This window comes from Emydura macquarii, unplaced genomic scaffold, assembly GCF_026122565.2.
Source record: "Emydura macquarii macquarii isolate MOO-44397 ecotype Brisbane River unplaced genomic scaffold, CSIRO-AGI_Emac_v2 contig_67, whole genome shotgun sequence".
NCBI lineage: Eukaryota > Metazoa > Chordata > Testudines > Chelidae > Emydura > Emydura macquarii.
Genome location: NW_027130204.1, coordinates 454,360 through 557,958, shown reverse-complemented (window position 1 = coordinate 557,958; position 103,599 = coordinate 454,360). Strand labels below are relative to the sequence as shown.

The 103,599-nt window shown below is 46.3% G+C and overlaps 1 protein-coding gene across 2 annotated transcripts; it reads left to right on the top strand.

Annotated features, from left to right (window-relative positions):
- Positions 1-27,413: 27,413 nt before the first annotated feature.
- On the top strand, positions 27,414-96,288 carry PIK3AP1 (phosphoinositide-3-kinase adaptor protein 1). 2 transcript variants are annotated; one of them, XM_067535238.1, is made up of 16 exons: positions 27,414-27,545; positions 53,694-53,842; positions 57,721-57,865; positions 61,215-61,357; positions 62,116-62,248; positions 65,003-65,199; positions 69,212-69,401; positions 78,031-78,126; positions 82,085-82,267; positions 85,357-85,422; positions 87,474-87,679; positions 89,784-89,856; positions 91,454-91,609; positions 92,963-93,033; positions 93,625-93,740; positions 94,839-96,288. In XM_067535238.1, the coding sequence occupies exons 2-16, from the start codon at positions 53,768-53,770 to the stop codon at positions 94,891-94,893; spliced, it is 1,905 nt and encodes a 634-aa protein (XP_067391339.1). In that variant the 5' UTR covers positions 27,414-27,545; positions 53,694-53,767; the 3' UTR covers positions 94,894-96,288. The 2 variants fall into 2 exon arrangements, with proteins under 2 accessions (XP_067391339.1, XP_067391404.1); XM_067535303.1 differs by lacking the exon at positions 27,414-27,545 and adding an exon at positions 46,794-46,839.
- The last annotated feature ends 7,311 nt before the right edge of the window (positions 96,289-103,599 follow it).

Below are 103,599 nucleotides of genomic sequence, written 5' to 3'. Positions count from 1 at the left end.
TAGAGCTATGAACTGTGAGGCCCAGAGGAGCTGGGGCTAAGAACTATCAGGCCCACATGTTCTGGGGATACGAACTGCCAAGCTCAGAGGTGAGGGGTCTATGAACTGTGAAGCTGAGAAGTGCCAGGGGTATGAACTGCCAAACCCAGAGGTGTTGGGGCTATCAGCCGACAAGCCCAGAGGTGCCTAGGCTCTGAACTGCCAGGCCCAGATGTGCCAGGCCAGAGGTACCGGGTCTATGAACTGCCAAGGCCAGAGGCAACGGGGTTCTGAACTGCCATGCCCACAGTTTCTGGGGCTCTGAATTGGCAGCCCAGTGATGCTGGCATTATGAACTGCCAAGCCCAGAACTGCCTGGGCTAGGAACTGCCAAACCTAGATGTGCTGGGCTCTGAACTACCAGGCCCAGATATTCCAATGCCCTGAAGAGCTAGGCTGAAAGGTGCCGGTGCCATTAACTGCCAAACCCAGAGGTGCAGGGTCTCTGAACATTGGTGTTAAATAATATCATAAATGATCCCCCTAATCTGGCCAGCATCACACTGCCAAGCCCAGAAGTGCCAGGCCGAGAGGTGCAGTGGTTATAAATTGTCAGACCCAGAGGCGCCGGGGTTATGAACTGCCAAGCCCAGAAATTTCGAGGCTATGAACTGCCAAGCCTAGAATTGCCAGAGTTCTGATCTGCCAAGCCCCTAGGTGCCAAGGCTCTGAACTGCCAGATGCAGTGGTTCTGGGGCTCTGAACTGCCAGGCCAAGATGCCAAGGCTATGAAATGCCAGGCCCAGTGGTTCAGGGGCTCGGAACTGCCAAGCCCAGAGCTTTTGGGTCTATGAACTGCAAGCCCAGAAGATCTGGGGCTATTAACTACCAGGCCCAGAGGATCCAGGTCTCTGAACTGTGGTCTGAACTGCAAGGCCCAGAAGTACCGGGGCTGTGTACTCACAATCCCCGAGATGCCAGGGCTGGTAACTGTGAGACCAAGAGGTGCCAGTGCTATGAACTAACAAACCTAGAGGTGCAGGGCTCTTAACTCGCAGGTCCAGAGGTGCTGGGGCTCTGAACTGCCACAGCCAGACGTGCTGGCATTGTGAACTGCCAGGCCTAGAGATAACAAGGCGATGAACTATAAAGCCCAGACTTGCCAGTGCTATGAACTGCCAAGCCTAGAATTGCCAGGGATATGAACCGCTACATCTAGAAGTGCTTGGGCTATGAACTGCCATGCACAGACATGCAGGGGCTGTGAAGTGCCAAGCCCACAGGTGCAGGGCCTATGAACAGTAAAGCTCTGAGGTGCCAGGGCTGTGAACTGCCAGGCACACACATGCCCGGGCTACGAACTGCCAAAGCCACATGTGCTATTGCTATAAACTGCCGAGCCGAGAAGTCCTGTGTCTATGAACTGCGAAGCCCAGAAGTGTCAGTGTTATTAACTGTCAACCCCAGAAGTGATGGGGCTATGCAGTGCCAGGCCCAGAGTTGCCAGGGCTATGAAGTGCCAGGCCCAGAAGTACCAGGGCTATAAACTGCCTACTTCTCAGGTGCCAAGGCTATGAACTGTCCAGCTCTCAGGTGCTAGGGCTATGAGTTGCCAAGATGAGGGGTATAGGGGCTCTCATCTGCAAAGTCCAAAGGGGCTCTGAATTCCCAGGACTGGAGGTGCTAGTGATATCAGCTGCCATGCCCAGAGATGCTGGGGTATGAACTGCCAAGCCCAGAGCTGTAGGGGCTCTTCAGAGGTGCTGGGATTTTGAACAGCGAAGCTGAGGGTGTAGGGGCTCTCAACTGCCAAGCACAGAGGTTTTGGGGCTATGACCTGTCAAACTCAGAGCTGCAGGGGCTCTGAACTGTCAAGCTCTTAGGTGCCGGGGCTATGAACTATCAATCCTAGGGGTGCTGGGGCTATGAATGTCCAAGCCCAGAGATACTGGGGTATGAACTGCCAAGCCCAAAGGTGCCAGATGTCTGAATTACAAAGCTGAGTGGTGCCAGGGCAATGAAATGTCAGGGCCAGAGGTGCTGGGGCTATTAAGTGCCAGGCCCAGAGGTGCCAGAGCTATGAGCTGCCAAGCCCATTGGTGGAGGGGCTCGGAATTGCCAAGCCCAGAAGTCCCGGCTCTCTGAACTGCGATGTCCAAGAAGTGCCGGAGTTATTAACTGTCAAACCCAGAAGTGCCAGGGCTATGAAGAGCCAGGCTCAGAGATGCCAGAGCTACAAACTGCAAAGACCATAGGTGCTGGGGTTATGAACTGCCGAGCCCTGAGGTCCAGGGCTCTGAATTGCCAAACCCTGAGGTGCTGGGGTTATGAGCTGCCTGGTGAAGGGGCCATGAGGTGCCAAGCCCAGAGATGCCAGGGTAATTAATTGCCATGCGCAGAGGTTCCAGGGCTCTGAACTGCAAAGCCCAGATGTGCAGGGGCTATTATCTTCCAACCCCAGAGGGGTCAGGGCTATGAATTGCCAATCTCTGAGGTGCCAAGGATAAGAACTGCCACTGTCTGAGGTACACGGGCTATGAACTGCCAGGTCCAGAGGTGCCAGGGCTATGAACTTTCAAATCCAGAGGTTCTGGGGCTAGGAACTGTCGAGCCCTGAGGTCCGGGCCTCTGAATGGCCAAGCTCTGAGGTGCCGGAGTATGAACTGAGAAGCGCAGGCGTTCCGGGTCCATGAGATGCAAAGATGCCAGGGCTATAAATTTCCATGCCCAGAGGTGCTGCGGCTCCGAACTGTCAAGCCCACACATGCAGGGCCTTTGAACTGCCAAGCCCAGGGATCAAAAGCTCTGAGGTGCCAGGGCTGTGAACTGCCATCCTCTGAGGTACAGGGGCTATGAACGTCCAAACACAGAGGTGCAGGGCCATGAGCAGTGAAGCCCTGAGGTGCCGGGGCATGGACCTGTCAATCCCAGAGGTGCCGGAGTTATGAACTTCTAAACGCAGAGTTGCCATTCCTCTGTACTCCTAGGCCCAGAGGTGCCGGGGTTCTGCACTGTGAAGCTCAGAGTTGCTGGGGTATGAACTGCCAGGCCCAGAGGTGCTATGGTCTGAAGTGCCAAGCCAAGAAGCTTCGGGGATGTGAAGTGCCAGGCCCAGAGGTGTTGGTACTCTGTACCGCCGGGCCCAGAGCTGCCATGATCTGAAGTGCCAAGCCCGGAAGTGCTGGGGCTCTGAACCATCAGGCCCAGAGGTGCCGGGGTCTGAACTGTCAGGCGCAGAAGTGATGTGTTCTGAATATCCAAGCCCAGAGGTGTCAGGACTAAGAACTGCCAGGCTCAGAGATGCCAGGGCTCTGAACTGCCAGGCCCAGATGTCCAGAGGACTGAATTGCCAAGACCAGAAGTACCTGGGTTCTGAACTGCCAGGCCCAGAGGTATCGGGACTAAAAAATGCCAGGCCCAGAGATGCTGGGGCTCGGAATTGCCAGGCTCAGAGTTGCCAGGACTTGAACAGCCAAACTCAAAAATGCTGGGGCACTGAAGTGCCATTCCCAGAGTCGTTGGTACTAAGAACTGCCAAGCCCAGAGTTGTTGGGACAGAAATGCCAGGCCCAGAGCTTCCGGGGTCTGAAGTGTGAAGCCCAGTAGTACCTGGGCTCTAAACTGCCAGGTCCAGAGGTGCCATGGTCTGAAGTGCCAAGCCTAGAATTGTCAGGTCTCTGAAGTGCCAGGCCCAGAGCTGTTGGAACTGAAAACTGCCAGGCCCAGACGTGCCATGCTCTGAAGAGCAAAGCCCAGCAATGCCAGAGCTCTGAACTCCCAGGACTGGAGGTGTCAGGATTAAGAACTGCCAGGCCCAGAAGTGTCGGGGCTCTGAACTGCCAGGCCCAGATATGTCAGAATTAAGAACTGCCAGGCCCAGAGATGCAGAGGCTCTTTACCGTCAAGCCGAGAGGTACCATGAACTGAACTGCCAAGCTCAGATGTGCTGGGGCTCTGAACTGCCAGAAGAGCTGGGCTATGAACTGCCAAGCAGAAATGTGCCGAGGCTAGGAATTGCAAAACCCAGAGGTGCTATGGTCTGAACTGCCAAATCCAGAAGTGCCGGGGCTGTGAACTGCCAGGCCCAGGGGTGCCGGGGTCCGATTTGTGTAACCCAGAAATTCTGGAGCTCTGAACTGCCAGGCCTGGAGGTGTTGGGAATAAGAACTGCCAGGCCCAAAGGTGCCGTGGTCTGAACTGCCTCGCCCAAAAGTGCTGGGGCTCCGATCTGCCAGGCCTAGAGGTGTCCATAGTAAGAACTTCCAGGCCCAGAGATGCTGGGGTATGCACTGCCAAGCCCAAAAGTGCTGAGGCTAAGAATTGCTATGCATAGAGGTGCCTGGGCTATGAACTGCCATGCCCAGAGACACAAGGGTTTTGGATTGCCAAAGCCAGAGTTCCCAGTGCTTTGAACTTCCAGGCCCAGGGGTACCAGGCTATGAACTGCCAGGCCCTGAATTCTCAGGAATAAGAACTGACAGGCTGAAAAGTGCCAGGGCTCTGAACTGCCAGGCCCAGAGGTGCCGGGACTCTGAACTATCAGGCCAAGAGATGCCTGGACTGGGAGGCCCAGAGGTGCTATGGTCTGTACTGCCAAGCCCAGATATCCCAGAGCTCTGAACTGTCAGGCCCAGAGGTGATGTGTTCTGAATTTCCAAGCCGAGAGGTGTCAGGACTAAGAACTGCCAGGCCGAGATATGCAGTGATGTGAACTGCCAAGCCGAGAAGTGCTGGGACTCTGAATTGCCAGGCCCAGAGGTTTCAGATTAAGAATTGCCAGGTCCAGGAGTGCCGCGGCCAAGCCCAGAGGTTCCATGGTCTGAGACGCCAAACTGAGAATTGCCGAGGCTCTGCAGTGTCAGGCCCAGAGTTGTCGGGACTAAGAACTGCCAGGCCCAGATGTGCTGGTGTCTAAAGTGCCAAGCCCTGAAGTACTGGGGCTCTGATTTGCCAGGCTCAAAGGTGTTGGGACTAAGAACTGCTAGGCCCAAAGATGCCAGGGTCTGAAGTGCCAAGCCCAGAAGTGCCGGGGCTCTGAACTTTCAGGCCCAGAGGTGTTGGGACTAAGAACTGCCAGACCCAGAGATCCTGGGGCTCTGAATTGCCAGGCTCATAAGTTCCAGGGTCTGAACTGCCAGGCCCAGAGGTGCCATGGTTTGAGATGCCAAGACCAGAAGTGCCAGGGCTCTGAACTGCCAGGTGCAGAAGCGTTGGTACTAAGAACTGCCAGGCACAGATGTGCCGGGGTCTGAAGTGCAAAGGCCAGCAGTATTGGGGTTCTGAACTCCCAGGCCTAGATGTGTCAGGACTAAGAACTGTGAGGCCAAGAAGCGTCAGGGCTCTAAACTGCCAGGGGCAGCGGTGCCAGGGCTCTTAACTGCCAGGCCCAGAGGTGCTGTGGTCTGAACTGCCAGGTGCAGATGTGTCAGGGCTCTTTACTGCCAGGCCCAGAGGTGCCAAGACTATGAACTGCGAGGCCCAGAATTGATGGGGTTCTGAACTGCCAGAGGTGCCGGTCTATGAACTGCCAAGCTGAAAAGTGCCAGGGCTAAGAATTGCAATGCTCAGAGGTGCCAGGATCTGAACTGCCAAACCTAGAAGTGCCAGGGCTTTAACTCGCAGGCCCAGAGGTATTGGGACTAAGAACAGTCAAGCTCAGATGCTGGGGTCTGAATTGCCAGGCCCAGAAGTGTGGGACTAAGAACTGCCTGTCCCAGAGATGCTGGAGCTCTGAACCGCCAGGTCTAGGGGTTTCGTGGTCTGAACTGCCAAGCCCAGAAGTGCCAGGGGTTTGATTTGCCAGGCCCAGAGGTGTCAGCAGTAAGAACTGCCAGGCCCAGAGGTGCCAGGCTGTGGACTGCCAAGCCAAAATGTACTGGGGCCAGGAACTGCAGTGTGGAGAGGTGCCTGGGCTATGAATTGCCATGCCCAGAGACACCAGGTTTTTGTATCACCAAAGCCAGAGTTCTGAGACTTTGAACTGCCAGGCCCAGAGGTGCCAAGCTATGAGCTGCCAAGCTGAAAAGTGCCAGGGCTTGGAACTGCAAAGCTCAGAGGTGCCGTGGTTCTGCACTGTCAAACCCACAGGTGCCAGGGCTCTGAACTGCCCGACTAAGAGATTCTGGGACTCTGAATTGCCAAGCCCAGAGGTTCCAGGGGTTTGAACTCCCTAGCCCAGAGGTTCCGGGGGTCTGAACTCTCTAGCCCAGAGGTGCCAGGGCCCTGAACTGCCAATCCCAGAGGTGCTGGGGTGTGAACTGCTAAGTCCAGGGTTGCTAGGACTCTGAACTGCTAAACCTAGAGGTTCCGGGGCTCTGAACTGCGAGGCCCAGAGGTGCCGGGGTCTGAACTGTGAAGCCCAAATATTAGAGCATAATGGTTCCTTCTGTTTTCCCTCCCCTCCTATAGTTGTAATGGCACTGTCCATCTTCATAAATGGTATGATCTGTGTACTTTCAGACTTTCAAAAGTGGAATGTCTTATAGGGTTGTGAGTAGTGAATCTTGGTGCCATGTGTACAAAAATTAGGGCTGTGTGCAAGGTCTGAGAAGCAGGAAAATCCTGGCTTCTGATTGGTGTGATTGGGACTATATAGGTTAATGGTCCCTGCAGCAAGTGATGTGGGTGTCTAGAGAGCAGGCAGACTGTCTTTCCATGGTGTTCCAGTTGTTCCTGAAAAGAAGAAGCCATCCCATCACCAACCTACTTACGTGTTCCTGGTTCCTGTGTTCCTGACCTGGTTCCTGGTTCAGCTGGTTCTCTGCCTGTCAACATCAGTGTTTCAGCACCCTGTGGGGAGAAGCAAAAGTGTCTGTTTTATTTACTATCTAAAATCAGGGTTTGTGCTATTTAAGTGTATTAGGGTCTGAGGCTTTATTGTCTTTTGTATTCACCCTGAGAAACCTAAATCCCAGTTTTTAATTCCCTAAGTAAACGGCTTCCTTGGTTAAAATCAATTACTGCCTCATTGATAGATGCAAGTGAGTGGGTGTCTGAATCAGACTTTTATAGATTTCATATTCTCCCCATAACGTGTGGTGACCGCAGCAGGACACCGCAGCAGTTGTTGATTTTAAGTATTGTTTGCTCAGAGTGGTCCTCTGCAGTCCATTGACTGCGCAGGAGGGAGTGGTAAGCTGTGTGTGGCTGGGTGAGTGTTGTATTACTGGCCAGAGTGTCAGTGGTTATTTTTGGAACCGGAGGCCATTAAATCCACTTTGGGTGGGACTCTGGAGTAGACTGTGGCTGGGGCTCCAGAGGCGATTGGTGTCACAGGACCTTGTGTCTCCAGGAAGCGGTTTTCCTCTGCTTCAACCCAACCTTGCATTGGAAACCTTGGACCTAGTGTGTGCCTGAGGGTGGTTGACTCCCTGCTCTCTGCTGGCCTTGTGCAAGGCAAGGGCCTTTTGTGCCCAGGGGGATGGTTTCACTTGCTCGACCCGACTGTATTTGGGAGTTTAGAGCCTTGTGTGCCCCTGAAGGTGAGTTCTTTCCACCTTCTGGCAGCTTTGCGTGCTGGGAATCGGGCCTTGTGTGTCTGAGCGGGTGTCCGCAACCATTTGGCTTGTGTTCCAGATGGTTGAGGCCTTGCATGCCTCCCTACTAGGCAACCCTAGCTGCTTTGGTGGTGACTTGTGTTACCGCAGCAAACTGAAGGTTGTGCCACTAGAGAGAGTGTACAGTATTGCTGCTGGGCTTTTATAGCTCATGGACTTAAGTATCCAGGCTTCACCTAAGGGTAAGCAGTAACTGTCTAGTTAGAGAGGTAGAGGCTTCGCCTGACGGTAAGACAAGTGCAGCCTGTGAAGGGCTGGCATTGGCTTGGTTATATTACTGAAAGCAGTGGTAAGCAGAGGTGAGTCGGGGAAGGCTTATTAGAGTTGGAAAGGCCTATGCCAGCAAGTAGTTGGTAGAGCTGAATTTCCTTGTGAAAGTGTCAGTGCACTCAAGTAAAAGAGTGGCACTAAGTTCAGCCTGTCCAAATGGAAGAAGGAGTCAAATAACAATTGTTTGGACAGGAGTCTTAATGATTTTGGAAAGGGCTGAAATCCCTGGGAGGGAGGATTGTTCCGTGGGAACACAGTGTACATTGATCTATGCAAGTATTGGGAAAAGTTCATAGGAGCTCATCGCTGGTCTTTTAGGAAAGTCAGGAAGGGAGCACTTCTCTATGGCCTGGCCGAGGTAGCCCAGGAGTTGGAAGGGTGTGTTGGGAAGCAGACCCTAGAGATCACCCAGCTGCGTGAGGCACTGGGGAAGAGGGATAAGGAGATAGGAGATCTGAATGGGAAATTAGAGTGGTTGAACACCAAAACGTTCAGGCAGTCTTCTCAAATCAATGGGTTGAATGCTCAGGTCCGAGACCTATCTTCTATTGTAGAGAAGAGGGACAGAGAGGTCCACGTGCTCTCCATTAAGTTAGAGGAAGCACAGGCAGCTATCTGTAAGTTGGTGGCCGAAATTAAGAAACTCAAGGGAGAGCAGGCGTGTCATGTTGCCTGCAATAGAAAGGTTAATGCCCTAAAGGAAAAGCACAGGGGAAGATTGCTGCCATGAAGTGAGTCCTTTGTGCTCGCATAGCTCTGACTCCAACTCGGAGGAGGAGGAATCAGAGAGCAAGGAGGACATTTTTGTCTGGGAAAAAGACCGAGTCCATTTCACAGTTCTGCCACACGGCGTGGAAGAGAGCAGCGGCACTCAGGGCCCCCAGGAGAGGGTAGGTTCAAAAGCACCCATAGCTCTGATAACTACAACTATCATGAGTTACAGTGTCTTCTCCAGACCCATGGAGACCTATTGAGAGATCAAGGCCTAACACTCCGGAGCAGGCCTGAGTGATAGGAAAGACCCTTGGGCCTCTCAATCAAGAGATCCTAATAGATTGGTTGGCTAAAACTAGTAAGCTGCCTGACATTAGCAAGGAGGATATCTCGGACCCTTGTCAGGGAATGCATGTCTGGGGAGGAGTTCTCTTCATTGCCGGGAGAGCTCCAAGTAGGTAATGTAGTCAAGAAGCTACAGTTATTTAAGGGAATATATCATTTCTATTTTCCCAGTGTAAAACTCATTGGGAAATTCTACGTCGATAAACAATAGATCAGAGAACATCCCGAATATCCCAGAAGAAGAAGATTCTGGCAAGGATGGCTGGCGTGACTATGGTAGATACTCCAGAATTTCGAGAGGCACTGATCCAAGGATTGCTCCCGATTCTACATTGGTGGGGATTGAAGCTCACCTGAGAGACATGTACAAGCTTCACTGAGAAGCGTTTCCTAACCATGGATAGAAGAGGAGGGTGTCCATGGTAAGTTCCAGGAGAGTGAAGCCAAAGGGTTCCCAGAATAAGGACCCCCCAGTGAAGAGTGACAAATTCCAGGCCCAGGAGAGGGGTTGATTCAACAATAACTGGAGGGAGGAGGAAAGGTTATTCTGAAATCTTATCTGGAAGCAACTGTTGAAGTATGAGTCCTGGGAGAATAAGATGGTCTGAAGACGGATGAGTTGATCTGTAGACTTGCTCAACACCAGGAAAAGAAGGCCACTGCCCTCAACTTGGAACCAGAGAGTGGTATTCTTCAATGAGGGTGCCCAGCTCCCTAATCTCCCCCCAGTACTGTGGTGCCTGTCTTACTGGATAGGTGGGGGAGACCTGTGGTAAATGCTATGTTCATAGGGGAGTTTGGGAAATTTAACCAGAATTTGTTAGTTGACATGGGCGCCACAGTGTCAATCATAAGTGGGACACCAGGAGGAAGCGCAAGGAAGAGGGTGCAACAGGGGAAGCCTCCTGATTCGTACTGAAAAAGTAGGGCAATTGGCTAGTTATCTTCGGTGCCTATACGCAAACACAAGAAGCCTGGGAAACAAGCAGGAGGAATTGGAAGTCCTGACACAGTCAAGAAACTATGATGTGATTGGAATAACTGAGACTTGGTGGGGTAATTCACACAACTGGAGCACTGTCATGGATGGGTATAAACTTCAGAAAGTACAGGTAGGGGAGAAAAGGTGGAGGAGTTGCACTGTATGTAATCTGACAAAGTGGGTTGCAGCCCACGAAAGCTTATCCCCACAGAAATGTGTTAGTCTTTAAGGTGCTACAGGACTCTTGTTGTTTTTACTGTATGTAAGAGAGCACTATGATTGCTCAGAGCTCCAGTATGAAACTGGAGAAAAGCCTGTTGAGAGTCTCTGGGTTAAGTTTAGAGGCAAGAGCACCAAGGTGATGTCGTGGTGAGCATCTGTTATACCAAACCAGGAGGTTGAGATAGATGAGAATTTCTTCAGACAACTAGGGAAAGTTTCCAGTTCGCAGGACCTGTTCTCATGGGGGCCTTCAATCACCCTGACATCTGCTGGGAGAGCAATACAGCAGAGCACAGACAATCGAGGAAGTTTTTGGAGAGTGTTGCGGACAACTTCCTGGTGCAAGTGCTGGAGGAACCTTCTAGGGGCCGTGCTCCCTCTTGACCTGCTGCTCACAAACGGGGAAGAATTGGTAGGGGAAGTAGAAAAGGATGGTCATCTGGGCAGCAGTGACCATGAGATGGTCGAGTTCAGGATCCTGACAAAAGGAAGAAAAGAGAAAAGCAGAATACGGACCCTGGACTTCTGGAAAACAGACTTTGACTCCCTCAGGGAGATGATGGGCAGGATGCCTTGGGAGGCTAATATGAAGGGGAAAGGAGTCCAGGAGAGCTGGCTGTATTTTAAAGAAATCTTATTGACAGCACAGGAACAAACCATCCTGATGTGCAAAAAGAATAGCAAATATGGCAGGCAACCAGCTTGGCTTAACAAAGAAGTCTTTGGTGAGCTTAAACACAAAAAGGAAGCTTACAAGAAGTGGAAGCTTGGTTAGATGATTAGGGAGGAGTTTAAAAATACTGCTCGAGCATGCAGGAGTGAAATCAGGGAGGCCAAAGCACAAATGGAGTTGCAGCTAGCAAGGGACATGAACGGTAATAGGAAGGATTTCTACAGGTATGTTAGTAACAAGAAGGTCAGGGAAAGTGTGGGCCCCTTACAGAATGGGGGAGGCAACCTAGTGACAGAGGATGTGGAGAAAGCTGAGGTATTCAATGGTTTTTTTGCCTCTGTCTTCACATACAAGGTCAGCTCCCAGACTAATGCACTGGGCAGCACAGAATGGGGAGGCGGTGAGCAGCCCTCAGTGGTGAAAGAACAGGTTCAGGATTATTAAGAAAGACTGGACATGCACAAGTCCATGGGGCCGGATGCAGTGCATCCGAGGGTGCTGAGGGAGTTGGCTGATGTGATTGCAGAGCCATTGGCCATTATCTTTGAAAACTTGTGGCAATTGGGGGAGGTCCCGGATGATTGGAAAAAGGCAAATATAGTGCCCATCTTCAAAAAGCGAAGGAGGAGGATCCAGGAAACTACAGACCAGTCAGCCTCACCTCAGTCCCCAAAAAAATCATGGAGTAGGTCCTCAAGGAATCCATTTTGAGGCACTCGGAAGAGAGGAAGGTGATCAGGAACAGTCAGCATGGATTCACCAAGGGCAAGTCATGTCTGACTAACCTGATTGCCTTCTATGATGAGATGGTTTATCAACTAGAGCTGAAAGATAAATGGAGAAAGAGATACTTCAAGTAATTCCACTCCACATAGTTGAAGGAATGGTGCAGAAAATGACTAATCCAGCATAGTGGGTCTGTTTTGTAATGCAGTGTTATCTGTTTATGTCCTAGGGAGAAGAAGAAAATGTTCTATCGCCTCATATTTTGTCTTTGGTTCTTAGGATGCAATTCCTTGTTGGTAAAAGAGGGGGAACATTACATTTGTAGAACTAAGGTTCCTTCTAAAGATAAAACTTACCAATATTATAAGAGTCATACTGGTTTACCTCCAGCGCCACCTGTCAGTTTTTGTATTTGTCAAGAACAGATTTTGCAGACTTATTTGGAAGGAAGAGTTAGGGAATAGGACTGAAACTGTTTCAGTTCCCCTTCTTGAGGATATGATAGGTTATATCGATTCTCATATTCCTAGTGCAAATGGATGGTAGAGCCATTTGTGCTGCATGGATGCACAGCATCTCAGAAGGCGCATGAAACATCATTGTGTTCTTGTTTATCTGTGGATGATCATCAGTCCTTCGGTCTCCTGAAGGATATATTACCTTGTGTATTATTTTCAAAGTACAAGATTATGTGAGTAATTTAAGTGTATAACCCAGCCAAGGTGGGAAGTAATCATTAAGTGCCATGTTTTGACTGTCCATCAATCTTGTGGATCAGCCGAGGGTGTAGGCACCCTTTGTTCAGATCCTGTAGCAAAGGTATCTGGTGAGCTATGTATGGGTAATGTGACCATCCCTGTATTTCATAATGATTCAGGGAAGTGGACAGTGACAGGTATATATGGGGCATCCATGTCGTTGGAAATTAACATTTTGCCGAAGCCTTATAGTTACGATGTCGGTGCTGTGGTTATTAAGAGGGATGGGAAAAGATTAGTATTGGTAAATCACTCTTTTATTTTAAGGAAAGTAATAATTCCCTTGCAAGTGTCTGTTGTTCCATTGCAGGGAAGGTGTGAGCTGTTCATAGCTATGCAATTGTGGAGGTGGCAGAATTGGATCAATAGGATGTTGCCCAAGGTGTTGTTAGAAGCAAGAGAGATTGGATGGCCAAGATTTTGGGAGGTATTGGTACTGGCCTCAGCATAAAAAATGCTGTAGATGCTGATGCTTTAGTGGCCAGAATAAGCAACATTGGCCATGATGTATCTTCCATGAATCAGCCGCTGACAGCAGCAATGGGAAGGTCGAGTGAGATGGAGCACCAGGTCACTCAATTTTTGCCCAATTCTCCCTGTAACACATGGGTGCCAGGGCTCTGAACTGCTGTGATGGAGACCCACGGGGACAGGGCTTTGAAACCACTCGGGGCAAAGTCAGTGAGGACTCTAGTGCTTGGGATCTACCCTCAGGTGCACTCACACCAGTGCAGCCACCTCCTGAATCTGACCTCAGAGCATTCAGCACCCCTGTTCCGCCTGAGTTCCCCTCAGTGAGTCCCCCTGAATGGGAGCCGGGGAGCTCCTACACCCCCCAAAGGGGCCATGCACCGCACCTTGCATTCCGAAGCGATTCACTGCCAGCATGGAAGTTAGAAGGGTTTATTAGTTCTCAGGATCACAGCGTAGAGACTTTGTTAGCAGATGAATCAAAAGTTACAGCAGTGACCAACTGAGGAGCCTCAGAGCCCCATTCTCAGGCTTTGCTTCTTGCAACCCCCCACCGGGGGCTGACCCTTGCAGCCAGACACCTCCAGCCACTCCCCTTTGCCCCTCCCCAGTCCTTTGTCTCTTTCCTGGGCAAGGTGTCCACCCCTCGTTTCCACTTGCCATGACTTGTTACAACTCTGTTGTAGCTAGTTGAGCCAAGGCAGAGGGGTCCTGGCTATTGTCTGTGTACGTGTGGCTGGGGAAGGCCAATCCACCCTGTAATGGTCTCTGCAATGATCACACATCCTGATCCCATTACCAAAATGCATGAATAACACAGAGGGAAGCTGAATCGCACACAGAGCACTCAGAGAAAACCCCAAGAATATCTCCACTTCGTCACAACTGCCAAGCACAGAGATGCTGGGGTTCCAAACTGCCAAGCCCAGAGGGTCCGGGGTTCTGGACTGCCAGAGTCAGAGATGCCAGGGCTATGGACTTCCAGGCCCAGGGGTACCGTGGCTATGATCTACCAAACCTAGAGGTGCAAGGGCTCAGCAAGCCTTTGGCAAGCCCCAGCACAAATTAAGCAGTGTTTTTAACTGTGAAGCTTTTCTATGTTTAAACTGTGACATGTTGATGGAACGTTACATTTGGGTTGGGAGAATCTCTTCATCTACTACAAAAGTCATCTCTGGAAGTAGATATGGGCCTGAACTGGTGCCCTAGATCTGAACTTAACTCTAGTGTCATGCAAACCAAAACCCTTCTGGATTGGGCGGGCAGTGGTGATTTGAATTCAAGATGTAACCCTTGGCTTTCCCACAGTTTGTGGTCAGCTCATTAGCGATTTGAGCTGTGAACCAGTCTAAAAATCCAGGTCTGTGGTTTTGATAAAGGCCCACATCTAGATATCTGGCTCTTATTTTAGGAGTGTTGTGAGACTGATGGGGAATTGGTATAAAGTTTCGTCCAGAAGGAAGTATATTAACGGGTGATGTGCCAATACCTTGATCCATAACAAATACCAATTGTTTCCTCTCTGGCAGATCAGAAGCTCATTCTTCATGACTTCTCACCAGCATTTTGGCAGCTTCCCTGTATGAAAGGAATGCTGTCTGGTATGGAGATGAAGGCTCTGATTGTCTGACTAGCCAGGCATCCCATACTCAAAAAACAGTAACTCTGATGATATGCAAAGAAAATATCGGCTTGGGGTAGGGAGATTGGGGCAGTTACTGCACTGGACTGGGACTGAGGGTGAAGGAGAATGGTCAGTGCTTGACTCAGGACCTTGGACAGAGTCAAAGTCTGACTCCAGATCTCATCCATTTCCATAAAATCCAAACCCTAGATGCCCCTTGTCAAGAGGATCCTCTCTGAACAAGCCTGCAGATAGAGAATGATTAATCTGACTATGCTGATGGAAACAGGAATGTGACAGACCAGTTACACATGTCTCTGTGCCAAATATAAAGTATGAGTCACTCCCACAATGGAAATGCAGCTGTAGGCAAGACAGAAGCCAAGGAAGTGGAAGCAAAGGGAGTGCAAAGCCCCTAAAGGAAACTGCAGATTAATACAAAAGCTTCGGGTCACTGCATTGTATTACTGGATTTGTTCTTGAACTCAGAAATCCTGCCCTGATGCTCCATTGTGGTCAAGGAGCAATGAGGCTACACACTGACACCAGAGATATCCTGCTTGTGGAGGGAACAGCAGGAACCTTTGGCGTAAGGTGTCTTCAACTCTTCCCTCTGAAAGCAGTGTGTACCCCCCCACATCTGCTTTCAATGCAACTTTATTTTAGTATCTCAAACCGAACTATTGCTCAGTGTCCTTGATGGAGTTCAAGAAAGACCCAACACAAAGGAGGTATAGGCAAGGAAGAAGTGATGCTTCCTTCTCAGACTAGAAAAGAGCTGTTGATCAAAATGGAGATACCAGGAGAGGCCTTTCTTATCAGCAGCGAGATTATGAGAAGGCAGGGAGGTCAGTGCGAGATGAATGGAATAGATCTTCTGAGGCTGGCTTGCAACAAATCTGAGCATTTTTTAAAAAGGAGGGGGGAATTTTGAACAAGATCCTGAAATAGTGGAATCTCAGTGTCGCAGCGTCACCTGTCTTTATGTGCAATAAGGTGGCTTGCTGCATTCTGGATACTAGGGATTGCAGAGGTGGGCTATAAAGAAGTGAGTGGCAAAAGGCAACATACACAGAGTGCTGCCACTGTAATGGCAGGAAGTGGTCTGGCAAGATTGGAATCCAGGACGAATGTAGCATTATGGTTAGTACCAAATGTGAAGCCTGAGTTAAGGTGGGAGACGGATGGATGCAATAACTATGATGCACTGTCCCCACAAAGAGAGAGGAAAATCAGATTACTAACCACCATCAGATGGTGAGTAGGATTCAATGCCCCTTCTTTAGTTCCGCTTTCAAAGGCAAAGAAGTCTTCCTGGGTCCATTAGCTCACTTTGATTCCACACATGTCCACATCACATTCTTTTCCGATTGTTTTTTGTTGCAGTGCATGCAAATCACAGAGGAAGTAAGGCCTCCCCTTCTTAAAAGGGAGAGATCAGGGAGTGGCCATAGTTAATCAAGGCTGAGCAACGTTAAAGCAGTCACGCTTCCAGGGTGTCTTCTGGCGTGGGACTGGCTAATTCTTCATGGAAACAAGTGAGTAAGGAGGCAGATTTGGGTCAAGTTATTTATAAGTGAGGAAATGGTGGAACTTCATGCAGATTTACTTCATGCAAAGGGTAATAACAAACAGTTAATGGGAGGAAGGTGGCAATAGGAATGCAACAGTTCAAGAATTCCTTCTGAGCAGGTGACTAAGATCTTGGGATAGATTCTCTTTAACTTGCCTGTTGTGGGGCAAAGTTGGCTTTCCCTGTCTGCTAAACAGCTTCTCCTAGAGACAAACATCTCACAGGCAAGCAAACATGAATTCTTTGCACTTTCCTGATCCCCTGATTGCCTATGAAGGACAGGGTTAGATGTTTAGTGTCCAGAAAAGAAAGGTGAAGAGAATGGTATTTGCCAGCATGAATGAACGGCCAGTTTTGTGTATGAACTACCACCTATCAACACATGAGGGCGCTCTTACTGCTAGAAAGGAACTGGCCACACCGCACAGAACTGAGAAGCGAAGAAGGTCTGTGGAACCCATCCAGGAATTGGGCTGAATGGGAACAAAGGCGCACTCAAGACTTTGGCTGTGAATTGTGTGAGGGCAGGGGAGTGACTGTCGTAGTGTTCGTGTGAAAACTGCTCACTCTCCTCTTCTTTGTGCTGGAATTATTCGGCTGGAACAAAACCATATAACATATGTAACACTGGCCTAATTAATCCTGGCATAACCCCTCATCAGTGGGGTTCCACTATGGGGGCTTTGTGTCTTTCATCCTAAGGTGTCAGTGCCTAGATCTGCCTCTGAAATGTAGCCACTTCTGAACTGAAGCATGGCAGGTGTTGCCATACTGCACAAGCGCTTGGGACAGGGGACAGAGAATCTTGTGTCTGTTTAAAAGACCAGAGGCCGTTTAGTTAGACACTAAGTCAAATTCAGACCTAGTGTGAATGGGTGTGACTGCACTGGCTTGGAGTTATTTACTGTTAATCACATGGGGCTGTCCTGTTTCTTCAGGGCTTGTTTTAGGGTCACTGCTCTTTGTAAACTTCTGATGGAGCTGTCTGACAACTGATATAGGGAAACTGGCCAAGTGTATGTGCACCTGAAGGACAAATTCCCCTCTATCCCCCCAACCAGACCTGTTACTTTCTGACTCCTACTCTTACTTTCCCCATTCAGCTAAAGTGTGCTCATTTCTTGCCTGAATACTCAAGCATTCACCCTCTCCTAAGGCAAACTTGCAAGCCGGTGAGGGAGAATTCTACTTGTTTATGGAGAAACGTGTACTCTATTTATATTCCCACCTTCCCTTCAGCTGCTGAAACCTTCCCATTCACACCTGCAACCCAACCCCTCATCATTTTCATGACAGAGTCACTTTGAGAATCCGGTCCTATGGGGGCATCAGTGCTCCATTGGAAACAAAATCCAAAGCAAAACATTCTGTACACATGCAATGCCACTGCTGCACTTCACGGCACAGCATTACAAGTAAAATGTAGAGCAGGAAAGGATGAGTACTGGGGCTTGTCCACATGAGTCTTAGGCCTTATCTACACTCCAAAGATAAGTCGACCTATGTTAGGTCAACTTACAGCCACTGCTTTAATTATTGTGATGGAAGATGTCCCAGTACCCTCCTTGGGGAGGTGGTGCATGTCCTCACCAGGAGCATGTCCACTGACCTAAGAGGGGCAGCGTGTGGAACTGAGAGCCCGGTCTCTCAGCTCTGCTGGCAGTTCCCTGATGGAATCCTGGCTGCCCCACAGGCTCCCGGGTTCCCAGAGGGCTGCCACCCCGACTACCTATTCCCTGCTGGCAGCCGGGGGAAGCCTTCTGGGGCTTCTCCCCTTCCTGTTCCACACCGGGAGCCAGGGGAAGCATCCTGGAGTTTTCATACCCAAGAAGGGGTTCCAGCTGACCCAGCTTCTGGCCCCCCTGCTCCCCGAGGGAGCTGGGCAGCCTTATCAATTTTGGCTCAGCTATGAAATTGACAAGGCTGCCCTGGCTATGGGCTCGGAGTAGGCAGAGAAGCCACTCCGGGCTTCTCCCCTCCCCGTTCCCTGCCGGGAACAGGGTCCAGCCACCCAAGCTTCTTGTCCCATTCCCAGCTGTAAGCGGGGTTCAGCCATTCAGCTTTCCAGCAGAGTGGGGGGCAGCTGGGATCTAGCTGCCTGGCTTTCCATTGACAAAAATGATAGCCAACAGCCCATATAAGGAAAGCAGTGTCTACAGTGACACTGCATCACCTTAACTACACCGAGGTAAGCCCTGCACTTCTTGTTGAGATGGTTTTATTATGCTGGCATAGCAGGGCAGTTAGATTGGTAGGAAGAGCATTTCAGTGTGTACGCCTCCACAGTTTTGTGGACCACATTCTGTAGTGTAGACCAGTCCTTAGTAGTTAAAATAAAGGAGTGATGTGAACCATCTTGAACCAGTGCAAACCCCTGTGTGGACCCTCTTATTTTGGGTTAAGAGTGGCTTATTTTGGTTTTGTTTGAACTGATCTCTCATTGGCTTAAATTAAGGCCAGGTCTACTCTTAAAACTTACATCAGCATAGCTCTGTTGGTCAGGGGTAAAAAAACCCATCAAAGCCAAAGCCACGCTCCATGAGACATAGCCGACAAAAGTCCCAGTGTACATGCAGCTGTGCTGACAGAAGAGGGTTCTGTTGGCATAGCGCCCATGGTTCTGGGCCATGGTGTTCCTAGACCTGCAGAATTCCCCCTTCTGTTGGCATATGGGGCTTTGCTGGTGTAGTTATGCCACCCCAGATGCTGTAGGGTAGATACAGCCTAGCCCAAAATCACAGAGGGATCAGTTTGAATCAAAGGAAATAAGTCAGCTTTAACCCAAAACAAGAGGCTCTGCACAGAGGCATGTGCTGGTTTCACTACATGGCGTAAAGGACCATCTTTAATTAAAGGGGTGCCTGGACTCTTAGGCCTTAGCTGTTTCAGTTTAAGTAGGAGTGAGTGGGCACCTGAAGGCAGAAGAGGGCCCTCATGTCTGCTAAAGTAAATGTCCACGCAGAGGAGAACTGGACCAAGGAGTGTGAATTGCAGCCAGTTGAGCCCACACTGTGTAGACCAGATCTGGGTAACATGGCTGAGGGCAAAGGCTGGGATCTGCCCTCTTTGGGGAAGCCAGGAAGGGAGTCCTGGGGCCCAGCCCGCTGCGATGCCAGGACAGGACGGGGGACATGCCCGGGACTCGGTGCGGTTCTGTTGACTCGCCGGGGCAGCTGGAGACTCGGTGCGCGGGAGTGAGGGAGGACAGCTGCCCTAGCCGCGGGGGTGTGCAGGGGCCCGAGCCGGCCGGGGCTGTAAGCCGGGCACTGAGGCAGGCGGCGCTGGGAGGCTGGCGGTGTGCGGGGACAGAGCGCCCAGGGCTGCCCGGCCCTTCTGCCCCGGGCCAGCCACACTCACAGCGGCTGCAGCTGGCGGCCCCGGGCCAGGCGAGGCGGGGCGGGCGCGGCGGGGGGAGGGCGGCAGCCCCCGGCGCTGCCTCGCGGAGGAAGTGGCCAGAGGAGGAAATTCCCAGTCGGCTGCCGGCTGCAGCCTGACCTGTCCCGTCCCTCGCGGCAGCGCCCGAGAGCCCTGGCCAGGAGCCGCTCCGGAGATGTGAGGGCACCAGCCCCCGGACCATGGCCAGCCCAGGTAGGTGCCCTCCGACCCGGATCCCCGCTGGGCACCGCGCCCCCAGCCCGCATTATGCCGGTCCGCCCTCCCCCAGGCGCGCTCGGGCACCGCGCTGCCAGGCCGGGGGCGCATTCACCACTCTACGCCCGTGACCGCCCTGCCCTGCCCCGCGTACGCGTACGCGTACGCCCTGCCCCTGCCTACGCCCTGCCCCGCCCTGCCCGTCCGCTCGGGGGCGCCCCCTGCGCCCGGGGAGCCGCCTGCCACTGCCCGGCCTCTGTAAGAACCGCCCGCGGGCTGGCCCGGCACGGCCCGGCCGCCTCTCCACGTGCCCTGGCGGGGCGGAAAGCAGCGGAGGGGTGCCAGACTGGGGTCCCCGTGGCTGACACCTTGGAGTGGCGCTGGGCATTCGGGTCTCTAGAGAACAGCTGGCCGGGCCCAGGGCCCCGGCTGGACCTGGCGCCTTCCAGCCTGTCTTTGTGACCCAGGGAACTTCTGCTTCCTAGCTGGTGCAAGTGGCTGCTTCATCACACTGCTCTGCCCTGCATGGGATGAGCTGGTGGCCTGTGCCCACCACATGGTGCTCTTCAATGTGGGTCCCCTGGCCACAGGCTCCAGCTGGCAACTTTGTGCCACTCAGAGGCCAGGGGCTGAGGCATGCAGGATGAACCTGTCTCTGCACCCAAAAGGTCCAGGCGCTAGCACTTAGCCTATGCCTGTTGTCTAGTCTCCCCCTCCTCACAGTAGGGTTTGGATGGGCTGTGGGATTCGCTGCTGGGGATGCTGTGAAGGCCAAAACTATAACTAGGTTCAAGAAAGAAGGAGATAAGTCAATGGCTATTAGCCAAGGGGGTCAGGGATGCAACCCCACGCTCTGGGTGTCCCTAAACCTCTGACTGCCAGAAGCTGGGAGTGGGTGACAGGGATGGATCGAAATTGCCTTGTTCTGTTCTGTTCATTCCCTCTGAAGCATCTGGCACCGGCCACTAGGCTAGATGGACCTTTGGTCTGACCCAGGATAGCCATTCTTACGTTAAATTTGGGTGTGTCTGCACTGCACACTAAGCCCAGGCTCTGACTCAGGTTTGAACCCAATCCCCCCTTTCATCCATACACAGGTCAGTCTGACTCAGGTCAGCAAGCACTCAGGGCCTGGGTCTGAGCTCAAGTCCTGCTGAGACTCTGGTCCAAGCCCTGTTATTTTGCAGTATGGATGCAGCCCCGAAACAGAATGCCAGTGAGTGTAGTGCAGCACGGATGCATGAGCACAGCTGTGAGACCCACGTCCAGCACTTGTAAGCCCAGGTTTACATGCAGTGTGGAGACTCAAGCACAGGCTTAGAAACACCAAGTCCATAAGCCTGGTTCCATAGATTTGGGCTTACAATTCAGTATCGATAACCTCCAGCGAAAACCTGCCCTTAGACTATATCTACGCTGCAGTTGGAGACGGGTCTGCAGTTCAGGTAGGCATACGGGCACTAGCTTTAACTTAGCTAGCACTGCTCACAGTAGCAGTGCATGGGCCAGCAATGTGAGTGCTTCCCCGGGGTTCCAGACAGGCTTGTGGAGGCTGTCCTGAGGCCTGTTCTGCCACCCCTTTCCTGCTATCTTTAGCTGTGCTAGCTAGATTAAAGTTAGTGCGATTATGCCTACCTGATTGCTGTGTAGACATTCCCTAGCGCCTATGCCTCCCCTTGTGTGAAAGTGGGGTTAATGGGTATCTCTCAGGGGGCTTAATTCAGATTGACATGGGTAAGATTGAATGGTGCCTTTGAAGCAGTGTTCCGTACATGCAGCGTTTCCTCCACATCATTAAATGGGAGAGAGCAATGAGTTGGGGTCAGTTTGCATTACTACACCCATTCTCCGCTGTGGAATTGGGCAGGAGAATTCCACCCCATGCCCAGGGGAGGGAAGAAGGGACGACAAGATCTATCTTGCGACACTCATAGATGGCGCTGGCCTTCACAGAGCTTCCTGGACTCCTCCCTGGTAGCCTGCTTCCCTCAGGGTGATGTCATGAAGCTGGGCATTTTTTGCTAGCAGAGGCAATATTCACCTGCTATATCCCACTCTGAATAAGGCCAGGGCAGGGAGAGGGGGTATGTGGGAGGCATAGTACTGGCTCAACGCTCCTTACATCTGGGTGTACTTCAAAGGGGAAAACCACCTACACCAGAGGGGATGCTACTGAGCAGAGCAACACATCCATCCCCTGCTTTGTCTCCCACAGAACCCCAGCCACATGGCAGGGCTTTCTGTGATGTCTTGATAAGATTTCAGTGCCCACTAAATGCTACTCTACTCCCATCCACTTGTCTGCCTTGTCTGTTATGATCCTCTGCACCAAACAGCTCAAGGTAGTCTATGACCTATCATAGGTTGTGGGCAAAGATAATGTATCTCCCTGGCTAAGAAATCTGTGGCTAAAATTTAATGCCATTGGCAGAGGGCCATTGACTCCAATGGGAGCAGGATTTGGTCTGTATCACGTAAGCCTTTGTTGCTGGCATTGAATGTGCAAGTTCCCCTTATTGCAGGGGAAATTACGTGTCTGTGCTTTTTTTTCCTCTCTCTCTCTAAAAGGGAAAAAACGTGCCATCTCAATGGTGTGAAGCAACCTTAGTGTTTCACTGATGCATATCTCCTTGCGATGTAAAAATAATTCAGACTGAGGTCTCAAGGGACTGGCAGGCAGATACCAAAAGTTACTTTCTCTTCAATAATCAGAATCTGGTTCTAAGAGGACATTTTCTGAGGCAAGCAGCACTACTTTGGGGTCCCACATGATCTAATATAAACCTTGTGTTCTTATCACTGAAAGACGATCTTGCTCACAATGTTTTTATCTGGTTCTTTTTTTCAGCCATTTCCCCTTATTTTGCTTGCAACACTTTAAATAAAGTGCTGGTTTCCTGGGGCAGTAACCTGGGAGCCTTTGATAACATGTTGGTTAATAATTATTGAAATGATTAGTATGGAGACTGTTGATGCTTTGTTATGCAGTCCAGCTAGAGAATGCAAGCCTTAGCTCCCATTTAACTTAAACCTGTGAGGTACTTAGCACCTTAATTTCCATTGACTCCAACTGGGAGATGAGGGTATCAGCATCTCTTGGAAGCACTCTCTCTTTGAAGGATTTGGTCCTATTTATATTAATGTAGTCTTTATTTGATACACACTCTGGGCATGACAGGGCTTCACTTGAAGTCACTGGCTACTCTCTTCAATAGGAGGAAGATTGAATCCTCTATGAAATACCAGTATTTGATTCCCTGGCAGATATAATGCCTTTCATCCAGACAGATCCCAAAGCACTTCATTGACTGATAGTACAGATGCTGAGCCAAATGCAGTCATTGCTCTAACTCCACTGAAGTTAGACAACCTGTAGCATGGATGAAGTTGATTTCCATAAACATTGCTTTGCTCACCACTAATGCAGCCATCTCAGCCCAAACACTGCAGCTGTCTAACAGCACACAGCAGCTTAAGACTGGAAATTGAATACTGGATCCAGTCAAAAGACAGGCACAGTTTAAATGAACAAAGGTAGTGTCACAGAAGGGGGATTTCCAGTCCCTACTCCTGCAAATCATGCCCTTTGGTATTTAATGGCCACAAGTCATCAGAATCATACTTTGATGCTCTGTAAAAGATGGTCAGATACCAAATGTCCAAAGTCCACTCTGAAGATGTAGGTCACATACTCCTAGTACCTCTAAAAGTCCCCTCAGAGATGATCCTGGGATCCCCCTATATCCGATAACCCAAAAGAGTGGGTGAAGCTGTGTATGGAGATGGTCTGATCCAGCAGATAGAGCACTGGACGGGAACCTAGGAGACTTGTAGCTATTCTTGGCGCTGCCGCTGAGCAGCTGTGACCTTGGGCAAATCACTTCACCTCTTCTTCCCTCTCCTACCCGTTTGATTATGAGCTCCTTGAGGAAGAGACTCTATGTCTGCACCACAGATGAAGGTGTGATTGCAGCGGGGGTAGGCATACCCATGCTAGCTTTAATCTAGCCAGCATGGATAACAATAGAAGTGAGAATGCGACAGCACAGACCCTGGTGCGGACTGGCACCCTGAATACGTACCCAGAATCCCCGGTCGGCTGGTACTAAGGCAGTTCTCCGATGCTGCCGCGTCCTTATTACCACTCTTACCCATGCCTGCTAGATTAAAGCTAGTGGGGGGATGTTTACCCACATTTCAATTACACCTTCATCTGCAGTGTAGACATATCCTGCCTCTGCAGGGCCTAATACAATGGGGATCCAATATCAGTTGGGGCTTTCAGGCTAATTTATAAACTTCTCATGAAAAATGGAATGATATTGCAATACAATGTGTTTTACAGGGTAGACATTAATGGGGGTAACTTCAGTTCAAATTTGACACAGAGCTTATCTCTTGTACATGTAAGCTCTTGAGAAATCTCTGACAGATGGACATCTTTCCATGAAATGAAAATAATCTTAGAAAACGAGTATGTTCCTGCAGCAATTGCAATGCTGCTGAATGTGGGTTGCAGACATCAGAGAGACTTGTTATATGGTAGTAAAGGAAAGCAGCTTTTCATTCTCCAAGTTGATAAATGCAGAAATTAAACAGTACCAGAAGCATAAACTAGACTTCACATTTCTTTAATTTCATCATAATCTAAGGTTGTAAGAAGGTAAGGAAATGAGTTTGTGCAAAATGAGAATTTAAAAAATGTTCTGTCTACTCTCTTTTTATGTAATGCAAACTAACCTGTGAAACTCACTCCCAAAACACAGAACTGAAGATAGGAGCTTAGTAAGAGTAGAGAGCTAGATCTGTAACTGTGGATTTCCAGATCCATGCATACCTGATAGTTGTTGCTTTGTGCCTGGAAGCATGAAGGTTTCTATTCCTTGAGTGTTTTACTTTAACAGACGTTGGGCATGTTAGGAAGAAACTCACATTCTGATTAGGTTATGCCATAACTTTCCGTTCTTTGCACCTTTCTCTAGCACTGGCTGGTACTTGATGTTTCAGAAACAGGCACTGGACCAAAGGGACACTGGTCCAAGTCCTGTGTAGTTTCTCCCAGTGACAAAAAGGGGAAACGAGTGAAGAGTAAGGATGGTTGCTGCTGAAATCTTAACTGACTATTTCTAGACTTCTTGAGGTTTAGTTTTCTTTAAAATAGTCAAATCTCCGGACTCTTAGACTTAAGACTGTTTTTATAAAAAGAGAGCTAATGCCTTTAATTATAGTACATGGGGATTTCTTGGTACGTAAAACTAAGTAGTTCTGTTTGTCTGTGGACCAAAGCTCACATGGTCAACACCTCCAACCCACTTACTCTAAACGAACTAACATTTTGCAGCCTTGGTTCAGAGGTGGAGAGCCCATGGAATCCATAAACTCGCTACCCTAGTGCAGGTCTGTTAGGGAAAGAGAGGTACCACCTACCTGAGCAGTGCTGGCTAGGAGAATTATGGCTGTGGAGGGCCTGGTGCCTTTCTAAGACCTAGTTGAAGTGTACTCGCCAACAGGTGCAATGTGCTTCCTCGCATAGCTGCTCGCCACTGTGTAGTGGTCACAGGCCTCGGGCCATGCTGGCTCTGGAAAGGTAAATGGTGCCAATAAAGCCAGTACCCAGAGAGTACTGGCTATCAAATTACAGCTGCATCTTGTGCACAAGTACTAGAGGAAGGAAGTTCCCTGTTCCCCAGTGTCCTTGCACTACTGCAGCCTTAATAAGGTCGCACAACTTAAAATCCACAGGAAGGTTTTACAGTGTTTCCTAAACACAGTCAGACACTGGATTTTCTCCTCTGGGAGTTTGTTCCATAGCTAGATCTATCAACCAAGAATGTCCCCAGCTCTCATTTGCTTTGGCCTGGGCTTTGGCATCTGCATCTTCCCAGAGAAGTGCAGCTGTCGTAGTGGTTCATTCATAACTTTGTCTTCATTGAAGCTGGCGCATGATCCATTAAGAGTTTGACTTTAATGGCTGCTGCTTCAGCCACTGCTAGAGCCTGTCTGCAGACTCAGAAAACCATCACTGCCTGGGTCACATGGCCACGCCTCGCTTCTCAGCCATAAGAGTTAGAATCAGCATTGATTTAAAAGAAAAAAAATGGTTTGTCATTGCATGACTGGGACCCATGGGCCCAGGTACTTGTCTGCCTTACTTCAGCCCTCCACACAAGCCATGATGAAGGCCCTGCATACTTTGGGCAGCTGAACCTAATTTCCACTGTAAGGCTTCTGGATTCAACAGCATAATGGACTCTTTTGAGGCTGCTTAATTTTGATTTAATATGAATAAATTAAATGTGGACATTTCACTTGTGCAGTCACCTGTCTTGATAAAGCCACACTTACATTGTTCCTAGATTGCCAGAAGTTTTGGCATACTAACTCAGAAATTGACGCCTATATTTGTTATAAAAGCTTTTTTATTTTTTCCTGGTGGGGGTGGGTGGGCTGGGGCTCTGGACACAGTGAGAGGCAGGTTGGGAGGATAGGAAAGGTGGATTAGGAGAAACATCCAGCTAAAATGAACAGCACTGACATTAACAATGAACACTGAGCCGTGATCTTCAAATTTTAGCCTCATTGGAGGTGAATGGGGAAGATCATACTTTAAGGCTCTCTTTAGACATGGGGATATAACTCTGTATCAGTTCTCATTGGCTCATACTTCATGGCTTTCCTCACTATCAGGAGTGCTTATATTCTAGAGCACAATTCCATAACAAATAGTGGAGAGGTATGGGCTCTAGAAAATCCTGGAATAGGAGGCCCTGGCCCTAATACTCACAGACACTTTAGTGCTGCCAGAAGGCTGGGTTTTAGTGTTTGCTAGGTTGATTCCTTCTCTCCAAGCACAGGGACTTAATATGCCAAATTTCAGGCAAAAAGCTTCCTTTGTGGAAGTTAAGGGAGAGAAAGTCAAAAATGGGCGTGCAAAGGAAAGGATCTGAGCCTTAACTATGGGGTTGATGTTGTGGCTCCAGGCTGCAGATGCTGGAGGACTGATCTGACTCATTTCAGCTACACACACATGCACACGCCTCCCAGGCAGTTTGCGTGGTGCTAAGAAGTGAGCAAATGCTTGGCCCCCATGAAGACCACGGTAGCTTCCCGTAAGTCTTAAGATACCTTGTTTAAATAAAGACCTTTCTTTTTCTAGGTTTGCTATATTTAGTGCAGACTCTTCCACCTCAGCATTTAACTTCTAGGGCACACTTACAAACTTGCAAAGTGCTTGTCATCAATTTAAATTCCCTTTTCGTCCTAGGGTGGACTTTCCCCCCCATTATATTCTTTACCAACACACACTAAGTCTGAACATTTCCCCATGTGACTTGTCTCACTCAAAACAGGGCCGGAAATCCCCCTCTCCCCTTCAAGGGGGGCTGGAGAGAATGGAAGAGCTACTACTCAGATTTTAGTACAGGAAATGCAAGTAAGAGTTCAGCTACCCTTACAGCTGCTCTGTGAATTTAAAAGCCACCTGTTCATTCTGTCTGCATCTGGTGCTCTCCTAATGTCCCATCAGGTTCAGATCGTTTCACAAATTAGAAGACATGAGAATTTGTTTTTCTGCTCCAAAACTGAGGTAAGATTCTGGCTGCAGAGCTTAACACTTCTTTCTGCTTTCCTCTTTCATCTGCACAGGGGCCTCTGGGGGATGCGATGTGCTGATCGTGTACGCAAGGGACGCCAGCGAATGGTGTCAGTACCTTCAGAACCTCTTCCTCTCATGCCGGCAAGTTCGAAAGCAGAGGGTTCTGAGCTACCAAGTGGAGCACGGGGCTGCTGTTCCTCAAGAGGAACTGGGACGATTCAGCAGCAGCCGATGTATCATTGTGTTGCTGTCTGCCGAGCTGGTGCAGAGCTTTTACCTCCCTGCCGTCCTTCAGAGCCTGCAGGAAGCTTTGAGGCCCCCGCACAAAGTGGTCAAGTTGTTCTGCGGCGTGGCAGATTGTGACGGCTACTCAGAGCTTTTCAGGGACTGGGCCCAGTGGAAAGAGCTAACTTATGATGATGAGCCGGACGCCTACATTACAACAGTCAAGAAAGCTATTTCAGAAGGTGAGGTGGCGGGCGGGGATTCGTGTCTCTTTGGCTGGGGGCTGGGTGCATATTATTACCTCTTTGGGGCTGTCCACACATTCTTCTGAAATATAAAAAACGAAGCAAGGCCCCTAATCCTCTATCAGTTTGGGAGCTCTCTGGACCTCTTTTCCTCCACCCCACCAATCAGGTCCATGTCATGAGGGACTCCCAACAATCTGCAAAGTGTTAGAGAATTTGGAAGGCGTTCTAGCTATTAGTATCTGAGGGTTGCCTGTATAATGGGATGTGCTGCCCAATGCTTTGGGAAGCGAACGTATGTTCAGAGCTCTGTACACTGCCATTCTGCACTGCAGTGGTACTGACCCAGGCTCATAGAAAACAGGAGGCAGTTCTGCTAGGTTGTCTTGGCCAATGTATGATTGTTTTCTACAGCTGTGGTGCCCAGCCTTATTGCACAGGTGGGCCGCATAAACCTGAGCCCAACATGGTGTGGACCAAACTGATTCTATGTATTTTAATAAGATTGAGAATCCTGTGTTGATTTATATTTTAAGCTCTGCTTGTTTTGTATGTATTTAGAAAGATTGTTTCTAGGGATAGTTTGGTCTATTTACACACTTGTGTAAACTAAAATGATGGAAACATGATGTCAAAACGCGAATGAATTGGCCATTAGTACGTTGAAGCAGGCTGCGGGCACCCCTACTCTACAGCACCTCGTTCAGTACTCGCCTTTAAATCCGAAGTGTAACAGCACTGGGAAATCTGGGCAATAGGGAAGACACTAGCACATGCTACAGGTCCACTGAAGGTGTATTTAGCATAGTCAAAGCAGTTCAAAATGGCATCTTGATGCCTCTGGCACTATACTGAGCCAAGCCATCTGAAAGTGACCAAAACCCCCTTTCAGTTCATGAGGGAGAGAGATTCTTTAAGTACAGAAATGGTAATGGACTCTAAACTACAGAGGTCTGAGCTACAAAGTTCTGACTAGGTCTAAACTTCCCCAAACTCTGGGGATCTTGATAGGAGGGAGCCATGAACAAGTTGTTCTAGACACAAATTGTAGGAACTGTTGTAGGCTTTGGTGATCATTCTACAGCTTAAAGTCAAGAGGAGTGCTGCACAGCACAGCTGCCAGCTCAAGCTCAGTGCTACAAAGTGCTGAACCCCCGTCTCTCCCAGTAATCTCGGTGGCTGTTGAGAGTCATTGGCACATTGCAGGATCCGACCCGTAAAGTCTGTCTACACTAAAAAGTCCTGTCTCTTTGATTATAACAGTTAATGTTATCGTTAAAGGTCAAGAGTTATACCAATGTAAAGATACCGTACAACTGTTCCAAGATGACATTGGGGGTAACTATGCCAGTATAAGTCATCTTTATACACGTAGAATTATATGGATAGAAAAATGTGCCCCTCATCAAAATAATGACCCTGGTAAAACCATAGCCAAAGCCATAGTCACAGGCTGTGTTCCTCAGCCCATAGCCCAGGCCGCAGTGGAGTACACACAGAAGGCCAGTTTTGGATCCTCTGTTGAAATCTACAAACATCACTTAGGATTCGAAATTGGTAGGCTAGATCTGGAGCCAAGATAGGAGTTTTTCTTCTAAAATTGATGTGAAGGGGGCAAAAGGCAGCTAAATTACTGCATCCTGAAATTGGAAAAGTTACCAATGTTTTTTGCCATTCTGCAGCAAGAAGAAGCAGGAGATAGCATTGAGTGTTGCGGCTTCCCCTACCTGAGTGCAGCACTGACATTTAGCTGAACACATTGGTTTCCAAAGTTACTAACACTGCAGTTTTTGGACTGTCTGTACAGATCATTAGCTCCAGCAATCTTAAGGCAGCATGTCAGAGTTGGAGACCAATGATCTCTGAAGGAGGTGGGTAGTAACCTTTAGATTCTGTGATGCAGAGATCGATCTCAAAGTGTAACCTGACTGATGGGGAGGAATGTTTGGAGGAGGGGGGGCGAAGAGGACAATATTAATTACAAGGCCTGTGAAGGGGGCCAATAGCCCTCCAAAGACTTGCTGGGGTTTCTCCTGTCCAGGAGATGTGCACAAGTGAATAGGAAGGGGAAGTAGCTATCCCCTTCCAAGTGCCCAGTTTCTCATCATTTTTCCCCGAGGCCCCCTGGCTCACAGCGTTTTGAGAAAGCGGCAAGGTGATGGGGGAAGAGATGGCTTCTATAGCAGACAAAACTGTGATTCTTAACAGTGGGACTCCCTTCTGTCAAACACAAGCGCTCTTTCTTAATCCTCTTGGCACATACAGCTCATATATGGAGACACCCAAAGGGAGAACTGGAAGCCAAAGACAGGAAGAGAGAGAAACATTATCTTCTCCTCCTCACACCCTGGAGCTGTCTTACTTTGGACAGTACCCAATTGTTATGTCTAAGGAGCCTAGCTTTATGGCTTGGGGCAGATGAAGACTTGTGGGTGCAAAGAAGGATGTAGGGGTGGGAGAAGCAGATGAGCGGGGTGGGTGGGGCTGATCTGCTTACCTAGGTGGAGCCCGATTCCCATGCACTTCATAAGGTCATCAGGAGACAGACTGCCATCACCAGGAACTTCGGAAGTGTGCCCTAGGGAGGCTGCCCTCCTGCAGACCCGAGGAAGAGGGAAGCCCACAGCTTCTTCTGCTCCTTGGTCTCACATTAGGACAGCTATGAAAACCCCAAGGAACGCTCACAAGCAATCAAGGTGGAATTAAGGTTACAGACATTTGAGTCCATCAAGTGCAAACTTTGAATTTTAACTCTGTGAAGAAGGTTTTAAAGGCCCCTAACTGCTGGAAATTTAGGAAACAGCTCAGGTTACGATTCTCAAAAGAAGGCACTCACCACCTGAACTCTGCCCCAGAGATACCAGCCTGCTACTTCTGTGCATGCAGAGTGTTGAAACGGTGTGCCACCTGATGGTCTTGTCTCCTACAAAGGCTATATCTGCACTACAGACCTTACAGCAGCACAGTGGACTGCTGCAGCTACACCGCTGTAAGGTCTCCTGCTTTATGCTGCTCCTGCGCTTCTGTCGGTGAAACTTATGTCAGTCAGGGGTGTGTTTTTTCATACCCCTGACCGACAAAAGTTTTCCCAATAAAAGTGCTAGTCCTGACAAAGCCAACGTGTGAATCTCACTATGCTAATTCTTGCTCTCCATGCAAGCACTCTAATATAATCATCTGGGCACATACAGCACATGCATGGAGACATACTAGCTCTACTCTAATTAGCTGGATACCGGGCTGGCACAGGGAATCAGGGGGATGATCCTGCCAGGTGCCGAGAACCTGCTGTGAAGTGCCAAATGCCCTTGATACCTTTCAGGACCAACCCGATGATGAGGTAAATGATTCCGTCCTGTATTCTGCAGTATCTAATGAGGAACTTGTAAAATGCTTTGTGGTCTGTATGATCCTAAAGTAGCAACTGCTATACAAATACAAATCAATTTCTTGTGGGAAAAGTACTAGGAATCTGACTTTTTCAAGTGCAGCCTTAATTGTTTCTCCATAGGTTACCTTTCAATGATAGGCAAACATACTGAAATCACTGGTTCTTACCTGCAGCCTTAACTTAATGATGATTTTAAGATAGATCATGTTTTTAACTGATTTTTACATAACCAAAATGGCCCATTTCTTCAGTTGCCTTATGTGAACTCAAATGCATGTACCACCAATTGGTTTTATTCTACCACTGGCAAATATTTTGGCAGAAGAAAAGAGAGTTTTAACTATCAAGTATTTTATTTATACCACCTCTCATCACAGAGTCTCTCCTAGTCTTCTCCAAGCAGTATAGTATCTATTAAGCCGGCATTACTAGGTTTATTTTAACTTTAACGTTAAAGTTACAGAAACCCGACCCCACTGGGTTTTAACTTACATGATGGAATGTGGGGATGGTGGAGGCGCATTGTGGGACCCAGGTCTAAAGGACTTGAGACATGGTTCCCATCAGCAGGTTAGTATGAATTGTGAATCTGTCCAAGGTGTGTTTGTTTCATGGCAAGAAATGTTTGTCTAATGTGAAGTCTTTGAATTATCAGGAGACCAGCTGCAGTAATGTTTATTTAAAAGGGAAGATCCCAGGTGTACAATAGTACATAGTTCCTCTTTTGGCGAAACTGTGAAAAAATTCCTTTCAATTGATTCTACAAAGTCAAAATAGAACCCGTCTTGAGATTTAGGTGAAGTCAATGCCTAGGTAATTGACTTGATGGTAATTGCCATCTTCCCTAGCGAAACGTAGTGTAGATGCACAGTCCATTCTTTCAGTGCCTAGATGCCACAATACTTAGCAGAAAGGATGGCTTTGTGATTAAGTCATTGAATGGGCTTAGGAGATTCCAATCTCTTTAACATGTTTCCTATATGATCTTGAGTAGGTAACTTAACCATTCTGTGTCTTGTCTTACCATTTTCCACTCATTTTCTGTCTCTTTCCCTGTCCTGTCTTCTATTCAGATTGAAAACTTTTCAGGGCAGGGTCTCGCTGCTTGCTCAGCGCTTAGAAGAATGGGCTCTGATGTTGGTTGAGGCCTGTAGGTGCTATTGCAATAGTTATGGGCACACTGGAAATGTTTCCATGTCTCTAACACATTTGTGCACCTGTGCACCCCCACAGCACTGCCATGGCAGCATCAGCGTAAAATGAAAAACTAAACCTATGGCAGATAAATCAGAGAAAGCTTTAACTGTCTATTAGCTGAGAATTTGTTTCTCAGCCTTTTTGATACCAGAGACCGACTTGCTACATTAGGGAGATCTCAGGGACTAGCGCCGGTCCACAGACAGATCGTTGAGAAACACTGCTGTAGGGTAGTAAAGTCTGTCAGCATGTTCACACTGCGTTTTGCGGATTACAGTATTGCTTGAAGTGCAGCTGTCAGAATGTGGTTCCTTTTGGACATTGCTGCAGACTGCCGCCCCCTAAAATCGCACGCCGAGAGCTATTTTAACTGCACTGCTCATTCTGTAGAAAGTCAGAAAAGGGGAAGCTCTCTTGTTTTGCCTCACTGATGGGAAACTGGGGGCTGCTGGTGATGAGAGAGACAAGCTTTTGAGCTTAGGTAGAGCTCTTCTTGTTTGTGTAAGCTGGAAAGCTTGTCTCTTTCACCAACAGAAGTTGGTCCACTACAAGATATTACCTCCCCCACCTTGTCTCTCTAATATCCTGGGAAAAACATTAACTAATGGAGATATGGAGCATTCCAGTTACTTTCAGAGCTCTAATCCCCAGAACACCTACCAATGAAGCTCATCACATAAAGCTTGCTACAACCTTGTGAATGCTCAGAGGTCAAAACCTGGGAAAGTGAACTGCAGCCAGGGATTTATTGGCTTCTTGCTTGGAATAGGGACCCTGCCCCAAGTTGCTTAAAAATGAATCAAATCTCCAACAAAACACTTCTGATGTGGAGGAGGAGTGGAAATGAGAGGTACTGCAGGTATCTGGGAAGATCCGTGTGGAGACACCACACAAAATACTCTTCCAAGAGACTGCAGGTGAGGCTGGCTGGTTGGTGGTTCAGAGGAAGCCTTGCACAGACTAAAGGAGTGAGAGAAATACAATGGGGCAGGTAGGAGGAAGGCTTGAGAGGAGCTAGTGAGCAGGAGGAAATGAGCAGAGATGCAGATGGGGCAAGTGTTTTGAAGAAACTTGAAGGTGAAGAACTTGAGCATGATTCAGAGAGCTAGTGAATGAACTGAAAATTAAACTGTTGCAAGCTCTGAGACATGCTATGTGTAGTTGTGGACCACGGCAGGAACCACTGGTAGTTTAAGAGACTAGTGAAAGCCTGCTAGAACTTTAGCAAACCACACATTGAACCACCAGGGCCAGAAATGAATTTGTGCCATTTGAAAACTGGGAGAAAACAGGCTATGAAACTTTTAACACTAGCAGGCTATGAAATGGCCCTGACAATCCATCTTACTCCTAGGGTCTCTCTCAGTACTGGGCGCACTTACCTTCTTATGATCACAAACCTGTCGAGTGTAGTTCACAAGCCACCCATGAACTAAAGGCCTCATCAGACTTAAATGACAGGAAATAGGCTGATGTGCTATAAATGGCCTGATTTAGTTGTGGGTGGGAAATAAAGTAGCAGAAACCACATGAACCATGTCATGTGCAGGAAGGACAGTGAGGAAGTGTGTGGCCTTCCTGGTTCTCTTTTGATGGGCGGGTGAAACTATGAATGAAACGTCAGAGTAAATGATCCCGCTTACCCAAATGTATTGGTTTTTACTTAGCACTGCCAGTTTTCATGTGCTTAAGTTTTTATTAATGTTAAGTATCTCACACCCACAAGTTAAAGAACTACTTGGTTGTTCAGCTTTATGATACAAAGGGAAAGGGACATAACAGTAAAGAGCAACCTAATTAAAATGGATTGGAAGTATTTTATGTAGTGTACTGTTCACCTGGGAAATTTGCTGGAGAGAAGCAAATAGCTTTTCTGTTTTTAAGTGCATCTAATATAGGTTTTATTCTTAAACACTTAATATAGTTAAGTTCTCAACCCATAGACTTCAGTGCTTAAACTGACCACCAGCTAGCAGCTCCTGCTCTGTTATTGGCACCAGTCACCACTTGCAATCATGCAGAAGCTGGTAATGGCCAAACTTAAGTTTCAGGCTTCACTCTGCTTCCTAGTAGAAAGTCCATCCCAGCCCACCCATCACTGGTACCTAACTGTGGACAAGCTTAGTGCAGAAGGCCGAGGAAGCTATCTCTAGCGCTACATCCAGTGGATATCTGAGTCAAGGCTAAGGCATACAGCAGCCGTATAAGGGATTCATTGTCTATCTGTTCTGTAGACAAAATGGTACCCTTCAGTTGGAGCACTCTTAAACAGCTTAACTTAGGTTATCTGGGACTAGCCAAAACCACCTGTTTTAAACCTGAGACTACTGGAGAAACCTGCCTCCCTGCCACTGGGAAGAGAGTTACAGAAAACAGTTTGAGGCACATCCACGATGCTGCTGGGTTATCTCCTGTCCTCGCTCTCTCAAGTGAGCGATCCCTTGCTAACACACTGGGGCAGATGGGCCTCGCAGTGTTCATATGTGAGGAACAAACCCGTTGCCAATTGCCATAAACACTGCAACCAGGAAACTCAAATAGATGCATTGATCAGTGTGTACTCAGCGGTGTCCATGAGTGATAAATGGGGTCAGAGTGACTGAGCACCCAACTTCACAATCATCCGCTAGCTCGCAAACAAATCTGTCTTGCAGCCGCCATTCCCAGGAAGACTCTGTGTTGCACTGACCCTTCTGCCAGAGAAGCCGCTGGACATGGCTGTCTAGCAACAACCTCATCTGACTTCTGGACACAGCCAGAGCTGCTTTGCCCTCTCTCTACATTCAGGGAAGTGATGGTTCTTCCTCCTCTCCTGTGGCTGTGTCCCAGGGCTCTGCTGGCCTGAGAATGCCAAACCAAGCAAATTGCCTGAGCCTGCCTCCTTCAGGGGGCCTTCAGTTTAGACCCTGGGGTGACCCTGCAAATATTAAAGATTCTCCTTGAATGAGAAATGGAGCTAGAACCCTTGAAGAAAACCTGTGGCGGCCATAGTATCTAGCCTGTCCCTAGGGCATGGGTCATGCCTGGCCCATTGTCCAGCTCCAAGCATTCTCCTGATTTCTGCAGCCCACATCTCACTCCTCTTATGGTCCCTGGTCAATCTTATGCTTGTCTTCGTATCGTCCCACATTGCTCTCCGGCGCACAGATGGTTCTGTAGCTCATGTCTGTCCCTCTTTGAGCTGGAGTTAGGAGAAACTCCACTCCAGCTTTCCTACTGCTCAGTTAAACCCAAGGTACCAAGAGGATCTAGATGATTTTACTGAAACAGCTCATTAGCTGAACTGCCATCTAACTGGCCCTGCTTGGCCCGACTGAAAGTTCACTTTGCACAGCCCAATCTTTTGGCATGGATGGGTGCAGTGAAAGGAAGCTTGCTCTGCTGATGCCCAGGCCATATCTGGTCCAGATGGAGGAACACATTATGGAACCCTACCAGCCACTGGAGGAGTGGCGCGGCCAGAGCAGTGAAGGGAACACTGCCATTGTATTTGATGTGCCCTGGTAACCTGGCTAGAGGGCTGAGTCACCAAGAGCAGGCTGCAGTTCCGGGAGAGAGAGAGGTTTGCAGGGCAGAGGACAACAGGAGAGACACTGCCAGAGGCAGGTGCAATGCCTGGCCAGAGCTAATCCCCAAAGTGACCAGAAGGAAGCACCACCTGCAGTGAGCAGACCCCGTGGCAATGAGTCGGAAACCTGGACTCTCCAGCAGGCAGACTTGGAGCAGCTAGAGGCATTCCATATGCACTGTTGGCACCAAATCCTGAGCGTAAAGTGGCTTGACTTCATGCGAAATGTCACAGTCTCGCAGATCACTCATGCATCATATTCAAAAGTGGCATTGAATAAACCAAAACCAAAACACCCCAGAGCACCATGCTCTCAAACTCATCGATGCATGAGGGGATGCACACCCTGACCCTACTTGACGGAGGGCCACCCCAGAGATTTATGAATTTGCAGGATTGAGCCAGATCTGGGAACTTCCCGACACAATGCCAGGACACGATAAAGCAGACTATGCACATGTGGTGATGAGGGTGCTAGTGCTATAGTGACCCACAGAAAGTCAGTCAGACTTAAGGTCCTATGTGTTTTTTAAAATGTGACCCCAAAAAGCTCTACAGGCATGTAGATGTGAAACAGCTGTTCGAAACCTCAGAAACTCAAAGCTAAAACCAAAACTTAAGAAATCCAGTTATTTGAAAGTGGAGATGTGCAGTTGACGTCTCTCAAGCAGCCTTAGCGCTGCCCCTGTTGTGATGCCAGCTGCAATCGTCCCTTCCTATCTAGTTTGTAAAGCATGCTAATTTTGGAACAAAGATTTTTTCCTAAGAGCTTCCACCAGCCTGCGGCTATCTTACATTTAGAAAAAGCCACTGTACTGGCACAGTGACTGTCATTGGCCAGTTTGCTTAGTCTTTTTACGTTTATGGCTGTGCACAGCCTAAATTTAAAGACACCAGTCTGTGGGATTATCAAGAAAAGTTCTCTGCTGGGCACATTTCTTCTTAGGGATAGGTCTGAAGCCAGTTGCAGGCCCATGCTTTCTCACCACACTAGCCTTTGCCCTTTGCAAATATGTGCTATCATTTCATTATCTCAGCCCAAAAAGTTTGTACATGGAGATGCTAGCACTGTTTGACACTCCTATAGCTGGTGGGTCAGGAATCAATGAAGTGACTCTGCGGACTGTGCATCTCTAAGAGGAGATCTTCGTTTGTGGTCATGGCTGGAAGGAACCTGTTTGTTACAGACGGCTAAGAGCGTTAGTCTGTTTCTCTGGGTGTCTCTGTGGGGCATAATTAATGCATTACCTGTACATTTTACCTTTCATAATCCCCGTCACTTAGAGTTCCTGGGTTTCAAATATCTGTTATTTATAACAACACTGCTTATAAATAATGTTTATCCTTCTGTTTCTAATATGTTCACGCAACCTTGACTCCTGCTTAATGAAGTTGTGTAGGGGTTTCAAGGTTTTACTCTGCACAGCTCCTATTCCATGGAAAAAACTCCCACAGGACCCCAAAATTGCCTCAAACATCATCACTTTCTGTTCCCAGGGCCAGGGCAAAGAAGTGTACTTGCACGTCAACACAAGACAGCAAAGAAAATTAACATATGAACTCACAGTTTTCTCTTTGGACAGAAAAAAGGGAATCCCATGACAAATGCTGGTCATGTCACCTCGTGCACTTCTGAAGCCACTACAATACCATGGTAATAAGAGCAGTCTAGAACCTGGACAGAATATTCCCACACAACAATGAAATTGTGCAAGACTGGTTGCTCCACAGGGCAGAAAGAGGGAGAAAAGGGCAAAAAGCAAACGCTACATGGTCTCTACGCACTCATTAGGTTCCTGGCTCCCCAGCCAGCTTAAATTCCCATGTTCATTTGCTCCTGTTAGCTCAATACCTTGATTCCTGCCCCTTCCCATCCCTGATTTGCCTACTTCCATGCCTCCCTGAAGTCCAAACGACCTGCTGCAGAGCTTAGCAAGAATCACAGGCCTAGTGCAGAAGGCTACATCTGGCCCAGAGTTTCTGGGGACCTCCCAAGAGTCACAGTAGCTCTTGAGGATTTTAAAGAATATATTGGATGCATATTTGGAGCTGAAATCACCACAGTGAACATGTGGGAAATAGGGGAAGCCAGTGTAGGACGACTCCAGGAAGTCAGCAAGGGAGCTTGGGTGATGCTAAGACCCAGAAGGGCAAGGGGAATTTGGAAATTCCCATAGGGCTGGAGGTGTCTCTGGGGCCATGTTAAGTTAGAGTTGCTTGTGTTGGGCTCTTCAGATGCACTGCTGCTGGTGGCTGCCCCCTCCCAGATACTCACTCTATAGTAGCACAAGTGGACCCAAAGTACCATTTTCTTTCATTGAGTAAGGAAGCAATTTCTTGCATCATGGTTCCATGATTCTTCATCCTTCTCCTTGAGCCAAGGAACTGTCATGCCAGAACACATCACAGATCTGTCATTTCTGGTGTTCCATCTCCAGCAGTATCCACTAGTACCTGGGCTTTCAGAGGCTGGCACAATCCAGCCATAACAATGGATTTAGTAAGAGTCCTTCCTGCAGGATAGACATGAAGCAGCTACTGCTGTAAAGAGACACACTGCCAAATTCGCTGTCTGGTGGAGAGCCGAACACCAAATATGGAGAAGCAAACCTGAAAAAGCTGTAATAGGTGATAAGATTTTCAACACTGTACACGCGTGGCTCTGTTACAGTGTTGTGACTGCTGTGGTTCACAGCAGCAAAGATTTGCATTTAGAAGTATTTCATTTGGATTATTTTGCTTTTTTTAATCTCATCCACAAAAGCCACGGACCATTCATCTAGGCTATCTTGGACTCTGCTGATCTTTTGTAGGACAATTAGAAATACAGCTGAGTGTGTTTGGTATACCTTTAGATCTCCAGGTGCCTCTCATTAAGATGTTGCAAGATAAAGCTGGTGATTTTAAAGGTGCCAAAGTGCAATGTACAGAGTCAGCCTGAAGGAATGATCAGAAGAGTCAATACTGACAGTGTTTCAGAACAAGTCCATTAGCCAATGGGGGATTTCAGAGAAACACTTAGTCCTTAGAGTGCCTTTCAGCTAAAGATCTTAATTCTGACATCCTCACAAGACAGAGGGTTGTTAACATCATCTGGAGTCTGGGAAATAGACAGTCATTCAGGGCAAACTTGATGCCTAATATGGATTTAGGCACCCAACGGACATTGACAGACAGGACTAGAACTCAGAGGTTTGACTGATCATTTGGAGAGCTCTTCTGTACCTACTGGATTATCAAAAGCGCATAATGCACTAAACCAGCTCTGTAGGAAGTGGGGACACTCCCTCCTGATCACTCCACTCATGGTCAGTTAAAGCATGAGACTGGTCTCTATGCTGTAGCTTATGTAGATACAAACAGCAATTATCATGACATTACATAACTTGGAAGAGTCCTACCACACTGTGCATCTCAGGCTTCTTGCAACAATGACATGCAACTATATGCTGAATTTGTGCTCATTGCTAATCTCCCAAAGCATTTGCTACAATCGTTAGTTTGTTTCATGGATCCCAAGTAACTCACTGTATGGATCAGAGCCACGCCCCATTCAAAGGCTGTTAGTCAAATTCTGACTCCCTATGATTTTTCATGGTGTTGATGACCCCAGGAATTAATGTCAACAGTCAGGCAAACTTGAGAGCCCTCCAGAAGTCAGACAAAGGGAGAAGGAGACCAACAAGCAGCATTCCTCCATCCCTCAATTATTTAAATTTATTACTGGCAAGAAGTGCTAGATTGACAGCCCTGGAAACCCAGGCCTTCTTCTACTCTAGGTTTCAGCTCAGGGGCCCTCTCTTCAGCAGCCAAGGTCTGCCCTATCCCACACCTGGCTGCTTTTCCACTGAGCCTTCTCCTACCTTCCTGGCTTCCCCTCTGGGTTTGTCAGCCTCCCAGTCCCCTCCTCCCATGAAATAACTGTGGGCTACCCTCTGTAGTCCCAACACACCTCCCTGCTTTCAGGGAGTGACTACAGACTACCTCCCTGCAGCCCCTTTTGTTGCCAGGTACCTGGCTTTATACTCCTCCTGTTCCCGTCCAGCTGAGCCTCATATCTGATGAATCAATCCCTGCTCCCTAGCTCCTCCTCCAGGTGTCACCTATCAGTTAATTGGGCCTAATTTACCCTCTCAAGGCCAGTGTGAGGAATACACACCATCACACCTATGTAGTAGGACAGGGAGCACAGGGGTTTTATAGATCCTGAACTTTGTCTCAGTGCAAAGGTGTAAGCAAGACATGTAAGCAATACATGTAAGCAAGGATACCATGCAGGAGGTGGTGTTGAAGGAAGTCCAGTTTGCTGCCCAAATCACTTACTGACACTAGGATTAGATTTTCAAAAGCATCTGAAAAATACTTTATCCACAGCTTCCGGTTAATGGAGTTTTTTGGGAGAGCTGGAAACTCTTCTGTATCATTAACATTGTGCTGACAAATAAGATGACAGCCCTTGCTCTGAAGAGCTAATATCTGAAACAGCTGGGAAAGAACTAATCTGTGCACTGAATGTTCCTTTGTTGTACATAGTTACTCCACAGGAAGCCCTTAATCATTGATGGTTATAACTTGATTTTCAGCACTCAGAAAAATCCCCAGATGGGCATGTGCTTTCTGAGTTCTTGGTTAACTTGTTCTTGGTTAAGTGAGGCATACAGAGTCAACCATCTGTCCCTTTCCTCTTGAAGTTTGGGGCACATGATTCATAACAAGATTTTAGCTGCATCCTCCCCAGAAGCGCCTCTTCTGTCTGGTTACTCAAGGAACTGTTTTTCTGCCCCAGCTTTCTGCCGAGGGCCATACTGGTTCTTCAGCTCTCACAGGTGTACACCCTGGAGCGAACTCTCTGTCTACTGGTGTTCAGGTGTGGCTACTGCTCCCTGTCCCAAATCAGCACATGGGGCCTCTGCCCAAAGGGACCAGTAAGGATAACTGAGTGTCAGACAAAGCGGGGTTCTATCTGGACAAATAATGGATGAATAGGGACAGCTGTACCTTGGATATACATGTGTTTACCTGGTGGCAGGAGAGGATGTGTGTGGCTAGGTTTGTGCAGAGCAGCATTTAATAGATGGAGTTATGTCTGGAGGAAGAGGGCTCTTGCTCGTGCGCCTTGGTTGGGTTTGGAGGGAAGCCCTGTGTGGGTTCAAGTTGCCTGCTGCACTGCTGTTTTCCAAAGGATTCTAGTGGCCCTACTCTGAGAGCAGGACTAAGAATGTAAGAACATGAGAACGGCTATAATGGGTCAGACCAACAGTCCATCTAGTCCAGTTTCCTGTCTTCCCACAGAGACCGGTGCCGGATGCTTCAGAGGGAGTGAGCAGAACAGCAGTTATCAAATAATCCATCCTCGTCGACCAGTCCAAACTTCTAGCAGTCAGAGCATGGGGTTGCAACCTTGACCATCTTGGCTAATAACCATTGATGGACCTGTCCTCCATGAACTTATCGAATTCTGTTTTGAACCTAGCTATACCTTTGGCCTTCACAACATCCCCTGGCAATGAGTTCCACAGGTTGACTGTGCGTTGTGTGAATAAGTACTTCCTTATGTTTGTTTTAAATCTGCTGCCTATCAATTTTATTGGGTGACCCCTAGTTCTTGTATACTGTGAAGGGGTAAAAAACATTTCCTTATTCATCTTCTCCATACCATTCATGATTTTATAGACCTCTATTTTATCCCCCTTTAGTTGTCTCTTTTCTAAGCTGAACAGTCCCAGTCTTTTTAATCTCTTCTCCTACCAAGCCTTCTGTGTGGACACAGGCTTGGTGTGCGGGTTGTGACAGGTCTACAAATCCCTCAGCAGCCACTCTGGGTGTGCTGTCAGTTGCTACTCGATAAGCAGTAAAACAATCATGATGAGGTTAACTTGTCCTCTCAATCCCCCTTTATTTGGCTTATGAGCAGAGACCGGTGCATGTTTAGACTGTAAGCTGTGTGGAGAAGCTGTGGGAGAGGCCTGTATTTTTGTGCAAATGCATGACTCGGTTTATGCACCCACTTTGTGTGCTGACCTACTAGGCTTGAAGCTGTTAATTCCTCCTCCAGGGCCAGGGGAGTAAGAAATAGGTAAGGCCCTTCAATTCTGGCGATTTAAAAAACAATTGCCCAGGAATTTATCAGGTTTTATTGATTTTTTTTTTTTTTAAACAGGAGAAAATTGGGGAAAACCAAAAGTCAGTGGGTGGTGGGGTGCTCAGTACTTATGGGGAAGGGGGCTGGAGGGACAGGTGCCCAGAATTCGGCAGGGGGGAATGCTCCCCACATAGAAGTTGAGGAAGCATTCCTCTCTCTGCAGCAGTTGAATGGCCTCAGCTGCCGGGACCTGGCTCCCTGCCCATTTTGCTCCCCAGCTTCGCATAGGAAGTGGACAGGGCCATGCTGAAGGGCTGGACTCAGGAGGGGAGAGGAAGGCTGTGACCCTTGAAGTTGGACCTTTAACCTCAAAGTAGCTGAGCTGCAGCACTTCCCCTTCCAAAAAGTGGAGTCCTAGGGCCTGTACGTTCCCAGAGAGACTGTATGAAGGTCAGAGGCCAGGCATGCCCTGTGTGTGTTCAGTGCCTCACTCAATGAGGTCTTGCCTCTGGGCACTTCCATTAATTGCGTTCTAGTCAGAACTAAATTTCAATGAATGTCCTTAAAAAGGGGACGACATCCTGACTAATGAACTGAAAGCTATTAATTCATATCTGTCTGAACCAAAAGGCCCCTTCTCAAAGCCCTTCTGGTCCTGTAGCATCCTTCCTGTCCTCTGCTGCTTCCCCTTCCACTGGTGGCCCCTCATTTTACCACTGAGTCTTCTGCTTCCCTTCCTTCCAGTCCATGTTTTCCTCCTCCTCACTTTATCTTCTCTGTTCCCTACACCTCGTGGCTTTTCTGACTGTCTCTTTGTTGATCTCGCTGATCTTGGAAATGCATGCTGCATTTCAGGTCCTCAAATGCCCACCCAACATACACTTTTAAAGTCCCCTTTCTCATCCCTGCTTGCCAGTATTATGAAAGTGATATGAAACTCCCTGTCAGTACAGTGCAAACAGCCTCTCTTGTTCAGTGACCCAACTTTGTGCCTCTGCTTTTTTGTTCAGCGATGAAACTAAAAAGTAACTTGGAAGCAGAGTCTGGGGAATGTCCAACCCTGGGGAGTGAACCGGGTTATTCACTTGGATTAATTTTTTTCTGATGGCAGAAAGTCATGAAAATCTCTAGCAGTCTGCTGAGAAGACTTTCAGTGACTTTTCCAGACGGCCAAAAATAGAAGAAAGGAAAAGAATCTCCTTATTTTGGGATCAAATGTGCTCCACACACAAACTGCAATATGGTGTATGCTGATTTCAGACACTTACTGCCTTAGTAGCTAGGAGCTTGTTTCCAAAGTGAAACACAGTCGTGCTTTACAGCTCCTCACAAAGAAAAACTGCGCAGGCATGGTTCTGTCAACAGACCTGTTAGCAAAAGGAACAAACTCGTCCAAAAGAAAACACAACTTCTATGAGACAAAAAATGAAAGCAAAACCAAAGAAAAGCTAAACTGAATATACACAGCTGACTTTCCTGAAAGGGAAGGTGGCCTACCCTGTTATAAACCATTCAAAGTGATCTTTACAGAACAAATAGGAGATTGTCACTGCCCTGAAGAGCTGATGGGCTAATTTTGGGCAGGACACAAATTAATGTAACAAACAGGCTGCTGGGAGGAGAGAGGGCAAGGCTGGTTGAAGAGGAGGAGTGGAGCAAGCTAATTGGAGTGCTGTTCCTGCTGCCCCTGATGTGGTTAATCTAGGGTGGTGTTAGGGTTGTTCCCCTCCATGGAACAAATGCAGACTTGTCTTGTTCTTTTAAATGTAAAGTGACGTTGGGGCTGGTCAAAGGCTTGCTGACCCTGAAGACTGAATTCTACAGCACAAGGCAGTTTGTTCCAACACAGAGATGCTTTGCCTTCCCTTCCCTTGCACTGTGTGAGCTTAGTCAAGTCATTCAGAGCACAGGTCAGTGGGAGCTCAGTGCCATGGAAAAGTAGGCCAGTTATTTAGGCCTTTGACTTTGGTATGACAGAGGTGCAGACCCCTTGTAGGGAGACGATTCATTCTCACATAAAGGCATTCTGGGGGGAAACAGTGTGGTGGGACGGAGGGGAGTTGTAGTTCATGTTAAAGCATGATGGGAAGGAATGGCGAAGAACATAAGGGACAGACTTCCCTTGGAATTGGAAGAGACTGGGATGAGGCAAAACCATGTATGGGCTATCCAAGGGCTGGAAAGCAGTCCAGGAGGGCCTTGGATGAGCCTGGAGAGAGGCAGGGTATAGTAGGCGATTATGGGCAAAGGGAGCCCAGGGGTTGGGAAGGGTATGCAGTGGAGCACTAGCTTCTGTCTCGAGGCCTGTAGCTGGAGTTTCCAGGGGGAGGGAGCCAGCCCCTTCCTCCCTTGTATCAATGGGGGGAAGATCAGGGCAGGCTGTGGGAGAAACGGCTACTGAACTAGCCTAGGGAAGGCAAACTGGTGCCAGCCATGCATCAACAGTGGGGAAGGCTATGGTCTAAGGGCCCAGGACGTGTTCTGAGCGTGAACTTCTGTTTTCCCTGAATAGGGGGATTTGTGGCTTGCCTGGAGGGCCTCACTACAAGGGAGCTAAGGTATCCCATTGCTAGCAAGTAAGAACCTCTTGCATTGAGGTATTGAGGCTTTGAAATTCTGACCTTTGTCTCTAGCTGCGTCTGCGCCAGAGTCTTTCTTAAAAATGTCTCACTGTTGTAACTGCTCTGGGTGGGTGAGCATAGACCATGCCAGCGGTGTGTTACCCTGTTACACTTGTGTCCTGTGTGACAGAAGTTAAAATGCTGGTGGCCCGGCCTATGCTAGAGCTCCTACCGGAGCAACAAGTGGTGGAATTTCTGTGGTGAGAGCAGTGATAGGGAATGTAAGGAAAGTCTGCTGGAGATATTTCCTCTGTGCCTCGTCTTTCCACCTGCCAAGTGCTACCTCACAGGAATGAATGGAATGTTTGCAGAGGGCTTTGCCCTTGTACAGCATGTTTAATCCAAGAATCTCAAAGTATTCATTAACCAGCTGTGGAAAACAACCTAGCTCACCAATAATATAAAAATTACCTTCTCCCAAGCCAGATATACATTTGGAATGGGGGAGGGGGCTCTGAGCTCGTCCATGATCTCCCCGTCATGCTGTGCTTTTCTGCTAGCTAGTCTCACCTGCATTACCGCTATCCCTCTTCAATGTTGCTTCACTTGTTGCATGGTGCTTTCTTGTCCCACCACTTTAGGTCTGTTGCACCTGACTTAGATCTGAACTCAGTGTCCAAGTGTGTGTGTGTTGGGAGTGGAGGGGGGCGGGGGGCAGCCAGTTCACATGTAGGCTTTCACACTCATCCTTGGTGTATTGACACTAAATTCTGCTGCTCTTTGATCATGCTGCCTCAGCTGAGAAAGGAGCAGGGCATGGAAAAAAATGAAGTGTTCCCAGATCACCCATAAGGTGCAAGCTTAGCACATGAATTACTCAGCCCTGGTAGGGCTGGTTAATGATAGGCCATGTGAACTGTATTAATATCCAGATGCCGAAATGCTCTGGACAAGTTGCTGACTCTTTCAGTCAGCTCACATGTCTCGTGGTGAAAGAACGAAATTCTAAGTACTAAGAAACCACAGCTGTCAGCTCCATGCAGATAGTCAGTGTAATGAGGAGGAAATGGACGACAGCCCGGATGTCTGTTCTATGCGTAACAACATATAGCATATTAAAATAACTCAATGATTCCCATTGGCTTATATTTCTAGTAAACAGTTAGCGTAGCAGGTGGCCAGACCAAGTTTCTCTCAGGCTGTTGAGTGGGAGATACAGATGCACACTGAAATCAAACAGCTCAGTGGCTGTGAACCTGAGTGCGAAGGACTTGGCTGGGATGGGAGAGACACTGCATGGAGTTGCTCTCTGACATTCAAATATGGCACTGCCTGGATGTCCATCTTTCAAAGGCAAATGCAGTGGGATTCCTAGGACCCTGCTTCCTTGCTTGGCTGCTGTTCTCATGAGTACTTCAGAAGCAGTCAGGCCTGGTTTTGGGGTAGTTTATTTGAAGGGGAGCAGAAAGGCTCTTTTCCTACCAAGACAAATTAGCGTTTTCACCTGTGACTTGTTGAATATAATAACTACTGATAGAGGAAGCTCAATTCAGGTATTATCTAACTGATCAGGGAATTCCTAATGAGCCAATCAGATCCTCTCAGCAGTAATCTGGATGTTTTCACTTATAATTATACCCATTTTGCAAATATATATGGTGGCACTGGGGTGTGTGTGTGTCATTCTTCGGGTACTAGGATGGTGTAATGAGGCCAACTCTGCTTGTCCCTTTGGGTCTCTGTACTGCCAGGAATAGTAAAGTGGACTGTGCTGTGGTGCATGCATGTTCAAGTATCAGTGATAGGAGAACTCAGCCTTTCAATATAGCCCCCTTGGTGTTGCCTAATTGTGTGTAGGGGAAATTAGTAAGGGTCAGATTTTTCTGAATGAAAAAACAGGTGAATAATTCCTATCCAAAGTTCCCCCAATTGGCTGCTCCATCAGCAGATAATTGGATAACTGATTAACATTGCTCATTGTGTTTTCACTCTTTACCTAATAGCTCTGTTTCCAGAGTCTCCAGTCACCCGACACCACTAGGACTATGGGGAAATGCCCTATGAGATCAAACCTTTCAAAAGCTTTAACAAATCCCAGATAAGCTGTCAGGTGGCCCTCCTTGACCGCTCTTTTGTATCTGTGATCAAAGAATTCTAGTAGACTACAGAGGCCTGAATTGTTCATTTCTTTTATGGCTGCTGTGCTGATTGTCCACATTTTATTGTGCTCATCTAATCTTTGAAATCCTGTCTAATTTCTTTTCAGCCAATCTTCCTGGTACTGAGATAATCTGTGCGGGCCCGTGGTTCTGGGGTATTGCCCTTTGTACCTTGAAGACTGGCGCACTCCTGCTATCCTCCAGTTCTGAGAGCTGCTACCAAAAATATTCAGCGTTCCTTCAGCATCCTCGCCCCCTCCCAGCAACTAAAGGGAGATGGGCAGAAGTGGTGTTAGCTTCTGTAAGCAAGAAGAGGACCCCCAGCCCAAAGGGGTGAGGGACTTTTTGGTTTGAGGGGACTCTTTCTCTTAACCTGGAAAGAGTTCTGTTTGGTTTGGCTGGAGGGCTAAGCCACCCAGAGCCTCCTAGCCACAGGACTGACACTGAGCCATGAGGGTCTCGGTAAAATGAGCCTGCAACACTTGGATGTCCATCTTGCACTGTATCTGCCTTAGTCTGGGCTCAGGTTCCTTTCTACTGACTTCCCTTGGGTTGCAGTTCCACTTCCTGAAGAACAGCTGTTGGGCTGTGTCCTCTTTGTGCTCAGCCCCTTTCCCTTCCACTGACTCAGTAATATTTATCCTCTACTCTTGACTGATTCCTAGCCTTTTCTCCCTGTCACCAGGCCTTGGCCCTATCTCCTCTTTCATCTGCTTCCTTCACTCCTGATCTCGTATGACTGGATATTTTTGAAGAAAATCCAGGTACCATACAGCCTTTCTCCACAGATCTTGACTTCCCTCCCCTGTCTCCCCCTCGCTAGCTCTTCTATGTTCCTCTCGGCACTGCCTCTCCTTAAAGATCTCTGCAGTTGCAACCTCCAGTAGCTCTTCTCAGAACTTATCTTCCCCCCTCACACGGCTACCTTCCTCTCTGCCCACAATCTCTCTGCTTTCATCAATGATGATGCATTCACATTTTGCCTGCAATCTCCCATCTGAGATGGGTGTCTGGCTTACTATTAACTTCCAACACCTCATCTCCGCATACCATCGTCGTCTTGGATGCCATCAACTTCTTATGGTGGCACAGCTGAGTTTTAGACCTATAAATGATTGCTTTCTTAAAGAGTCTCCTTTTCAACTGAGTGTGATGCATATTGCACAATGTTGCTGTGCTCCACCCCAGAGATGGTGGCATTTTAGGGGTGGGGAATGATCCCTCTATACTCTAGAGTGCTTTGGGATCCCTTTGGAAGCCAGGCCATGCATGAATTTTCAGGGATTTTAATTTGTTCCTGTGACTGAATCACACACTTAATTGCTGACTCTTTGCTCAGTGCAGCAATTCCATCCTCTTGGATGTTTGATCCAATCAGGAACTATCTCTGAGATATTACAGAAAGTTGGTTCCAGGGGAATTATCAGAGCTAATCTGGAATCTCTGAAGCTGTGCTGTCCTGACAACAAACAGCCTGAAGAGAATGGCCAGGGGACAGTTATGCACATTGAAATACACTTGCAGAGAGACACATAAGAGATGGAGGGGCGTGTTTCATTAGCTCAGTAGTTATTTCCATAGATCTCATTTGTCTGGATGTACTTTTTTTGTCAGTTTCAATTATATCAGACTCCTACAGAGGGAAACAGAAAACAGCTGGCCATGGCAGGCAATTTCTCAAGGGGCTTCAACTTCAGATGCCCAGAGCAGCTGACCACGCATGATTCCAGCAGACGTGAATGGAAGCTGCAGATGCTCACGTCTCTGACCATGAGGCCCAAAGTTGGCACCCAAAATGGGATGGAGTCATTTTTAAATTAAGGCAATTTAAAACATTAATTTTAAACCATTTACAAAGCCTCCATCCACTTTAAATAGCTTTAAAACATAAATAAAAACTCATCTGAAAACTTGTGCTATTGAAACCTTAAACTAACATTTTGTAGCTAAATTAAAAATGCTGGTTTTTAAAAATGCCGCTGTTGGTAGAGTGCCTTTTCTTTGAGCTTTACAGTCCTGCAGGTTCAGAGACTTTCAGTTTTGTTCCAACAGAGCAAGCACTTAAGCAGGTAGGTACCTTCACTGACATGAATAGGCCCATTGACTTCAATGTGTCTGCTTGTGTGCTTAACATTAAGCATGTACATTGGTGTTTGCAGCACTAGGTTACAATTGTATTATTTTTTTTATTAAGTGTAATGAGATAAAATCTGTCACTTCATAACAAAATTGCTTCAGTATAGACAATGAAAAGCTATTTAAATAAAATACATTAACAAAGTTACCATGACCGTCACACATGGGTGCTTTTAAAAACCCACACTTAGGAACCGAAACTCAAGGCTCAGTTTTTGCCCATGTGACTTATTATTTGTTATTTGTATTGCAGGAACAGCTAGCAGCCCCCAGTCATGGCCCAGAACTCATTGTGCTAAGCGCTGTACAAACACAGAACAAAAAGACAGTCAAGTCCCAGAGATTTATTATTTGAAATCAGTGCAGGACTTGCATTCCTAATAGAACCTTGTTTAGCCGCTTCAAGCTTTCTTGATTTATGGAAGTTCAATCTATCAGAAGGTGTCTGGAAATATATTGTGGGTTGTTGGCTTATCATATAATCCTAGAAAATATGGATTGTAAGGGACCTCAGGAGATCATCTAGTCCAACCCCCTGCTCAAAGCAGGACCAACCCCAACTAAATCATGCCAGCCAGGACTTTGTTAAGCCGGGCCATAAAAACCTCTACGGATGGAGATTCCACCACCTCCCTAGGTAACCCATTCCAGTGCTTCACCACCCTCCTAGTGAAAAACATTTTCCTAATATCCAACCTAGACCTCCCCCACTGCAACTTGAGACCATTGCTCCTTGTTGTCATCTACTACCATTGAGAACAGCCTAGTTCCCTGCTCCCTGGAACACCCTTTCAAGTAGTCAAAGGCTGCTATGAAATCCCCCCTCTTTCTTCTCTTTTGCAGATTAAATAAGCCTAGTTCCCTCAGCCTCTCCTCATAAGTCATGTGCCCCAGCCCTCCAGTCATTTTTGTTGTCCTCCACTGGACTCTTTTCAATTTGTCCACATCTTTTCTGTAGTGGGTGGCCCAAAACTGGACACAATACTCCAAACGTGGCCTCACCAGTGCTGAATAGAGGAGAATAATCACTTCCCTCCAACTGCTGGCAATGCTCCTACTAATGCAGCCCAATATGCTGTTAACCTTCTTGGCAATAAGGGCACACTATCAATTCTATTTGGGTCTGGTTTTCTCACAGTGAGGATGCCAGTGATCCCAGGGGCTTGTTTTTTATCAGCGTCGATGAGCATTTTAAATATGAAAATGTCTAGTAGAAAAAATTGCTAGCAATTTATTAGTAGAATTTTGAGATTTTTGATAGTGAATATACTTTTTTTAAACTTCTAAATTCACAGTCTTAATTAGTTAGTGAAAGAACTAGCAACATGTACATTTTAAAATTCATGTTTTAAATAAGAAATCAATCATTTAAAAACAATCATTACTATTCTCCTGACCACAAGCCACAAACTAATCATTTCAGAAAATTTCAGCCAGTACTATTGTCATTTTAAGAATACCAGGAACCACTTAAACAAAACTCAGATGTTTCCCGACATCATGGCAGCTTTATGATTAGTTTTTGGCATGGGAAGGAGTGACTTCACTTGTGATTCTAAAGTGGTGTGAACTGAGTGCTAGTCAGAAGTGACAGGCCTGCAGACAAACATCGTCAGTCCACACCATGGGTGCAAGTTGTTGAGCAGGTGTAGAAGCATATTCAGTTTTCTGTGGAGGGGCTGCTTCTTGTTGGGACAGGAGCGTTTACTCACTGCCTAATTCAGGTCTTGGTGCTTCTTCTGGGACCAGTTCAGCGTGTTGGCATTTTTGTGGTTATGGATGTTGTCTATGGGAAACTGGACTGAGGTCACCATTCTTCTCCTGAGACAACCGTCACAGTGACAGGGTTCACTCCGCTCCCAGGCCTTGGGTCTTCACCTCTCTCCGGCTGGAATCCTGAGAGACTGCGTTGTCCCAGTCTTAGATCAGGCCCAGGAGGACAGCATGCTTGGTATTGGCCATGCTTACTCTGCAGGTCTGGCTGGGTCTGGCACCTGCAGTTCTTCCCTTTGGGAGCACATGAGTGGTGGTGAATGCAGAGACCAGAGAGCCTCCGTAAATCACAATATTGTTTAATCTTAACAGCAGGAACAAAGCATAACATGAGAGAAAAGGATTTTCAAAATAACAAGAGGTCTACCCGCACGTCTGTTTTACCTAGAGTCCTAGGCAGGCTTTTCTTACCCCAGACCCCTAATCTCTGGGGATCTGGATCTCAGTCTGTTCATCTTATCCTCCCTCTGCCTCTATCCTGGATGGCCTCTCTTTAAATCTAGCCAGATTTCCTTATTTTCTTGCCTCACATACTTGGGCCTGCTGCTTCAAACCAGTTTGAGCTCCGCAGGGGGTCTGAGCTAGAGCAGCACCGTGACTAGCTCTTGCATTGTTTCACGTCTTTGCTGGGAAGTGAATATCTGGTTCAACCCCCTATCTTCTGTTCCTGGGTGCATTTCCCAACAATCTTTTGATATTGACTTAACTCAGGATGGCCGCACAGTAGCAATCACAATAACCTGGACAATATATAGTAAATCACTCCACAAACAAACCAACATATGACATGCACACATTATTACTGGCAGCTACAACCCATCAACGCAACTGCACGATGACCTTCAATCAACACCAAGCTGAGGAAATACTAGAGATAGACCTCAAACATGACTTCAAGACATCGTGTGTTGGGAGCTGGCCTGTAAAAAGATCCAAGCTGGGAGTAAGGGAGCAACTCCTCTTCTTTTTCTTTCTAGTAAAGAGAGCACTCTTAACTTTGTGACCAAGGCAATGATTCTTGGGGGAGAGGGGGAAATACATAGAATATCTTATAATGGAAGACTCAACACATTTTGTGAGAACAGTGCCAGACAAATTCTCTCACACACAAAATGGATAAAATAATCAAATACCTTACAGAGAAAACAATACAATAGACACAGTGAAATCATTTAGATGAGTTGATATAGACATGGTAATCTTATACCTATATGATAGTCAAGAAGGATATACACAGAGGATAATAATTGAATTGTATCCCCACTCCTCCTTTAACTTTTCTTTCTTCCTTTGCTCTCAAGACTATTCCATGCCCACCCTCCATGGGAAAGCTTTCAGTTTTTTCCTCTCCTTCACTCCCCCCCCCCCCCCCCCCCAAAAAAAAAAAAAAAAAAAAGAGTCAGGTGAAATATATATGAATGGTGAAATATATATACCATGTTGTGGTTATGTTTAAGTAATTGGGGGGAAAAAGAAGATGTTAGTGATGAATAACATATGGTCAACATACAATATGTTGCTTAATATTGTGAATTCTGTAATTAGAAAGTGCTTAGACATGTCAAGACAATGTAATTATAATGGCTTATTGTAAATGACCCAAAATATCAATAAATAAAATGTTCCCTCCCTTCTCCTGAAATGAACCAAAACAAAAACCAAGCAAACAGAAAACCCCACCAACCTGAGTGGGGATGTGTGATACCCACTGACTGATGTGTGTGCCTCTGCCCCTACTAAATGGAATCAGAATCGCTCAACTATGGTTAGAAGCTGGTGGTGATTCTCCTTCAGTTCAAGGGACTGTGTTTTTGGAGAGGATTGAGATTTCTATCCCTGCTGTAGCCATGAAGCTTTGAATGTCTGACGTGTAACATTGTCCTGATTGTGGAGGGGTGAGTGGCCATGGATTTATTACAATATAAGATAGTGACATAGAGGAAAGGCTCTGTATCTTACCCAATACCCAAAGCCAACCAGTATCGACGCAGTCCCGCTTGCCGCAGCTTTAGTTCCTGAATTAAACTTGTCTGCCACGCTGGAGCAGAATGAGGAAATTTCACGAGGGGACAGCGTTGCTATCCCCGTTACGTAACAACAATTTGGTCAGAAAATGGCACCGTGCTGTCTGCTGAGTCGCTCTCTGGACACAGGATGGAGTAGCTAAAACAAAGGGCTCATCAAGAGGCCTTTAAACTCGGGGGGCCAAATTCATCCCAAGTGCAACTCCACTGAAATATAACCAGGGGAGTTGCAAGTGCCTTGGCAGACCCTGTGGGAGCAGAGGAGACCTAGGCCTGGAGCAGCTGTGAGGTAATGAGGGAGACTGATTGGCTTGGAGCAGAAAGGATGGATCCTGTAGTCTGCCATAACTCTCTGTGGTGAGCAATACAAGTAGGCCCGCAAAGGCAGGATCATCCTGGGCATTAAGGGGGATCAATTACCCTTTTATTGCTTTGGGAGAGGAGTGTGCCAAAGGCTTGCACTGTTAGAATCAGCCCAGATGATGATCAAATTCCAGTAACTGATATTTATGTTTTCATATTTGAGATGAGAATAGGGCTGTTGAATAATCATATTCCACGCTGCTACAGCAGTTCTGTAGCACTGTTTGTCTCTGTGAACAAATGTAAACCATTCCCAGACGTTCAGTTACAGGAATAAATGAGGAAACACGGTTAATTCCCCTTTCTTCAACTAGATCCCCTTTTCTAAGTTCTGGTTTGAGACTTTCAGCAGGTTCTTTTTTAGAATATTTCTAGGTTTGTGTGCTTCTCCATGCACCCAGGTATCTTTAGTACATGAGAATGGCGTAATGCAGTGGTTCCCTGCTGACTGCAGAAGGGAGCTGCTGCCTAAGTACCTAGGCAGAGCATGTTGCCATAGGGCTACAAGACTGGTGCAGACTCCTTGCTGCAGCCAGGGGACAGGAGATCAGTGCTCCCCTCCCCCTGGCTGTTGCAGGGAGCATGGCAAAGCACTCCATCTGGGTCCATAGGCACTGGGGTCTGTGCTGGAGCCAGAGGGAAGGGAGCACTCATCTCCCGTCCCCATGACAGCAGAAGGGAGCCACTGCCTAGGGACCCAGGTGGAACGCCCACAGTTACAGGATGTGTAGCCTCCTCGCTGAACTCCTTCCCTCTGGCTGCAGTGGGGGAAAGTGGAGGCTGCTGGCGGAGACTGGTGGCCCTTCAGGGTTGTAAAAATGATCTGTGTGACCCTCAAGCCAAAAAGGTTGGGAACCACTGGTGTAACGAGTCTCTGTCTGCTTTGTTTAGATTCTGGCTGCGATTCTGTGACTGATACAGAGGCAGAAGACGAGAGACACCCAGTTTATTGCAGGAAACTTGCAATGAGTCAGCAACACGGGACATCTGAGAACACCCTGGGAAATCTGGTGGTGCGACCTGACCGCATCCAATGTGGGGTACAGTATATTCATTTCCTCTAGAGTTCTCAACAGGGGCGACACAGTGCACTAGTGGCTAGTGCTCAGCTTTGCCATGCTGGAGACCCAAGTTCAGTTCTTTTCCTTCAGCCCTGCACCCAGTGTCTCAGAGTCCTTCCTCCAGCCCAGAAGCAACACTGTCACACCCAGTGTCCTAAAGTTCCCTTGGCTTCACTGTAGAGCCTCCGATGAAAACTTAAGCAGGGTTGCCACCCATCTTAAAGGTTGTGGAAGAGGCTCAGGCTTTTATGGGCTTGTCCAGGAAGGTGGGATGTAATGAGCTGAGTTGGACTATAGTCAGGTTCTGGGCTTATTGCACCAACTTCTAAGGTCTCACTGCACTTCCTGCAAATTATCTGAACCAGTTTCCTGTCCTGCATCTCTGTCAGCACAGCTCATCCCCCATGCCATGCCCCAACTGCACATGTGCCCCGCAAATCCTGACACGAGATCACTGCCTAATGGAGCATCGACTTCACTTCCCTCTGAATCTGGGGGTATAGGCACTTGTCTGACTGAACCTGACCCTGCTTAGTTTGAGATCTGATGTCTGTACAACTCAAGGTACTGACTGGTACAGGAGACTTGAAACCCAATCGTTAAGCAGCGCTACAATGTTGCAATGTGACCACCAGTTTACGTTATTTCCTTTTCACGCATTGTGGAGAAGGCGCCGGCTTGCCCGGCTTAGCCTTCCAGTGCAATGAAACAAGGTAAGCAACAGGCCCTTGCTATGTTTCCATACTTGTCAAAGTGTGGCCAGCTCCCAGGGTTTTGTAGTTTCTCCATATTTGGAGTCTGTTTTAAAGTCCCAGCTCCTGAAGCCATGTGGCTATGAGGGACAGCTTCCATTGAGAGTTTCTAGCTTTCTAGAAATTTGAAAATGTGAGCCATAAAGGCTCAGATTAGTAGGCAACTGAGGATCCAAAAATTTGTTGAACATGAATTTTGAAGCCATTCATGATCTTTTGCACCTGTCTCTTGATTTTTGGATGCTTGGGGTTGGCTGTATTGTTGTCACGTAATTTAAAACGACTACTGGGCATTTCTAACTCAGAGGCACAAACGCAAAATGCTCCTCTGTTCAGGGAGGGATGGGAAGGGTGGTGGGTCTGAAATGTGCCCCTAGTCCTTTGCTTTCAGATCTGCGGGTGTTGAGAGGGGAAGAGGTGAAACTTGCAACTCCTGAAGCCAGGACAAGGGTTTGTTTAGCTGCAGCAGTGACCCCTACTGTTTGCTGTAAGTAACTGAATTTGAGCTTCTAATGGACTCACAAGCTTTTCCGACCTGTAGCCAGGGCCGTATTATCCATTAGGCACAACAGGCACAGTGCCTAGGGCCTACGAAACTTTCACGGCCTACGAAAATTATTTTTATATATAATTTTTAATTATTTATTAATCTATTTAATTTATTTATTTAATTAATTTATTATATGTATTATATATTTATTATATTAATTATTATAATTTATTATAATTGTATTATATTTATTTTTATTATATTTATTAATAGCTTAAAATCAAATTAGTCATTTTGGTCGGGGGGCCTACGAAGGCAAGTGTGCCTAGGGCCTATGAAGATCTTAAAACGGCCCTGCCAATAGCACAAGGTATGTGGTGGCATCTGAACACGTTGGAACGTAGGAGAACAAACGCTGCTGTTGGACTGGAATAGTGCCCTGTGTGGCAGAAGTGCTCCTCATGGGGCCAGAAGGAAAGAGAATAGATTACAAGGAAATAATTGACTGTGTTTTGTGAAAGGTTCTTGCCCGTGACTGAGGCCTAAGATCTTTGTGTCCTTTGGGGGACAAGCCCACTGCAAAGAGCTAAATTAACTGGGAAGCTGGCTGAGCACTGGGCAGCCTCAGAATCTTGTAGGGCTGGGCAGCTTGAAAAAAGAAACCTTGGGTATGTTTGCAACTTCTGGGACAGCTGTGCCACATCTGTGGGAACAATGCTGCTACCATCTCTGTTACATTTGGACAATCCATCATCTCAGGGCATTTCCAGGTTACATCGAAGCCTCAGGAGTTACCAGCCCTATACATGCTTTAAAGCTTTATCCATTTCTAGTGTCTTCCATGTGGTCTTAATGAATTAAGCCTCGCAACAACTATATGCTGTAGGGAACTCACTTCTGCCTTTGTTTCCTCGGGTTTAAAATGAGGATACATGCATTGCCTGAGATGTCATTGGCAGTGGCTAGGAATAGAATTCAGAACTCATGGCATGATACAATCAGAGACGATTTAAGACTGAGGGGGAAATCAGAAGCTAGGCTTTCTCTCTCATCTTTGGTACCTAGAAGTGTCTGAATAGTGTCCTTCGGATAGGCTTTATCCCACTGGCATGGTTGAGAGATCCTGGTCTACTGCATAAGTACAGGATACTCGCAGATAACAGTCATTGTAGTAGATGAACTGTTAGTGTACTATAATACTTCAGTGACTGCATTTAAGGTGTTAGTGATCTTTAAAGCCCTGGCTATTGAGAAAAGAGTAACATTATATAGCACATAAGATGTTAGATGTCCATATACTGTGTTAGCAGACTAAGATTGGCTGGAAGTCATGTTGGTCCCTAGGATAACATTCTCTGGGGCTGACAGTAAGGTCTCTCACCTGACAGCCTGGGCCACGAGTTCACTTCCCTTCACAGTTCACCAGAGTCGAAGCTGAGTGAGATTCACAGCATGATGTAAAAGAGATGGATTTTTGGTTTAACTTCTCCTCATAGTTTATAGTTTTGTGGAACTGAAGTACTTTAGATTACAAATAAAGCTTTCGCTGGACAGGTGCTATACAAATTGATAAAAGAAATAACTGATCATCTGAGGAAGTCATAATAAGCCTTTTTGGTCTGAAAAGTAACTGCATATTTGTTCCAATTTGCTTTCTTCGATCCTCTCCTGAGCATGAGAAATAACACCATTTGTGATATTTGAAATGATAGCTGGAAAAACTTACTTTCAGTGTAAGAGGCTACATAGCTGAAAATGTACAAGCAAGCAGGAGAGATTCCAGCTCTGTCCACAAAACTCCATCCTCTGTTTGCGCTGGTGTATACCCGTAACAAGAGATCTTGCTGGTTATACCTGGTGTGGAGGATGCTGTCAATAGAGTTATAATCTGTGCAAAGCTATTATGGAATTAGAAGCATCGTAGTCATGAATAGCAAAATTGGTCATTCTGGCTGCTGTCTCATCTGTGCAATACAAAGTAATTACTTATAACTTAGATTGCAGAAGCAGCTGGGATTGGGTCCCTGATGTGCCACGTGCTGCTCCAACACACAAAATATGGCTCCTTCCCCCCCGAGTTAACCAGTTTCTTAGAAATTGTGCATCACCTTAGATTATAATAAGGATGTACACAGGGCCCAGTATTTGTCTTAGGGTTTGTCCTTCACGTGCTCTTGAGCCTAGAGCAATTTCTGATGCTAATGAAACAGATCTAGTGGTTTCATGGTATTTCACTTCCTAGTTAGTGGATGCCACAAGCACCAGATTTCATGTTTTGACCATATAAATGGCATCTTGAGGCATTAAAACCTGATGCAAGCACCAGGATGTCCGGCAGTTTCACGGCCTGCCCCAATCCACTGTCTTTAGCTGTATTCAGAGGTCCACGGAACCCAAATACAGAGCTGTGTGTGTGACAATGAAATCTGATCCAGAAGTCATTTCTAAGCAATAACGTCTAGTGGGTTACTTTTTCCAAGTGAAGTTTAGAAATCCTGAAGAGGTGTCCCCCCTGCTCAGAGCTGAATTCAGCAGGGGAGGGCAGGACTGGGGTTGCAATGAAGCACAGCGTCAGGATATTGTGAACTTACATGTTGTGATGCCTTTACTTCTAGGTGCAGACAACACTTTATGTTATCATGAAATGTAAACTGGATTGTCAAGTGAAAACGGAAGCTGAATTCTCTCCAGAGAATGCCCCAACTGTTTGTGTGCCGGCCAAGATGGAAAACGAATACACAGTCTCTGTACAGGCTCCTGGTAGGTAGAACATCTCTCTCTGGGAATTAAACTGATTTTATTTGTCCTGCTAAAGAATTGCAGAAAGGAACAATCTAGAGTTTGGAACACATAAAGCTAGAGGCAGGGAGATCATAAACTTCTATTCCCAGCTCTGCATCTCTCACAGTGTAGGATTGGTAGAGCCCCTTGTCCCCTGTGTGTTTGTTTCCCCAATCTGTAAGGTCAGGATGATAACGCTGACTTCCTCATTGAGAGTTTTGAAGAACAATTATGGCTTGTAAAGTGCTTAGAAGCTGAATGAACCTATAGAAGTGCAAAGTATTATCACCACCACCATATTAATACCAGCAAGGTATCAGAAAAAGATTGATGCGAGTAATTGCATTCTTTGTACTTAATGGTTTCAAAGGACACAGCCGGGTGGTTTAGGCACAACTGCTAGCATAGTTTGACATTTAAGCAGTTTTCATTAGCACTCTTTATGTTGAGAATTTAAATATTTCCCAAGGTTAAAAACAAAACATCATTGTTTGCCTAGTTCATGGGAATCCATGGGACACTGGCTATTGAAAGTGAAACTTCTTGGGTGAAAAACAAGATCCACTTCAATTTAGGCTTAAACAGTTTCTTTTTGCCTTGATTATGGACATTTTAAGACAATGCTATCATCACCTAGGAATTACATATACATGCAAAAACAGATAAGGCAAGAAAAGTAAATGATCAAATTACCTTCCTTGGGGCTGGGGTGACTCTTCAAATCTTTGGTCTCTGCTATGTTTGAATCTTCTTCCCCTGTGTCTTCTCCACTTTCTTATTGTCAGTCGTCTATCTTTTATTCCCTGTTTATTAACTTTGTGCAGACTCAGTTTACCAAGTTACCTCATCTGTGTCCTGATCTAGTCTAAACCTCTAATTTATCATGTGTAAATCACAATAACTTACCTAAACTAATGGATTCATATTTATCCTGCTGAAATTTACTTTTCTCTGTCTGGTTTCCAACATATCTATTCTCTGCTGTCAACCCCACTGACTCCATCCGGTTGTTCTTATCTGATAGTAGTTGTTTATTCTTCTTACTGGTCTGTTTTTATGGCCTTGGGTTTTTACACATTAGCTTGCTTGCTGTGGGGGAGCCGGTGCTCCAAAGCTAACAGCTCCCTCTTCTTCACCCTGCTATCTGCATAGGCCAAGAATTTTACAGATAAGACCCACAAACCACTTTTCTTATCAGCACAATCTGAACTGCTGGATCAGGCAAAACACATACAAAAAGCAAACGTGCCTTTCTATTTCCTAACAGTAATATATATAATCATTATTTAGTATATAATTATTTATTATATTATTTAGTGGTATATTTGAGGTACACAATTCATTATGCAAGTCTCTAAAAAACTGATGAGTGTAGCTTGCTCTTTAATTCATGCAAACATATTTGTTCATTCTGAATTTGTAAAACATCTGAACTGAAAGTTACAAACCTAACCTTACATTTTTGGCCAATAGTGTTAGTTAATTCACATCCACTTTGATTTCTTGAGTCAAGTGGTGCTATTGCTTCATTTGAGAAAAGGTCATAATTAGAACTGGGCAAAATTTTTAATTTGCAGCTTTTTTCACCATAAAACACAAATTCAGGTTGACCAAAACATTTTGTGAACTCATGTCATATTCACCGAATGGTTTTGGTTGAAAAATAAAAAAATTATTTTTTCCCTAGAAAAGTCCAAACAAAATGTTTTGATTTTTCAGTTTGGAATGATTTTTCATTGAGAAAGTTCCTTCAATTTTATTTAATTTTTTTTAAAAAAAAAACCTCAAATGAAATTAAACAACTTTTTCCCCCCAAATATTTGGTTTACTGAAAAATGTTAGCTCTGATCGGAAACAAAATCTTATTTTTTTCCTGGAATAGAAAGCAAATTAAAAAAATCATTATTTGCACATGATGTTATAACATGAGGGTCTGAGGAAGTCAGGGCCAAATCATTATATCTGTTCAGCTTCCCTGAAGTCAATGGAGTTGCATGGGTGTAGATGAGGAAAACTTGGCTCAGCAAATGGTTAAGGTAGTGTGTCTAAAACAAGACTGTTAACTTAAATACACATTTGGAAACCTATTTATTCATAGATTCGAGGGCCAGAAAGGACCATTAGGATCATCTGGTCTGACCTTCTGTACAACACAGGACAGAGAATGTTCCCAAACTAATTCCTAGAGCAGAGCTTTCAGAAAAACACCCAGTCTTGATTTAAAAATTGTCAGTGATGGGGAATCCACCACTCTGGCTTTATAAACCTGTACCTCCCTTTCCTTTAGTTTATTGAACTAAAAAGTATGTTGAGCTTACAGTCTCTAATAGTAAGTGAAATAAGCTTTTCATTTCCTACATCTGTGACAGAGTAACTCTTCTAGTCAAAGTGGTGTTCTGTCGTGTTACAGCCAAAGGTGTATACAGGAATTAACGTTCAACCCTGACCTGGATCTGACTCAAAATGCTTGATGTAGGGTTTCAGAAGAAAAATGCTGACTCACCAGTGCTACGTACATTGAGTTACACATCAGGAGGTCAGAGATATATAGGGACTAAACCTGAGTTTGATTAAAGTTGCAGGACTGGAGTGCACTTACCCCTCATTGAAGTCAGTTTCACTATGGCCTGGTCTACACTCACCACGAATTCAGCGGCAGTCGATGGGAGGTATGCAAGCTATGTAGAGCAGCTTGCGTATCTCCTGTCAACTTCCTCAAATCTAATTAGCGTGATATCCCCACTATGCTGTGCTGACGAGAAATGTCCTCCCGTTAATGTAGAGTTAATCTTTTTGCGGGGGTGGATTCATTCATTCAACTTCCTGATCGATTGAGCAGGTCTTCACTGCCACTGAATCAATCCCACGAAATCGATCTGGCGATGCCGACAGTGCCGCCGTCAGTATGCTCATACACTCAGTAACTTCAGGGCAGTGGACAGGGATGCAAAATCTACCGTGAATTGTATGTGGTGCAGTGGTTTGGGGACAATATGGTGTGGGTTGGAATCTATTCCAGAGAACCCCAGAACTGGAGTGGCACAGGGTGCAGATGCAGTGACACAGCTGTGTGTTAGCATTGGGTAGGCCAGGGTAGAATTAGCAGGGAATGCTGCCAGTCAGGAGCGAGGTGCATTGACACAGCTGTGAAGGAGAAGGCTCCACAGTACCTTCCTACACTGTGCTCAAAGCAACCTGTAAGCCCTTTCTGATGCATGCCGAGTTCACCCACAAATTAAAAAGCTTCTGCTGGTGGAGTGGAGTGAAAGCCTTTCTGATGTCAGTACTTCTTCTGGATGCTCACTCTCATTGCCTGTTATTTTGAAAGACTTAACATCTGGAGCGGCATCTCTGCGGATATATTCAGGGGACTTGATGGTGGGTGAAGCAAACATCAGCTATTACACTGACATGGACGAGATCGGCAACTTGTTGGCTAACGCAGCTAATCCAGTGGAGTTCATGTGTCAGGTAATGAGAATGGACAAAAAGCGATTTTTGAAATCAACCCTTTCTGGGGCACGGGGTTAGCAAAAAAAGATTTCCAAAATGCTTGAAAGGAAATAGCTCACCTGAAGGATAGAAACATAAGCTAATTGTCTTTTCACAGTCAGCGTTAATTAGGCCTAACAGTGTTTCCCATCCGTTGCTGAAAGCCGAGTGTACTCTTTCCGTTTGAGGAGCTATGGTAACTCCTAGATCTATTGGAGCTCACAGAAAATGGAATAATTTAACACCCCAAGTTAGACTTTGCTAACTTGAGAAACTGGGTTTTACAGAACCTGGAATAAGTCTTCAAGAAATAAATCATTTAGAAATCTAAACATAAAAGCCTCATGCAACAAGGGAAACTGACCAGGCTAATTGAATGTATTGCAAAAAGTACAAGTAACTCATTCATTTTTCACTCCTGTTTCAATAAATGACTTAAACTTTGCATTCCAGGCTCACTCACTGTGCTTTCTAACCTGCATACTCAGTCACTGAGAATAGTAGTACCTGATCATGTCACTAAATACAGTATCATGAATACACATCAGAAAGCAGTTAAAATTGCATGTACAACCTTAACTTTGGCTTGTCTGGCCCTTTGAGTGTTTAGCGTTGTCATCTCTTGATTTCATTTTTTCGTAAGGTTTATTTTTTAAACCTACTTTATACATCCAAACTGAACTGAATGTCTGGCCTGAAAATGCCTCCAAGATAAATTACTCTTTGCTTGTGTTCAGGCCTTTAAAATAGTGCCGTATAACATAGAAGCTCTGGACAAACTGTTGACCGAGTCATTGAAGAACAACATTCCTGCAAGTGGCTTGCACCTGTTTGGAATCAACCAGCTGGAAGAAGAAGATATGACGACAAGTAAGCATTTAACAAACTTCCTCATTACAACTCTCTGCCTGTAATCATTGGCTATAAAATGAGTCGTCTGCTGCACCATGTGAAATAGAAATACAGGATTGTAACACATGAAGGATGGAGGAAAGAACCATTAGGTTACCTTGGTGGATCTGGGGCAGGATGTACAGTAAACTATGGCCAAGAATTTCAGAAGTGCCTTGTGATGTTGGGCAACATCTTTAAAAGAAAGTTGAGTTCCCTTTCAAGGTGTTAAACGAGGTGCTGTTATATTGATTTAGCTGGAATAAAGGGGCCCAAAGAGACAAAGGCATTAACATAACATAGTCACTGTCCAACATTAAACACGGTTTGGGGTTTGGTATTCAGAGACCTCAGCCTGCTTAGTACCATGGCAAAAATACTGTTACAAATCCTTTTAACTCTTTATTGAGAGATACAGAAAAGAAGGAATAAACAGTTAAACCATTTGAAATGTAGGATATTAAATACGGCTTTCCTTTTAATGACATCCCTTGTTCCCTTTCCCTTTAGCTGGAAAGAGTTTTTAGAAGGAGCCCTCTACCTGCTATTTGACAGTCTTTTAGTTGGCATTAAAGATGGTAATAAGGGTCTATTTGGGGAAAAGATAAAAAACGAGTTAAGCTGGACTGGAGCTGTCATTGTTGCTGTTCTTGTTAAAGTCTGATCCCATTTCTTAGAAGACAAATTGAGACAAATGCACACACAAGGGGAGAGAAAAGAGCAGCAAAGATAGAAAATGCAGCTTCTCTCTAGTGCTGACTGTCACATGCATCCTTGCTGCTGGAAAAACACAGCCATTCCAAGACCTGGCAAACTTGTTTCAGCACTGGGCTGTCTAAGGCATAGCTTTTAGCTGCCTTTCTGGTTACTTACAGCAGTGTTGGAAAATACACAGTCTTGGCTGACTAAGACAGATGGTTATTACACAGAAGGAAAAAGGAGATAGGAAAGAGAAGAGGTAAGGTGGGGAAGGAAAAGAACACACCAAAGGTACTTGTGTGACACAGTCTTGCATCCCAGTTGGTGTTTGGGATTCACTTGGAGCTGGCAATGTCATCTGGGTCCCTCCCTCTAGCCTGGTCTAGCCAGGACATCCCTCAGAATTGGGACAAAAAAAATCCAGGGTCCCAGGAGATGGTGGAGGTGGCAGCCCTGGTGAAACTTGCTCCAGTAGCGATTTTTTCTTCCTAATCTCTTTCTTAATGACCCTGAAAGGAAGCGATGGGTGGAATAGCCCATCTCCTCATTGTTTTGTCCTTCAGTTAGGCCTAATATCCAACATACCCATTTTGTTTCTTAATTTTTGGTCCTCAATTCCTCTTGTTTCCCAGGCATGATATTAACACAGTCCTTGAGTTATATCAGGAGGCTGTTTCGTTTAAACTAATTCAGTCTTCTGTCTCCCTTTTGTACTTTTTCCCATCAACATTGGCTAATCTAGGTTATTGCCATAGCTTATGAACCTTCACTTACTTTTTACCATTGAGCTCACAGTTAGGGGAAGTTTGGAGACCCAGTGCCCCAAATTGCCTGTCGTTCCTGAAAATCTTGGCCTGCTGTTTTGTAAAAGTAAAGAGTGCGGTGAAGACCACCTTGAACACATGCCTCAAGAGAGTTACCAGAACCTGCCTGGACAGCACTTATAGCCTCAGCTTGTTGCTGTGGTCAGACGGCTGCAGAATTCCCCTGGATTAGCACATGCCCTTCTTTTGGCAGTATTTTCCCATCCCTCTTTTGTATTGCCTGCCTCCATGTTTACTCTACTTTGCTGTCACCCCGCAGGGGGTGGTTGAACAGTGCTGCTCCTGGAATATCCAGAAAGAGGCCCTGTAAACCAGGCAGCTCACTTCTCCCCCAGGCTGGATGGAGCTTTCCTCAGCCTCTGTCCTGCGCAATCCCTGACATAGGCTGTGCACGTCAGTATTCACGAGCAGAACGTGCTCCTTGGCCTGGAACTAGCCAACGCGTAAGCACTCTGATATGAGCGTTTATGAACCTGGCCCAGGCCGAAATTAGCCACGTGCCTCTTGACCATGACTTCATGCCTCTGCCACAGTTTAGTGAGAATGTGCCTTGCTCATGGCTATCACTGCCATCTAGCTTCATGAGGAGTCACTACCCCATCTCCCCAACACCTGATGTGCTCCCCTAGCTAGTGTCACTGATGCATCAATCTGAGAAATGGGCAAGAGAACAACTGTTACCATTTTCACTTTTCACTCTCTTCTCCCTGCCCTTCCAGCTGATCCAGAATTGTTTCACGGCGCCCTTCCCCAGTAAGGTAGGAGGCAGATTGAGATAAGGCCCAAGGCTTGTCTTACTGACAAGGATCCTTGAGAGGTGCCTTTATTCTCTGCCCACCTTGGGCAAAATGCAATGCCAGCAGTGTCCCACTGTGCCAGACATGTGTGCCCTCCTGCAGCATTTTTCACGAGAAGATCTAAGTGTCTTTGAAGCTGAGATTTCCACATCTAACTGCAGTTTTGAAATGCCTTAAGGGATTTGGATACCAAACTCCCACTAAAACCAATGTGAACTGGGCATCCTAGATAACTGTCCTAGATAGCTCTGGCAGACTCAGCCCCCTCCACTCCATTTTGACCTAGTGTAGCTCTTCCAGGGCTATTTAGTGTGCTGCTTTTGTTAGCCTTTGCTAGCCATTTGCGTTCATTGCCCACTGGGTGTGCTGACGCTAGAGAGGAACTTGATTTCTAAAAGCCTTTGTTTTCTCAGATCAACGGGACGAAGAGCTGCCAACGCTTCTTCACTTCGCAGCAAAATACGGGCTGAAGAACCTCACGGCCCTGCTGCTCACTTGCCCAGGAGCCCTGCAGGCCTACAGTGTAGCCAACAAATATGGGTACTACCCAAACAACATCGCAGAAAACCATGGCTTTAAAGACCTCCGGCAGTTCATTGATGAATACGTGGTAAGAGGGAGCACCTGCACTCGGCATGGTGAAAGCTGCCCCAGATCGCTGTTCGTCAGGCTGGTCACCTGGCCCACAGGACGGTGCCGCGCACGGGGATGGCAAGCTGTGTGTGTGTGTGGGGTGAGGAATTGGTATAACATGAGCCCCTCTGCGCTGGAAGATGGGGCTGGCAGCTGGGTGCAGTAGGGGAGGCTGGGGGAAATGGTTAGAGATCTTGCAGAGAGGAACAGAAGAGATAGAAACAGAGCCTGCACTTCTGGTGCTTTTGCTCCCAACCCTCTGGTCCAGGGTGCCGATACTGATGAATCTGTGGCATCCTACCCCCGGGTGAAGCTGCTGAGATAAACCCAAATGCTGCCAAAACTGCAGCCCCTTCATCCTGTCTGGGGGAGAGCTACCGCCCTGAAGCAGAGTGTGCTGGGAGGCTGGGGCCCCAGAATGCTCTTGCATTGTCTGCAGTGTGGTGACACTTCAAAGCAGCAGGAAAAGGAGCTGAGGGGAAGTGCACTGAAGATGGTGAGCACTTGGCAAGGGCAAGGGTTACGCCTGGGCTTTAGATCTCTGTGTAGAAGGCCTCTCACTTGTTAGCTTGGGGGATAGACGTTTGGAAGCAAAAGGACTTAATGAGATGATGGAGGGGGATGTTCACCCTACCTGGTAGGGATGAAGCCCTGTTTGAAGAGTTGGGTGCTGCTTGAGTGTGGTGATGGTTTTCTGCGCAAAGGCACCTGACACACGAAAATGGACTGCACACGCTCCAGATTGGCAGTGACTAGCCAGATTGTGTGACCTTTCCCTAACCAGTGGGGTTACAAAGGCTGTGAATTGTCTCTGTTCCGTTAAAACTTCTGTACTTAGAATCATAGAATCATAGAATATTAGAGTTGGAAGGGACCTCAGGAGGTCATCTAGTCCACCCCCCTGCTCAAAGCAGGACTAACCTCAGCTATATCATCCCAACCAGGGCTTTGTCAAGCCTCAGCTTAAAAACCTGTAAGGATGGAGATTCCACCACCTCCCTAGGTAACCCATTCCAATGCTTCACCACCCTCCTAGTAAAAAACTTTTTCCTAATGTCCAACCTAGACCTCTCCCCCTGCAACTTGAGACCGTTGCTCCTTGTTCTGTCATCTGCCACCACCGAGAACAGCCTAGCCCCATCCTCCCTGGAACCCCCTTTCAGGTAGTTAAAAGCCGCTATCAAATCCCCCCTCACTCTTCTCTTTTGCAGACTAAACAAGCCCAGTTCCCTCAGCCTCTCCTCATAAGTCCTGTGCTCCAGCCCCCTAATCATTTTGGTTGCCCTCCGCTGCACTCTCTCCAAATTGTCCACATCTTTTTTGTAGTGGGGGGCCCAAAACTGGACACAGTATTCTAAATGCGGCCTCACCAATGCCGAATAGAGGGGAATAATCACTTCCCGTGACCTGCTGGCAATGCCCCTCCTAATGCAGCCCAATATTCCATTAGCCTTCTTGACAACCAGGGCACACTGCTGACTCATATCCAGCTTTTTATCCACCGTTACCCCCAGGTCCTTTTCTGCAGAGCTGCTGCCCAGCTCGTCGGTCCCCAGTCTATAGCTGTGCATGGGATTCTTCCTTCCTAAGTGGAGGACTCTGCACTTGTCCTTGTTGAACCTCATTAGATTTCTTTTGGCCCAATCCTCCAGTTTGTTTAGGTCACTCTGTATCCTATCCCTACCCTCCAGGGTATCTACCACTCCCCCCAGCTTAGTGTCGTCCGCAAACTTGCTGAGGGTGCAATCTACCCCATCCTCCAGATCATTAATAAAGATGTTGAACAAAACCGGCCCCAGGACAGACCCCTGGGGAACTCCACTTGTGACCGGTTGCCAGCTAGACATGGAGCCATTGATCACTACACGTTGAGCCCTATGCTCTAGCCAGTTCTCTATCCATTTTATACTCCATTCTTCCAACCCATACTTCTTTAACTTGCTGATAAGAATACTGTGCGAGACAGTATCAAAAGCTTTGCTAAATTCAAGGTATATCACATCCACCGCCTTCCCTACATCCACAGAGCCAGTCACCTCATCATAGAAAGCAATCAGGTTGGTCAGGCATGACTTTCCCTTGGTGAATCCGTGTTGACTGTTCCTGATCACCTTCCTCTCCTCCAAGTGGCTTAAAATGGATTCCTTAAGGACCTGCTCCATGATTTTTCCAGGGATACTTTTTCCAGGGATACTTCCAGGAGAAGTGCAGCATGCTGAGAAAATCCAGCTGCCACCAGCCCTTTCTTCAGTCAATACGCCATGAGTGTCACAGGACCGTGGCCTGGACGGTGATTAGCTGTTTCTCCCACCCCTGTTGTGGTGAGAGAGCTAATCAGGCTGGAGACTAGCAGCCTCTGATACACTAACCACCATGACCTGCTTACTGTAAGCACAAGTCAATGGGTTGCACTAGTGCAACCACTGCTGGGAACGAGAACCAGAGACGCTAGCAAATAAAGAGCCCCTGTAGACGTAGCCAGAGGAGGCAAGGTGTGGGGAGAGAAGGCTGCCTTCCAGCTGCCAGGCAGAGAGCTAGTGGTTGTGCCTGGAGCCGGTCTATGCTGGATTTGGGGGAGAGCAGCAGGGGAAGCATCTGCCTCAGCCTCTCCAGCCCGGGCGGCGCTGCTCTCCAGCACAGCAGCTATGTGAAGAATTCCATTGCCCTGAGAAACAAAAGTTATCTGCACTACATGAGCTCCGATGATCAGCTGTGAGGTTTTCTGTTGGTCTCACAGAGCATGTGGTCTGTGCATTCCCAGAACATGCAGCATCATGCTCCAGCCCAGCTGTCAACAAATGAAACTAAATCCAGAGCAGACCCTTTCTCATGGCTGCTTGGTGCGTGCGGAACTGTTTCTTCAACCAGCATCTCCAGCAATTGTTTAAAAGTCACACACGCTGGCCAGTGGTGTTCTCCTGTACCTTTAGCAGCTGCCCAAGGGAAACACAGCCTTTCCCCGCGTCACTAATACGTCGCAGGGCTAGGCAGGGGAATCTGCAATCTGCACTCCAGACAGTAGGGGTGGCACCTGCTGTTTCTGGGGTCAAGCCAGGTCTCCTACTTTCCCATGTTGCTTCCTCCCTTAAAGGCTGTTCTGTTTGGGGGCGGGGGGAGGAGGAGAGAGGGTAGCGGGGGTTGGGTTCTCCCTCCTTCTGTCCCCCTCCTTGTGCTGGATTCCTGCATCTGAGCTTGCTCCTCCACCGAGCTGCCCTTTTCAGCTCCACAGAGGAGCCACCTCAACAGCAGGGGGCCAGGAAGGATCTCAGGTGGTCCCAGAGGCAGCTTGGGTGGCCTCTCAGAGACCTGGCCATCCACTGTAGGATAGACCCTGGGTCTGTGCAGCTGTGATGGGGACTAAGGTACTGGGACAAACATGCAGCCTTAGATAATGAAGGCTCTTTCCATGACAAGTGGGCTGCAGACTTATCCTCATATTGGCACTGATTCCCCAGATGGGGAGACTTGCAGCTGTGGGTGTTGTGGGCTCAGAGGATGGATGTGCTGGTGAAATATACTCGACTGATATCCCTGAAGACTTAAGTCCTCTGCTTGCTTATAGCACGGGCAAAAGAGGTTCCCTCTCCGCGGGGTTGAGGTACATTGGGGGACAATTGGGTCTCCAGGACCCATTCAAACCTTGGCCATTCTCCCAAAACTGCTAATTGATGGTAGTTTTGTGCTGGAGATACTTGTCCGCTAGGACCTGGACTGACCGCCACCTTGCTTTACCATCCGAGGACTCTATAGTGATGGATGGGAGCCCTTTCATTCCATTCATTGAGCTGGAATCATGGCAACGTGTTGGTCAGTCAGCTGCTAGCGGTTAAATCTGCTAGCTCTGGACACCTGATGGACGCAACTATTTTAAACGTGTTGCTCATGCACTCGGTAAATCAGGGCATGCTGACGCACCTCACCCAGCAAGAGTAGTTTTATTTCCCAGGCTCTCTATTTACTGAGTCTTTTGCTTACACTCCCTCTTTCAGGAAACTGCCGATATGCTGAAGAGTCACATTAAGGAGGAGCTGATGCAAGGCGAGGAGGATGACTCGGTTTATGAGTCCATGGCTCACCTCTCCACCGACTTGCTGATGAAATGCTCCCTGAATCCTGGCTGTGATGAAGAGCTCTATGAATCCATGGCCAACTTTGCCCCTGCTGCCACAGATGATGTGTGTATGTATAGACTTTACGTTGTGTGGTCCCGGGTGATGCAGGCCTTAGCTATACTCAACCTTTCAGTATGTTAAGCCAAGCGTTTACACATCGCAGGGCCCTGACTGCATTCATGATGTGTCTTGATTGTAGCATTTCTGCTCTGTCCACACCACCAACACTCAAACCCTGTCCTTTTCTTATAAGATGGTTGGGCTACTGTCACCTTTGAGATAACAGGCTTTCATCATTAGAGAGCAACTCTTGCTCTGCATGAAAGGAGTACGTTAAAAAAGGGACCTCCTGTATAGTAGAGCTGATCTCTAAAAGTGAGGACAAGGATCTTAAGTGATGGAGAAGCTGAGAAACCGGTGTAGTGACTTGAGGGAGTCTGGACAGGTTAAAAAATGTGCTTGCTGCTAGTTAACCGCTTGTGACAAAATCAGCTCTCAGTATAGGGAAGGGTATTGTATTTGCACTTAAAAAAATGCACTGCTTCAGGGAAAACTTTTCCTACCAAAACATTTCTGTGTATAGACAATGTGTCTTGGATTGCTCTCCCTCCATTTGAGTACAAACGACACTATAAAACAGGTTCTGTGTTGCTCAGGGGATCAATTGCTCCTGCTGTTTATCTTTCATCTGAATTCATAATCCCGTCTTTGTGACATCTCATTTGGTTGCTGTGGAGATGGTTATGTTGCTACAAAAACAGATTGTTATGATTTCAGGTGGAGAATAAGCAGCAGCAATTGAATGTCTCAGCCACAAGGATTCTATTGTCCCTAGAACCTGAGTGAAGGCTGGGGAACTATGCCTTATGTGTGCTGTTTCAGAAGTGTTCTGCACAGAATTGGTTTCTAGCTGTTGTTTTGGATAGTTCTATGAATAAGTCATAGATCTCTGTGTAAGATATTTAATGTGCGCAGGGCAAAAAAATTGGAGGAAAAACTAGCTGAGCTTAGTGGTTGAAATGCCTCGATTCTCCAGAAATGCAGTAGGACTTACTCATTCTTTCGATGTTGACAGATTGAGTTTTCTATTATAACATTCTGCCTGAGACTTTTGAATTGGAATTTAAAACATAGCTTTGCTCTGAAAATGACCTCATGGGATTCCGTGCTGTGTTCTCAGACTTCAGATCAAATGTGCTCGGCCAACGAGTAAAAGTTGTCTGATTGCCAGTCCTGCAAACTCGGGGTCTGAGCTGGGCTGCACTCCCTGAACGTCGCTAATAATGAAGGTTCTGAAGGCCCGATTGTGCTCTCGCGACATGTGCAGGCCAGTGACGTTGGCGGGTTTGCAGAGGTCTGCACGACTAGAACAAAGCGATTCTCTTGATGCACAAAAAGGAATTGAATCCAGCTTACACTGCACTGCCTTGGCTCTGTATTGGGCTGGTGGAAGTAAAGAACAAAAAGTTCTATCACTAGTGGGCATCTTGGCTCTGAATTTGCACACAGAGCAGATCTGAGTAAGAGGGTGACATTTTAAAGATTGCAGAACAGAGCTGTTCTTTAAATCTGAGGTTTGGTCTGTCTGCGTGGACAAAGCCTATAGCGCTTTCTCTAACAGTGGTATTGCTCTTATATCCCTGGTTTAAATGTTCCCTCCTTCCTCCAGAGTTGTGCTGCATTTTCTGTACACCACTTGGCTATCATCTTCTACCCCAGGGGTGGTGGTGGTAAAAAGACAAAATCTTTGAAGGTCTTACGTAGTCTTTACTTGGGAAATTTCTTAGGGTTTGCCTAAACAGTTTTTGCACCTATTTAACTGTATTGGTGTAGAGACAGATGTAGCTCAACTGGTGTAGTAAGCTAGTGTTGATGCAGTTATTTCAGCATGAAGTGTTTTACTGGTGTCTGAAATAAGCTATACTGTTATCAAGACAAGCCCTTACTGAAGTTGGTGGGAGCACTGCCTAGCTTAGGACTGACTTCACGATTATAGACTTAAAGATCTGGCATCTGCACAGAGCTCTCTGAGGATGAAAGACTATACAGAAAAGTCAAACATGACGTTTGTTCACACATTTTCATCAGGCTGGAACTGATTTATAGTATCTTCAAAGGCTTCTCTGAACAAGGGACATACTAAGCCACAACTATATCAGCAACATGCCCACCAGTCAGGATTGGACCACATTTCTGCCACACGCTTTGAGAATTAACCAGAGAAGGCCTCCCTAGCTTAATGACAAGCTATTTGAAATGTAATCCATTTCAAAGTGTTGAAAATAGCTTCAAGTTATACACTGGCTCCTGAGTCTAGTCTCTAGTCTTGATGCCTTTCCTCTTTTTAATGCTTTTTTCTCACTCTGTTGGTCTAGGAAATGGACTATGTGCAAGGAACACAGAGAATCTTTTACTTTTCTGGCTCTGATAGTTTCACTAACTATTCAGTTATAGGAATAGGTGTTGCTTGTACCAGTATTAGGACAGATTCAGACACCAGTGTGATGTCTAAGATGATGGTGTCTCTTGAAGCTCAGTTTTAAGATGGGCCATACAATCATAGAAGTGGGAAAGAACTATGCCTATACAAAACCCTATTTCCCCGTGCCCTGTCCAGTGCAGGATTATTCCCTACAGCCACTTCTCCACTGTCATTCTAAATGCTCATAACCCACTTCCTTTCACAAACTAGGGCACAGCCTAATAGCTCTTGCTGTTAAGAATTTCTTTTATATTGAGCCTAAATTGTCCTTTGGTTAATTTCATCCCATTAATGGTAGCAATTTCCCCTTCTGTAGAATTGTCCCTCTGATTACATCTTACATTTGACCTTACAAGTATTTGAAACTTACAGGTAGAAGGAAATCGCAGCAGGTTTGTGTGGTTGCAGGTAAATGTTGCACCTTGTCACAAATAGCAGCTGAAAGGTGTGAAGGGTGAGTTATCCTTTTCACTTTGCTTCTGCATTGTGGACAAAGGGACCATTTTGTCTTAACCACCGAGAACTTTTTTCCTCCACCAACTTCTCCTGCTCAGCTCCAAGCCCTGGATCGGTAGGAAATGTGGCCTTCAGAGTGAGTCCTTGGGAGCCAGAGCTGTCCTCACAAGGGTGACCTGCGGTCACTTCCACTTCCCAACTCTTGGGAACTGACTAACCTTTAACCACTATTTTCCTTTTGAACGAAGTTCAGGACAAACTTCCATGTCTGGAATCAAAGGAAAGTGCTTTTTCTAAAAAGATGCCAGAGGGTCCGATGCCCCTGATTAGCCAGGGCATGTCCTTTAAGCGTGAAGTAGAACTCATCCTGTCAGGCAACAAAGTACCAGAGAGTGATGCCCTGTCAAGGAAATGGTCTGTAGATTGCCATTGTTCGGGTCTGTTTCTCACACTGCAAAAAGTTCCCTGTATTAAGGAGGCCTTAGCATATGTAGGTCAGTGACGACTGACTGAAGCGTGAAGGTGTTGATTTGTTACGTTTTTATTCAGTCTCTGAACCAATAAGGAGTGCCATTAGTTATTTGCAGGAGGAAGGTCTGGGAAACCTCTGCTCTCCTCCAAAGCTGTTTTTCTTGGCTCTGTTCACATTGTTCCCAGACAGGGGAATGCATTTCCTTCCTCTGCTATCTAGTTCTGCGACCCACATTTTTATTGCTAATTATGACACTTATTTTTGTCTGCAGTTGTAAAGCCTCTTATGCAGTCTCTTTTTTCCCCACTAGGAATTACCCAATAACACTCTGCCCTTCTCTAGGGCCTGACATTTCCTGACTTAAAGAAGTTAAAGAAGCATGGGTTGGATGAATGGACTATAAAATGGATAGAGAATTGGCTAGAGCATAGGGTTCAACGAGTAGTGATAAATGGCTCCATGTCTAGCTGGCAGCTGGTCACAAGTGGAGTTCCCCAGCGGTTGGTCCTGGGGCCGGTTTTGTTCAACATCTTCATTAATGATCTGGAGGATGGGGTAGATTGCACCCTCAGCAGGTTTGCAGATGACACTAAGCTAGGGGGAGTGGTAGATACCCTGGAAGGTAGGGATAGGATACAGAAGGAACTAAACAAACTGGAGGATTGGGCCAAAAGAAATCTGATGAGGTTCAACAGGACAAGTGCAGAGTCCTGCACTTAGGACGGAAGGATCCCATGCAGAGCTACAGACTGGGGACCGACGAGCTAGGCAGCAGTTCTGCAAAAAAGGACCTGGGGGTAACAGTGGATAAGAAGCTGGATATGAGTCAGCAGTGTGCCCTGGTTGCCAAGAAGGCTAATAGCATATTGGACTGCATTAGTAGGAGCATTGCCAGCAGATCGCGGGAAGTGATTATTCCCCTCTATTCGGCATTGGTGAGGTCGCATTTGGAGTATTGTGTCCAGTTTTGGGTCCCCCACTACAAAAAGGATGTGGAGAAGTTGGAGAGAGTCCAGCGGAGGGCAACAAAAATGATTAGGGGCTGGAGCACAAGACTTATGAGGAGAGGCTGAAGGAACTAGGCTTGTTTAGTCTGCAGAAGAGAAGAATGAGGGGGATTTGATAGCAGCCTTTAACTACCTGAAAGGGGGTTCCAGGGAGGATGGAGCTAGGCTGTTCTCAGTGGTGGCAGATGACAGAACAAGGAGCAATGGTCTCAAGTTGCAGTGGGGGAGGTCTAGGTTGGATATTAGGAAAATGTTTTTCACTAGGAAGATGGTGAAGCACTGGAATGGGTTACCTAGGGAGGTGGTGGAATCTCCATCTTTAGAGGTTTTTAAGCTGCAGCTTGACAAAATCCTCGCTGGGATTATTTAGCTGAGGTTAGTCCTGCCTTGAGCAGGGGGTTGGGCTAGATGACCTCCTGAGGTCCCTTCCAACTCTATGATTCTATGATTCAGTGACTTCAGTGCATTTAACAAACAGCAGTCTTCCGGATACCTTAGGAAGCATTAACTCCATGTTAGATGGGGAAACATTCAAGTCACTTCCCCTCTGCCGCTGTGTGGATGTGGCCTTGGGCAAAGATCTGGAGAACCAGATTGCCTACCTGATTCCCAGTCCTGTTATGTTAACCGTAAACCATCCAGATGCAGGAACTAATGGAGATGTAGCTTCATGCTTTAGAGATTTAAATATTTAATCTTGCAAGCCCCCAATAGAAGGGACACTGCTGGAACAGTAGCTGTTAAACTATTGAGCTGTGAAGTGCAGAACAAGGTTTCAGACCCCCAGAATCCTTATTAAGAGTGGATTTTCTGTGCTGTTCACATTGCCTTTTCCCATTGTAACGAGCTATGTTATTTTCCCCACTCCATGCATTTGTTTTTCTCAGACAAGGTTTTCTATTGATTGTAGTTAATGCACAAAACTGCAGCCTCCTTGTCTTCCTCAGGTGACTGAAAGAAATCGTGTGCAAAATGTAACTGCTTTAAAATTCTGGGATGTGATTATGGCAAAACACTGAAGCCTTTGTCATAAATAATAGAGACCTCCGAACACAACTGGCTTTGTATGTGCTCGGTAATAACTGACATTAAGTGCCTCTGAAGACTTAATGGAGAAAGGGGCAAGGGATTCTTTACATGCCAATATAGAAGGCAGGGACAGTCACACACTGAAGCAAGCACATGGTATTGTTGGTGTCTCTAAGACCAAGAGGCAATGACTGAATTTCCAGAAGGTTCAAGTTTATACTGGCTGAATGATAAGCCGTTAAGCCACATGAAGTCTCCAGTCGCCGCCAAGAGTGGGAGGAGAAATTGGAGGGCTGCCTTTTAGCCACTTGTATCCTATCTTAAATCCTGCATGGCATGACACCTGAGATTTCAGCACGGCTTCTCTTCTCCCTGCGGGCTTCACGTCACAAGATCCTCCAGGCTAGCTCAAGCAAACCTGGGACCGCTTGCAAACTATTGCTGGGCACCTGGCTATGAGGCCCAGACTTCTCTTCCTAACTCCTTGCCCAGAATCTCATTTCTGTTGAGGCCAGGGAATAGATAGACCATCTGGGGGATGTCCAAGGCTTCAGCTTGATGTGGGGGCATGGGTAGGACATTAATAGCTGTCAGAACCGTGTGTCAAGGGACAATGATGTGATAACTGCCTGTCAGGCAAGCCCAAGATCCTGCCAACATCTGGGAAGCCAACCTCTTTCTCCCCTAGTCAGTGTCTACAGTTCCTTGTGACCTGTCACTAACCTCTACGCTGACTTCACTGAGTAACTTCACATAGTGGATATTTTATTTATACTTCTGACTCATCCTCTTACAGAGTTGGGTATGTGGAACACTGCATGAGGATAACCTATCTCTGGGGTTTTGGCCTCTTATTTTTGTCCATTTGGAGTCTGTCGTAACGAAGTGTCTAATATTATAAACTGCTAGATTTCATACCAGTTAGTTACAGCCCTCTGCCTCCTGGCAAGTTTCCAATGTGGCTCTCAGCTGGGAAAAGTCTGGGATCCCCATTAGAGTTTTCACTCTTCTGTGGCAAAATCAACTTGGCCTTCTACCAGTAAAGGAAAAAAAGAACATCCCATAAACTGAACACACACCATACAGGCAGTCGGTGAGATTAGTGAATGGTTAACCAATCCTGTCTAATGCTCTGTAAAACATATCTGGTCTCAACGCTTCACTAACCAGGCATAACAGGTTGGCATAAGATTTTCTCAGCCTGAAATAGATAGACAACTTATTGACCATATAAATTGATTTTGCCCAGAAAAGCAGTAGCCTTCTTATGCAGGAGTTATCTCTGGTAGTTTACACTTATGGTGAAAAGATTTAGCTATGTAATAGAAAACTCCCCAGCTTCCTGTAACTGTGCTGGTCTAATGGTTCTGCACAGCACTGACAAAAAGAGGAACGTGATACCATCTCTTTGTTTTCTATGCAGAGAATAAAAGGATTTTGCATTCTCAACACTGTTTGCTCCACTCTGAAATCCATAAATCAATGGCTTGGTCAGCCAGTATTTGTTCGTGGCTGATTATATCTGTTGTAAACAACAGGCTGTTAAAATGATTGATTACGTGGATGAAAATGAAAAATGTCTGTACAAAGACATGCACCCTAATGCTGAAACATCGTACATGTATAGCCCACTCCAGCTGAGCAGTCCAAAGTGTCCTCTAAGTAGCTAATCCACAACGCCCTGTTGGCACCTTCAGTAAACTCTCGGCTCCACAACCTGTTGTTTGCCTCTGCCTATACAGCACAGCCTTCCCTTCGCTGTTCACTTGAGGAACTTGGCAAAAGCCCTGTGCAAAATGTACTGAGCATAGCAACTTTCAGTGGCTTATAACTTGGCCACATTAAAACCAGCCTGCACCAGAACAGATGCTTTTCCACAGTTGGGGCATGTAATAGTTAAACTGCTTGCGTAACATTCTGAACGCTCCTCCTTCGGAAGAATGTCCTTCCATGCGTCCCTGGATAGGGGTCTTTGATGGGGTGCTCCACTCCCTGCTAGGCTGGCGTCTTCTCCTGGTCACTCAGGGGAATAGCTCACAAGGTCAATGTCCTTTCCCATGGTTGAACATGGTTTCTCCGCCTCTCTTTCTGGGTCAACAGCTCCCTCTTGCTCCATGAGCTGCTGGTGCCTCTTTGTGACTCGGCCAGCTCACTCTATGTGTTTTCCCATTCTGGAGTACCAAAGTCTTCCTTCAGCAGCCCTAGGCAGTCTTCCCATTCCCTATCACCTCCCCCGGGCTCGCTAGCAGCTAGAGGCCCCAACCATGTTGGGGCTCCGCTCTACTAACTGCTGTATAGATATGTAGTAAAGACAGCCTCTGTCCTAAAATGTTTACAGTCTTAATTTCTCCCTCCACCATTTCAGTTTCAGAGCTTCAGATACAAAACTTGTTTGGTGTGAATAGCGTAGTTGCCTTCATTTAAACAGCTGAACCTTTCTATACAGAAGTCTCCTCCAGGCAGAGAGCAAGCCTGGAAATTTCAGCCTGAAAGGTGAAAGTGTTGGGAAATTATGGGCAAATAAAAACAGAATTAGAATGTAGACTTAATTGTAGTATCACTGCTCTCCAGTTCTAGTGCTGGGTATTAGACCTCATCTGCACTTAAAATTCAGGTTGTCATAGCTATAGTGCTCAGGGGTGTGAAAGAGGTTGTGGAATCTCCATGACTGGAGATTTTTAAGAGCAGGTTAGACAATCACCTGTCAGGAATGGTCTAGATAATACTTAGACCTTCCATGAGTGCAGGGGACTGTACTAGACAACATTTCAAGTTCTCTGCCAGTCCTATGATTCTATGAAATTCATGCCTCAGAGCTCCATAACTACGCTGACCTGACTTCCGTTGATCTAGCTACAGTCGCTCAGGGAGGTGATGTTTCTACAGTGATGGAAAAACCTCTTCCTTTGCTGTAGGTTGTGTTTACACTATGTAGCTCTGGCACTAGACATGTAGTGTAGTGTAGACATTGCCTTAGACTGGCTACAGTTCAGTATATTTGCCTTTCAGGGTAGGCATAGAACGCTCACTAGTCTTACTGGGACTTAGCCCCACAGCCAACTCTTGAGGCAAAGCGTTGTGCTTGGAATGGTCCAAATTGTCCATCCTAAAGCTGAGAGAGCCCCCTGGAGGGTATTTCAGAAATCTCAACTCTGCTAATTGTATTGGGTTGGTGAACAGCTAGTGAGTGGAAAACCTGGTGTGGTTGAAGACATACTTAACAGATTACTCTTCCCAATCATTCTTCCAGATGTCGAGATGCTTCAATCGAAACCCGAAACCCCACTTGCTAGAGACCAGCTTTCTCTGACTACAAAAGACTCTATGATCCGCAAATTTTTAGAAGGTGAGAGCTGTGAGGTGTGTGTGGAGAGAGGAGATGGTGCTGGAAGGGTTGGTTAGTGATAATTAAAATGAATTATGTTTGAGATTTCAGCCTGATCAATAAGGAGAGACGCAAACCCCCAGTGCTCAAGGTGAACTGCTCTGCTGCATTGGGTATTTTCCCCATCTGCTGTGAAGTGTTCAGCCAGCAGGGAAGGTGGTTCACATTTCTGCATGATCACGCAACCAACTTGATTAATTTTCTAACTAGGTATAAAAGCCAGTTCTGGTGCCTCCCCCGCTTACTAGGGCCTGGTCTACACTTACTGGCAAATTCAGCGGCAGTCGATGGGAGATTTGAGTATCTTATGTCGACTTTCTATAGTCCGTTCTGCGTGCCATCTCCACTGCACTGCGCCGATGGGAAATGTGTACCTGTCAACGCAGCATTAATCTTTTTCTGGAGGTGGTTTTATTAAATTGACTTCCAGATCGATTGAGTGGGTCTTCATTTCTGCTCAATCGAATCGGATAAATTGATCTGACAGCAGCGAATTTGCCGCCGTCAGTGTAGACATAGCCTCAGTGACATAAATATTCAGACAGGGAGGTTCTCCTGTATATACTCACCTTTCTGTGGCCTTCTGCTCTCCATGTGAAGAGGACTTCAGCCCATGTTTAAGGGCCTCCCCGAATCAAGGCCCGAGTGCAGCTCTGCCTGGGAAAGGAGTTTGAGTTCTGACTGAGAGGTGGCTAGTTACTAACCTCTGCTACCTGGTTGTGCAGAATATGGATGTGGCCTATGCATTGACTTCAGTTGGAAACAATGGTGCTCAGAACCTCTGAAACCAGTGACTTCAGTTGGAAACAATGGTGCTCAGAACCTCTGAAACCAGACCTCTCTGCTAGATGCCTCACTTGAGGTACCTGTCCTGAAAACTGTTGGCCCAGTTGGTTTCTGCACATATGATGCTCCAGGAGGGTTTTATTCTGTGGAAATAGCATAATGAAGCTCCAGGTTTCATATCAAACATGCTCAGTTGATAAGTAAAAATGTTTTTTCTAACGAGCATCCCTGCGAACTCTGCCTCGGCTCTGAGAGCTGGTCTGAATTATTTCCCTTTCTCACATCCCTAGCAACTAAGGGTTTGTCTAGGCTAACGATTAGTTTGTGGCAAGCAGGAAGTGACTCTACTCTGCATTAGCCTGCCAAAGACCAACTGTCCACATGGACACATTAACAAACTGTTAATGCACTTTTAATTTAGCCCCGTTTCAAAGAAGGCTAGATCAAACCGCATTAACAAATGCGTCAGCAGTTTCCGTGCAGACAGTTAGTCTGCGGCAGGCTAGTGCAGGGTAGATTCACACCCCAGCTTGCCAAGAACTAGATGTTTGTGTAGACAAGTCCAAGTTTCTGCAAGTTAAACTAGGCCTTTAGTAACACTGTGTAATCCCACTGCCTGCACGTCCAACTAATAGAATTTAGTGAACAATTCTAGGGATGCACAAGAAGAAATCTAATCCAGCTCTGTTAGGTGTGTTTCTGTTGGGTTAAAAGGTAACAACCAAAAACTTACTTGTCACTGAAGTCAGCAGATCTGACTGCATGCACCTCTGTGGGCTCCCCTCCTGGGCAGGACAACCTAATGACAAAGTTGGCACTCGTAAGCCAAGTTTCTCTGGGGAGAGAAGGAGCCAACTATTAACTTTCAGAACTAAGAACAGTCCTTCTCTTGAACCCCATTGTCTCTAGTGTTGCCAGTCTTAAGTATTCAAAAGTCATGAAACTTAGGGCTTTTTCTTTGCTTTCTGGTTTGTGGGCCTTTACTGTGCGCGCAGGTCATGTTTTCTAGCTTTTCTCCACAACTATGAGGGCTAGAAACGTGTTTTTATTTAAATGAAAGCAGAAGTTCTTAATTGCCTGACGTCACATCGCACCAAATGTTGTGACACTCATGCTAAAGCCATGTATTGGCAACACTTAACGGCTTGTCCAGCTTGTTCCAAACTCTGAACATCCAAGATTTGCCATTGAGTAAAACATTTCATATAACTTCAGATGGATCGCTTGATGAAGTTAGCAGGTGTATATTCAAATTCTGGCCTGTGAAAGGAGGTTATCTTAAATCTTATTTATGGAAAGCGGAGGCTTTCTCCATAAAACAGGAAGCTGGGGATGTTTAGGCAAAAATCTCTTGGTGGGAAATAGCAGCCTGGAAAGGAGGAATAAAACTGTGCGTGGTTGGATTCCTCTTACGCTTTACTTGTGCAGGTCAGATAATTAACAGCCATGTAGCTGTTAGCACCTCTTTGAATTCCAGCCACTAAGTATCTTAATCACTTTTTGCTGCTAGTCTCTGGTTGATGGCAAGGGATCATTTTCTGGAGAATGCGCTCCGATCAGCTAGGAAGTATTGGGGGAGTTGCTTGGGTGAACCAGGTGCTGTTTCTCTTTGGAGAGCAATAGTTGTCTGAGGCCAGGACTTAGATCAGCATTTTTGGTTTGGCAAGTGACATAAGCTGTACTAAGTATCCAGGCAAACACGCTTTGCTGGTATAAGCTGGACCTGCACTAGGCAGGTTTTGTCAGGAAAGCTTTACTGGAAATCTCATAAGCGTAGACTAGGCCTGAGTGCTGCTTTGGAAAAGCCTTGGCAGGCTGCTCTGAGTCGCTGGGGGATGCGAGGGACTGGCCATTAGGAAGATGAAATGAACATCTTCGATTTCATGCCAGTGTGAAAGCGGGATTCTTATTGCATGGCTGGAGGGAACAAAATCCAACTGGGAATCCTGATTTGCTATCCTCTTGGATGCCCCGGCTAAAGTCAGTGCCCTAGCCTCTGCTGCTGCCTACCTGGCACACTGCTCTGATCCCTGCCCCGCTGCATGCTCCAACTCAAGCTAGTCCCAGCCCTTACTGTATCTCTGACTCTTCAGATTCCTGGTGGCCCCTCTTCTGCTTCCCCCCATTCAGAAGCAGAACAAGACTGCACCTGTGGCATTTAACTGCCCCCACTAACACCCAGCTGCTCTGCATTGTGCCCTACCCCTGCCAGCCATGTAGAGGCAGCCTTGGGTCACATGCCTCGCTGAAGGGAGAGATGGCCTAGTGGCTAGCGCAGGAGTCTGGGTCTCCGGAAACCCAGGTTGAATTCCATGCTGCGAACTTGCGTGAGTCATTTAAACTTCTCTGTGCCTCAGTTCCCCATGTGGACAGTGGCACTGCCCTACCTCACCAGGGTGTTGAGAATAAGGGTGTTAAAGATTGTGAGGCACTCAGGGAAGACCAGACATAAGTGCCCAAGTGGTTTTTTTCCACTGGGAGGATCCCAGTGCACTTGGTGCAGCTCCCACACCAGGACGTCAATAGGCCAATTAGTTGATATGCAGCCAGGAACATACGAAGAGGTCCGTAGTCCTCTGGTCCAGTATTGCCTCTGTTGGTGGCCATTGGCTGTGGCAGAGAAAGGAATAATGCTCCTCAAACAACCCAACTTTTGGTTGGGGTCAGCTGCTGGTAAAGACACCAACCCTGTTAAGAGGCTGGCCTTTGAAACTTGGTGCGCTGATAGGTTCGCTAGTGGCTAGGCTCTGGTAGATGGCAGGTAACTAATGCAAGCAACAAATACAGTTAATATCCCACATTTATTACAGCCTTAAGGCTTTCCAACACAGTCCTTCATGATCCAGTAAGGACTGGCAGTGTTGAAAGTACCTGCACCAAACAAGACGGTACCTGCTTCAGGTGCTTAACCTACTACAAGATGTAGGTGACCCGATAAAAAAACTGTCCTAGACACTTAAACCCACTGCAAAGATTACAGTGGATATTTCCATTCAGTAATGGTCCATATCATCAGGCTAATTGAAAACTGCTTCTCAGAGGCAGTGTACTGTGTAACTGGAGAGAACTAGGATGCAGCTGGCAGCACAACTTTGGGTGGCTTTGTGTCTCGCTGACTTTAGTTACTTTCTAGGCAGTAGCATGGATGTGCCGGATTCAGAAGACGAGCCCTACCAGCAGTGTGGTGAGGATGAGCTTTACTACACCGTGGAGCAGGATGACTTTCCTCAGGAAATGGTCAATAGGCCTCCAGTTCCTGTTCCAAGGCCTGACTCCAGCTCCCTTCCACAGGACAAGGAGCTGTACATTTCCAAAGGTGAGTCTTGCCCCAGAACCCTCTGCGTTTCTGTACCCAACAGCACAGAGCAGAGCAGACCCTGCATGGTGTACTCATAGAAGTGGGATAGCGACGGGTCCCAGCTCCCAGACTTTGATCAGAACCCGCATCTCACTTCCAAAATCCCCAGAGTTAAGATTATTCACCTCTAGGTTCTTGGTTCATTCCCTAAGAGATGGGATCCAGTTCCAGATCTGCATTTCACCCTTCTTCCCCCTCCCAAAACATTCTGAGGTCTTGGTTTGAGTCTAGCTCTAGGGGGAGCAGCAGGACTGCAGGCTTCCCAAGGCAGGATCAGCAACCTCTGTTGTGGACAGGCCCCATTTGAGTGGGAAGTACCCAAAGTTGCAAGGTAGATAATGGCATGGCTGTTATGCTGATGAGTAAATTCAGGTACAGAGGCTATATAAAGGTGTCACTGAATCTGGAGAGTTGGAAATAGAACCTGGACTCCAGTCCCTTTCTCTAACCACTAGATAACACTCCCTACCATGAAAATAATTTTGTTTAAGTTCCTCTTCACAGGTAAGACAAAATGTAAATGATTTTGTCTACAAAAAACCATTGGTCTGACCCAGTATGGCCATTCTTATGTTCTTACGTAGACAAAGCCATCCATTATGGCTGAAATTTTCAAAGCTATGAAGGGGGCTTAAATGCACAATCACCACTGAAATTAAAGAGAGTTGTGCAATTATCTTCTAAGCAAAAACGAGAGTTCTGTAGCACTTTAAAGACTAACATATTTAATTTCTGTAGGCATAAGCTTTCATGGGCTGTAACCCACTTCGTCAGATGGAAGGAATAGAAATCACAAGGCACATATATACATATCCAAGGGAAGTAACAACAATGGGGGAGGTGGATGAAAGCGAGGTCCATTCACTAGAGTACTTGAGGCCTATTCACAACCATTGATTAGGAAGTGAGATCAGAGGCAATTACTTCTTGTAATGAGATAACCATTCCAAGTCCCGATTCAGACCCAGTTTGATTGTGTCAAGTTTGCAGATGATTTCAAGCACAGCAGTTTCTCTTTGAAGTCTGTTTTTGAAGTTTTTTTGTAAGACTATAGCAACTTTCAAGTCAGTGACAGAGTGTCCTGGGAGATTGAAGTGTTCTCCGACTGGTTTATGGACGTTATTATTTTTTATGTCTGATTTGTGTCCATTTATTCTTTTGTGTAGTGACAATCCAATTTGGCCAATGTACATGGCAGAGGGGCATTGCTGGCACATGATGGCATATATAATGTTAGTAGATGTGCAGGTGAATGAGCCCCTTATGGTGTGACTGATGTGGTTAGGACCAGTGATGCTGTCACTAGAGTCGATGTGTGGGCAGAGCTGGCAACGGGGTTTGTTGCAGGGATAGGTTCCTGGATTGGCCTTATTGTAGGGTGTATGGTTGCTGGTGAGTGTTTGCTTCAGGTTGGGGGGCTGTCTGTAAGCAAGGAGAGGTCTGCCTCCCACAGCTTGAGCGAGAGACGGATCATCTGCTAAGATAGGTTGTAGATCCTTAATGATGTGTTGGAGAGATTTTAGCTGGGGGCTGTAGGTGATGGCCAGTGGTGTTTCGTTATTTTCTTTTTTGGGTCTGTCCTGTAGTAGGTGACTTCTGGGTGCCCGTCTGGCTCTGTCAATTTGTTTCTTCACCTCTCCAGGTGGGTATTGTAGTTTTAAGAACGTTTTATAGAGATCCTGTAGGTGTTTGTCTCTGTCTGAGGGATTGGAGCAAATCCGGTTGTATCTTAAGGTTTGGCTGCAGACAATGGATTGTGTAGTGTGTCCAGGGTGGAAGCTGGAGGCATGAAGATATGTATTGCGGTCAGTTGGTTTTCGGTATAGGGTGGTATTAATGTGACCATCCTTTATTTGTATTGTAGTGTCCAGGAAGTGGATTTCTTGTGTGGACTGGTCCAGGCTGAGGTTGATAGTGGGGTGGAAGTTATTAAAATCCTGGTGGAATTCTTCGAGGGACTCTTTCCCATGGGTCCAGATGATGAAAATGTCATCTGTGCGAGTTTTTTCATTAAGTTGGTAGATTTCCATTTCATACGGCTAAATTCAGTGCTTTCCCCAGCACCTCTCCTTTACCTACGTTACATTGATGACATTAGATTTGTTAGTCTTTAAAGTGCTACAGAACTCTCGTTGTTTTTGCTGTATACAGACTAACACGGCTACCCCTCTGGAACATATCTTCTAGGCAGAGTTGGAAATCTCCACCATAGTGTTTTGTATAAATCCATATGTTGTTATTCTTTAAAAAAGAAATTATAACCAAACCCTGGAGCATCATCTAAAGCTTTCGAAGTGGCCTGCGGATCCCCTCCTGCTGGCTGCAGAAGGGAGCTGCTGCCTAAGGACCCAGGCAGAGTGCATTTCTGCAGGGCTAAAAGACCACTGCAGGCTCCTTGCTACACCCAAGGGGACAAGAGATCAGCACTCCCCTCCCCCTGGCTGTAGCAGGGAGCATGGCAAAGTGCTCTGTCTGGGTCCTTAGGCGCTGGGGTCCCTGCTGGAGCCAGAGGGAAGGGAACACGGATCTTCCATCCCCCTGGCTGCAGAAGGGAGCCACTGCCTAGGGACCCAGGTGGAGTGCACTGGGCTACAGGACGCGTACTGTTTCCCTGCTGCAGCCAGGGGGACGGGAGATCAGCAAGGAGGCAGCCTCCTCACCGAATTCCTTCTGTCTGGCTGCAGTGGGGGGAGGTAGGAGACCTGCTGGTGGAGACTGGTCATCCTTCAGGGTTGTAAAAATTATATCTGTGGCCCTCGAGCCAAAAAGATTGGGAATCATTCATCTAAAGGGTCATCCAGCGGCAGGACTGACACTAAAACACCTCTGGAGAAGCATATTCAAACCTCTGATAAGGATGAGTTGCATGGGTGAATTCTGTCCAGGGGAAGGATGTTTTTACTATGCTGCCCCTTGTCTTACTTTCTCCCATGGCTTCAGTAGGGTTGTAAGACTGTGTGGAATTTGATCGAGTTCCCATGTGTAACCTTACCATTTCTGTCCTGTCTGAGACGTAGCGAGGTGTCTAAGGAAAATCTCTCTTGCAGTATTTGCAGGAAAAGCTCAAGAAAGACCCAGGAATCTGTATGTCTCTGCAGGGAGGATTAAGAAAGGTAAGTCAGTCAGAGAACTTTCCAATAGCAAGAGGAAAGCTGGCAAGCTAATTTAATTATTGAATGAAGTGTGTATATTGTGTAAAGCACATGGCATGACAAGGTGTTGGACTTGGATATGGCATGATCTTATTAGAACACTGGAGCCTTTCAATGTGTGACATACAGTCAGTGGCACTGCCTTGAATACAGGTCTTGCTGACACATGCTGAATAAGTTTCTCTCTTCTGGGGCGCTGTGCAAATCCTGGATGCGTGACTCTCTTTAGGCTCTATTGCCACATCTGCTGAGAACCTGAGAGCTACAGGTGCTCAGTACCTGCTGAGCTTTGGCTGCCAGCGAGCAGCTTTCCGGCTGGCCTCGGAACTGCACTGTGGGAGCTTTCAGGCTGCCAACCCTCTTGTGCTGCACCTTCCTCCACTCACCTTTGCCAGGTCTGAGACTTTACCCATGTCACTTTGCACCACTGAGTCCCAGCTAGGAGTTGCACCCTTCAGACTGAGTAATTTAGAGTCATGGGGCTCACTCATGCCCCTGTTGTACCTCCATTGACGGATATGGCTACCTTCCTTCACCCTCATGTCCTGTGTGTTTTCAGAACACTGGTGCGTATGTCCTAGCTCGAATCCCACGCACTAGGAACTCCTCCATCTGTGCCAATGAGCTGGACAGCTTCACTAGCGCTGGCATGACTCCTCACCTGCCAGGCTTCTCCTGCCGCATGACGGAGTGACAGGGAGGGTCCTCGCTGTGTGACTGCAGGGCTAGAGATTTGGTTTGTTTATGGATTGTTGTCAGGAGGTGGTTTATTCACAGCAGGGGGTGTCTCCTCTCTGTTGGTAATAGGAGTGGTGCTATATTTGTTGCCAATGAGGCATGCCAGTACTGGTATGTTTGCTTGTTGGGCCATAGTTTCTTTGTTAATTTTGCTGTGTTTAGACTGCAGTGCTCTAAAACATTCAGAGGAGTGCCCTAAGACTGCGGTGTGCTTTCCCAGTAGTTAACAACTGGCTGTATTAGTTGCCAGCACTCACTAGCTGTCAGGAAGTGTCAGACTCAGGGGGTCACTGTTATACTCTGTGAAAATGGAGACGAGTGAACAGAAAACCCCCCAGCTTTTTCTGGGCTGAAAAGTGAAGTTGACTTGCACAACATTGGGACAGGATGCTCCATTTATAGACCTGGTGTTTTCCTAGGAGCCAAACCCTGTATTAAGCAAGACTTCAGTCTTTGTCCCATTAGGTTTACAGTGTTCATAATAAGAGGTTATTAGTGTTGTGCCCAAAGACTCGGGGGTTTGACTCTGGTACTGGGCCAATCACAGTTCTCTTGATTTCAAAATCGGGGCCTTGATAGTCATACATGGCTCTTTCACAGTGGCTTTTCATCCAGTGTTCTTAGAGTGCTTTACAAAGAAGGTCAGTATAATTAGACCCATTTTATATATGGGGAAACTGAGGCAGCGAGGAAGTGACTTGTCCAAGGTCACCTTAGCAGTCCAGTGGCAGAGCTGGGACTATAGCTCAGGCCTGAGGCTCAGTCTATGATGGATCCAGTAAGCCATAATGTTTGAGATCTCCAGGCTGGTAGGTCTTCATTCTTAGCGGTCAAGAGGCATCTTATTCTAATTAGCTAGGGCACTGGGCTTGCTGTCAAGCAATCTGACTCTGCCACTGACCTGCTGGGGGACCGTGGGCAGGTCAATTCCCTGCTTTGTGCCTCAGTTTTCCCTCTTACCCTGTATGCCATTTATTTAGACTCCAAGCTCTTAAGGACAGGGACAGTCTCTACTATGTGTTTGCACACAAAGGCTCCTGATTTTGGCCAGGGCCTGTAGATTTTATGGGAATACCACTGAATAGCTGCATGTCACATAAAGCAACTGGGACAGGAGAGTTAGGTTGCTGAAACCAGACACTTGCATTTCCTGATTTGTCTGTTCCGCCCCTGCCGTAACATAATAGTGTTGGGCAGCTAATCTCTGTGTCCCTGAGAATTAAAAAAACAATCCCCAGGCTCACTCCGTGTGGTGTTTAACTTTCTCTTTTCAGAGCCTGCAGTCAGGCTTGTCAGTGACCAATCGCAATCAAGCATATATGATCCATTCGCTGGGATGAAAACCCCAGGTCAACGGCAGTTAATCACGTTACAGGAACAAGTCAAGATGGGGATACTCAATGTTGATGAAGCCGTACTCCATTTTAAGGAGTGGCAACTGAACCAGAAGAGGCGATCGGAATCATTCCGGTTCCAGCAGGTACAGGCATCTTCCATAGTTAAAAACACTTTCGTAGCTAGCTCAGGGCTGGTGGATTCCGTTCTCTGGTTAAAGAAAAGGTACAGCATTGCTAGCTTCTCTAAAATCACCGCACCAACAGGGCTTACTTCTGAGTTGGATGGTCACTGGTCTCCCTGCTGAAATGGCCTAATGAGGGACACCTACGGCCATCTGTGGTGGTGACTTTTGTGATGTGGATCCCTGCTCACCAGGAACTAGATTGAGCCCCACCAAACTAAGATCATACAGGTCACCCCACACCTGTCAGATGATTATGACTTTGTGCCTGATATCTGTGTGCTGTCGGTTCCTATCCACCTCGGATCAGGAACAGTGTACTGTTAGAATATAGATATTCAGACCTGCCAGTAAAGGCTTATGATTTTTAAGAATATTTTTATTACTTAGCTAGTTACAGGGGTGTAAAAACAAAGAATCAAAATCATAGGCCTCTTGTCTATGGGCTTTCTCTCACTGTGACAGTCTTTGAGGCCTTGTACTTTGGCTAAGCAAAAACAGAAGCAGCAGGGGTAGCAATAAGCTGGGAAGCGTGTGGTCACATCCGCACATTCCAAACAAATTACATTAAAATAAGGTAATATCAAGAAGGCGCTCCAGTCTAATGCCTCCAGATAAAGGGAAGATTCTAGATCTTTGATAGCATTTTGTCAGCGAACCAAGAACTGAGGGGAGTGCCTTACCAGGTACTGGCTGCAAGCACCTGTGCTGTGCTGAAATGGTGGCTTGATCCTCCGCTGGCACTTTGCAAGCCAGAATGAGGAAAGGCTTTCTCAACTTACGGCCTCCAGAGACTTCCTATTGATGACTCTCAGGGTGTTCTAGAGAGCTGGTTTTGGGGAAAAAGCACCTAACCTGACACTAGTCCGTGAGGGAGCTGTTGAGTTACTGTTACTCAGTAGTTTGTAGTGAGGGTCTGGAAGCTAGCATCCATGTCTTAATGTTTCCATATTCCAGCCACAGCGGCAGTCCCACTCTAAATGGGGCACCAGTTCCTAGCACAGCCGCTCGTTCACACTGCAACAAAGCCTGCCCTGACATCTGTGAAAATGCTGAAGGGCCTGATGGAGTTTGAGACTCCTTTAGGCACTGGCAGGACAAAAGCAAACTGCTTCCTCCACCTCATTCTCAACCAGGAGGGTCCTCTTTATCCCGAGGGTGTCATGAGACCCCCTCGCTTCTTCATATATTAAAGGCCTGCTGGAGGCAGCTTCTGTGTCAGCTGTCATCATTCCAGCAGGAGACCAGAACAGCTCTTAAGAGGCAAGTCATCCTTCTACCCTGTTATCCTCTCTCCCCTGGGTGGGGCACAGAGTCGCTGTTCTGGTTTTAAACTCTGCTCTGTTGCCTAACAGGTGCAACTGCTGCATCTCCACCTATGGAGGGTTTTTAAGGCTATGTCATCTGAAACGGTTCTCTCTCCACATTGCAACACCTGCATCCCCATAAGACACAAATGCCACCATGCACTAGCAAACTGTAGTGATGTCCCATCAGCCCCAGCTGTGCTTCTGGTCTTCCATTCGTCCCCCCTTGTTTCAATGGGGAGGTCTTGAATTCCACTGGGATTATCCCTCACAAATTGGGATGTGGCAGCCTTCTCCCCTCCTGCATTCACCGTCTCCCATCTGCCCGGTGGAAGTGGCTGGTGGTGACATGAGGTGGGGAATGAGCAGCACCACAAATCCTGTTTCTGTGCTAGTACCCATAACAGGGAGAATAGACATACTGGAAATCAGGAGTAGATGAGGTTAGCAGAATCCTCTCTAGACAGAATGTTCTCCAGATCTTGTCCACAAGATGCTGGTGGGTTTCTAAGCCTGATTTGAAACATATGCCACAGGCACCTTCAGATAGCCTGGTTCCTGGAAAGCCGTACACAGCATGTGGGCTTCTCCCGGGAACAGATTAAAACCCATTCACACAGATTGAACTCCAGCCAGATTTTGCTGCCAGAGATGCAGCTCAGAGACAGGTTTAGCCTGAGTGCATTCCTGGCGCCAGCGTAAAACTGCACGTGTTCGTTTATCCCAGTCCCTGAAAAGAGTCTATTGTGACATTCTAGGAAAATCTGAAACGGCTGCGAGACAGCATCACCCGGAGGCAAATGGAGAAGCAAAAAGCGGGAAAACATTCAGGTAACAAACTTACTCAGACTCTCTCCAGTAACGTAGCTACTAATGGGGTCACTCGCAGAGTATCTGTCAGTCCCGCGCTCATCTCCATGGGCTTTGACGGCTGGAACTTGTCTGCATGTCTTTTACTAATTCTGTGTAATATATTCATATACCCATCTGTGTGTAATACAGCTGCATAAAATACATACATGTATATGTTGGCAGTTAAAACATGGGCAAGCTGCTTAGCTGCCTGTGCCTCAGTCCCCCTGTCTGTAAATGGGGATGATACCCATCTCCAAGGGTGAGTCTTAGTCCATGAAAGTGCCCCCGGGGCTGAAGACTCTGTTCCAGATCTGGCAGCTCTCTGCAGCCTCTTCAATGATAGCTGCAGCTGACTCCGACGGCTGCAGAGACCCGGTCCCGCACAGTGGGGCTGGGAGGCTTTGCACTCTTGGGGTCTCACTCGTGTCTCGCTAGGAAGTGGACTGCTGCTTGGTGGCAACCCCCAGTTGTAAGGGGTGTCTCCCCTCCCACAGGCTCAGTTAGGTGGCGCCTAAACCCCCCAGCACAGAGAGCAAAGCTGTGATGGAATCTCAGCTTTCATGACTCTTTGCAAATTGGTCCAGTGCAAACCAAGTCCTTTTTTTGGGCTTTGAAATACCATTCTCACAAACAGCTCCTTGGCAGCATGCTTGTGAGAACTCGTGTCATGTGATGCCATTTATGAGCTACTCCATGCACTCCAGAGCCCTGGGATATTAGTGTCTGGACTGGGCAACCCGGGGAGCCCAATGGCATTATCCTTCCTCTTGCTCAGCGCCCTCCCCCGCATCCCACAGCCCACCTCTTGTCTTGTTGGGCAGAGCCTGTCCCACGGACGTCCACAGACATAGCCTTCATGTGGTCTGAGTACATTGACCATCCCTTCTGAAGGAGCAGATGGGTGTACACGGCCCCTATCCTAGCCCAGGCACCCCTCACCGTTCCTGCAGTGCTTCTCATGGACTAACAGATTTACAATTGCGGATTCATTCGTCTCGTCAACGCTTCCTGCCTGCAGCAATGATGTTGTATCCCCGTTCTCCAGATGGGGAAACTGAGGAGAGCGATTCAGTGACTCTCCCAGGGGCACGCAGCAAGTCATGGCAGTCGGGAATACACCCTGAAAACCTTAACATCAACTCTAGACAGGTCTACCTGCTGCCAGAGTCACGCAGGCTGGGAAAGAGCTAGAGGAACCAAGTGTTAAATGAGTCATTCCCACGTGTGTATTTCTGCTATACATGGAGAACAGTGACCCTAAATGTTGCATCACCGCAAAGACAGTTATGTCTGCCAATCATCCATGGAGATGCTCCTGTGGATATGTTAAGTGTCCTCAGTTTGCACCAAGACAGATTAATATGACTCAGTCCTATGACCTTCTCCTTGCAAGTGGCAGCAGTTCTATTGATCTGCCCAGCCCACTGGACTGTTGATGGAAATTGAGTGATGGAAGCAAAGCCCTGTGGGAATGAATGCTCTGACTTGCAGTAATTCATGTTTAATCTTCTGTTTGCCTGTAATACCTGAGGTAGACTGCCACTGACTTCTTCATGGCTATTTCCCCTTCTAGGCTTGGAAATCACTGTGCCTATACGATTGTCTCACAATACTCCTGGGAAACTGGAATGTGGCGTGTATGAATTTGGCCCCAGGAAAAATGTCTTTCCACCAAGAAAGGAGATAAAGCGAGGCGACTGGAAAACGGAAAGCACCTCTAGCACCGCAAGTAAGCAAGCCATCCACCTCAGGCAATCAGTACAGGAAAGCTGGCCTGAAATCACTTCCTTGGAGCCCTCAGAGATCATGTCAGTGTGATTCTACTCTCATTGAAGTAAAAAACATACCTCCTGGTGACTTCAGTGGCAGCAGGATAGGGCTTCCTCCTCCCCTGCCTCCTTCAGTTTTTAGAAGCGGGCTGTGGTTGATGTAAATGGGAAGGAAGTTGGCCCTTGGCTACAATTCCCAGCATGCAGTGCACCAACTTGATGTGAAGGGCCTACAAACACTGCATGCAGAGAACTGTGCCAATAGCTATTTCCTCTCTGATTATGAATAAGGGGTCACACTTTTAGAACAAATGGTCACTGGGACTTGGGCTCCTGAGTGACTCAGACACTCTTGGAAATGCTATTGAAGGTTGCTTGTGATCTGCCTGTAGCTCCTGATTTTCATTGCAAGCCGAATAACTCTGATAGAATTCGACGGGTTATTCACTGCTGGCGGAGGCAGAGCTGGGCCCCAGCAGGCTGCCCCCATGGCCTTGGCTGGGTATGTCTGGCATAGCTCTGGGGTGGAAGCTAACAGTGGTGAGCTGAGCTAATGTCTCGTGATGTGGGCGTTAGGCAGGGTGCCCATTTTATAGGTGTGCCACCAACCTAGCTGCCCCCTACCCTGGCACAATCTGGCGGTGGTCCTGGTTCCTCTAAGATTGGGCTGGCTGTCCGAGCACTGAGTTGGGAGGGAGGGTCTGAGTCTCTAAAGTACCACCCACACCAGCTGGGCCTGGGCTCCTCCCCAAAAGATGGGGGTTCCTAGTGTGGCAAACGGACTAACCCTGGCTCCAGTGCCATTATGCTTAAATTTGAGGTTCTGGGGACCGCTAAACACTCCATTTGGTTTACAAAAGATTCTTGATCTTTCTAAATTTGTAGAGCGTTATGCCAATACTGCGGAGTCAGTGTAATTAATGGAACTGCCATGGGAGTGGCAGTTTAAATATGCATAAAAATAAGGTGTCTCCAACGTGAAAATATTTTCCTGACTGCAAGCCAATGGCAGAGACAGACACTTTCAATTAAATATGGTGTTGGAAACCCAAATGCCAGCGCAGGGCTTTGCATGAGAAACTTGCAGAAAACAAAGGGAAGTAAATGAATCTGGTTTTGCTGCCCAAGCTGAATGAAATGCAAAAGATTGCGACTGGAGGGCTGAAGGATGCATAAATAATGAATTTATTACAATGATTGCTAAGTAATAGACATTAAGAGGTAAACAGGAACTCAGAATGAGTTCTGTGATGGTAATGTCTCTATAAACTGACAAGATTTAATGACGAGCTCATCTCTTGACTGCTAACCAGGTAGTGCCAGTAACCGATCGAGTACCCGAAGCACACTGAGTGTCAGTAGTGGGATGGAAGGTGACAATGAGGTAAGCCTTCATCTTTATCCTATACTGGCTGTTTGCCTTCATGACAAACATGGGTCTGGTTTTTGCATTTGTTTTTAAATGGCTTTTTAAATATTTCCATTGAAAATGCATAAATGGCAAAAAAAGCTCAAAGTCTGCATTAAGTCAAATTTAGCCCACTTCTGCTGTGAAACTTACAAGAAACAAATGACTTTAAAAGGTGGTTGCTAAGAGCCTCCACCCAGTTTTATGTATGTAACCCTGTAGCCCAATTCCTCCACATCTGCCTCATCCTAACTTGCTTCATGTCTCTAATCTATTTGCAATCTCTTTGAGGCAGGAGTCTTTCTTAACTATCTGTTCCACAAGGCACATAGCATACCTCCTGGGCATGATCCTATTGACAGTTCATCCAGCTGTATTCTTGGTCAGATTATAGATGGATTTTCATATGCTGACTCATCCAGTCAACAGGTTATGTTCCTATAATGACGTGAAAGGCAATATATTTATTTATGGGAGAGCTTTAAGAGGATCTAAAATACTACTGCATTGTGAATGTTTTGGCAAAATTTCACCCCCCCCCCCCCCCTTCTGTCTTTCCTTCTGTAGGATAATGAAATGCCAGAAGCTAACAGAAACCGCAGCCCCGTAACCCAGCAAGTGGAGAGATTGCCCCTCATGTTGCCTGAAAGGCCTCCGAGAATACCTCCCCGAGGCGCAAGCAGGTAAAGTGTAAAGCACATAACTTGAGCTTATGCAGAAGCTTGTGTTTGGATGCAAACAGCATGGCAAGCTGCAGATGTAACGTAGCCTTCTCATCAGAATGACAAGTCTGTTAACAAATAAATAAATGTTGCTAGTAAATTGTGGAATCCTTTTTACACTCACATAGTACTTAGTGTAATTAATTTCCTAGTTAGTAACCTGACTGGCAATCCTATTAGTATGGCTTTCATGCTAAAAGGTCCTGTTTTACTGGGACATGGTATTTGCCATGCTGAATTAGATTGATCCATCTAATCCAGCATCATATCTCTGGCAGAGGTTCAATACGTGATCCTTCAGAAAAGAACTCATCACAATAAACCCACAGGCAACGCTGTATGTAGAGAGGCAACTCCCTCCCACTGGGAAATCTGTTTTTATACTTAGAAGCAGATTTGTTTACCTTTAGGATGTTTTTCAACCCTAAAGCTGCACTGGCTTAACTAAAGGTGTGCTTTAACATTGATTTAATTAGACTATTGCAAACTCAATTTAAAAATAAATCCCTTTAGTTAAACAAGTGCCACTCTGTAGTCCTGGCTTTAGAATTCTAGTTTGTATAACTACAGATTTTAATAAAATTCTCCACCTATTACAATAAGTCCAGATACAGTTGTCTACCATGTCCAGAAGCAGTAAATTCCACATTTGCTTGCAGTTATCACTCATATCCCCCCATTTCTCTCATTCGGAGACCTTAAGAAGAAAGATGCTCTAAGTTCAGAGTTTTAGCATAACATAGAATTCTACAGACAATAAATCTTCCAACAGCCCTGGGAAGCAGGCAGCTTCTATATTGTTGTAGCCATTTATAGATGAAGAAACAAAGACACAGAGGTTAAAGTGATTTGTCCAGCATTACACAGGTTATATTCCCATCTCTGTTGATGGATCACTGACTGCCAGTCCTTCCTAACCACTAACAGACACTGCCCTTCTTATGTAAACTTAAATATCAAATACATTGCATTCTTACACTAGAGACTGCTAAATATAGCATTGTTCCAAACCCCTCTTTTTTGGTTTCTAATATGCTTATCTTGTGTGTCTTGTTGTAGGCCTGCAAGCAGTGAAAGCTTTTTTCCTCCACCTGTGCCCCCACGAGGTCGCTGAATCCTGAGAGCACTGGAATATGGGATATTCTAGCGTGTAGGTGTACATATATATATATATATATATATATATATACAAATATTTTAGAGGGTCTTTTTTACTATTTATAGATGGAAGCCAAACGATTCTTCCCCTTACCTTCCAGCTCTGGAGCATTTTGTAGTAACATTTCACTGAGAAATCTCCCAGCATTTTGTGAACTTTTTTTTCTTGAAGTGTCGTGGAACTTCTGGATACTAAGGAAAAGCTATCCAAGATGGCTAAGAGAATTTGGATGAGTCTTCTGATAGCCTTACATCTTATATGGGGTATCCCTCCCATCAGGAACATGCTGTCCTCATTGGAAGCCTACACTGTAAGAGTTGTAAAAACAATGAAAGAGATTCACTGGAAAATATAATTTTTAAAAAAAATCTCCTTTTAGAGACTGTCTTCAAAGAACATTCATTACGAGCTGCATCAGAAGAGTGTATCCCAGGAGTTTGGTGCAACATTTGGATATTGGCTCATTCACACCAAATCCCCTTTAATGGATTTTCCTTTAGTAGTTATTAGACCCGATGGTTTTGCAAAAAGGGCTATGTGAAGACTTCCTTATTCGTGCAAAAGTTGTTTTTATACAGCCTTTTCTCCTCCCCCTTGTTCTTGGCTGGGGAAAGACACTAGCAAGATGCTATATACACTGCATTTTATACTCCCTAATAGCTGGTGAGGGAGTGGCCCTGTTACATGATACAGCTGTGTAGATGTCTTAGGGTCTTGTTACTCTAAATCCAAATAGCTGACCTCTTGCATTAGGGGAAGAAATTTTCTGCAGTCCTTTGACCTTCCCTGTTCCCTGCATGCATTTGATTATCATATCCACATTAAGGTTATTCACTTAATGCTTTATAATAGCATGTGCTGATCAGCTGCATGTATTTTGTGGATCAAGTATGTATTTAACTGTTGCTTACTCCACTAGGCAGACATCCAGTTTAGTGGTTGGATTTTGCTTGCCCTAAACATCCTGTTTAGCAAGGCCGAATCTACAGCAGCAGTGTCCAACCTTTTCAAAAAGGTTCTCAAAAACAATCTTTCTCAAAAAGATCAAAGGGCTGCTCTGTTCTGCTCCCCTTGGACTCCTCAGGTGGCACAAGAAGCAAAAACTATGGCTAAGTCCTCATCACAGAAAGTTGAAATAGATGGCTTTTAGATTTCCCTCCATGCAGCCTTTGGCATGGGGTGAGGAGAACACAGGGGGACTCCTGCTACCCCTGGCTGACATGGCTCAGAGGAGACCTTGGACAGCTAGCCCAATAGAGAATTGAGTAGCATTGACTAGCTGTTTTCAGCTTCTCTTTCCCCTTTCCTCCCTGTGGTAGCTCTGTGGGGGAAAGGAACCATCCCGTGCTAGCTGAACCCAGTCCCCTAGGCTCAGACAGAGCTCAGCTGGATAGGTAAGCAGGTGACAGAGCAACCAGGGTTGCAGTTCCCCTTCCCCTGTAATACAGCAAGTGACCAGTGGAGGGAGCTGCTGAAGAGCATGCAGGGAAGTAGTCGAGGGGGAACCTTCCTATTGCCCTGCAGCGATATGGTTCATTCAAACACTTCAGTTCTAAGATTGTAGGGTGGGACTCGGGAAACGCATCTTCAGTTCACAACCTCTCTTCTTAGTGCAGCTCTGTGTAGCTTGGAAGCTCGTCCCTTCCACCAACAGAAGCTGCTCCAATAAATGATATTACCTCACTGGCTTCATCTCTCCTGTATCCTGCGACCAACATGGCTAGCACAACTCTGCAAACAAGCTCCATAGGTGCTCCTTTAGAAGTACACCAGTGTTCTCCTTCACTAACCAAGAGTTACTCAGAACACTACAGGCTCTGAATGCTGGTTTGCAGTAGCTTGCTGGTGACTCACTTTTGTAGGGGGAAGGGTTGTGATGCAGAGAGTGAGAGTGGGAGTGGGGTTTCTGCCCCTTTCCCTAGTGGGAGCAGTTCCCAGCACTTTCTGATTGAACTGAACAAAGTTTCTTCACTTAATTGAGAAGAAAATGCAACCACAACTGGCAGAAATGAGTTAAAGGAAATAAAACTGAAGAGGAGAGTTAATTCAAGGGCCTAGTTATCCCTGTTCAGTGCTCACTTCTGCTTTATTTTGTATACAGCTCCTTGGGTTCTGCCCTTTGGTTTAGCCGTGTGTGACTAGCAGTCCAGGGGCTCCTTTGCCTCTGAAGCTCTGCTCCTAAGCTCGAGTCTGTGCTGCAGCATTGCAGGAATTAACTGCTTGCCTACTTCCCAGGGCATATGAGAAGGGACGAATTGAGTGATGTGGGGCAGGAGGAAAAGTGCAAAGCATGAAGATGCCCCTCCCCATTTGAGAATATTGCCTGCTCAAATCTTCACCTGTAACAAATGTATGTTAGTGCATACCATGCAGGCTGGCGGGGGGAGGTGGTGGCAGCGACTGCCTGCATTCTCTCTCTAGTCAACCCTGGGTAGCTCTAATTCGGCCCCACTAGAGGAGACTGTCAAACAGGCTTCCTCTAACATGAGTTTGGTCAGAGGGGCCCATTCTGGTGAAATCTGTGTTGGAATTGCACTGGAACAATTGTGCTTAACAGTGAGCTGCGCCTCCCTTGTTTGAGCTGCTTAATTGGCATCTAAAATTAGCTCTCAGCCAGCCTCCCTCTTTTGCCACTCAGAACTTTCTTCCTGATAAACTAGCCCATAAAAGCAAGCATCAGTTGCGTTCTTCTGGACTTTCAAAAGCCCACTGTCAGACTATGCTGCTTTGAGAGCGATCTCAGCTGGGACAGTGGTGTCAAGCTATGTTATAAACATGGCCTGTTCAGGCCCCACTTACAGTCTGAGGAAATGCCTGTTGCCCTCTAGCTTCATGCTGGTGTGCCACATACGTAGCTCAAGTCAAATGCATCCCCTCACAACATTCTCCCTGTAACTCTGCCTGGGGGAGGACAAAACTGATCAGCTGCAGGATTGTATGGCTGATAATCTATACCAAGGAACTTTTATTAGTCTCCTAAGGAAAGCAGAGCAGAAGATACCATGGCTTTGTGTGCTTGATTCCTGTAAATGTGGGAACTGAGCATGGTTTTCAAACTCTGGGCATGTGGTTAACATAACTGGGATGTTTTAGAGCATGGGCACACCTTGTTGGATGCCAGAGATTTGGCCCTCAGTTCACCCTGCCTGATCTGCAGCTGGTCATTTTAAATGATTTAGTGCTCAGTGCTTTCATGCTCTCCTTTTTAACAGTAGGCTCTTGTGTTGGTTGAACAGATAATGTATATTGTCTCTGCCTAAGTAGTGAAATGTGCTGAAATTGTAGGAAAAGAGAGGAAGAAGAAATGCTTTGTAAATGAATTTGTCATTGAAGCATAAAAAAAAAGTTCATCTTTTAAGGTTGAAGCTCAGGCAGATCACTAGTAATGGGAGATGGTCTTTCATCTCCAAGTTGCTGATTCAAAGAAGACTGGGCCAGCAGTGACCATCTGATGGCTGGTCATGAAATGCATTTGCTCTCAGTCCAGTGTGCCTACAAAACCCACCAGAGCAGATGCACTGTCTTGCCCCTTTATTCAGTTCTAAGTCTGTCTTTCCAACAATCTGTAGAGACTAAACTCTGCACTCCTTCCCAAGAGGCAGGCAGTCCAAGTTGAGATTGAGAAACATGGACTGAGCAATGTGGGGAATCTTGGGTTGCTTAAATTATGCCCAAGCTGTATCTTTCTCCAACATTATTTTAAAAAAGTAAACAAAGCTGTTTGGACAGAAATGTTTGTCAAAATCAGCTCAAAGGGACTGATCCTGACTCTACTGACGTCAGTGGAAGATTTAGCCAAGGTCTTCAATGGACACAGGTTCATCCCCCTATGAGATCTGCCCATCTTATGAAAATTTGAAGCAAGACATAGTTTGCTATAATTCTGAAGAGAACATAAATTCAGTGCATAAGGCTACTACAGTGAGCAAAGATCAGGATGTGGTGTTTGCCAGTAGCACAAAATGAGGGAAGTGACAATAATCAGACCTAATTAACCCATATAACATAAGGTATGAAGGAACTCTCAAATTCAATTGATTTCTTCCAATATCTAAATGTGTGTATTTATTTATTTTTTTGGCATTGTGCAATATTTGGTGAGAAGTGGATGATGTGCGCAGTTTGCCTTTTGGGAAAGGTATGTTATCCTTAGCTTATGAAAATTGCTTTTATATTCCTTCTGTTTATTGTTTGATCAACTGATGCTTAATGCTGTGTTGTTTACTTCTAACTGTAACTTGTTTGGGATATTTTTAAATATATGTACAAATTTTGCAGAATAAACTTCGTTACTGACAATATAAACTCACCAGTCTCTTCAGTTTGGGTACAATTTTACCTCAATCTTCATAACTGCCTGCCTACCATACAGGCATTTTTTTGGCACTTGAAACTCAAACTGTACACGTACACCAGGATGTTTGCATACTTTTGTTTGCATGTTTGTAGACCGTAGATTTGTGCACCTACTATATGTTTGCACAACTTACTCTTGAAGATTTGGACACCACATTTTGCATTCTTCTGCAGCATATAATTATCTCAATGGCAAATTTTACTCAAATGATTTAAATGTACAAAAATAATTTACTGATTGATTAAAATGGATATTATTTTTTTAAAAATGTGTTTCAGTAAAGTCACATTGTGTCATATTTTATGTCCAACTAACATACTTTTTTGGGATTTTACATCTTGGAAAGTAATATTTTTGAATCAGGTTCACTTCCTGATTCTCATATACTTAACCGGGTGCTACTGTTCAGATTTCCAATACTGTAGGGAACATTTGAACTGATACTGTACATTTTTCTATGGTATTTTTCAATTGCAAGAAAACACTGGCTTGTTTTCTAAAATGTTTTCTAAAATGTTCCCAAAAATACTGAGTTTAGAATACTTGACAGCATCTGTAAAGGCTGATGTGAATGTTAGTGCTTATGAAAGTGTGTAGTACCAGGAGGGAAGCATGCATGTTTCTTCCAAAGCATATGAACCTGCATCCGTTCTTTTCCAGTCCTGGTTTTCATATAGCTCTTCTAATGTGCATCTCAGCCCTAATCTCCCTTCATGTAACCCTTCTATTTCAGTGCTCTGCCCTCACAGCTGATACTGCCCCTTAGTCAGTGCCTGGAACACAGTCCGCTGTTGCAGAACTCTGCCCTCTAAGACCACCAAGTTACTTAGCACCTCAAATACACACAATGGCTTAATTTAGAGTAAAACATGTTGGGATGGTGTCGCTAATGCAGCCCAGAGTCAAACCCACTGCAGCAGATCCTTCAGTGGGAAGCCCCTAGTTTGACTGTGGAATTTGCCTCCAAATCCACCCCTTGTTGCAAAATGGTACTCCAGAATCTAAGTTTTCATGTTAATGAGTGGGTCAGGGCTCTGATTATTCTACCCCAGCCCTGAAGAGCCAGACCAAAGTATCTGGACCACGTGCGGGAGATTTTTATCAGCAGCATTTGAGTTTCAGTGATAATTCTGAGTGCGCTAGGTTATAGCTTGGGTGCTGTTTGGCGAGTATTGGATGGAAAAGGTGAAACAAAGATCAGTGTGTGTTCTCCTGCCACCAACTGAGGAGGTGGAGTTGTGGACAAAATACTTTAACTGGATCTAAATCTTATTAAGGTAAAAGTGCTGTTTGCACACTGCACCTCAGGGAGCAAATGCTGTGCATACATGACTGAGTGGTAGTTACACTTCCCCCAGATTTCTGCATCTTGCAAACCTGGTTTTGCCATTCTTTAGAACCCCGCTTTTCCCTCATTCTTGAGCTGCACTGCCTGTGTGATGGTAGCAGGTAATCCTTGAAAATTAAGGTTTTCTTCCTGAAAGATAAAATATTCATGCTAGTTTCCAGTGTTCATGGCTACCACTGCAGCACTTCAAGTGGTAATTTTTAACTATTTGATTTTAGTTTTAAAACCTGTGCTAACCAAAAAAAAATGTGCTTACTGTCACAATACTAACTCAGAATAATCTATCAACCATTTAACATCCTATGCTTAGATGGTAACAAATGGAGGTGCTTATGTTTAAAAAGTTTTTAACAGGTCTCTGTAGGTTATTAATGGGAGAGGATTGGGTATTGCCATACTGCACCTTCAGCAATCAACTTTGAGCAGGGCTTTGTGCTCAAGATTAGGACAAGCAGTAGGAGCAAGACACTTCCTTTAATAGCTGTGTGTAAACTTTTCACACGCCTGTTTGTGTAAACCATGCCTGTCAACAAAGTGGGCACCTTGAGTCTCCAAGCATCCTGGCTTTGGCAGGGTGACACTTCTATTTTATATTGGCTTTTATGTTTAACTTTGAAATTAATATTGTCCTCCCCTTGTGGTACAATTCTAAATTACTTCAAAACAAATTTTCCACTGAGAGTGATTTGGATGTAGCTAAAACAATGACATGCCTATTTAGCAGCTTGAAAGTACTCCTAGCTACCCCAGCTAGGGTTTTCTTTCAGTTAGTGGAGAATTATGCACCCCAAAATGGATTTCAATCTAGGAGCTGAACTGAACTGGTGATGGAAAGGATCTTCAGTCACATTAAAAGGTACAAAGAATGCTGATCCAGTAATAGTAGCACAAGAATTTGGAGTAAAGAGCTGGGTTCTCTAGTCTATAGCCTTTGGGTGGGTTTTGTTTGTTTTTTTTAACTATGTGCTTCACAGAAACCTAACATGTTGACTTTGACTAGGAAGTGGAATATTTATAATCTGATGGTTTACTGTCCTGTCCACAGTTAGATTTGCCTTGGGACTTGACTTGCAGGAAATTAATAGTTGAGGTAATGTTTTGGGGGTAATGTTTTGGGGGTTCTGAAAGTGTAGAATTATGTTTGTGAAGTGCACTTCTGCATTTAGCTGGACTATCTTGAGCCACACGCTTTCTACCTGAATTCCCCCTAGTCACTAAAGTTCTTTGTGATGTTTCCTATAATTCTGAACAAGCACCAAAAGCTTAAATAACCCAAATTTCAGGTAGGAAGCCCACAGAAGACTGAGGAATTTCAGAGGGACTTAACCAACCTACATGCATGGGCAACATGGTGGTTGATGGAGTTCAATGTTGATAAATGCAAAGGAATGCACAACAGAGGAACAAAATAGTTTACATGTATCTTATGAAATGAAGGGACCATGTTGTCATTATTGACAGCTCAACAAAAATTTCTGCTCAGTGTGCAGCTGCGGTCAAAAAAGCAAACCAGATGTTAGGATTCAGTTGGAACTAGATAGAGAATATTATGGAAAATGTCATAATATAAAGCAATAGTACACCCTCAACAAAATGTGCGTAGTCCTGATCACCCCATCTCATAAACGATAATGGAGAATTTGAGAGGGTGCAGAGAAAAGTAACAGGAATGACTAGGAGCATGCGAAATGCTCATGAGAACAGACTAACGAGATTGATTGATTACCTGAGAAAGGAGGCGAATAAGAGGGTATTTGATAAAGTATAAAACAATGAATGGTGTAGATCAGTCCTTCCTTTCTCTCAACACAAGAACAAGAGGACATTTGATGAAGTTGCCGGCTGTAACCCAATGCACAGGAAGTCAGAAGTAGGCCTTTTATCAATATGAGCCCAAAGAGCAAAACAACAAACACAGAATAGTGAAATGGCAATAAGTTTCTAAAAGTCCAGCATGATGGTGACTTTCCTAGATCCTCCTTGCTGCCTGACCTGGACTAAAGGAGAACAATTCTCTTCTGAAGACCTCCTTGTGTCTTCCAGTTAAATCCCTGGTCTAAGAAGCCCTTAACTTAACCTGTTCCTTAGTCGAAAGTTGTAACTGAATGCACCCGTGTTCACACCCTACACACTGTTGTAATAATCTTTGTACAAAAGATGCCTTGTGAGGTATCATTTGAAAACTAATAACTCATTGGTCAATAATATTATGGTAAAATGTATGTAACAACATTATATGTAAAGTTACGAACATAAACTGAAATCACTGGAGTGGGTAAACCTGTTTTTCAAAGACAAAGGACAAGTTAATGTCTGGCCAGGTGCCATCAAAGCTGATGGGCCATCAAATGGCCATTCTTTTGCCAGGAAAGGGGGCAGGAACAAACAGATCTGCATGTTAGCAAACAACTAAGCAAACCTCCCCTTCCACCAGACTCCATATCTCCTTGCTCTCAGCTGGAAATAACTTTATCTAGGGGTCACTCAGGAACATGCATTTCAAAGAGTGACTGAACTATAGAAGTGAGGGGCAAAAACACCCCAAGTTATCATTCTCCCTGTCCATCTCCCTTTTTGCAGCCAAGACGACAAAAGAAACAGCTGTTGGACTTTGGGGGAGGCTAATTCCTGACCTGAAAAGTTTGGTCACTAATGCTCTTATAAGGATATGGTAAAGACTTTACTTTGAACTATGTATAGTTTGTTAAATTAGGCACTAGGTAGTAATTTTATCTTTATTTTTCTTGTAACCATTTCTAACTTTTATGCCTCATTACTGATACTCATTTAAAATCTGTCATTAAACTTATTTTATTCTTTAATTGAAACTAATTTAGTATGTTTAAGTCTAATTGCCTGGGTAACTCCATTTAAGGTGGCAAGTTATGTATTGTTCTCTTAAAAAGACAATGGACCTACAATATCTGGACTATCCAGGAGAACATACACTGGACAG

Excerpts from the sequence above, each read along its gene's own strand:
- PIK3AP1 (XM_067535238.1), top strand. The coding sequence starts at position 53,768 with ATGAGTCAGCAACACGGGACATCTGAGAACACCCTGGGAAATCTGGTG. Across the intron at positions 61,358-62,115 it reads CAGTGGAGTTCATGTGTCAG|GCCTTTAAAATAGTGCCGTA; the intron begins GTAATGAGAATG and ends GCTTGTGTTCAG. Across the intron at positions 89,857-91,453 it reads AAAAGCGGGAAAACATTCAG|GCTTGGAAATCACTGTGCCT; the intron begins GTAACAAACTTA and ends TTCCCCTTCTAG.